The sequence below is a fragment of the Pleurodeles waltl genome, chromosome 4_2 (genome assembly GCF_031143425.1).
Source record: "Pleurodeles waltl isolate 20211129_DDA chromosome 4_2, aPleWal1.hap1.20221129, whole genome shotgun sequence".
Taxonomy (NCBI): domain Eukaryota; kingdom Metazoa; phylum Chordata; class Amphibia; order Caudata; family Salamandridae; genus Pleurodeles; species Pleurodeles waltl.
In genome coordinates, this window is record NC_090443.1 from 857,189,013 (window position 1) to 857,333,191 (window position 144,179).

A 144,179-nucleotide genomic window follows, 5' to 3' on the forward strand; every position below is an offset into this window, starting at 1 on the left:
TGACATGTGGTATATGTGCAACATTGTAGAACGCCGCCTTGACATTGGGCAATTCGGCATGTTGAGGAAACCGGTTGTAGCTGCACAGATGTTCTAGCAGCGTACATAGTACATCCCTCAGGATGTTGCTGAACATGGGCTGCTGCCAGGCCCACTGTCACCTGGAAGGAGCCTGAGGCAAGGTAGTGGAGGACTGACAACACCTGCACTGTGGGAGGGTTGTCATTGGGATGGTGAATGGCAGGCAACAGATCTGGCTCCAACGGGGCCACCAGTTCCAGGATGGTCACACTGTTCAGGCAATAGGTCTGGATGATGTGACGCTCCTCTAGGGTGGCAAGGTCGACTAGGGGCCTGTACACCGGTGCATTCCTCATCCTCAACTGTCCAGCGTACCTAAGAACAGGAGAGAGTTGGTACCATAGACTGTGTCAACAGTGTTGATGTGGATGCAGGTCAGTATATGTCACCCATAACGCACTAACTTTCACACACATTACACATTGGACATGTAAAATGGCAGCCGCCTGTCTGCATGCATGGAACAGGTGGAAGTGAGATCATCCCACCGGCGTAACACGTCATGGCGGTAGGCTGTCATGACTGCTGTGCAACTCACTATTTGTTAACACTGTTGCCTATGGGAGGCAGGAGCCAATGGTGATTGCCGCCGGCAGTGACGGAGATGTCCGTGGTGACCGTGACCACCATTTCATGTGCTCATGCTCACTAGACTCCTGCACCTCATGCACTGAAGACATCCACTGCGTGTGCTGCTGTGTTCTGACTTTGGTAGCCAAGATGCCATGTCCTGCAGGCCCCAGCCTTCCCCAGGAAGAGTTGGAGCGGCTTGTGGACAGGGTCCTGCCCCTGTATGGACAGTAGTATGGGGCACCAGAGCAGCAGGTGAGCCCAATTTCATTGTCCTGTATATGATTTTACCCATGGGGGCCTTGGTAGGTGGCAGTGTGTATGGTGCATGGACATGGGTGAGGGGCCTAAGGCTATGTTGAGTGACGCCGTGTGGATGTGAAAGTGTGATGTGTGCTGTCCACTACTGTCCTAGGGATGCCACTCTACATTACTGTGTCCTTCTGTCTATGTCACCCATGCAGGTCAGCGCCCATCAAAAGAAGGGGATTTGGCATGCCATTGCCAAGCAAGTGTGGATCCTGGGGGTCCATGCCTGTTGGAGCACGCACTGCAGAATGCGGTGGGAGGACCTGAGATGCTGGGCCCAGAAGACTGTGGAGGACCAGCTGAGGACATACTCCCAACAAGGGAGGTGTGCCCGTCGGACCGTGACCCCCTAATGGGCTGCATATTGGCGGTGGCCTACCCTGAGATGGATGGGCACTTGAGGGCAGCACAGCAGCCACATGGTGGTAAGCACTCACTCTCACTTTGCCATGGTGGCTCTGGGTGGGCACCATTGGTAGCTGTGGCACGGGTGCTAGGTACAATGATGTCCACTATGGGTTGTGTCCATCTGGGCAGGATTGGCATCACAGGTGTAGGTAATGCCATACAGTCAGTGGTAGCGGGGAAGACTCCTCCAGTGTTGAAACTGTGTGGTCACCTTCTAGCTAGATGTGCTTGCCAGCTCATGGCAACAGGATGATGAGACCTGGTGTGTCAGGGCATTTTGATTGGTCCTTGCCAACCACTGTGCCAGGGGTTGATCCAGGACCTCAGTCAGCTGGCAGGCACTGCATGTGTAGTGGGGTGGGTGCACCAAGTTATCACAGTGCTACTTGACAATATACAGGTAGGCCTGCCATTTAGCCATGCAGGATCATGTTGGGAGTGCAGTCCTTTACATTCCAGTCTCAACAGCCATGGGTAGTGGGCAGGTACTGGACAGGTGTGGCGGGCGTGTACATGTTTGCATCAGTCAGACCATCAGCGGCTGACATGTGCATTGTTGCAGTTTCCCCCATGGTGTTCCCAAGTTGTAGGATGTTGAGGGGAGGGCATATTGTATCATGGCATGGCATCAAACGCTGAAGTTGTACCGTGTGTCACTGTGATTTCACCCTGTCTCTCTCTCTCTCTCCCCCTCCTTCCCAGTCTTTGTTTGCATCAGCATCATCTGGCAAAGGAGAAGGGGCACTGGCGAATGGGAAAGCTGTAGCCCACGGGACTCAGAAGGCTGAAACCAGCGGAGCCGAGGGGACCAGTGGGATGGAGGGCAAGGGGATTGTCACTGGGGAGATCAGACCAATGACTACATCTTCTGATTGCCCCTCCGATGGATGCTCCCTGACGGTGGCAGGCCCATCTGGGACCATCCCAGCACCATCCTTGTCTGCCACCCCCCTTACCAGCACCGTCCTCCCTGTAGTTCCCCACCCAGTTGCCTGTGCCCGCTCACCGACGAGGGTGGGCATCTGCTTTACCCCGGGTACATCTAACCCTGCCCCAGTCAGCCCTGCTGCACTCAATGAGGAGGCTATTGACCTCTTGAGATCCATCTCTGTGGGGCAGACAATTATCATGCATACTATCCAGGGACTGGCATCCCAGATGCAACAGTGCAATGCATTCCTGGAAGGCATTCACAGTGCCTTGTCTGGCCTACAGAGATCGTATCAGGCTCTGGCTTCCTCCTCGATTGCAGCCAGTGTCCCTTCTGCTTCAATCCCCCCTCCAGCTAACTGTTCCCACACTCACATCCCCTCCCCTCACCCATCTAAGGCACTCATACATACCCACATGCATCCACATCAGCAGACACGGTACACAAGGACAGACATATGCACTACAGACGCCACCACCGCCATGCACAAACTCAACAGACACATGTAAACATGACAACATCCACACCCTGCACCGACTCCTCTCCCCTCTCAGTCAATACACCACTCACACCTGCAGGCAGCACAACATCAGTCACTGATCCTGCCACATGTGCCCTCACTGCCACCGTCACAACATTTTCTGAACCTCATTCATGCACCCCATACACCACTGGCTCAGACACCACAACTGTCAACACACTCACATCAGCACATCCTCCCAAACTGCAGACACCACCCCAACATACACTCATACATCCCTGCATCCATCTCCCTTCATCCATCCCCACCTCCTCCCAGTACATCTAAATGCCTGCACTCACCAACCCAACAGTCCCCCAGCACACACGTATCATCCACCCATGCACCTGCTCCCAAGGCACCTCCACGTACACACCTCACAACCATACCCACTCTCTCCACTCCCAAATGTCCTTCCCTTGACCTCCCAAGTGTCCCCAAAACATATTTCCTTCAAGACTTTTCCCTGTTCCCCACCACTGACCCAGTCCCTGTTCCCCCAAGCACCCTGCTACCCTTCCAATGCCCCTACCTTCTGCCTCCCAGACTGCCACTGCTCTAGCCATGCCCCTCCACCACCTGCCACTTCGGCCCCTGTCACACCTACTGCTCCTCCTGCAAAACCCAAGCCCACTCCCTCTACTTCAATAGGCCAAGCCCACTCCCTTCATTTCCAAGGCCAAGCCCACTCCCTCCACTTCCCAGGCCAAGCCCACTCCCTCCACTTCCAAGACTTCCCCAAAACCCACCCTCCAAGGACAAGCCCAAGGACCCCCATCAAAATCCGCCCCTAATGACTCCTCTCCAAGCCCAGACCAAAGGACCTTCCCTCCAAGCCCAGACCAAAGGACCCCCCCCTCCAAGCCCAAGGCCCACCACCCCACCCCCCTCACCCCTGAGGTGCCTGCATTCCCCAATGATGCCCCTGCCCTGTGGAAGCCTGCACTTCGCAGTCAGGAGTCAAGTTGGGGTGTCAGCTTGTGCCCAGTGTGCTCGGGCCACTGTGGTGTCAATGGTACCTACCTTGTCCTGGTTTTAGGTATTCACATGCATGCATGTGTGTATGTGTGTGTGTGTTGGTATGCGTGTTTGTGTGTGTGTGTGGGCATGACTTCCCGTGTTGTGTGTGTGTTGTGTGTGTGTACTAACATCATTCCCTCCAATGTGTGCTAGGCTGGTGTACTCATGGTTGGTGCAGTGGTCACCGTCGCTGGTCCGCGAGTTGCATGGCCAGATAGAGGATTGGAAGGAGTTGCAATTTGCGTGCCATGGCGCCAACGGACGTGCCTGTGTTCCTGAAGGTAGGTGTTCCTTTTTATATTGCTCGTCTCCACCAGGCTTTTGGTGATGGTGGTTCCACCTTGGAAATCCTGGCGGTGTGCTACTCCGTAATATGGTTGTGGGATACTGCCTGACTGCCAGCCTGAAGATGGCTGCCACCTGGTGTGCCAGCCCTTCCGCTGTGGCAGGCCGAACTGTAACTTGGCAGTGTTCTGCAGGTGCCTTCCCAGTACTTGTCATATGGCAGTCTTCACCGCCGGGCTCAGGGCAGTGCGGCCACCAACTCCATTGCAGCGGTACGCTGACCACCATACTCGTAATGAGTGCCAAAGTGTGCTGCGGGAACTGATGCAGTCTGCGGGTCCAAGGCATCATTAATTCCATGTTTTCACTGAGCCTTGGCAAAGGGACAAAAAGGACATTCCTTTTCATAGAGGTAAGTACCACGTGCAAGAGATGTGCTGGGTTATGGAGGCAGGTAGGATGATTATCTTTATGACGTGTCACAAAGATGTCTTGGTTGAGGGAGGGTTGGATAGAAGTTAAAGCTAAAAAGTATTGTAGGATTCTTACCATCGGGGCAAGACTGCTCGGTGTTCGGCAGCAGCACCACCGTGTGTGGGTGACCGAATCAGTCCCACACAGACTGGAAGATGTTGGCCTGATCTTCTTGGCTAGCTAGCAGCATCTCACCCAAACCTAAAAAGTAAAGGTTATTTCTAGCAGCCTGATGCATGACACTCTGGCCCTCATTCTGACCCTGGCGGTCGGTGATAAAGCGGCGGCCAAGCCGCCAACAGGCCGGCGGTCTAAAATATGCAATTCTGACCCTGGCGGGAACCGCCAACACAGCCCGCCAACTTAACACTCCGACCGCCACAGCGGTACAAACAAACAGCGCGGCGGTTCCCGCCAACAGCCAGGCGGCAGACAATGTACCGCCCACCCTATTACGACCCACCAATCTGCCACCTTTTCCGGGGCGGGAGCACCGCCGATAAGAACACGGCGGAAACAGACTACGAACGGGAAAACGCTCACCTCTACGCACTCCACGCGAGATTCCGGCAGTATGGAACCAGAGTTGCAGGTCATCCCCGAACTCCTATTCCTGCTCATATACCAGGAGCACACCCGGCGGCGCGGAAGACATCGGTGAGTACTGCACCTACGACACAGGGGAGGGAAAAGATTACCGGCACACACCCACCCACCCACACCCACTACAACACACACATCAATGCATTCCCACAGATCACTGTCACAACCCACAAACCACCCCCCTCCGAAATAATGCAAAGACCAAAAGAAGAGATCATAAACGGGCAGATATATTGAAATATGTACACCAGTAATCCCAATAAATAAATAAACTATGTACAAAATATATACAGCTACTAAATGTAGTCCAACCACTGTCCGTGGATCACAGGGGTCCTGTGCAAAGGGGCAAGGCCCAGTCCCACGACAAGAACTCCACGGAGAGAACACTGCAGGGGCATCAGAAAGAAAATAGGACAGGCACCTCAGGGGGAAGGGAAGGGGGGGCACCTCAGCCACTTGAGTACACGACGCCAGATCCACGAGGGGACTCCATGACCACTGGCCCATCCTGGGGAGAGCAAAGCCACAGTCCATACAGTCCATACAGTGGGTGGCCTGCCCACTGGGCCATCCTGGGGAGAGCAAAGCCACAGTCCAAACAGTCCATACAGTGGGTGGCCTGCCCACTGGGCCATCCTGGGGAGAGCAAAGCCACAGTCCAAACAGTCCATACAGTGGGTGGCCTGCCCACTGGCCCATCCTGGGGAGAGCAAAGCCACAGTCCAAACAGTCCATACAGTGGGTGGCCTGCCCACTGGGCCATCCTGGGGAGAGCAAAGCCACAGTCCAAACAGTCCATACAGTGGGTGGCCTGCCCACTGGGCCATCCTGGGGAGAGCAAAGCCACAGTCCAAACAGTCCATACAGTGGGTGGCCTGCCCACTGGGCCATCCTGGGGAGAGCAAAGCCACAGTCCAAACAGTCCATACAGTGGGTGGCCTGCCCACTGGGCCATCCTGGGGAGAGCAAAGCCACAGTCCAAACAGTCCATACAGTGGGTGGCCTGCCCACTGGGCCATCCTGGGGAGAGCAAAGCCACAGTCCAAACAGTCCATACAGTGGGTGGCCTGCCCACTGGGCCATCCTGGGGAGAGCAAAGCCACAGTCCAAACAGTCAGCAAAGCCACAGTCCATACAGTCCATACAGTGGGTGGCCTGCCCACTGGGCCATCCTGGGGAGAGCAAAGCCACAGTCCATACAGTCCATAACAGACCCCACTGCCACTGGAGGAGGCAAGTTGGCCAGAGGACATCCTGCAGCCCTGCCCGAGATAGATCCTGCCCTGCCACGTCTGCCAAAGGGCCAGCGGTTCTTGCCTTGAAGGGCCCAGTTCAGCGGTTCCTGAGACGGCGGGGCCCAGTTCAGTGGTTCTTGAGACGGCGGGGCCCAGCGGAGCGGTGCGTGAGACGGCGGGGCCCAGTTCAGCGGTTCTTGAGACGGCGGGGCCCAGTTCAGCGCTCCTTGCCTTGAAGGGCCCAGTTCAGTGGTTCTTGAGACGGCGGGGCCCAGCGGAGCGGTGCGTGAGACGGCGGGGCCCAGTTCAGCGGTCCTTGCCCTGAAGGGCCCAGTTAAGCGGTTCTTGAGACGGCGGGGCCCAGCGGAGCGGTGCGTGAGACGGCGGGGCCCAATTCAGCGGTTCTTGAGACGGCGGGGCCCAGCGGAGCGGTGCGTGAGACGGCGGGGCCCAGTTCAGCGTTCCTTGCCCTGAAGGGCCCAGTTAAGCGGTTCTTGAGACGTCGGGGCCCAGTTCAGCGGTTCTTGAGACGGCGGGGCCCAGCGGAGCGGTGCGTGAGACGGCGGGGCCCAGTTCAGCGGTTCTTGAGACGGCGGGGCCCAGTTCAGCGCTCCTTGCCTTGAAGGGCCCAGTTCAGCGGTTCTTGAGACGACGGGGCCCAGCGGAGCGGTGCGTGAGACGGCGGGGCCCAGTTCAGCGGTCCTTGCCCTGAAGGGCCCAGTTAAGCGGTTCTTGAGACGTCGGGGCCCAGTTCAGCGGTTCTTGAGACGGCGGGGCCCAGCGAAGCGGTGCGTGAGACGGCGGGGCCCAGTTCAGCGGTTCTTGAGACGGCGGGGCCCAGTTCAGCGCTCCTTGCCTTGAAGGGCCCAGTTCAGCGGTTCTTGAGACGGCGGGGCCCAGTTCAGTGCTCCTTGCCTTGAAGGGCCCAGTTCAGCGGTTCTTGAGACGGCGGGGCCCAGTTCAGCGGTCCTTGCCCTGAAGGGCCCAGTTCAGCGGTTCTTGAGACGGCGGGGCCCAGTTCAGCGCTCCTTGCCTTGAAGGGCCCAGTTCAGCGGTTCTTGAGACGGCGGGGCCCAGTTCAGCGGTCCTTGCCCTGAAGGGCCCAGTTCAGCGGTTCTTGAGACGGCGGCCGGTCTATGGCCAACTGCTAATTGCCTGGTGGTGCCCTCCTGGGCAGCGGGGATGGTGCTCCTTCACTGCCCACCTGGGCTGTGGGTGGTGGGGCCCTCCTGGCCAGCTGGGCTGGGTCCTCCCTGGGCAGCGGCTATGGGGGTGGTGGGCTCTCCCGGGGCAGCTGTGCCGGTTCCTCCCGGGGCAGCGGCTATGGGGGTTGTGGGCTCCTCCTGGGCAGCAGGCCTGCTGCCTGACCTCTCCGACTTGCTGCCCTTGCCCTCCTTAGTCGTGGGCCTGTGGCCCTTTCCTCCCTTTGGAGCTGTGGCTGGTGACTGTCTCTGGGTGGTGTCCGGGGGGGATGTAGAAGGCGGGCTCCTGCGGCGCCCCTTCCGCCTTCTGCTCCTCTTCCCAGGGGGTGGGCTGGCTGTCCCCTTGCTGCTGGGCGAAGATCCAGACATGCGGGCTGGCGGGCTCCAATACCCCTGCACCCTTGTCAAGGGGGCTGCAGGGCTTGTGGTGGCTGAGGTGCTCTTCTTACCCCGACGAGAAGGAGGGGGGGGCTCAGGGTCAGGAAAGAAGTTAGTAGTGGCGAGGAAGAGCTTCTTGGGACAATGGAGAGTGGGAGGTACAGTGGGAATGGGAGTGGAGGGAGAGGATGTGGTTGTAGGTGAGTCACGTTTGCTGTCTTTGGGTGCAGGTGCAGGAGGGATAGGCTGTCGTGAGGTGGATGGCTGTTGGGTGGGTGGGTGGGTGGCTGCGTTTGTGTGGTGTGGAAGAGGGGGTGACAGACACAGTGGGAGAGGACACAGGGGACGTGTAAATGGCAGTGGGGGTGGTGACTGCACGTGTGCGGACTGGAGTGGAGGGTGTGCTGGTGATGGAAACACTGGCTGATGGTGAGGTGAATGGAGGTGTGAGTGTAGACGTCACAGGGAGGGAGGAGGGAGACGAGGAGGTGGGGGTCACAGAGGTGGTAGTGACTGTTGGCATGTCTGCATCGGAATGTTGCGTGTGTGAATGTCTGCGTGATCTGTGGTGCTTATGTTTGGATGAGCTTCTCTTGGGTGTTGAGGTGTGTGCAGGCTGGTCTGATGGTGTGGGTGGGACAGGCAGAGGAACAGGAGACTGGGAGGAGGGAGTTAGTAGAGGCAGGCAGGAGACAGGGACAATGGCTGCCGTCAGTGCTGAGGCCAGAGCCTGGAACGATCGCTGATGGGCAGCCTGACCCGAATGAATGCCCTCCAGGTACGCATTGCTGCGATGAACCTCCCTCTCCACCCCCTGGATGGCATTCAAAAGGGTAGTCTGCCCAACAATGAGCGTTCGGAGGAGGTCAATGACCTCCTCACTGAGGGCAGCGGGGGTAACAGGGGCAGGGCCTGAGGTGACTGGGGCGAAGGAGATGCCCGGCTTCCTGGCAGAGCGGGCACGGGGCGAACGCTGAGGGGCTGCTGGGAGGGCGGAGATGGTGCGCTGGGAGGCGGCTGTAACTGTAATGGCGGGGGGCACGGATGGTGCCACCCCCGCAAGGGAGCCCCCTTCCGAGGACGTGTCCGTGTCGCTGCAGGGTCCAGTCGTCCCCGTCGTGGAGCTCCCCTCGCCCTCTGTCTCACTGGTCCAGTCTGACTCTGTGGCATGGCCCTCCTGGGCCATGTGAGATGCAGCTCCCTCCTGCCCCGATGCCACTTCTCCTCCGCCTGATGATGCTGATGCACACAAGCACAGAAAGACAAACAAAAAGGGGGGGGGAGAGAGAAATAAAGGGATATTGAGTACATGGATCTCCGGTACAGTTAGCGGACATGACAGACACAGATGCCCCCTGCACTAAGTTGCGCACTTGGGGTCCGCTACGCATTCCGTGGAACATGCCCTACACGCCTAGAGTTGACAACTGCACCCATGGATGACACGGCCCAGGGATGGCTGTACTGACAAACTACTGAGGGTGGTGGCTGGGGACACAGGGGCTTACGGGGGTGCCCAGCCTACAGATATCGCCCTGGCCTAGGGGGACCCCCAGCCCTCCTCCCCCAACCAGACACCTCCACTGCGCGACAACAGAGTAGATAATGCTTGTACTCACCCCCTTGTGTCTGCTGTGCTGCCCTCACGCGCCCATCCAATTCAGGGTAGGCCACCGCCAGGATCCGGAACATCAGGGGGCTCAGTTGACGGCAGGCACCCCGCCTACGTTGGGAGGCCATCCCCAGCAGAGACTCGGCGGTCTTCTTGGTCCCGCGGCGGATGTCCTCCCACCTCTTGCGGCAGTGGGTGCCCCGTCGATGGTGGACCCCCAGGGTCCGGACTTCCTTGGCGATGGCACGCCAAATCCCGATCTTCTCATGGGCGCGGACCTATATGACACGTACAGGGAGGGAGAAATACCACGTTCAAGTTTGTCAGCATTTTCCTTTCCAGTGGCCCAACGCCCCCCATCCCCGCCAGGCCCCCCGCCATGCCCCCCGCCAGGCCCAACATGCCCCCCATGCCCCCCATCCCAGCCAGGCCCCCCGCCATGCCCCCCGCCAGGCCCAACATGCCCCCCATCCCCGCCAGGCCACCCGCCAGGACCCCCGCCAGGCCCAACATGCCCCCCATCCCCGCCAGGCCCCCCGCCATGCCCCCCGCCAAGCCCAACATGCCCCCCATCCCCGCCAGGCCCCCCGCCAGGACCCCCGCCAGGCCCAACATGCCCCCCATCCCCGCCAGGCCCCCCGCCAGGACCCCCGCCAGGCCCAACATGCCCCCCATCCCCGCCAGGCCCCCCGCCAGGCCCAACAAGCCCCCCATCCCCACCAGGCCCCCCGCCAGGACCCCCGCCAGGCCCAACATGCCCCCCATCCCCGCCAGGCCCCCCGCCAGGCCCCCCGCCAGGCCCAACATGCCCCCCATCCCCGCCAGGCCACCCGCCAGGACCCCCGCCAGGCCCAACATGCCCCCCATCCCCACCAGGCCCCCTGCCAGGCCCCCCGCCAGGCCCAACATGCCCCCCATCCCCGCCAGGCCCCCCGCCAGGACCCCCGCCAGGCCCAACATGCCCCCCATCCCCGCCAGGCCCCCCGCCAGGCCCCCAAGCCAGCCAGTGGCCCCAAATCCATATTGAATTAAACTCACTTGTTGGTCTGGAGGACCGTAGAGTAGCGCATACTGGGGGAGGACCCCATCCACAAGTTTCTCCAACTCCTCTCCAGTGAAGGCAGGGGCCCTTTCCCCAGGCGCAGCAGCCATTGTCCCTTCCAGACCGAGGTCACAGCAACACTTGCAGTATAGGTCCTCTCCTGTGAAAGTTCAAGTCGCAAGTGGATAAGTAGATACAAAATGGCGGTGACGTCCGCGGCGGTGCGTACCGCGGCGGTGCGTCCCACGACCGCCGGCGCCCTTCGCCATTGGCTCCTGAAACCCATAGGCTTCAATGTTAACCAATGCGGCTTTGCGCCGCGGTCTTCGCCCGCCGCCCGCCGCGGTGTGCCACGCCAGCGCATTGACCTCACATCCCATTGTCACACTTCACAGGTCAGGCAGCCGCCATTTCCAGGGCCCACATGGCTCAATTTCAACTGCGTCACACAGGCCTAGGCCTTGCATAGCCACTCAGACACGCCATTCACTGCATAGAGAATCGTATACTGTGCTAGCTGTGAGTACGTACCTGTGGGTTGCTTGACTGTGTGCTCCATGTTGTCCTTCCTAGGCACCGTCCGCTGGGTTGGGCGAGGAGACGGATGAATCCTCCCGTGTACCGACCGCTGGTGGACCTGTCGACAATGGAAGAACGCCACATTATCCTGACCTACCGTCTTAACCGTGCCACTATCCATGAACTGTGTGCCCAGCTGGAGCCCGACCTGATGTCCCCCATCCGCCAACCCACAGGGATTCCCCCTCTGGTGCAGGTCATGTCAGTACTCCATTTTTTGGCAAGTGGGTCATTTCAGACAACCGTGGGAATTGCTTCTGGGATGTCTCAGCCCATGTTTTCGAAGGTGTTATCCAGAGTGTTGTCTGCCCTGATGAAATCCGTGAGGAGCTACATCATTTTCCCTGAGGTGGGCGAATTGGCTACAGTGAAGGGTGATTTCTACGCCCTTGGACATATTCCCAACGTAATTGGTGCCATTGATGGGACCCATGTGGCTTTGGTTCCCCCAAGAGACAGGGAGCAGGTGTACAGGAACATAAAAAATTACCATTCAATGAACATCCAGGTGGTGTGTTTGGCTGACCAGTACATCTCGCATGTAAATGCCAAATTCCCAGGGTCAGTGCATGACGCCTACATCCTCAGGAATAGCAGCATCCCTTACGTGATGGAACAGCTACAGAGACACCGTGTATGGCTAGTGGGGGACTCTGGGTACCCCAACCTGTCGTGGCTACTGACCCCAGTAAGGAATCCCCGGACCAGGGCAGAGGAACGGTACAATGAGGCCCATGGGCGTACTAGGAGGGTGATCAAACGCACCTTTGGCCTCCTAAAGGCCAGGTTTCGGTGCCTGCATATGACAGGTGGATCCCTAATGTACTCACCTAAGAAGGTGTGTCACATCATCCTGGCCTGCTGCATGCTTCACAACCTGGCTTTGCGCCGCCAGGTGCCTTTCCTGCAGGAGGATGGTCGAGACGGTGGTGTTGTGGCAGCGGTGGAACCTGAGGAGAGTGACGAGGAGGAAGACGACGGGGCTGAAACAGACAACAGGGACAGAATCATTGAACAGTACTTCCAATAGGACACAGGTAACATTTCAAAGATAATTTAGTAAATGTTAACTACTCTCCAGCATCTCTGCTGCCTGTCTATTTGCCCCAGTGTATGATGACTGAGTTTTGGCTTTTCCCTCCCTATTTCAGATCTGGGGTCCCCACTACGAGTCCTGTGCTTCGTTTCCCCATGGACTACAGCTTTGTGGCAGCTGTTTGTTGACTTCACCATGTACAAGGACATATTTGCACTGTCATGTCAATTACAATCTATTGAAATCACAGCCAGACTCCAGATATTTTGGTGCAAAATAGGTGTTTATTTAAGTGCTCAAAATGGGATGGGTGGTTTCAAGTGGGTGGGGGCTATGGTGAAGGAATGTCCATGGCAGAGTCCAGAGTAACAGTCACACAGGTGCATTGTCCAGAGGCCTGTGGAGAGATGGAGCATGGGCAGTTCAAGGATGGACAGGGTGACAATGTGGGACAGTGGGATGACATCAGGTGGTATCCATTGCTGGCGGGGGTCTTGACATCCTACTCTGTCTTCTTGCGAGATCTCAGGGCCCTCTTGCGGGGTGGTTCTTCTCCTGCAGGAGGTGGGGGTCTGGTGGGCTGCTGCTGTGCGGGGGCCTCCTGTCCACTAGCGCCGGCGGAGGTGGTTGGCTGTTCTTGGTCCAGGCTAGTGGCAGGGGCCCTTGGGTGTTGTTCAGTGTCCGCCCTGTTGTTGACGAGGTCCTGCAGCAGCCCTACCATGGTAACCAGGGTGGTGTTGATGGCTCTGATGTCCTCCCTGTACCCCCGATAGTGTTCCTCCTGCAGTACCTGGATCTCCTGGAACCGGGCCAGTACCGTCGCCATCGTCTCCTGGGAGCGGTTGTATGCTCCCATGATGGTGGTGAGGACCTCGTGGAGAGTGGGTTCCCTGGGCCTCTCCTCCCCCCCCTGTCGCACAGCTGCCCTCCGAGTTCCCCTGTTTCCCTGGGCCTCTGCCCCCTGGCCGGTGTGCCCACTACCACTGCCCCCAGGTCCCTGTTGTTGTTGGGGTGGTGGGTTATCCTGGGTGCCCTGTAGTGGTAGACACACCGCAGATTGACGCGCCCTGGAGACAGAGGCATGGGCCCGCTGGGTGGGAGCTGTGCTGGTGTTCCCAGAGGGTTTGGGGCTGTAGTGGCCTGGGCCTGTGTGAGGGGAACCGACTGTCCAGAGGTCCCCGATGGTCCGGGCTGGTCATCGGTGTCCAGGTCGACAGAGCTGCTGTCATCGCTGACGGCCTCTTGGGTGGGGGGTGTGGAGAATTCTGGCCCCTCCGCCGCGGTGTGTTGACGGTCGGGTCCTGCAGGGGTATAGAGGTATGGTTATAGTTTCAATGTGTGGCATATGGGTGTATCTGTGGGTTCTCGTGTCCCCAAGTGCTGGCATTCGTGTGTGGGGGCTTTGGTGAGGGTGGCTTGTGGGGGGGATGTGTATATGCATTGGGCATGCTTTGGTGATGGGTGTCCATGCTTAGTGGACGCATGCAGGCCTAGGTTTTGGGATGTGTGGGTTGTGATGGTGAGACATTGGCGAGGAATAGGTGTGCTGGGGGTGGGGGTGAGGATGGTGGTGGGGGTGAGGATGGTGGTGGGGGTGAGGGTGGGGGTGAGGATGGGGGTGGGGGTGAGGGTGGGGTTCGAGGATGGGGGTGAGGGTTGGGGTCTGATTTGGCATGCAGGTGGGGGGGAAGCAGTATTGAAGCTTCAACTTACCAGTATCCATTCCTCCGCCGACTCCTGCGAGGCCGTCAGGATGCAGGATGTTCAAGACTTCCTCCTCCCATGATGTGAATTGTGGGGGTTGAGGTGGGGGTCCTCCGCCAGTCTTCTGCACGGCGATGTTGTGCCTGGATACCATGGAACGCACCTTCCCCCGTAGGTCGTTCCATCGCTTCCTGATGTCTTCCCGATTTCTGGGGTGCTGTCCCACTGCGTTCACCCTGTCGACAATCCTCTGCCATAGCTCCATCCTCCGGGCAATGCTGGTGTATTGTATCTGTGTGCCGAACAGCTGGGGCTCTACCCGAACGATTTCCTCCACCATGACCCTGAGTTCTTCGTCTGTGAAGCGGGGTTGTCTTTGGGGTGCCATGGGGTGGTGTGTATGATGTGTGGGGTGGAGTATGTGTATTTAAGTGAGTTGAGTGTGGTGGTGTGTGTTGTTTTGTGTGTGGATAGTGTGTGGGTGATGGTGTTGAGTGGCTGTGGCTGTTATTTTTTGGATGCTGGTGTCTCGCTCTTGGCTTCTATACGAATTTTTTAGCGTAGGGGTTTGTGGGTGATGTGGGTGGGTGTTTTATATTGTATTGTGTGTGTGGGAGTGGTGTGTGTATGTGTATCAGGTGTGTGGGATTCAAATCGTCCAATGTGGCTGAGTTTTGTTCGTTTGTGTGTATTCTGACCGCGGCGGTGTGTCCCGCCAATGGAATACCGCGTTTGAATGACCGCCGCGTGGATTCGTGGGTCGTAATGGCATGGGCGTATTTCTGTTGGCGTGACGGTGGAGGTTTTGTCACCTCCACCTTTCCGCCGACCGCTGGTCTGGCGGTCTGTTGTGGCGGTCGGATTTTCGGAGGTTTGCCTTCTGCGGGTCAGAATGACCGTGGCGGGTTTCCGCGACCGCGGCGGGATTATGGAGGATTTCTGACCGGCGGTAGGCGCCTTTTACCGCCGAGGTCAGAATGACCACCTCTGACTCCTCATGGAAGTCGTGGTAAAACAGATTTTACCTTTTTTTCTCATTTGCACAAGTCTGATATATGTGAAGACAGAGGATAGGTTTCAATGTATTCTATTGAAGCAATAACCATCTATGTAAAAAGGTATGAGCTGCAATTATTAGGAACATGAAACATAATGGGCCTGATTCTAACTTTGGAGGACGGTGTTAAACCGTCCCAAAAGTGGCGGATATACCACCTACCGTATTACGAGTCCATTATATCCTATGGAACTCGTAATACGGTAGGTGGTATATCCGCCACTTTTGGGACGGTTTAACACCGTCCTCCAAAGTTAGAATCAGGCCCAATGTGGTTACGATAGTGATCATTATACTAAAACATATAAACAGCCCCAGCATCCTGACATAACCATAAATCTAAGAATTCCTACCTCCACTTCTAGCATCTAATATGAAAGCATAGCTGTGTTAGCCCGTACTTATTCTATGGAAGGGCCCATCTGGTCCTATACCTGGAGAATTGGAGGGGTCTGCTTGTTGTCTGCTGGCAGTGTTCCCGGTTGGCTGGAGAAACAAGGCCAAGATCAGCAGAGCTGCGATGAAGTGGCACATGGCATAAGATAGCTGGCTGGAGTGTCCCCTCTAACCTCCTTCAGCCTTTGTGGGGTTTTTTAATACCAAAATATGTTGTGTTCTGAGAACAGGCCCAACATTATAATATGCCTAGGTTCAGAAGGTTAGCTCCATACACTTGGGCTGGCAATACTAGGTAAACTATCATGTACAGCCCTGAGCAGAGGCAAAGGATGAAATGTTGTGCAAAGTAACTGACAACAATGCTTTTGCAGAAAGGCAGTTGATTAAAACGTAAAAACCTCCCTGCTAAAAGCAAGCCATGCTAAAATAAAATAGAGTGAATAAACAAAATGAAACAATTATCTGGGTAGAAGGGCACAGGTCGCAAGCCTGATGCTGAAATAACTGTGCCCAACAAGGCGCTAAGATGAACCCACGACAAAAGGTTAGCGGGATGTAGTGGAATCGGAAAAAGAAGGAATAATGATGATAGGGATAGCGAAGTTTAGGAAGAGATGTATCATGATGAAGGGGCACAGGGATGTTGTTTGTTAGAGGAAATTAAGATGAAGATAAAGGAGGGGCACAAGGGTGTTATGGCTTAAAGAAGAAGTGTTGGTAACACATTATTTCATACTTTTCTTCTTTTGTATGAATTTCATGTTAATTCCAAGAGTGAAAAATTGGAAGCTAGCCAGTCAATCAAAATGCACCCTTTGCTGGCAATATTTAATGTTACAGGCTTGTAAATGGAGAATTTACTAAACTGAGGCAAAGTTATTATCAAAACAACAAACCATTGTAGTTGGGCGAAAGCTGCCAATTATGCCCTTTCACGAATCAAGACAAAGGGCCTGATTTAGAGTTTGGTGGATGGTTTACCCCATCACAAACATGACGGATATCCAGTCCACTGTATTACGATGTCCAACTTCATCTAAGATGGAGCTTTGCATCAGCCTGTTGTTGTATTATGAAACCAGAAGCTCACTAGTTCATCTGACTACAATAAGTCATTACAACCACTGTCACTCGAGGCTGCTAGCATTGGCTAGAAGCGGAGAAATACAGTGGCCTCTGTCAAACGAATCACATGCTTCTTTCCAGCTGCTGTAAATCATGACCTTGGACGTTTGAAACTGTGGAAACCAAAAGACGTGGCTCATTAGGACTAGCCCTGTGTGGAGGTGATGGAGTCCAACTCTGTGTAATTCCGTGGAGTTGAAAAATAACTCTGTGGAATTCCGTGGAGGTGGAGTTCCATGAACCACAGAGTCCTGAACTCGCCTGATCTCAGCAGCACTAAGCAGGGTCGGATCCGGACGGCCTGGCCCAACCCTGTTGAACACTTCCAAGACTGGGAGCATTCAGGAGAGGGTCTTGGCACAACACAGAACAGACCGGTGCACAAGAGGCCTTAAACGGCAGCTTTGTTTTGCTGCCTATGGCCCTGGTCTGAATTCAGGCCAGGGTTGTAGCCAGCAAAAGCTGGCAGGCCTGTTGTGCACTGGCCTGCCCCGCGTGCAGTGCACACAGGACAGGCTGGTGCACAAGAGGCCTGAAACAGCAGCTTTCACTGCCAGGGCCCTGGGTCTTCCAGGGGGTCTTCTTCTCCTCGTCTGAAGGCGACAAGCCTCAGTGACTGCCTCCCTCTGTACTGCTCCGGTGTGCACTGCAGCCGAGTTATGGGCTGCACAGCACAAGCGCAGACTGTCTGCACTTGCTTTGTGCAGCCCATACTGGGCTCCTTTGCGCACCGGGTGAGTTTTTGGACTTACTCCACGCTCCAAGCGGAGCATAGAGTTGCAAAAACTCGGTTAGCTCCTCCAACAGAGCAGACCTCCCCGCACACCCCTTATTAAGCAGCAAGTACATAATGTATGCAGAGATGTTAAGGTGTGGTTAACTGAAAGTATGAAGTAATGCACCGTTTGTTAGTGTATGCTGAGGAATAAAGTAATGTTTGATTGCAGCTCCTGGGTGTTGGAATTCATCTGCATGCTCCAGTGCTAGGGATGACAATACAACTGATGACGAGTAGGGGACACATGCCTGAGAAGACAAGACTGCTCTCCCTGAGAGTTTGCAATGATACGGCAAACTGCTAATGCGTGTGCTGTGTGCCCAGAAATGATATAGCTCGGTCTCCTTCTGGCACATGTGAAGTCAAAGCCCTGCTCCTGTCCGTACACAGCCATAGAAGAGATTGACGGCCCTGCATAGGAGCACATTAAAAAATATCCACCAAAACTGTTGAGGAAGTGGTCGACAGAGATGCTGCGCCATGTATCAAATACAGAACTAACATCAGACAAAGCAAGCAAATTACGAGTCTCAGACAAATCAGTCTCATATCTAGACTACACGCTGGTAAACCTTCCATTATATAAGCACGTAAGTGACTTCAGAGTGTTAATCATGAGGAGAGTGCCCATCATTTACAAATAATTAAGGTTCAGACAATTTTGTTTAAGCAGAAACCAGCAGCAGTCCTCAAGGGGGAGAATGGTACTGAAAATGTAAAATGATTGAAGTGGAGCTCTCATTCACATCCACTGGAAACACAAATCTGTCATCCACTTGAGAGACCTTCTCCAAAGAATGAATAAACCAAGGCTCATCCAAGAGAGTGAATAAGGGAGCCCACCTGGGATGCTGCTAAGGCAATTGCAAAAATCCCCAGAGGATGAAATGCCATTAAGAAGCCTCCGTAAAGAAAGCAAGTTACCACAAAGGGAGATATGGGCCTCCCCAAAAAATTCAACAGGAATCTTTATGGGCTAAATTGCTGCACACATCAAACTCTGCCGACCCAAAATGCTTCTGGAAACTTATTAATAATACTGAAAAAGGTCCAAGAGCTACCCATAATGCAAACATAAGTGGGGAGGCCTGGGTTGGTCATCTGAAATCACTCCAGGCCCCAGTGGGTTAACACAAGCACTGGTTAAACATTCAACAGTAAGATTGACAACCTTTCTTGCAGCAATGTTCAATCATATCCTGTCAACTGGAGTCATTCCAGCTAGCTGGAAGGGTTCAATAATTCATTCCATTTATAAGGAAGGTCTCATTTCCTCTACAAGAAACTAACGCTTAATTGCACTTTTGGACGTGTATCTTAAGTATTTCTCTATGTGCCTACTCCAAGATCTAAAGTCATGGGCAATTGATAATGACAGATTTCCTATCAATCAATCAAACTGGCTTTTACAAGAAACTAATCTCCTGGCGCTGGGTCAGATTGTTAACAGAGCAAAGACCACAGAACTCAATTTTATATATGCTTTGTGGACTTTAAAGCAGCCTTTGACTGTGTCCCTTGTGGTAAACTGTGGGCAAAATTACAGCAATGGTAGTTGCCTTCAAATATTTTGAGTGCCAGCAGACCAATCTACTCTGACACGTGGGTCAAGAATAAGCTTGGGGAAAGTACCCACCTCTCTAGGGAAGTCAAAACAACAGCTGGCCTAAAACAAGCCTGTGTTTTAACACCACTTGTTTTTAATCTATATACTGCAGACCTCTGGTCAGCCAGCGCATGCACCTAGTCTTGATGGCTACCAACTTACCGATATGCTGTACGCAGATAATCGGCTGCTGCTTAGCAACTCCAGAATGGGCTGACAAAGGCTGCTGGACTGTTTAGGAATGTATGCAAAGTCCAATGACTTGGAAATAAATCAAAATACAACAAAAGTGATTGCCCTTAATCGCTGAATCTCCAATCAGTGTAAATGGCACCTAAATGGGAAGCTAATTGTGGAAACGGCCATGTATATACCTATTTAGGGGTCAAGATGCACTTGAGAGGCACGTATGCACCCATAGGGACATTATAAAGGAAAAAGCTCAGGCCCTGAATCATGTCTTTGGGACGCAGGCAAGAACTATTCATGGGCATACTCTTAAACCGTTGACATCAGTCATGAGGGATAAACTATTACCCACTCTTTCTTATGGTACAGAAATAATGAGAGGTGGCAGAGAGAACCTTTCTGGGTAAACAAATGATTAGATCATATAAGCAAGCCTTTTGGTTACCTAGGCCGTCATCACCTGCCCAGGTCAGGCTGGAATTCTTGCTAGTAAAGCAGTTGCTTGCCAGACCTGCAGCATTTATAAAATGTTGTCATAAACTGCAGCAGTCTGCCGATGGAATGCTGGCAAACCTAGCATGGCCGGAAATCAATCTTGAAAGCGGAATGGTGACTATAAGAAACATTTTTAAAAAATCATAAAACTGCTGGATTTGGTTGACCTGTGGGATCTTAATATGTCTGGGCCAGCATTTAGGGAAGCAGTAAATAAATCAACTAAGCTGCAAAGTTGGAAAGAAGATAAGGAGGAATTATCCAAGCTGTGGCATGGGTGGCTGGTTCTAAAATCCTGTAAAGCATTTAAAGAGTCACCCATCTTGGTCTCCCCATACTCCTTGAAGATAAAGCAAAGATTTTTAAGGTTAAGACTTGGTGATATTCCAACGCTAGATTTTCAGCCAAAATGGAAGGAGGATGCCCAAAGAGAAAATCAGAAATGTCGCTTATGCCCTCAGGTTGTGGAAACATTGTTGCATGTTATCTGTATATGGCCAGCTCTGGCCAACCAGAGAAGGAAATGGTTGAACAGGAATTTAGCACACTGGGGATTAGATCCTGTAGATTAGCCCTCATTGAGTAGTTTGACTGAGGAACGAAATTATGAATATCAGGCTGGTTCAGTTTCTGGAAAGTTTTAAATCAGTTGTCACTTTATCTAGCTGCCAGACCAGATTGCCGCCAAAATTAAGATCTTAAGATCATGCTTTACACCTGGTGTTTTTAGGCACATTCACAACTTCTTTTGCACAATGTATATAACTTTTTATATTTCAAATTAGTTTGTTTGGCGTCTGGACAATTTGCTTCAGTATCGCCTGCTTTGATACTTGGTATTTATGAAGTCTAAATAATATGCATCTTTTGCACATTATAAATGTCAGTGATTGCACTAACATTGAACACTGAAGCTTGGTCAGTGCCTAGATATTTTCAATAAGGACAAATATGCCTAATCATTAATTGCCTTGATAACTGCGTTCTATGCAGATGGAATGATATGTACTTTTTGCCGAATTTTGCACACTATTTTTATCAGTGAAAGTAAACAGATTGAATAATGAAGTGCCAGGACATTTTAATAGGGGTTAAATTGTCTAAATATTAAGGTGCACATTTTAACATTGACGGTAAGTGCTGCCTACCGCCGCGGAGACTGATGCCAAAAGATCACTAACATCCGTCCAACATAATATGACCACAGCTGGATTTCCACCACAGGAAGGGCGGAAATACAGCTGTGGCCATGCAGGCGGACGGTGTTAAGGTGGCACTGCTTCCACCAGCAGCGCCACGCCAGTATACTGCCGATAGACGTATTATGAAAAATAATACGGCCTGACGGGGTTCTGCTGGTGGGTGCTGCTGGCTGTAGCAGCGCCCCGTCCCGTCCCCTACCGGAAGACCCCCTGTATGCAGATAAGTCAGGTTTCCGACAGGGGTGGGGGGTGTTGTGTGTGTGTGTGTGGGGGAGTGTGCATGAATATGTGAGTGTGTGCGTGAATGCGAATGTGTGTGTAGTGCTGTTTGCGTGTGTGTGTGCATGTCTGAGAATGCTTGTATGAATGGAAATGTGAATGCGTGTCTGCCTGTCAGTGTGAATGTGTGTATGGATGTGTGCATGAAGGAATAGATGCATGCGTGTATGCCTGTGTGAGTGAGTGTGTGAATGCGTGGTGTGTGCCTGTGAGTGTGCATGTATGGGGGGTATTTGAAGTAGGGAGCGTGGATGGATGGGGTGTGAGGGTTATCTGGGGAGTGTTGGGAGGTGGGTGGCCCTCCTACCGATGACAGGGAAGGAATTCCCTGTCACTGGTAGGGCCTACCGCCATGGTTTTCGTGGCATTACGAACGCCACAAAAACCATGGCGGTAGGCAGAGTCATAATGCCGCCGGCGGTACAGTAGCGGCCGCCGGGTTGGAGATTGTTTTCTCCGGCAACGGTGGCTGCTAACGCCATGGCGGTCGGTGTGGTATATTGGCGGGTTGGCTTCAGACAACCCACCAATGTCATAATCTGGTGGTATGTACCGCCAGCCTGTTGGGGGTACTACCGCCACATTTACACCGACCGCCGGGGTCATAATGACCCCCTAAATGTCTTGATATTGACTCTCTGTGAAGATGGAGTGATACGCACTTTTTGCCTAACCTTTCTATATCATACTTGATATGCACTTTTTGCCTATTTTTGCACACTATATCAGTCAGTGAATGTACCAAGATTCAACAATGAGGTTTGAACAGTGCCCAGACATTTTGAATAGGGTTACATTGCTTAGATATTAATTGCATTGATATTTGTTCCATATGAAGATGGAATGCTACCCACTTTTTGCACATTACATTTGTCAGTGAAGGTCCTAGTATTGATAAAATGCAGCAAACTGAGCATGCTGCTTGGATGAGCATGTGAGATGATGATCTCTCGGCATGTTAGATTCATTCTCGCACAACTTTCCACATGGTTGTGCCTAGTGAACATTCTAATACTGACACTCGGGCTGATTTGCATACGATCCATGGCAGATTGAGAAGGAAGTGGGGTGGGCTATTAGGCACTTATAACCTATTTAAATGTATGATTGGTCTGTTTGTACATATGGCAAAATATTGCCCTTTGCCCCTTTTAAGAGAATATATTAAGGTTGAATGCTCTGTACTGTACTGTGTATGAAGTTGTTATGGTTTTATTTAATTAATACAAATAAATTTCACAGCAGCAATTACATCAGCAAGGTATGAAAAACAGAAAACATACTCACAGTCAAGGGTGATTGAAACACACGGCAGTTCACACTTTAAACCAAGACCTCTGTTGGAAGGTGTTGGAATTGCCACCCTGCGCAGCCAAAGCTGTCTGAACAACACGTGCCCTCAATGGCGGCAGAAGGAATCACAAAATACAATGTGACTGTGTTCCCAAAGCCACCACGGCCTTTCAACACTGCTAAGAAGAAAAACATTGGTGCCAGGTGGGCTGCGTGGATCGAAACATTTGATGACTTCATAGATGCACTAGAGGTAGAAAATGACAAGAAGATCATCAAATATTTGAAAAACCTTGCAGGTAATAGAGTGAAAGAAGTGTTAAAGAAAATCTCACTGAATGATGTGAAATCGTACCAAAAGGTAAAAGAAGCATTAGAGACCAAGTTCAATCCAATGCCAAATGTTGACTATGAAAGGTATATCTTCAACGAAGTGCAACAACAGGATGGTGAAACAATGGATGAGTTTGTTGAATGAAGAAGATGAGAAGAGGCCATCAAATATTTGAATTACCTTGCAGATGAGAGTGAAAGAAGTGCTAAAGAAAATCTCACAGACTGATACAAAATCAATCCAAAAGGTAAAAGAAAAATGAGAGACTAAGTTCAATCTAACACAATTATCGACTATGAATGAGGTATATCTTCAACAAAGGGCAACAACAGGTTGGTGAAAAAATTGATTTGTTTGTTGAAAGACTTGATGCACTCATTAAACATAGCAAGTTCTGCAACTTCACTGACAAAGGAGCCTTGTCCCTCACAATCATTGATGGCTGCCTTTCAGATTCTTTTAGAAGGTGCATGCTAAGGGAAATGGATAATCTAGTGAAAATGCTGATGGCTGAAAGAACAGAAGAATGAGGAGATCTGCAAGCTGCTGACATGGAAGCAGGAACGACACACCATGTATCTGCACTGACTGTGAAAAGCAATCAGAAGTATAAACAAAAAAAAACATAGGTCAACATCTTCAAGGAAAACAAAACTATGCTTCTGATGTTAAGTTTTATTTCCCCTTGAAGGTAAATGTCCATCTATAGGACAAGTTTGCAAAGGTTGTGGAAAAGAGAACCATTCCATAACTATGTGCCGAACCAAAGAAAACTCAAGTTTCTCATGACGGCAAGCGAAAATGGCCGCAAGAATGTTCCAGAAGTAATCGCACCATGCCCCTAAAACCAGAAAGCAACATCAGCTACGACAAGTAGAAACCAAGCAAAATAATTCGTCATCAAGCTCATTGTACATAGATTCTTCAATGTCATTAGCAAATTCCAGCAAAGAAGATACATGTGCACTGATGATATCCACTAAAGGACGGTGTGCACATGTGGGGTTGACTACCTGTAAAGAAGGTCATAGTTCAAAGAAAGTTCACCAACCAGAGTGACAAACATCATTTGGACACTGTCCCAAAATCAAGTTGAAAGTGAATAATCATCAAATAACTTTCATCATAGACAGTAGTATGTTGATTAAAATAATGCCAGTAGAAAAGCTTAACAACCTATCACGTTAGCCTTACCTCACTCCATCAGGCATCAAGTATACACTTGGGCTGCTTCTGAGTAATTGGAAAGCCAAGGGTCGTTCTTAGCAACAATGTGACACAAAAATACATTAGTGCGAGACAACAGTAATTGGCACCAGGGACTCAATCGAGTGCCTGTTCACTCAGTTTTGCTGACATGGGACTGATATCCCTCAGCATCAACCTCTGAGTTTGGTTGGAGATGATGAGCTGATTCCTTGTCATTGTGCCATTGCTTGGGAAAAGTCAAGAAAAAGAAAGTACAGATCCAAATCAAAAAAGACTTTCACCCTGTTGCTCAGGGACACTACAGAGTTGCTTTCCATCTGCGAGAAGCCGTAGAGAAAGAGTTGGAAGCTCTCTTAAAACATGACATTATTGAACGCTTTAGAGGCCCCACACCATGGGTTTCACCCAGAGCAGTAGTACCAATAAAAGTCAGTAGCTGAGCACCAGGCAAAGAAAGCCATTGAGAGGGAGGGACATCCTGGTCCACTCATAGCAAACATGATCATGCAAACGAATGGAGCCAAAGTGTTTTCCCGCCTTGACCTGAATAAAAGATACCATCAACTCAATAAGGAGGAGAACTGCAAATCATGTTAGTTTGTTCAGCTATAAGAGAGGGAGTATCTTTGGCTGCTGAAATATTTCAGGATGTTATTCTCTGAGTGATCCAACACGTTACTCATGCTTTTGATTACAGGGATGACAAACTAGTTTTTGGGAGATCAAAAAGAGAAAACGGCAAAGCCCTTACCCAAGTGTACCAGCTACTGGCTGATGCAGGTCTCATTCTGAATGTCGCAAAGTGTGAGTTTCACAAAAACAAACTCAAATTTGTGAGGCACATATTCTCTGAAGGGGGAATGACCCCAGACAAGGTGCAAACACTATCATCCACTCGCCCCTCCCAAGATGGCACCATGCTGCAATCCTTTTAGGCATGGCCAGTTATTCCTCACGATACATCCACAATTTTGCTACAGTGTCTCATTGAGAGACTTGACAAAGTGAAATATACCATTCCAGTGGTCTCGGAATGCAACCAGAGTTTCAAAGGCATTAAACATGCAATTGTGAATGCAATGGAAATGGCAAACTTTGACCCCAAGTTACATACTGAAATAATGGTTGATATGAGTCCGGTAGGGCTAGGGTGCAATCCTTGCTGAACACAATGGCCATATAGATGCTCCAAGACACATAGGTATTCACTATGACATTGGCGGTGAGTGATAAAGTGGTGGTAATACCGCCAACAGGCTAGCAGTAATTACTGCCAAATTATGACCATTGCTGTGATACCACTAATAGACAGCAAATGTACCACACCAACCGCCAGGGTGTTAACACCACTGACCACGGTTGTAGCCATCAACAGCCAGGCGGATGCCAAGGTACCACCTACCATATTATGACATAGCAAACGGCCACGATTTCTGGGGCGGTACCAATGCCATCAAACGCCTGGTGGAAACAGAACACAAAGAAAACAAAAGACTCACCAACAGGTACACAGAGGACTCTGCCGCCGCCATGGAACCGGAATTTCAAGTCTTCCTGATGCTATTCTACACCACGGCCCTCCTGGAACACCAACGCCGAGGAAGATGACGACGGTGAGTACAGCCACCTAGCACACAAGGGAAGGAGGGAGGAAAAGGAGAGTGAGACACATACGCACAACACACACCATTTACACACACACCATACACAGAACCAGCAGCAGAGATAAACCAATGTCACAGGACACACTTCAAAATAAAACAAGGACAACTATGAGAATCAGCAAACATTGTTTTTGTCCATTGGATTTCAAATGCAAGCGACAATGTTCAGAATGGGCCAATGGCTAGTCCAAAGTACAAAATGGCCACATGGCCACAGGGCACAGTCCAAGGCCCAGCTTGACTCCTGACAACTTACGGAATCCACTGTTCAGGGGCATCATATTAGAAATGGGCAGGCACCTCAGGAGGAAGGGGGAGGGATAAGGGGGCACCTCAGCTGAAGTGGGGAACTTGCCAACTGGTTCTGGAGGGGTCTCCATACCTATTTGTCTTTGTGGGGAGTGCAAGACCACAGTCACTGAAGTGGGGAACTTGCCCACTGGTTATGGAGGAGGCTCTATGCTCATTTGTCTTTGCTGGGGAGTGCAAGGCCACAGTCACTGAAGTGGGGAACTTGCCCACTGGTTCTGGAGGGGGCTCCATGCCCATTTGTCTTTGCTGGGGAGTGCAAGGCCACAGTCACTGAAGTGGGGAATTTGCCCACTGGTTCTGGAAGGGGCTCCTTGTACAACAGTCCCTGGAGGGTAGCCTACATGTCCTCTGCTGGAGGTGAGGGCTGCTGTGTCTCTGCTGGAGGTGAGGGCTGCTGTGCCTGTGCTGGAGGTGGAGGGTCCTTGCCCTCTGTTGGAGGTGAGTGCTGCTGTGCTTGTGCTGGAGGTGAGGGCTGCTGTGCCTCAGCTGGAGGTGAGGGCTGCTGTCTCTCTGCTGGAGGTGAGGGCTGTTGTGTCTCTGCTGGAGGTGGGATCTCCTTGCCCTTTGCTGGTGGAGTGGGCCTCTTGCCTTTTAATGGTGGTTGAGTGGGCCTCTTGCATTTCATTGGTGGTTGAGTGGGCCTCTTGCCTATCATTGGTGGTTGAGTGGAAACCTTCCCTTTCATTGGTGGTTGAGTGGGCCTCTCACATTCATTGGTGGTTGAGTGGGAACCTTCCCTTGCATTGGTGGTTGAGTGGGCCTCTTGCCTTTCATTAGTGGTTGAGTGGGAACCTTCCCTTGCATTGGTGTTTGAGTGGGCCTCATGCCTTTCATTGGCAGTGGAGTGGGAACCTTCATTTTCATTGGTGGCTGAGAGGGAACCTTCCATGGATCCACTCTTGTGAAGGGTCCCCTTGGCCTTTGACATGTCACTGGTGTCCTTGCCTCCAGGACTAGGAGGTGCCTCCAGTGTCCCTGTCTGCTGTCCCTTGCTTTTCGCCACCCTAGTCCTCCCTTTCTGAGCCTGAGGTGTGCTCTCAATAGGAGTGGCAGCCTTTACACTCTGGGTCCCCTTTGTGCCAGCAGCTGATGACTTGATGGGAGCAGTGGCAGACTGTTTGGCTGAGGTGCAGGGCTGAGTCATTGGGACCCTGCTCTTACAGGCAGGACAGGGGTGGAGGGGGGAAGAGGTCAAGATGTGCAAGGAAAAGCTTCTTAGGGACGTTGGAGCAGGGTGTGGGAGGATGGATGGGACTGGAGGTTGAGGGAGTGGTTGTCGGAGGTATACGTCTTCTGGACTTGGGTGCAGGTGCATGGACATTGTGTGGTTATGAGGTGGGTGGCTGTAGGCTGTAGGGTGTATTTATGTCTCTTAGGAGGGGGCAGACAGGGTGGGAGAGGATAAAGGGAACACATGAATTTATGTTGTGGAGGTGTCTGCAAGTGAGGTGTGTGCGCTGCATGATGTGTTGGTGGTGGTGGCTGCTGATGCAGTGCATGCAGATGTCAATCAATCAATCAATCAGGGAATTTGTAAAGCACACTACTCACCCCTGAGGGTCTCAAGGCGCTGAGTGGGGCTGCTACTGCTTGAACAGCCAAGTCTTGAGATATCTCCTGAAGGTAAGGAGGTCCTTGGTCTGACGCAGGTGGGTGGGAAGAGTGTTCCACTTCTTGGTGCGAGAATGATCTGCCACCGGTGGTTGTTCTGCGGATTCGAGGGACGGTGGCGAGGACAAGGTCGGCGGAGCGAAGCTGTCGGGTCGGGGTGTAGAAGGAGAGACGTTTGTTGAGGTATTCTGGTCTGGTGTTTTGCAGTGCCTTGTGAGCGTGGGTGAGGAGTTTGAAGGTGATTCTCTTGTAAACCAGGAGCCAATGCAGGTCTCTCAGGTGGGCTGTGATGTAGCAGTTGTGGGGGATGTCCAGGTTGAGGCGTGCAGAGGCATTCTGGATGTGTTGCAGTCTTTTCTGGAGTTTGCCCATGGTTCCAGCATAGAGGGCATTGCCGTAGTCCAGTTTGCTGCTTACGAGGGTTTAGGTGACTGTTCTTCTGATTTCAGTGGGGATCTTCCGAAGCATGCGGAGAGTGGTGAAGCAGGAGGAGGTGTGAGTGCGGATTTGAAAGTGAGGGAGAAGGAGGACGAGGGGGAGACAGTGGAGGCAGTGGATGTGGTTGTGTGTGTCTGTTGTTTGTGTGAGTGCTTGTGGCCTGAAGTGTGCTGCCTGTGTTTGACTGTGCTACTCTTGTGTGATGTGTTGTGTGCATGCGGCCTGTATCTGTGCCTGAGATGGGTTGGGATTGAGGTAGTTGGAGGGGGACAGTAGGAACAGGGACACTGGCTGCCATCAGAGAGGAGGCCAGATCCTGAAATGATCTCTGTAGAGCCGCCAACCCAACATGGATGCTCTCCAGGTATGCATTGCATTGTTGCATCTGGGATGCCCCTTGATGGCATTCTCAATGGTTGACTTCCCTACAGAGATGGATTTCAGGTGGTCAGTAGCCTCCTCATTGAGAGCAGCAGGGCTCACAGGGGCAGGGCCTGAGGTGCCTGAGGCGAAGGAGACACCCACCCTCCTACATGAGGGGGCACAGGCAACTCGGTTGGGGGCTACTGGGAGGGCAGTGCTGGTACAGTGCTGTAGCTGGGGTGGTTCCAGAGGTGTCCTCCACCACCAGGGAGCTTCCATCAGAGGAGGAGTCAGAGTCAGTGTTATCTCCTCCTGTCTCCGCCGTGGTGCTCCCCTCGCCCTCTGTCCCACTGGTCCCCTCGGCATCAGTGGACTCTGCCTCCTGGGTCCTGTGGGATGCAGCTCCCTCAGTCTCCAGTGCCCCTGCTCCTCCGCCAGATGATGCTAATGCACACATGGATAGGATGATGGAAGAAAATAAGGGGGAGAGAGAGAAAGGGAACACTGGGTCAATTACAGCAACAACACCACAGTTGGCATACACATTACCATCAAACACAGGGATCAGGATTGAGCATAATGCATCGCACTGGCATTACATTGACTAAGTGCCACAGCAAGATGAGAGCCTACCACAACCAACTGCACCCCTCCTGGGATCCACTAAGCCCTGCCTGACATGGAATGCTACCTAGCTAGATCATCAGATTTTGCTATACACCCGTTTACCTTGAGCTGGATCATGCAGCAATGGCTGAGTTGCCAGGATCCCATGCCACCCAAAAATAATTGTTGTCACGCTCACTGTACTCACCCACTTGCGGCTGCTCTCTAGTGCCCATCCAGCTCTAGGTAGGCCACCGCCAGTATGCGGGCCATCAGGGGGGTCAGGTTCCGATGGGCACCCCACCCTCGTTGGGAGGCCGTCCCCAGCTGGGCCTCCGTGGTCTTCCGGGCCCAGCATCTCAGATCCTACCACTTTTTCCTACAGTGGGTGTTCCACCTGCTATAGACCCCCAGGGTCCACACGTACTTGGCGATGGCACACCACAATCCCTTCTTCTGATGGGCGCTGACCTGCAGAGGTAATACAGACAGGAGGACACCATAAACCATACAATCCAGCCTGGCACACATATGGCCCACAAATACCATTTCCATCTCCATTGGCACACACATCAGCACTGCATGTACACTACCACCAGACATACCCCCACCCAAATTACACACTGCTAGCACACACATCTCTATGCAACCTTGTCACATGCATCATGCCCATGGTGTACATACCTGTTGATCTGGAGGCCCATGCAGCTGTCCATACAGAGGTGGGACCCCATCCACCAGGTACTCTAACTCCTCCAAAGTGGAGGCAGGGGCCCTTTCCCCTGACTAACGGGCCATGGCAGGATCCAGACACAGGTCACAGCAGCACACACAGTGGAGGTTATGTCCTGTGGAAAGTCAGGAATCAAGTGAGGTTACACACAGAAAATGACAGTCACGCCCGCGGCTGTGTACACCGTCACCGCCGCCAGTGATCCCCATTGGACACTGTACCTCATAGAGCCCCATTTTAGCCAATGAGGAATAGAATAGCTGTGCAAGACTTCCTTCCGCCATGACGCCCAAGGCAAGCGGAGTAACATCACTTCCACCTGTCCATATAGGACAGGCGGTTGCCATTTTATGGTGGTGGACAACATTCAGAAATATGAAACTGCATCATTGCTATAAATTGCACATACGTTGCCATTCCCATTGTACGATTACATACATGCTCTATGTACACTGAGGTGGTGGTTTCATTGTTGACATTGTGACACCCTACTCACTCTTGTGTCCTTTAGATACCTACCACTGCAGAGGAATAGGAGGCGGAGACAAGACCCCATGTACAGACCCCTTGTGGACTTTGCTATACTGGAGTACAGACACATAATACTAACCTATAGACTGGACAGGGCCACAATCACAGAGCTGTGTACTCAAATTGAGCCTGATCTGATATCAGCTATCAGTCAACCCACTGGGATCCTCCCTCTTGTGCAAGTTCTATCAGTGCTTCATTTCCTGGCAACTGGTTCTTTCCAAGTAACAGTGGACTTGGCAGCTGGAATGTCACAGCCAATGGTCTCAATAGTGCTGGCAAGTGGTTTGTTTACCTTGGTCAAACACATGTGCAGCTACATCGCTTTCCCCCAGGTGGAAGATTTGGGCTCTATGAAGGCTGGATTCTATGCAATGGGACATATACCAAATATTATTGGGGCGATTGATGGAACACATATTGCATTCCCCCCACCCCGGCACAATGAACAGGTATTCAGGAATCAAAAGAGTTTTCACTCACTCAATGTGCAAATGGTGTGCCTGGCAGACCGGTACATCTCCCACGTCACTGCCAAGTATCCTGAGTCGGTGCATGACCCCTTCGCCCTGAGGAACAGCAGCATCCCAAATGTGATGGCACAACTATAGAGGCACAGGGTGTGGCTAATAGGTGAGCCACAGTCCCCACCCCAGGTATGTCAGTGTATGCCTTCTAGAGTCATCCCTTACACCACTGTGTAAGGCTAATGTTTGTCCCTCAATACTTGCAGGTGAATCTGGCTACCCAAACCTATTGTGGCTCCTGACCCCTGTGAGGAATGCCAGGACAGGGGCTGAGAATTGTTATAATGATGCACATAGGCGAACCACGCAGACCATAGAACGTACCTTCGGCCTCCTGAAGGCCAGGTTCAGATGGCTCCATCTGACAGGTGGATCCCTGTGCTCCTCCCCTGAGAAGGTTTGCCAGATAGTTGTAGCATGCTGCATTTTGCACAACCTGGCGCTCAGATGACATGTGCCTTATCTGCAGGAGGAGGAGATCGGAAATGCCCCTGTGGCAGCAGTGGGCCCTGAAGACAGTGAGGATGAGGAGGCCGAGGATGAGCATGTGGACAACAGGACATCAGTTATACGGCAGTTCTCCACGCTGTGCATGCATAGGTGGTGGGTGTAAAGGCGGGGCTGGGAGGGCTGGATGCAGTGGGTATGGCATGCAGGGCTTGGCATTGGGGTTAGTCATATGTGTAGGTGCACTGTGTGGGATGGAGTGGAGTGATGGGAGTCAGGGAGTGAGATGGCATGCAGGTATGGAGGGGTGATAGGTCGTAAATGTTGACTCACCAGTGTCCAGTCCTCCGGCTACTCCAGTGAGTCCCTTAGGATGTAATATTGCCAAGACTTTCTCCTCCCATACTGTCAGCTGTGGGAGAGGAGGTGGGTGTCCACCGTCGGTTCTCTATATGGCGAGCTGGTGCCTTGCTTCAATGGAACGTACCTTCCCCGGTAGGTCATTCCACCTCTTCCTGGTGTTGTCCCTTGTTCTTGGATGCCTCATGGTGTTCACCCGGTCCACAATTCTCCACCATAGCTCCATCTTACTTGCAATGGATATATGCTGTACCTGTGCTCCAAACAGCTTTGGCTCGACCCTGACTATTTCCTCCACCATGACCCACAATTCTTCATGCCTTTGTGCCTTTGTAGGGACATGGGTGTTGTGTGGTGTGTGTTGTGCAGTGGGTGTTGAATGATGTGGTGGGGTGTGGGGTGCGTGACAGATGGCTGTGTGTTACTGGTGTGTGTAGTTGTGTCTGTGATTAGCGTGTCTGTCTCATGCCTAGTTTTTGTGTTTGTAAAGGGTTGTGGGAAATGTGGATGTGTGTTTTACAGTGCTGTTGGTGGGAGGATGTGGTGTGTGTATTAGTGTCAGGTGTGTGTTTTTGGTACTGGCCAATGTTGTGTTGTTTTGTATTTGGGTGGCCATTCTGACCGCACCAGTGTGTACCGCCAATGGTTTACTGCCACTGAATGTCCGCCGTGGTGATTCGTGGGTCATAATGTGGAGGGCGTTGTTTTGTTGGCGTGATGTGTTCGTACCGACAGTTTTACACTTACCTTTGGTCTGGCGGATTTGTGTTTGTGGGAGTATTCTGTCGGTTTAGTGTGTGTGTGACATAATATGGCGAACTGATGTTCACTTCCGCGACGGTATGTTGGCAGCCGTCACTGCTGCGGAAAGCGGGATTTACTGACAACCCCATAATGAGGGCCATAGTGGTCTATGCCAGTCGAAGCCTGTCTGATAGAGAATCTGCTTACTCTGAGCCGGAGAAGGAGAATCTGGCTGTGGTGTGGGCCTGCAAACATTTTCATGTATTCCTCTACAGATAGTAATTCACCATCATCATGGAAGGGTACGCATTGCTTAATATTTTTGGAAACCCAAAGCCTTATATGCCCCCTCATATCGAGAGGTGGGGGTTATGACTACAAGCATATGAGTTTAAGATCATGCACAAACCCGGGTAAGGATCAAATCCAGCAGAATACTTTTCACAAGTGCCACTGCAGTGTCACAGTTCAACATCCAAGACAGCAGAAGCATATCTCAACTTTATTGTGAACTCCAGAATACCAGTGGCTCTGCCTGTGAACAAAACATTGCTGCCATCAATGCAGATAAAGACACGGATTACCACAAGACCACGAAGGAGAAATGCCTGTCATCTTGCAGATGATGTTGAATTCCAAAAGTTCAAAATGTTAACAGTCACCCAAGAAGGCGTGATAATACATGGCTCAAGAACAGTCGTACCTGGAAACCTCATACAGTGGGTCATCAAGCTGGTCCAGGAAGGACATTGTGGTGTTGTAGCCACCAAAAGAGCATTAAGAGATTGAGGGCCTCATTACAAGTTTGGCAGGCGGCAGAGGCTGTCTTCCAAACGCGTGCATCCAGACAACCGTTCGGGATTCCGCCCGCTTGCCCTATTATGAGTTTCCCACTGGGCCAGCGGGCAGAAACAGCATTCCCCGCAGGAAACTACCCACAACATTGACACCGGCTCGTAATAGAGCTAGCGGCAACGTTGTGGTGCGTCAGGTGCAACAGCACCCGTCGTGCTGTTCACTGCCTGTAAATCAGGTAGTGAACAGCCCAACAGGGCTGCCCAGTGGGGGTCCTGCACTGTCCATGCCATCTCCGTCAGCCTTTGCATGGCGGCGGAACTGTCATGCAAAAGCTGGCGGACACTGGGGTCATAATCTCCAGGGCAGACAGCTGGAACTGCTACACTTGCGCTGGCCGATGGCCTGAAGGTGCCGGCAGGCTGAATCTGCCAGGGCAGTGCTGCTAGTAGTGCTGCCCTGGGAATTAATACCCCTCTGTCCACCATCTTTTGCACGGCGGTTACACTGTGGTGCTTTTGCCATGGTCGTAATCTGGAGGCTGGACCACCGCATTGACGGAGGTCTGACTACCATCGCAAGTTTGGCAGTACTAGGACCGCCAGACTCATAATGAGGGCCTGAGTGTGGTTCCTTTGGCTAGATGAGAGAGTCGAGGTGAAGGCATGCAACATTTGCAATTGTTTGTAACGAAAAGTGATGTATTACGAGTGACAATGTCTGATCTGTTCTTCCTGCCCATGCCTGGGAGAGAGTTCAGGCCTATAGGAAATAGACACTATCTCATGGTCTTCATAGATGAATATTCACGTTTTACTTTGGTGGAAGACCTATCTTCGACAACCCTTAAGAATGCCATAGAACAGCTTGATGACATCTTTGCAAATCCTCAAATCTGATAATGGGCCGCCCTTTAACAGCAAAGAGTTCAAAGAATTCCTCTTCCGATTCAATGTAAAACACCAAAGGAGTACACCCACTGGGAGGTAGTTGAACAATTCATCGGCACCCTCAAGAGGGTCATTCAACAAGCATCCATGGTGGGAATTGATTTGAACCAAGCCATGTCAATCTACTCCTCACTCCAGAATTGATGAGAATCTAGCTACTGTGCTATTTGAGAGAACCATCGGAACAAAACAACCTCAATGGATCCCAGATTGATCAATGAATACTGACAAGATTCGAGAGACCGACGCAGCTTGGAAAAGAAAAATGAAACATACACAGATCAGCATTGCCATGTCCAAGGGACAGTTTTTGACAAATCATACTGGGCATTGGTCAAGCAAAAATTCAGATGAAAAATGGACACTCCTTTTGCTGCTGATCCTTTACAAGTTGTGGCGTTAAAAGGACATATGGTGACAGCACATTGGCCTGGACAATCCATCACTTGGGACACATCACATTTCAAACACCTACTGCAACACTTGACAAGTCCTTAAACTGCACGGGAAGTGACCAAGCTAGCAGGTACGGCCCACAAGCATCAGCCTATGGTGCTGTTTCCCAATCAGGGTGAACCTCAATCATCTTGAATCACGTGAGCCGGCAGACAAATGACAGTGATTCGCCGACTATTTGAGGAAATTGGATTTTTTAGTTATGTCTGCTACTTTTTTATTTAACAAAGGGAGATATGTAGTTTCTTGATGGTATGTGCACTAGACTGCACTAGGACCCCTGTGGTTCTGGGTGGACTCTGAACAGGAAGTACATAATGTGCGGGCGCTGTTAAAGTGTGGTTAACGGAAAGTATGATGTAATGCACAGAGTGTTAGTATATGCTGAGGAATAAAGTAATGTTTGATTGCAGCTCCTGTGTGGTGTAATTCATCTTCATGCTCGAGGGCTGGGGAAGATGCTACACCTTTCTCTTTTTTTTAGGAATGGGGAGATTAAGTGGTTTGCCCAGAATCACAGTATGTTGAACTCAGCAAAGTTGGAAGTTTTATTAAAAAGTATGCATACTTACTAACCATCAAGTTTCACAAAATAACACAGCATAACAGAACATAACATCCGTATTTGTAAAGTGCACATTCACCCAGAAGGGTATCTTGGCGCTGAATATATATATATATATATATATATATATATATATATATATATATATATATCGTGATATCTGTGCATTCCTTTACACCATCAACAGCCACACTGTAGCATCCATAAGTCACAACATTAAATCCCTTCAACGTTAGCAACTCCTCCATATATACGTTCACTGTCCATCTTTTCTTTTCACAACTCCACCGGTCAAATACATCATGAGCGCAATATTGAAAATATATCAGTATATACTTTCCTTTAGTTCCGCACTGTCCGCCATCTTGTCCCTTTCTGCGCACGCGCAATGAATATATATTTTTCACTGAAAAAAACAAAGGTTACAGGGACGTTATAATTATATTCTGAATTTACACATACAAACCCATAGAAATTTAGCAGTTATAGTTAGAGTTGTTTCAAGTAACTATAACTCACGTCCTAAGGTAACTATAACTTGCGCTCTCACACTCTGTTTTTTTTTTTTCAAAAATAAAACTGCTAATGTTTCATTGATACTTTTAAGGATTTTATAGAAGTTCTCATGACTGCTGTAATATGTAAGGTAATTAGCATTACACTGCAGCTTGTCCCTGCTGTCAACCCCTATAACAACCCAACCCCACACGGCTCCCCTCCCCAGACTGATCACAGCCCCGGGGACCCCAGGGCGCACCCTAAATATTTAATTTTTTGGGTGGAGGAGGGCTGTATAGTTCCCTCTTCCCTGGCTGATCTTGGTCTACTAACATAACAGCAGAACATAGTGAAATGTAGGATGTTCTGCAGAGACCTGTTGTCGCAGCCACAGGACATCCTACAATCAGACAAGGCCCATCCACTTGGGGAAGCCAAGGGACAATGAAGCGTTTTGAACCTAAACTTGGCCAAAAGACACCTATCTCGCTGGTGTCAAACTTGGGCCAATTATGGCTCCATGCCTTTAGTGGTCTTTAGGAGCATGTGTCCCTGCACCAAAGATATCTGAAACTCACACTGTTCTCTTTCTAACTGGGCCTCATCCAAGAACCATCTTTTGACACATTTAAGTTCATGGGAGAATAGCAAATTGGGATTGATAAACATTTCTGATCTCCCCAGGAAGGCAAAAGCAGCCTTTACACCTGGTTGGCAGACAAACAATTAGCAAGGATCCGCCAATTCAGCTTCAAATCCTCCCTGGTCCAAACCTTGATCCAGCACAGGAGGGGGGCTAAGGGCCACTATATCCATCACATGACCAAGACCAAGCTCCGCATGTACTAAAAACGTGGGAATACAATGTGATACCTGTGTTACTCGGCGTAGAAATTGATTTTCCTCAGTTTGGATCTTGGCCAGGTTACCATACCCCCAGACCTCGTTTCCATATCATAACTGGGATACACATTTGGCCTGATAGATTTTTAAAAGGCCCCTAAGGGGCCAAAACCCTAACCTGCGCGCAAAAACTAAAAACCGCCAGTAGTTTTAAGAAACTCAGATATTTTTCCCTCAATTAGCTGCTCAATTATCGGCTTCCAGTTATTCTTAAGATAACACTCATTCAGCAGAGAGGCCCATTATTCTAATGCAAATTGATGCCTGTGCCCTTTTTTGTTTTTCGTATTTATCTTCAGGCTTGTTCTGCTGTGGTGCAAGTTAGTGAATGCAATCCTTCCTCACTACAACCTTAAGACTCTCAATGGATCACCAAACTGTGAAGTGAGGTGCAGCTTGACCAACAATTGGGGGTATACTTATGACACGTTTTCGTATTGGGATTGGTTCCCTTATTAGCAGCCCTTAAATAACTCATCTACATCAAATTTTAGTTGCATGTCACTTATCATTATCGTTAAATGCAGTAAACCAGGTCAATACTACTCAACTTGTCATGGAATCACAAGCTGACAGACTCAGTCCAGAATGTGACAAGGGATGGGCAGAAATTTATTTACCTTCTTTTTTTAAGGCCCAAGGTAATGATACACCTTTCAATTACCCCTATGTTTTAAAAAAATTAAAGTAGTCGAGCAAATGGTTCTCTAAAAAAAAGTCACTGGAAGAAAGAAGCAGCTGTAGACATATATCCATCCATCCACGAATGCAGCTGAAGATCAGGACGTACATTATTTCCAAAAATATATAATTTAACAATACAATTCAGTAGTTCTGTTTAAGGTTTGTGTACATTTTCGTACTTTATTAAGTTCCGTTAAAACCCATAAAAAGTGTTTCAACAAAAAAACTAAACAGAAGACAGCCAATACACCTCTAAAAAATAGTGAAAGCAGCAATAAAAGAATGCTGAGGTTGAAATTGGGAGTCCGGTTCAAGAGGGAAAAAGAAAACAAGCAAAGAAGATACTGATTCAAAAATGCAGAAAAAGGGGGCAAAAAATACCCCTAAGTGCAATGTTTATTAGGTATTGGCCGAAAAATCGACTTCCAAAAATCATGAAGGTAGGCATATATAGGTAAGTGTCAGTTTTGCCTCACTTTATTTCAACTATATACAATTTGATGATATACGTGTCTTCATGGTGCATACATTAATTAAGAATAAAGGGAACAATTGCAGGTGTATAGTTACATGTGTATACTTACCGTCACAATATTCTTGTAGACAGTATTTTGATCACATTACTTTTTCAGGTGGTATTTTTTTCTTATGGTATTCTGACATGCACCCTGGTAAAAAAGTTGCCAGGTGTTTTGTGACAAATCAAGTATAGGATAAAGGGACCAATTTCATTAGAGTGATGTGTCTGGTTGGGAAATCTTCACCATGGTAAAAGATTTCTATTAGAATAATGAGATTTAAATATTGAACTGCCAAAATATTGTGGCTAGAATGTCCACTACCACAATATTGTGAATTTAAGTATACTTGGTTAAGTATAGCTTTACTGTACTTAACTCTGCGTATGCATCTCTTGGTAATATATATATATATATATATATATATATATATATAGCCAGGCCTTGTAGCCAAGCCTTTATAACCACTCAACCCCGTGTCACGCATGGCCTTTGGTCGTGCACAGCTCACGTTGGCCGCAGGGCCCTTCTCTGCCAGTGGATCTGTGAGTGGGTGCCTGAGTGAGTATGTGAGTAGGCGCATGAATCTCTGAGTGCATGTATGAGTGAAGGAATTAGAATATGAATGAGTTTGGGAATGTTTTTTTTTAAATGTTTTGCATATTCTCGAATATTGTTAAATATCCTTGAATATTCGAGAGTATTCTCGGAGATCCACGAATAGCCTTGAATATTCGCAGCTATTTTAGGATATTCGCGAATGTCATGCACAGTGAAGAAAAATAATTTAAAACCCATAGTTTGACCCTAAAACACCACCGTATCACAACCCTGGAGTCAGCCTACCTCCATCCTGACCCCGTATAACATTTTATCATTTTCATTTTCAGTCCCAGGAACCCTCTCCCATAACATAAAATGGCAGCTGCAACTTTCTATTCAGGTTGTGGCTAGCCAATTACAGCGCTTCTATTTGTGTGCGCAGTGTCAAAAATTCGCAAATATTCATATTTATTTACTGACAGAGATGTACAAATTTGGATTTTCCTTAATTTTTCCTAAACTACTGAATGGATTTACACCAAGTAACCAAAAGCGTAATCTGAGTACCGGCAGCTAGCCTTTTGCCAAATTTGGTGTAATTGTGTCCAGCAGTTTGGGCTGTAGTCGTGTCCAAAGGTCCGATGGGACTTCACCCCCCTTTTTCTCTTCCCCCGATTGACAGATCAACCTGAAACTTTCCATGCACATCAAGTATCACCAGGGCACTTTTTGGGGACATTTTTGAGAAGATTCGTCAAAGGATGCCAAAGATATAGGCAAGTCAAAAAATGCTTTTTCTAGGGAAATATGGTCCTAACTATACCTAGTGGCGACTGCCAGTAGCTAATATATATATATATATAAACATATATATATATATATATATATATATATATATATATATATGTATATATGTATATGCACACACACACATATATATTTTGAACAGAGTCGTATCTCATATATGTCACTCTGCTCAATTATAAAATGCCTGACTAGACCTAATTTTGCCACTTACAAAGTCTCGCAGGGAAAGTTGCCTTTGTGTTCAGCTACTTGGGCAGCACAGCCTGTGCCTCGCCACGCAGCCCACCTCCAACCTTCCCTGCTCCCTAAAAGCGTTAGACAGTTCATTATGCCATGACACTCCAAATGTCAAGGACAGAAAAGACAGTATTTCCGGGACAGAGAAGTCCACTGTTCGACCTTGTACTCAGGTAAGTGTGGTGGGTGGGTCAAGCGGTAGATTTGAGTCTAATGCAGGGGGCATTGGTATTCTTTTTACTGACGAAACACAGAAGCTAGGAGCACGTTAGGATATACATGCCATTATACTGTATGTTAATTATTTGTAAAATGACCTGCGGTACATGAACAATTATAAGAATCTACTCAGATATCTCCGTTCCAAAGACTTAGCAATAACTCTAATGTCTTTATAAACTCTGGCAATAGTTTTAGAACATTTTGTCTAATGTATTCTCCTTTACTGACAGTGTGTATACGAGTCCCCTGAGTCACGCCCGCAGGCTATGATCACTTGCTTGAAGTTGGCTGTAGTTCTTATCTTTGCTGCACATTGTGGGAAAGTTGAACAAATTACCAAATAAAATATTTCCATTAAAATGCTTTCACTTTTCACACTTAATACAACTAATCAACTTTTAGTTCTTGCTACTCCAAAAATTCAATAATAATGAATATTGCAAAATGTGAATGTTGGCAATCCTCTTTAATCGGTAGACTGTTTATGTGGAACATTGATGAGGTCATTGCTAGCAACCGAATAAATACCATGCTAGACGACTTGATGTAAATAATCTTGCACGTCTGTTCAACTAGATCCTATTCAATTTGTTCAGCTTGTTGCAATCATCATAAAAGGCATAGGAAACGGTATGGCTGCTTAACCTATTCCTCCTCACTATCTCATCTTAGGTGTATTCACCCAGCTGGCTATATAACCTCACCAGTTCTATCTAGTTATGGTTAAAACACACTTTCCATTTAAACTGTCTTTTTGTTTGACAATAACTTTGTCTCTGATGAATCCGAGTAATTTGCAGTTTCATGCAGATCCATTTGGGGGCTAAATTAAAGATGACGAAAGTTGCATTCTCAGTGTTAATTCCCAATAGAATTTCTGTTCCCTGATACACAAAAACTGTTGTACAGGATAAAACTAGAAGATTTTTGGTGTCAATGGATGCAGTTCTTTTAGATATATTAGTACTACAAAAGTTGTCAGATATGCTTGCCATGGTTAACATGACATGATTTTTGTATATTTTGACAGTTTATTCTAGAATTAATTTCAGGTTTGGATCCTTGAATTCTTTGTGGATAATACATGTACAATATAAACACATCCTGTTGGAAGAGACTGTTTATCCTTGCCCAATGTGGGATTCAAGGAATCTCAGAATTTGATTATCTTGGTAATCTGACTGGCGGACAGTAACTTTTGTTTGTTGAACTCATTATAGGATGCCATGTGCAAAAACATGGGGCAAGAAAAAGCCACTGAGAACACGGGCAATAGTACAAGGCAAACATAATAGTTCCCTCAGAAGAGATATCTATATGTAAAGTAGTAATACAACTTATGTACAGGGACAGTGTATATAGGATAAAGTTCCAACTGTCATACGTTATAATATTAGATGTCATGAGCGGTTCTGTGACCATATAGAGAAAAGAATTCCATTATAAGGGCATGTAACTGAAATGTGACATGCAATATCCTTGAAACATATGGCAGGGGAACTTTGCTCCTTATGTTACATGGTCAAACCATCAGCGTTCCCACAAACCTCTTAAATCTTTGGTGAATTGCTGTAGCGTGTTTGCAAACTTGAAAAGTAGTAGCAGAATCTCTAGAGCAGTTAAAAATGTTTAGAAACATGCAGAGAGATTCTAACCTTTCTATAATTACCTAAAGCATGCACAAAATAAATATGCTGCTATACATATCTCTTTTCTGCTTACCACCGTTCATGTAAAAAAGAGCAGAAGGAAAAGCCACATTTAATGTTATGTTTTTTAAACTGTAGCTTTCTTATGCTCCGTTTCCTGCCTTTCACATTGACCACTGACTCTGGCAGCAGGAACTGTGATGTCAGAACTCAACTGTAATAAGTTATTACAGTTGAGAAGCTGCAACATTCCTTTATTACAGGTGACTGGTGTGTTACAAGTTGTTTGTAATAGGAAAATGGTTTTTACACAGGGATTGCAGGATCCCAGGTATTGTAAAACCTTAAAGAGAGGAGACTGAATCGGAGGCAAACCACTAAAATACGGAAGAGAAAACAATTGGAAAAATAATTTGCATCAATTATAATAATTAATGTAACACGTACACATTAAATATGCAAGCAAGGTAACTGGTGTCATGATCAGTTGGTGGTGTAAAACAGTGCAGCGCTCTAGCGAATTGGGTGCAACAGGTCTGTGGAAAGAAAACACATATGATTGGTTGTAGAGTGGAGATGATCAGTTAAGAAATAGCATAAAGTATTGTAAAAATACCTCATCAACAGATCAAAGAGTTAATTTTTTTGTTCAAAGTAGGGCAGGTGCAAATGTTTGAAAAGGTCGTAATTTCAGTCCCACTTATGAACTTAACAAGGGCCATCATCGGGAAAGCATCTGAGACAATTAGTGTAGGGTCTTAAGCAATCTAGTCATAAAGAAGGCAGGTCTACACAGGACATAAAATAAGTTATGGAAAGAAACAATTTGGTAATGCAAAAAACAGGTGAAAGGAGTTTTGTCAGGAGGGGACTGCACCAGTGGCTGCTGCCTGCAAAAAAGCAGTGGGTGTTATTGTGAAGGTCCAAAATGATTCATCATAGCAGTAGGTAGGACTGAGGAGGCTCACAGCCACCAAATTAAGTCAATGGAATTGTATGTCACACATGCTAAGGGAGGCCAAAGTGGGAGGGGCATTTTACAAATACTTAAACCCATAAAGTGCATTCTAGAATGGGAAAAGGGAGTTATGTAAAGAACTGTATAAAGGCTGCATAGAATAGCCCAAAGGCAAAAAGGTATTAGTGTCCAGCAAAATGCACAAATGGCCAACCTATGCAATGTCTGTGGGTAGAAATGTGAGGGACCAAATGTGCCCGAGGAAAAGAGCAATTACGTGGGCAGCTGGCGCATCTACCTCACTGGTGAGGTAACAATGTAGGCATGCCGTGGGCTACTAGTCAAAAGAGAGGCACAGCAGGGCCAAGTGGTTAATGCCTGGTCCATGAAGAATATACCTGAGGATGGGCATGAATGAAGGAACAGAGAGTGTGTGTGCCTCCAAGGTCATACAACTAACACAGTTGCTTTTGAATGCTCTCCTTAATGATCCAATGTGTTTGCCTTCAATTATAGGATGCCAGTCATTAAGGTAAACATCCTGACAAAAAGAAGACAGGGGAAGTAATAAGTAAGTGTGAGCATCCTCCAACTCTCGGGAGAAATGGGCAGATCTCAGAACGCCACATACTGCTGGTACAATTTTTTTTAATGGGGTTCCTGGATGCAAATCCATATTTGTGAATCCTCTGGTAGGTCTGCAAGAATTGTGAGTCCTACAGAAAACCTATGGTGCACGCACGTTTGTGATTAAAACCTGTTGCAAAGTGTTAGTAATTCTGGGCCTCAGTGAGGGGTTGAAGTGGTAAATTATGCTTACTTTTCTACTACCATTTCTTTACCAAAGCAGACCATCATTTAAAGCAGCATGCAACTAGGCAAGTGCATCTAGTTCCTAAAACACATTTCTCATCTCATCACATTCTCCAATTTAGTAGTAAAAATAATTCAATAGGTGAAAGAGTAAAAGATACCCACCTGACCAGCATTTTACCCTATCTGCAATGGGAAAATAATTTTTGGCGCTTCAACCTGATAGCTGTTACAGTACAACTGCAAACACATCTTAATCGTGCTGACCATCTCCCTATTTGATACATGCGCATACAAATGCTATGCAGGGGACCGTAAGCGAATAGTATGTTTTTCAGCATTGTTCAATCAATCAATAATATTTATAAAGCGCGCTACTCACCAGTGAGGGTCTCAAGGCGCTAGGGGAGGGGGTTACTGCTGCTCGAAGAGCCAGGTTTTGAGCTGCCTCCGGAATGCGAGGTGGTCCTGGGTGGTCCTGAGGTAGGCGGGGAGGGAGTTCCATGTCTTGCCGCCAGGTATGAGAAGGATTTCCCACCTGCCGTTGTGCGGCAGATGCGAGGGACGGCGGCGAGTGCGAGGTTGGCGGAGCGAAGTTGACGGGTGGGCGTGTAGAAACTGAGGCGACGGTTGAGGTATTCGGGTCCCTTGTTGTGGAGGGCTTTGTGTGCGTGGGTGAGGAGCCTGAAGGTGATCCTTTTGTTGACGGGTAGCCAGTGCAGGTGTACCAGGTGGGCGGAGATGTGGCTGTTGCGGGGTATGTCGAGGATGAGGTGAGCGGAGGCGTTTTGTATTCGCTGAAGACGTTTCTGGAGTTTTGTGGTGGTTCCTGCGTATAGGGTGTTTCCGTAGTCCAGGCGGCTTGTGACGAGGGCGTGGGTCACAGTTTTTCCGGTGTCGGCGGGGATCCAGCGGAAGATCTTTCGGAGCATGCGGAGAGTGAGGAAGCAGGAAGACGATACGGCGTTGACTTGTTTGGTCATGGTGAGAAGCGGGTCCAGGATGAATCCTAGGTTGTGTGCGTGGTCTGAGGGGGTTGGTGCGGTGCCTAGGGCCGTGGGCCACCAAGAGTTGTCCCAGGCGGACGGGGTGTTTCCGAGGATGAGGACATCCGTTTTGTCTGAGTTCAGTTTCAGACGGCTGAGTTTCATCCATTCTGCAACGTCTTTCATTCCATCCTGCAGGTTGGTCTTGGCGATGGTAGGGTCCTTGGTGAGGGAAAGTATCACCTGGGTGTCGTCGGCGTAGGAGATGATGTTGATGTTGTGTTTGCGTGCGATGTCGGCGAGGGGGCTCATGTAGACATTGAAGAGAGTCGGGCTGAGCAAGGAGCCCTGTGGGACGCCGCAGATGATCTCGGTGGGGTCCGAGCGGAACGGCGGGAGGTAGACTCTTTGGGAGCGGTTAGAGAGGAAAGAGGTGATCCAGTCCAGGGCCTGTCCTTGGATACCGGTGGCGCGGAGGCGGGATATTAGGGTTCGGTGGCAGACGGTGTCAAAGGCAGCCGAGAGGTCGAGGAGGATGAGGGCGGCTGTTTCTCCATGGTCCATCAGAGTTCTGATGTCATCGGTGACTGCAATGAGGGCGGTTTCTGTGCTGTGGTTGGCTCGGAATCCGGACTGGGAGGGGTCGAGTAGGTTGTTGTCTTCAAGGAATTTGGTCAGTTGCTTGTTGACGGTCTTCTCGATGACTTTGGCAGGGAAGGGGAGGAGCGAGATGGGGAGGAAGTTCTTCAGGTCGCTGGGGTCCGCCGTAGGTTTCTTCAGGAGAGCGTTGACTTCCGCATGTTTCCAGCTCTCGGGGAATGTGGCAGATGCAAACGAGCTGTTGATGATGGTCTGGAGATGGGGGGCGATGATGTCGTCGGCTTTGTTGAAGATGAAGTGGGGGCAGGGGTCCGAGGGGGCACCGGAGTGGATGGTGTTCATGGTAGTTTTGGGCTCTTCCACGCTGATGTGTGTCCAGGCGTTGAGGGTGATGGCTGGGGCTGTGGGTTCTGTGGTGGTTGGCTGGGTCTGAGGACCAAAGCTGTCGTGTAGGTCGGTGATCTTTCGATGGAAGAAGGTAGCGAGGGAGTTGCAGAGATCTTGTGAGGGCGTGATGGAGTTGGAGTTGGCGTTAGGATTGGAGAGCTCTTTGACGATGTTGAAGAGTTCTTTGCTGTTGTGAGTGTTCTTGTCCAGTCTGTCTTTGAAGGATGTTCTCTTGGTGGCGCGGATCAGCTGATGGTGTTCGCGGGTGGCGTTTTTGAGGGCAGACATGTTTTCTACGGTGTGGTCTTTGCGCCAGGCTTTCTCAAGGGTACGGCAGTTTTTTTTGGATCCCTTGAGGGTGTCTGTGAACCATTGAGGTTTCCTGGTGTTGGTCTGTCTTGGGAGGCGTCTGAGGGTGCAAGGTTGTCCGCGCAGTTGGTGATCCAATGTGTGAGGGCTGCGTTGTTGGCGTCGGTGGAGATGGTAGGTTGGTTGTGGCTGAGAGTGGAGAGTAGCTTTTCCCGTGGAGATTTTGTTCCAATGTCTGCGTGGGATGGGGTGTGTGCGGAGGTGGAGAGTCTTGCGTCTGAAGGTGAAGTGGATACATCTGTGGTCGGTCCAGTGTATTATGGAGGAGTGGCTGAAGGATACGTGGTTGCTGGCGGAGAAGATGGGGTTGAGCGTGTGTCCAGCGATGTGGGTGGGGGTGCTCACCAGTTGCTTGAGACCGAGGTTGGCGAGGGTGTCGAGCAGGGTGGTGGTGTTGGGGTCGTTGTTCTGCTCCAGGTCGAAGTTGAGGTCTCCGAGGAGGATGTAGTCCGGCGAGGCTAGGGCGTGCGGGGAGATTAAGTCAGCGATGGATTCGCTGAAGAGGGCGCGTGGTCCAGGGGGTCTGTAGATGAGAGTTCCTCTGAGGGTGGTCCTGGGGTCGGTGTGGATCTGGAAGTGCATGTGTTCAGCGGCGAGGGGGGTGTCTTTGGTGGAAGAGGTGACGTTAATGGAGTCCTTGAATATGATGGTGATTCCTCCTCCGACTTGGTTGGTGCGGTCTCTCCTGGTAATCTTGTAGCCGTCGGGGATGGCTATGGCGATGTCGGGGGCCGAGAAAGCGTTCATCCAGGTCTCAGTGATGAAGGCGACGTCCGGTGCGGTGGAGTCCAGGAGGTCCCATAGTTCAATGGCGTGCTTGTGGACGGAGCGTGCATTGATGAGGATGCATTTGAGGTGGTTATTGGCGCGTGGGCTGACGGGCGGGGTGCAGTCGCGGTGGAAGGTGTGCTTGCATGTAAGGCATGCGAAGGGTCCATGAGTGCGTTTTGGGTTGGCTTGGAAGCAGGTTCTAGAGCGTCCCGGGTTGAGTGCGTGGAGGGAGGTGAGGTCGTAGCGGCGCTGTGGGGTTTGGGAGTGCTGGGGGCCAGAGGTCGTGGCGCTGGGCGCGGACCAGGTGCGGACGGGCGCAGACGGGCTTGCCTTTGGGACGGCTTTGGCGCGCCAGTGGAGCTCCCGCTGCGCGCGGCCGGCAGCGGCCGCCATAAGAGGGAGGAGGGGGGGAGGAGGGGTCAGCTGGGGGCGGGAGGGGGGGCGACGAATGGGAGCAGGGGGGCGGGGCCGAACGGGTGGTGGCGGCGGGAAAGCAGAGGGCAGGGGAAGGGGGGTCAGATAGAAGGGAAGGGAATGAAGAGAGGGAAGGGAAGTGATGGATTACAGAAGAAGAGAAGAGAGGAATACAGAAGAAGAGAAGAGTACAGAAGAAGAGAAGAGAAGATTGTTGATTGGTTTATCCATGACTGGCATATTTGATTTACTAGTACGTCCCTAGTAAAGTGCACCAGAGGTGCCTAGGGCCTGTAAATCAACTGCTACTAGTGGGTCTGCAGCATTGGTTGTGCCACCCACATCAGTAGCCCTGTAAACATGACTCAGACCTGCCACTGCAGTGTCTGTGTGTGCAGTTTTAAACTGCCAATTCGACCTGAGAAGTGCCAGGCTCAAACCTTCCCTTTTTATATATGTGAGGCACCCCTAAGGTAGGCCCTAGGTAGCCCCATGGGTAGGGTGCAGTGTATGTTAAAGGTGGGGCATGCACTGCTGTGTTTTACATGTCCTAACAGTGAAATACTGCCACATTTGGCTTTCACTGTTGCAAGGCCTATCTTTCTCCTAGGTTAACATGGGGGCTGCCTTTAAATAACTTTAAAGTGCAGATTCCCTTTGGGTGCAGATAGAAATATGCAGTTTGGTGTCTCTGAACTCACAATTTAAAAAAAACATCTTTGGCTAAAGTTGTTTTTTAAATTGTCAGTTTGAAGATGCCACTCTAGAAAGTGGGCATTTTCTTACTTAAACCATTCTGTGACTCTGCCTGTTTGTGGATTCCCTGTCTGGGTCAGACTGACAGTTGGGCTGTTTGTGAATCCCCTCTAGACAGTGAGACAAAGGGAGCTAGCCTGCATATCCTGATGGGCCATCTGAGCTGGACTGGAGGGAAGAGTGATCACTTATACCTGAATGGGCTGTGCCTGCCCTCACACAATGCACTCTCCAACCCCCTAGTGTGAGTCTGGAGCCTGGCCTTTGCAAGGCAGGATCTTGTGAACAACAGAGACTTTCCTTTGAAGTTTGCCAACTTCAAAGGCAGAAAGAGGTATAAGTAGTGGACCCAAAACTCCAGATTATAGATTTCCTCACGATTACTTCTGGGATCAAGAGGAACCTCGGCCAAGGAGAAGAGCTGAAGAGCTGAGGAGAAGTGCTGCCCCTGCCTGACTGTGCTTTGTTGGGCTATCCTGCAGTTGCTGCTTCTGCCTTTGAAAGGGGACAAAGTCTGCATTTTGTTGTGCATTCCTGCTTGAGAAGACTCTCCATGGGATTGAACTGAGCTTGCCTCCTGTTTTGAAGCCTCACAGCCACCAAAGACTTCCTCTGCCAGCACCTGGACTCTGCTGAGACTCCTGCCCTGCCAAGTGGCGTCCTATCCATTCCCTGGGCCCTTGAGAGGTGAAGTTGACAGAACAAGGACCAAAATCTGTGCACAGAACACCGTGCGGGGAAAGTTCTGGTGCACCACCTGCCACGCCTCTGACAAATGATGCGCCACCCACTCTGCAGCAAAAATCAACGCTCCTTTTGCATCGCGGCTGGGAGATCAATGCATCACAACTGGAGAAACAACGCAACACCCGCTTGCGGCTGCTGATAATGATGCAAACCCTATGCAGCGTGGTTTTCTAACACAGTGCAACTGGATTTCCCACGCATCATCCCTGGGTGTCAAAGTCATAGTGTACCTGCACGGATCCGAGGTGCCCCATCTGGAAATCGATGCATCGGTCTCTTATGAGGGAGAAAAACTACGTATTGCCGACCCGACCGGAGAAGAAACGATCCAAGGCCTCACTTGTGAGTAAGGAATCTACACATCGCTGACTTTTCCGATGCATGCTCATCCGTGCGGCTTTATTTTTGCCGCAAGCCAGGTACTGTTTCCATTGTTTTTCATGGAGTAAGACTTTTTTTCTTTTGAAAATTCAGATTTTGAGTTGTGTAAGTTGGATTTTTGTCATTTTGATCTTGTTTGATTTATATAAATATTCCCTATTTTTCTAAACTGGTACGATGTCCATTTTGTAGTGTTTTCACTGTATTACTGTGTGTATTGGTACAAATACTTTACACATCACTTCTGAGTTAAGCCTGCCTGCTCATGCCAAGCTGCCAAGGGGGTGAGTGGGGGTTAACCAGGTGTGTTTCTCCTTCGCCCTGACTAGAGTGAGGGTCCTTGATTGGACAGGGGGTAACCTGACTGCCAACCAAAGACCCCATTTCTAACAATATTTGTGACACATCTTTGGGTCAATTTTATTATTCAGGCATAAACATTACAAACAGCGACAGAGACCAATAGAGTCGGTTCACCATTTTACATCTAGGCTACATGATCTGTCAATCAAATGTCAATTTGGTTCTAAGGTTGACAAACTGCTAATGAATCAAATGATTGATGAGTCCAATGTAAAAGTAGTAAATGCAAGAAAGATTGCTTGCTGCTAAGAACATTTCTTTGAAGTAAGTGACTGAAATAGCGAAGCGAGTTGAAGAATCAGAGTACTGTATGCAGGAAATGAACAAGAAGGATGTAAGAGGAGGAAATTATGTGTCATCAGTGGACAAGGTAGGGAGTGATGTGGCAACATATTTCAAGGCTAGTGGTAATAAGTGGAGTGGAGTGTCTAGCATTAAATCATCAGTTAAGGATTGTGGAAGTAGTAATAGTTATAACCATACTTCAGATGTGAAAAATTGTTTTGCCATTGGGAAGGAATGTAGAAAGTGTGGGCGTAAAAGACATTACACTAGAATGTTTTGAGACCCAGCCAGGGCAAAAATAGTGATGTTTTCTGAAGCTTCATCTGATCTACTAGTGTGGGTGCAGCTAGGATTCCATGTGTAGAAGATGATGGCAACAGTTTAAGTAGGAAAAATAGACCGAAAGTGGAATTTATCATTAGGAGAAAGAAGGTGCGGTTAATGGTGGACTCAGTATCCTTGTATACAATTTTACTCAAAAAATGGGGCATATTTACAAGAAAGTGGCACATCGATCCCGATGATCCACTTTTCTTGCATCCTCCTTAGCCCCACTAACACCATGGTTGTGCTGTATTTACAATATGGCGCACCATGGCAGTCATTACCACAACAGCGTCTACATTTTGGACGCTGTTGTGGTGCTTTGCTGCACTAGCACCAAGATTGTTGGCACCAGTGCAGCAAAGTAAGGAAGGCCCATAAGCCAATACATAAGGTCACTTTAACGCCTGCCCTGGGCAGGCATTAACAATGATGGAAAAATGGCACAGTGAAATCTTGTAAATCTCACTGTGCCATTTTTTTGGGCCTCTCTGGGGGAGGCATAATGTGGCGCCAGGGTATGCACAGTGGCACAATGCATGCATTGCACCACTTTGTAAATATGGCACAGGGGAATGGCCTCCTTCATGCCTCCTTAGCATAAAAAATTACACTAAGGCAGCGCTAGGGGCTTGTAAATCTGCCCCAAATATTTTTTCAGAATGGCCATAGGTTAGATTACTATCTAAAGATATCAATCCTGGTGGGTATTGGGGGAACAGATTGATATTATAGGTTACATGTTTACAAACATTGGGTCAGAGACAGACATATAAAAAACAAAGGCCCTCATTACAACCTTGGTGTGCGGCTGAAGCCGCCCGCCAAGGTTGGACCGCCAGGCGGCCGCCAATGCAGGCGCACTCCCGCGGCGGTCATTTTGAGATCTCCGCTGGGCCGGTGGGCGGAAACCTGGTTTCCTCCTGCCGGCCCAGCGGGAATCACGGGTGCAACACAGGAGCCGGCTCCAAATGAAGCCGGCAGTGTTGCGGCTGTGCGACGGGTGCAGTTGCACCCGTCGCGCTTTTCACTGTCTGCATAGCAGACAGTGAAAAGCTGCACGGGCCTTGTCGTGGGCCCCGCGACTCCCCGTACCACTAGCCTTTTCCTGGCAGTTCAAACCACCAGGAAAAGACTGGCGGTAGGGGGGCTCGTAATCTCCTTGCCAGCGCTGCCCTGGTGGATTAAAACCGCTGGGACTGAAGTGGCGTTAAACCGCCGGTCCCGGCGGTGCGACCGCGGTGCCTCCGCCGCGGTCGTAATACCATGGGAAGCACCGCCAGCCTGTTGGCGGTGCTTCCGTAAAAACAGCCCTGGTGGTCTTTGACTGCCAGGGTTGTAATGACCCCCAAAGGGTATGTGGCAGAATCAGGCCATATTAGTCTGGCTCCATCAATGGGATTTGTGCATCATAATAAATTCATGTGCCCCCAAATAAGTCATGGTTGTTAACGACACAATGCTGCCTCATTTAGTCAATGGAGCCAAAAGTGTTTTTAGAGAAGAAATGAGGGAACTGAAGGTTATGATCATAAAATAAGGTTAAAGCAAGGGGTGGTTCTGGTTCGGCAGAAAATCAGAAGAGTGCCCATTCTTGTTAGGAATGAAGTAAAGGAAATGTTGTACAACATGTTGGGGAGTGAAATGATTGAACCAGTGGAAGTGTCAAATTGTATTTCTCCAGTATTCATCAGAGAGAAAGCCGATGGAGAACTGAGACTCAGAGTAGACTTGAGGAGTTTGAATCAAAGTCTTGTGATGGACAATTCCATCTTCCCAACATAAATGAATTGATTTTGTTGCTCAAGGGGGTAATTGTTTTCTAAATTGGATCTAAAAAATTTCTATCTTCAGATCTGGCTGCATGAAGATTCCAGGCCTTTGACAATATTCATAAGTATCGGAGGAGCTTTTTAGTTTACTAGGTTGTTATTTGGTCTGTCATCAGTGGTAAGTGTCTTTCAGAGGGTTACTAGTGAAGTGTTCAGGGTCTTGGATGTTGTCAATTCCTTTCAGGATGACATTTTGGTGTTACAGGAGAGTGTGGAAAGTTACAATCATGCTTTGAAACTGGTTATCGGCAGAATTGCACAAAAAGGTTTAATACTAAGGAAGGAAGCATTTTTATTCTTGGAGAGTGAAATGTAATATTTGATTTACACTTTGACAGCTGAGGGTGTTACATTAAGGAGAGATTTGGAATCTGAAGTTAAATCCACAAACAAAGATGGATTAAGATCTTTTTGGGGTTTAATAGTGTAGGATTCGAAGTCTGTTAAAATCTTTGCCTCTAGAAGGAGTGTTTAAAAATCTAAAATGTGTATGAGGAAAGGAGTAGATTTTTCTAGGGACAATGCACAAAGATTGTGTCTTGAAAAGATCAAAGGGGAAATTGTAAAACTGTAATTCTAGTTCCTTTTGCTACTAAATGTCAGACCATTGTGACTGTTGATGCAAGTGCCACTGGTGTAGGTGTTGTATTGCCACAATTTTATTGTTTTACAGAAAAGACTAACCTTTGCATCTTACTTTTTAACATCAACAGAGTGACATTATTCTGTAATTGAGTGGGAGGCACTTGTAGCAGCTTGGGATGTGGAGTATTTCAGGATGTATGTCTGGGAAAGCCAGGTTTTACTCTGCACTCATCACAAAACATTGGTGAAGATTTTAGCCCAGGGGGAGCAGAAAAGGGTTCGGCCAGGCTTGCTAAGTTAGCAGCTTGGTTACAAGAGCACAATTGCACTGTTAATTACATACTAGGCTGGATACCTGTCACCCTGCCATTAAATTGGGAATGTGTGAATAAATAGAGTGTATTTCAGAGTGAAAATGAAGCGGCTCTAGTAAGTGTGAGTTACACGATTCAAGGGAGTTTGGTTGTGGTGAGTGATAAAGAATGGATTGATGCTATGGAGAGTGATGAGGTCTGAAAGAGGTAATTCAAATGATTGAGAAAGGTGGAAAGAGAGAGTATTTTGTCTAATGCTTTGAGATCTTATAGACAGATGATGGATGATTTGTCATTGTCGGAGACCAAAATGGTGTTGCATGGTGAAAAACTTGTACATAAACCAAAAATCGAAGGTGTCTCCCAAAATACGCAGCTACATTACCCTGCTCCTTATTGCTCCCCAGGCACATTACATGTATTCTTACAGAACCCTCATGTTGGCATGCTTCCTTATCGGTTTCTCACCTGGTGAGTACTCACCACTAAGTGGGCTCAACATTGCATTGTAAGAGAGCACCTTGACATTCTCTATATTCTTACTGGGATCTTATGACACAAAACATTACAAATCTCTCCAAGGAATCCTAGCCCAATTCTTTAATAAAAGGGGCCCTGTGATATGGTAAAAACATAACTTCACCCAAAGAGGCATTAACTGAGGCTGTGTGCCTATTTTATGTCGATATGTTTCCTCAGCTTCGCAAGATGTGCAGATTTCATTAGGACCTCTAGAACCTTGTACTCATAACTTATACTGAGCAAGAGTTATGCATCTGTATGTATTCCAGGCAAGATTGAGAGATTACCCAGCACTTCTATTCAGGATATATATATACATATACATATATATTACTTAGTGGAGGTTGCCACTAGGTAGTTATAGTTAGGACCATGTTTCCATAGAAAAGGTGTTTTTTTGACTTGCCTACATCTTTAGCACTGTTTGACAAATCTTAATGACATTTTCCAAAAAAGTGTCTCGGTGATTCTTGTTGCACACGGACAGTTTCCGGGTGGGCTGAGGAAAAGGGGGCATGTCAAAAACGTTGTGTTTCCTATGTTAATTCCCATAGTACCTTTAGACACGTCTACAGCCAGAATCACTGGACGGAATTACACCAAATTTTGGCAGAAATCTAGCTTTCGGTACGTGGATTGTGCTTTCACTTATTTGGTGTAAATCTGTTCACTCATTTTTTTAGAAATTTTGGGACATCCATATTTGTACATCTCTGGCCACCAAGTATTCGCAAAAAAAGACAAGCTTGTGCAGGGAATTAAATATGTAATACCAGGGCACACCAAAAGAAGTCCTGTGTCCAAATTCCAAGTGGTCAATGATAAGCAAGGTCTGCAACAATGAAGCGGGTGCAAAAAGAGTTTATTGGTTCAAGCAGGCATAGAATCAGTATCAAAAGCACCAATCCAGTAACCAACGAGTCATCATGAGTGCAGAAAAATTCCAAATCATCTTATATACAGCAAAACAGCTGACACATGTTTTGTCTCCTAGACTTTGTCAAGACTGTGGGTGTGAATGAAAAGAATATATGTATTGGTACATTGAAAAACATGGCAGATGAAAAACCAAACAGATGTGTGAGAGTATAACCTACTCGTAGAGTGTGTGCACCCGGAAAGAGCCCAAGGTTGAAATAGCGAAAGGGATGCTACCAACTACCGGTGTAGGTGGAAAATAAAGGTAAAGGGGCATATTTATACTCCGTTTGCGCCGAATTTGCGTCGTTTTTTTCGACGCAAATTCGACGCAAAACTAACTCCATATTTATACTTTGGCGTTAGACGCGTCTAGCGCCAAAGTTCATGGAGTTAGCGTCATTTTTTGGCGTGAACACCTTCCTTGCGTTAATGAGATGCAAGGTAGGCGATCCCGTCTTAAAAAATGGGAGTGGGCGGGGCAAAAAACCCCGCATTTGCACCTCTTTTTAACGCCTGGGTCAGGGCAGGCGTTAAGGGACCTGTGGGCTCAGAATGACACCCCCTGCCACCCTTGCTCACCCCAGGAGGACACCCAAGGATGGAGGGACCCATCCCAGGGAAGAAAAGGTAAGTTGTGGTAAGTATTTTTTTACATTTTTTTTTGTGGCATAGGGGGGCCTGATTTGTGCCCCCCTACATGCCACTATGCCCAATGACCATGCCCAGGGGACATAAGTCCCCTGGGCATGGCCATTGGGCAAGGGGGCATGACTCCTGTCTTTGCTAAGACAGGAGTCATGTTAATGGCGTCTGGGCGCCCAAAAAAAATGGCGCAAATCGGGTTAAGACGATTTTTTTGCCTCAACCAGACTTGCCCCATTTTGGGACGCCCAAACGCCATTTTTACCTACGCCGGCGCTGCCTGGTGTACGTGGTTTTTTTTCACGCACACCAGGCAGCGCCGGTCGGCTAACGCCGGCTAACGCCATTCAATAAATACGGCGCCCGCATGGCGCTTCAGAATGGCGTTAGCCGGCGCTAATTTTTTGGGCGCAAAACTGCGTTGGCGCAGTTTTGCGTCAAAAAGTATAAATATGGCCCAAAGTGTTTAATTTGACATTGTGTATAATCAAGTGCTTAATCCCGCAAGGCCACTCAGAGGTGGTAGAACCAGTGAAACGTACAGGTAAAATGAACGTGCTTTCGTGCTTAACAAGTAAAGTGTGGTCCTTACGAGCACATGGACCCATCAATGAGATGAACAGAGTGAAGATACCAGACAAGGAAAGGTCTAGAGTAGGAAAAATCAAAGATAAAAAGACAAAAAGAAAGAAGAAAAAAATACCTGATGGGGTATTGAGAAATGAAGTAACGCAGTCGTATGAAAATAATTTCGCCGCCCAAGGCAGATATGAATCCGGCCCCGTTAGGCCAGAGTAACCAGAGATGTTGAAGGCCGCAGATGGCCCTGATAAGCCTAAAGGAAAAAGATGGAAAGAAAGTACTTGATCTGGAGGAGAAAAAGTGAAGGGACAAGGCTATTGAAAGGTGTTGTTGACCCAGAAGAAAACGTGAGGTGAGAGTAACAAACAAGTGAGCTACAGGGACTGGTCATAGGGCATCCGTGGTCAGGAGTGACAAGGTCAGGAGTGGCAAGTTAAATGAGTTACTGGGCAAGTTGGGAACAGGTAAAAAATGGCGCGGGGAAAGTATGCATCAAGAAAACATGCAACTTGCAGGTACGAGGGCCGGGCGCGCAGAGGAGTTAACCAGAACAGCGTGGTCAAGAAACGTATGGAGGACCACTCAAGGAGACATACTGCGTCTGTAATACGAATCGGGAGTGAGGGGAAAGTAAAAGTGTGGGGGAGCACTAGTGAAACCAAACAGTGTCTGTGGTACGGATATGTGAGCATGGGGACAGTATGCAATCGATAGACATGTAAGTAGCAAAAAAAAAAAATTGGGGCCCGGCGTGTAGAGGAGCTGAAAAGGGAAATCGGTCCTATCCAAGTATTGAGGACTGCTAGTAAAGTCGTAAAGTGCCCAAAGTGAAAAAATAATCATTAGGCTGAATGACCAGTATTGGTTTGGCCGCAAGAATTCAAAGAGCAGAGTAGCGAATAGCCAGTTAGAAAGTCCACAAAGTTAAGAAGTGAAACCAAGAAGCCCGCCTTACCTGTATGTAAAGTATAACCATGCCTGCTCGCGTTGGTAAATTGAGTGATTGTGTGATGTCGTGCAGGGAATTGTACAGCTCTGATTGGCTGCCAGCACTTCAAACCAGGAAGTGTTGGCAGCCATCTTCAGACACAGCTTCAGTAGAGTCCCAGAAAAATACTAAAAAAAAAAAAAAAAGGGGCATGGGTATAGACACCCTGAGCTCTGCTGGAGGGGTTCCAGAGGGACCTCCCAGAGGAAAAAATATTTTTGTTATTGTTTTTGCCACAGACCAGTGCTATTAGCATATTTGAGGCATTTTTTTTATAACAAGCACAGACTCCCATGCCTGTTTTTTAAGAAGCCCCTTGGTGGACCAAGCCCTCAGGGTTCTCAAAATTTTGAATGTGAAGAGCCCCCCCCAACAGCCCTGAAGACCCCTTGCGCCCCCTGGGACCTCCATCTCCCCTGGGACAAAATGCTTTACTTATGTGGGAGGTCCGGTGACCCCCCCACAGCCCCAGGGACCACCACCTCCCCTGGGTGATTTATTTTGTGGTATATGCAAGGGTCCTGGCCCCCATGCCCTAGGGACCACCTTCTCCCTGGGGCAAAATGCTTTATTTGGGTGGGGGAGGATTGTGGCATCCCCACACCCCCAGGGACTCCCACCTTCCGGCGGCATTTATCTGATTTTGTGCAAGCAGCTGCATGGCTGCCCCGGAGAACACCATCTCACCGGGCCAACCTGAAAAAAATAGAAAGGGGGTCAGTTTCAGATAGCCCACAAAGGGCACATGATAAAATACATTTTAAAAATAGTCAGGGACCGCAGGGAAGGTCTTGCGGCTCCGCCGCGGTCCCAGATAGCCCATAAAGGGCTAAAAAACATATTAAAAGAAAAAAAAATAGCTTAGATGTGAAGGTGAGAGACCGGGTCCAGGTGTATCCCTGGTCATTTCCCTCCTTTCTTTTAAATGGATATGTTTAAGGCTCATACTGAAAGGTGATTTTACTGGTTTTAATTGACAAATACGTTTTTCTTTTCAATTTGTGCAGAAATATCTCAGTCTAAGTATATCATCCATCAAATCCTAAAAAAACTCTCTTTCTCCCTCTCACTCTCTTTCTCTCTCTCTCTTTTAATCTCTTTCTCCCACTCACACATCCACTCAGACCCTTACGAACCCACTCACAGACCCATTCAGACACTCACCCATCCACTCACAGATCCACTCAGACCCTCGTGCACCCACTCACAGCCCCACTCAGACCCTCACGAACCCACTCATAGACCCACTCAGCCATTTACGCACCCACTCACAGACCCACTCAGGCTCTCAGACACCAACTTACAGACCCACTGACACCCTCATGTACCAACTCACAGACCTGTGTGGACACTGATGCACCCAATAAGACACTGCAAAGGCTGTGCATGGTGCAAGGTTGGGTGATTATAGGGTGTTGGCCACATGGCCTGGCCTAAAGACATCCACATCCACGGCGCGGCAGTGGTTGGATAGTGAGGGTGCTAGTTGCAGTTACCTTAGGGAACAAGTTATAGTTACTTGAGGTAAATCTAACAATAACTGGTGAATTTCTATGGTTTTGTACATTTAAAATGTGAGCCCAACTATAACGTCCCTCTAACCTTTTTTTTAAAAGTGAATTTCTATGTTTAAAAAAAATTGTATCTCCTAACCACAATGTCCCTGTAGCCTTTGTTTTTTTTCAGTGTATTTCTATGTTTTTTTAATGTATAGTAATTTTAATTACTATACGTTAATCCAAGCATCTCCACGCACGGCCGCTTCAGCCAAGTCCTAAGATGGCTGACAAAACTTTAATGGCTTCTGTTGTTGAAGTGTTATCAGCCAATCAGATCTCAGCACGAGATCTCAGATCTCGCAAATCCTCTGTGCCCCTATATATGCTGTTAGAAATGGGGTCTTTGGTTGACAGTCAGGTTACCCCCTGTTCAAGCCAGGACCCTCACTCTAGTCAGGGTAAAAGAGACTCACCCTCAGCTAACCCCTGCTTACCCCTTTGGTAGCTTGGCAGAGTAGTAGGCTTAACTTCAGAGTGCTAGGTGTAAAGTATTTGTACCAGCACACACAGTAACTTAATGAAAACACCACAAAATGACACAACACAGGTTTACAATAAATAGGAAATATTTATCTAAACAAAACAAGACCAAAACGACAAAACTCCACCATGCACAAGTCAAGTTATCAATTAAAAATCAAAAAGAGTCTTTAAGTAGTTTTAAAAACACACTAGCATTGCTAGAGTGAAAATGTACCTGGTGTGCATCAAAAATAACCCCGCACGGGCAGGTGTGAGTCAAAAATAACTCCGCACGGCGGTACTTGAGTCAAAAATCCAGCCGCACGATGATCCGAAAATCCCGCAGCGCAGGTTGTGATCTCCCAGCCTCCGTCAGCGATGCTGCGCGTCGTTTCTCCTGCTCCGTGTATCGATTTTTCGGTCGCGTTTCCTGCGAGCGTCGTTTCTCAGCTGCGGAGCCGGCCGTGCGTCATTTTTTCAGCCGCAGATCGGATTCGCGTCAATCTTTTCCCCGCACGGCGCTCTGTGCGTCGATTTTCTTGTCTTTAGGCTGCCAGCTTCTCCTTTCAGGTTCCCAGGAACTGGATGGGCACCACAGGGCAGAGTAGGAGTCTCTCCAGAGACTCCAGGTGCTGGCAGAGAGAAGTCTTTGCTGTCCCTGAGACTTCAAACAACAGGAGGCAAGCTCTAGATCAAGCCCTTGGAGATTTCTTCTCAAGATGTAAGGCACACAAAGTCCAGTTTTTGCCCTCTTACTCTGGCAGAAGCAGCAACTGCAGGATAGCTCCACAAAGTACAGTCACAGGCAGGGCAGCTCTTCTTCCTCAGCTATTCAGCTCTTCTCCAGGCAGAGGTTCCTCTTGGTTCCAGAAGTGTTTCTAAAGTCTGTAGATTTGGGTGCCCTTCTTATACCCATTTTAGTCTTTGAAGTCACCTTTCTTCAAAGGGATCTCACACCTACTTGTGAAATCCTGCCTTGCCCAGGCAAGGCCTCAGACACACACCAGGGGGTTGGAGTCTGCATTGTCAGAGGCAGGCACAGTCCTTTCAGATAAGAGTGACCACTCCAACCCTCCCTCCTAGCAGAGATGGCTAATTTGGAAATGCAGGCTACAGCCCAGCTCCCTTTGTGTCACTGTCTAGTGTGAGGTGAAAAACAACCCAACTGTCAAACTGACCCAGTCAGGGAATCCACAAACATGGCAGAGTCACAGAATGGTTTAAGCAAGAAAATGCTCACTTTCTAAAACTGTCATTTTCAAACACACAATCTCAAAACCAACTTTACTAAAAGATGTATTTTTAAATTGTGAGTTCAGGGACCCCAAACTCCACACGTCCATCTACTCTCTAGGGGAATCTACACTTTAATCATATTTAGAGGTAGCCCCCAAATTATCCTATGAGAGAGACAGGCCTTGCAACAGCGAAAAACGAAATTGGCAGTATTTCACTGTCAGGACATATAAACCACATTACTATGGTGGTCATTCTGACCCCGGCGGTAAAATGCACTTACCGCCGGTCAGAAGACCGCCATAACACCGCCGCGGCCGCGGAAACCCGCCACGGTCATTCTGACCCGCAGAAGGCAAACCTCCGAAAATCCGACAGCCACAACCGACCGCCAGACCAGCGGTCGGCGGAAAGGTGGAGGTGACAAAACCTCCACCGCCACGCCAACAGAAATACGCCCATGCCATTACGACCCACGAATCCACGCGGCGGTCATTCAAACGCGGTATTCCATTGGCGGGACACACCGCCGCGGTCAGAATACACACAAACGAACAAAACTCAGCCACATTGGACGATTTGAATCCCACACACCTGATACACATACACACACCACTCCCACACACACAATACAATATAAAACACACACCCACATCACCCACAAACCCCTACGCCAAAAAATTCTGAAAGAAGGCCAGAGCGAGACACCAGCATCCACAAACTAGCAGCCACAGCCACTCAACACCATCACCCACACACTATCCACACACAAAACAACACACACCACCACACTCAACACACTTAACTACACATACTCCACCCCACACATCATACACACCACCCCATGGCACCCCAAAGACAACCCCGCTTCACAGACGAAGAACTCAGGGTCATGGTGGAGGAAATCGTTCGGGTAGAGCCCCAGCTGTTCGGCACACAGATACAATACACCAGCATTGCCCGGAGGACGGAGCTATGGCAGAGGATTGTCGACAGGGTCAACGGTGTGGGACAGCACCCCAGAAATCGGGAAGACATCAGGAAGCGATGGAACGACCTACGGGGGAAGGTGCGTTCCATGGTATCCAGGCACAACATCGCCGTGCAGAAGACTGGCGGAGGACCCCCACCTCAACCCCCACAATTCACATCATGGGAGGAGGAAGTCTTGAACATCCTGCATCCTGACGGCCTCGCAGGAGTTGGCGGAGGAATGGATACTGGTAAGTTGAAGCTTCACTACTGCTTCCCCCCCACCTGCATGCCAAATCATACCCCAACCCTCACCCCCATCCTCGAACCCCACCCTCACCCCCACCCCCACCACCATCCTCACCCCCACCACCATCCTCACCCCCACCCCCAGCACACCTATTCCCCGCCAATGTCTCACCATCACAACCCACACATCCCAAAACCTAGGCCTGTATGCGTCCACTAAGCATGGACACCCATCACCAAAGCATGCCCAATGCATATACACATCCCCCCCACAAGCCACCCTCACCAAAGCCCCCACACACGAATGCCAGCACTTGGGGACACGAGAACCCATAGATACACCCATATGCCACACATTGAAACTATAACCATACCTCTATACCCCTGCAGGACCCGACCGTCAACACACCGCGGCGGAGGGGCCAGAATTCTCCACACCCCCCACCCAAGAGGCCGTCAGCGATGACAGCAGCTCTGTCGACCTGGACACCGATGACCAGCCCGGACCATCGGGGACCTCTGGACAGTCGGTTCCCCTCACGCAGGCCCAGGCCACTACAGACCCAAACCCCTCTGGGAACACCAGCACAGCTCCCACCCAGCGGGCCCATGCCTCTGTCTCCAGGGCGCGTCAATCTGCGGTGTGTCTACCACTACAGGGCACCCAGGATAACCCACCACCCCAACAACAACAGGGACCTGGGGGCAGTGGTAGTGGGCACACCGGCCAGGGGGCAGAGGCCCAGGGAAACAGGGCAACTCGGAGGGCAGCTGTGCGACAGGGGGGGGACGGGCCCAGGGAACCCACTCTCCACGAGGTCCTCACCACCATCATGGGAGCATACAACCGCTCCCAGGAGACGATGGCGACGGTACTGGCCTGGTTCCAGGAGATCCAGGTACTGCAGGAGGAACACTATCGGGGGTACAGGGAGGACATCAGAGCCCTCAACACCACCCTGGTTACCATGGTAGGGCTGCTGCAGGACCTCGTCAACACCAGGGCGGACACTCAACAACACCCAAGGGCCCCTGCCACTAGCCTGGACCAAGAACAGCCAACCACCTCCGCCGGAGCTAGTGGACAGGAGGCCCCCGCACAGCAGCAGCCCACCAGACCCCCACCTCCTGCAGGAGAAGAACCACCCCGCAAGAGGGCCCTGAGATCTCGCAAGAAGACAGAGTAGGATGTCAAGACCCCCGCCAGCAATGGATACCACCTGATGTCATCCCACTATCCCACATTGTCACCCTGTCCATCCTTGAACTGCCCATGCTCCATCTCTCCACAGGCCTCTGGACAATGCACCTGTGTGACTGTTACTCTGGACTCTGCCATGGACATTCCTTCACCATAGCCCCCACCCACTTGAAACCACCCATCCCATTTTGAGCACTTAAATAAACACCTATTTTGCACAAAACTATCTGGAGTCTGGCTGTGATTTCAATATATTGTAATTGACATGACAGTGCAAATATGTCCTTGTACATGGTGAAGTCAACAAACAGCTGCCACAAAGCTGTAGTCCATGGGGAAACGAAGCACAGGACTCGTAGTGGGGACCCCAGATCTGAAATAGGGAGGGAAAAGCCACAACTCAGTCATCATACACTGGGGCAAATAGACAGGCAGCAGAGATGCAGGAGAGTAGTTCACATTTACTAAATTATCTTTGAAATGTTACCTGTGTCCTATTGGAAGTACTGTTCAATGATTCTGTCCCTGTTGTCTGTTTCAGCCCCGTCGTCTTCCTCCTCGTCACTCTCCTCAGGTTCCACCGCTGCCACAACACCACCGTCTCGACCATCCTCCTGCAGGAAAGGCACCTGGCGGCGCAAAGCCAGGTTGTGAAGAATGCAGCAGGCCACGATGATGTGACACACCTTCTTAGGTGAGTACATTAGGGATCCACCTGTCATATGCAGGCACCGAAACCTGGCCTGTAGGAGGCAAAGGTGCGTTCGATCACCCTCCTAGTACGCCCATGGGCCTCACTGTACCGTTCCTCTGCCCTGGTCCGGGGATTCCTTACTGGGGTCAGTAGCCACGACAGGTTGGGGTACCCAGAGTCCCCCACTAGCCATACACGGTGTCTCTGTAGCTGTTCCATCACTTAAGGGATGCTGCTATTCCTTAGGATGTAGGCGTCATGCACTGACCCTGGGAATTTGGCATTTACATGCGAGATGTACTGGTCAGCCAAACACACCACCTGGATGTTCATTGAATGGTAACTTTTTCTGTTCCTGTACACCTGCTCCCTGTCTCTTGGGGGAACCAAAGCCACATGGGTCCCATCAATGGCACCAATGACGTTGGGAATATGTCCAAGGGCGTAGAAATCACCCTTCACTGTAGCCAATTCGCCCACCTCAGGGAAAATGATGTAGCTCCTCACGGATTTCATCAGGGCAGACAACACTCTGGATAACACCTTCGAAAACATGGGCTGAGACATCCCAGAAGCAATTCCCACTGTTGTCTGAAATGACCCACTTGCCAAGAAATGGAGTACTGACATGACCTGCACCAGAGGGGGAATCCCTGTGGGTTGGCGGATGGGGGACATCAGGTCGGGCTCCAGCTGGGCACACAGTTCATGGATAGTGGCACGGTTAAGACGGTAGGTCAGGATAATGTGGCGTTCTTCCATTGTCGACAGGTCCACCAGCGGTCGGTACACGGGAGGATTCATCCGTCTCCTCGCCCAACCCAGCGGACGGTGCCTAGGAAGGACAACATGGAGCACACAGTCAAGCAACCCACAGGTACGTACTCACAGCTAGCACAGTAAACGATTCTCTATGCAGTGAATGGCGTGTCTGAGTGGCTATGCAAGGCCTAGGCCTGTGTGACGCAGTTGAAATTGAGCCATGTGGGCCCTGGAAATGGCGGCTGCCTGACCTGTGAAGTGTGACAATGGGATGTGAGGTCAATGCGCTGGCGTGGCACACCGCGGCGGGCGGCGGGCGAAGACCGCGGCGCGAAGCCGCATTGGTTAACATAGAAGCCTATGGGTTTCAGGAGCCAATGGCGAAGGGCGCCGGCGGTGGCGGGACGCACCGCCGCGGTACGCACCGGCGCGGACGTGACCGCCATTTTCTATCTACTTATCCACTTGCGACTTGAACTTTCACAGGAGAGGACCTATACTGCAAGTGTTGCTGTGACCTCGGTCTGGAAGGGACAATGGCTGCTGCGCCTGGGGAAAGGGCCCCTGCCTTCACTGGAGAGGAGTTGGAGAAACTTGTGGATGGGGTCCTCCCCCAGTATGCGCTACTCTACGGTCCTCCAGACCAACAAGTGAGTTTAATTCAATCTGGATTTGGGGCCACTGGCTGGCTTGGGGGCCTGGCGGGGATGGGGGGCATGTTGGGCCTGGCTGGGGGCATGGCGGGGGGCCTGGCGGGGATGGGGGGCATGTTGGGCCTGGCGGGGGGCATGGCGGGGGGCCTGGCGGGGATGGGGGCATGTTGGGCCTGGCGGGGGGCATGGCAGGGGGCCTGGTGGGGATGGGGGGCATGTTGGGCCTGGCGGGGGGCCTGGCGGGGGCATGGCGGGGATGGGGGGCATGTTGGGCCTGGCGGGGGGCATGGCGGGGGGCCTGGCGGGGATGGGGGGCATGTTGGGCCTGGCGGGGGGCATGGCGGGGGGCCTGGCGGAGATGGGGGGCATGTTGGGCCTGGCGGGGGGCATGGCGGGAGGCATGGCGGGGATGGGGGGCATGTTGGGCCTGGCGGGGGGCATGGCGGGGGGCCTGGCGGGGATGGGGGGCATGTTGGGCCTGGCGGGGGGCATGGCGGGGGGCCTGGCGGGGATGGGGGGCATGTTGGGCCTGGCGGGGGGCCTGGCGGGGATGGGGGGCATGTTGGGCCTGGCGGGGGCCTGGCGGGGGGCCTGGCGGGGATGGGGGGCGTTGGGCCACTGGCAACGAAAATGCAGACAAACTTGAACGTGGTATTTCTCCCTCCCTGTACGTGTCACATAGGTCCGCGCCCATGAGAAGATCGGGATTTGGCGTGCCATCGCCAAGGAAGTCCGGACCCTGGGGGTCCACCATCGACGGGGCACCCACTGCCGCAAGAGGTGGGAGGACATCCGCCGCGGGACCAAGAAGACCGCCGAGTCTCTGCTGGGGATGGCCTCCCAACGTAGGCGGGGTGCCTGCCGTCAACTGAGCCCCCTGATGTTCCGGATCCTGGCGGTGGCCTACTCTGATTTGGATGGGCGCGTGAGGGCAGCACAGCAGACACAAGGGGGTGAGTACAAGCATTATCTACTCTGTTGTCGCGCAGTGGAGGTGTCTGGGTGGGGGAGGAGGGCTGGGGGTCCCTCTAGGCCAGGGCGATATCTGTAGGCTGGGCACCCCCGTAAGCCCCTGTGTCCCCAGCCACCACCCTCAGTAGTTTGTCAGTACAGCCATCCCTGGGCCGTGTCATCCATGGGTGCAGTTGTCAACTCTAGGCGTGTAGGGCATGTTCCACGGAATGCGTAGCGGACCACAAGTGCGCAACTTAGTGCAGGGGGCATCTGTGTCTGTCATGTCCGCTAACTGTACCGGAGATCCATGTACTCAATATCCCTTTATTTCTCTCTCCCCCCCCTTTTTGTTTGTCTTTCTGTGCTTGTGTGCATCAGCATCATCAGGCGGAGGAGAAGTGGCATCGGGGCAGGAGGGAGCTGCATCTCACATGGCCCAGGAGGGCCATGCCACAGAGTCAGACTGGACCAGTGAGACGGAGGGCGAGGGGAGCTCCACGACGGGGACGACTGGACCCTGCAGCGACACGGACACGTCCTCGGAAGGGGGCTCCCTTGCGGGGGTGGCACCATCCGTGCCCCCCGCCATTACAGGTACAGCCGCCACCCAGCGCACCATCTCCGCCCTCCCAGCAGCCCCTCAGCGTTCGCCCCGTGCCCGCTCTGCCAGGAAGCCGGGCATCTCCTTCGCCCCAGGCACCTCAGGCCCTGCCCCTGTTACCCCCGCTGCCCTCAGTGAGGAGGTCATTGACCTCCTCCGAACGCTCATTGTTGGGCAGACTACCCTTTTGAATGCCATCCAGGGGGTGGAGAGGGAGGTTCATCGCAGCAATGCGTACCTGGAGGGCATTCATTCGGGTCAGGCTGCCCATCAGCGATCGTTCCAGGCTCTGGCCTCAGCACTGACGGCAGCCATTGTCCCTGTCTCCTGCCTCCCTCTACTAACTCCCTCCTCCCAGTCTCCTGTTCCTCTGCCTGTCCCACCCACACCATCAGACCAGCCTGCACACACCTCAACACCCAAGAGAAGCTCATCCAAACATACGCACCACAGATCAAGCAGACATTCACACACGCAACATTCCGATGCAGACATGCCAACAGTCACTACCACCTCTGTGACCCCCACCTCCTCGTCTCCCTCCTCCCTCCCTGTGACGTCTACACTCACACCTCCATTCACCTCACCATCAGCCAGTGTTTCCATCACCAGCACACCCTCCACTCCAGTCCGCACACGTGCAGTCACCACCCCCACTGCCATTTACACGTCCCCTGTGTCCTCTCCCACTGTGTCTGTCACCCCCTCTTCCACACCACACAAACGCAGCCACCCACCCACCCAACAGCCATCCACCTCACGACAGCCTATCCCTCCTGCACCTCCACCCAAAGACAGCAAACGTGACTCACCTACAACCACATCCTCTCCCTCCACTCCCATTCCCACTGTACCTACCACTCTCCATTGTCCCAAGAAACTCTTCCTCGCCACTACTAACTTCTTTCCTGACCCTGAGCCCCCCCCTCCTTCTCGTCGGGGTAAGAAGAGCACCTCAGCCACCACCAGCCCTGCAGCCCCCTTGACAAGGGTGCAGGGGTATTGGAGCCCGCCAGCCTGCATGTCTGGATCTTCGCCCAGCAGCAAGGGGACAGCCAGCCCACCCCCTGGGAAGAGGAGCAGAAGGCGGAAGGGGCGCCGCAGGAGCCCGCCTTCTACATCCCCCCCGGACACCACCCAGAGACAGTCACCAGCCACAGCTCCAAAGGGAGGAAAGGGCCACAGGCCCACGACTAAGGAGGGCAAGGGCAGCAAGTCGGAGAGGTCAGGCAGCAGGCCTGCTGCCCAGGAGGAGCCCACAACCCCCATAGCCGCTGCCCCGGGAGGAACCGGCACAGCTGCCCCAGGAGAGCCCACCACCCCCATAGCCGCTGCCCAGGGAGGACCCAGCCCAGCTGGCCAGGAGGGCCCCACCACCCACAGCCCAGGTGGGCATTGAAGGAGCACCATCCCCGCTGCCCAGGAGGGCACCACCAGGCAATGAGCAGTTGGCCATAGACCGGCCGCTGTCTCCAGAACCGCTGAACTGTACCCCGCCGTCTCAAGAACCGCTGAACTGGGCCCCGCCGTCTCAAGCACCGCTCCGCTGGGCCCCGCAGTCTCAAGAACCGCTGAACTGGGCCCTTCAAGGCAAGAACCGCTGGCCCTTTGGCAGACGTGGCAGGGCAGGATCTATCTCGGGCAGGGCTGCAGGATGTCCTCTGGCCAACTTGCCTCCTCCAGTGGCAGTGGGGTCTGTTATGGACTGTATGGACCGTGGCTTTGCACTCCCCAGGATGGCCCAGTGGGCAGGCCACCCACTGTATGGACTGTGCCACCCACTGTATGGACTGTATGGACAGTGGCTTTGCACTCCCCAGGATGGCCCAGTGGGCAGGCCACCCACTGTATGGACTGTATGGACAGTGGCTTTGCACTCCCCAGGATGGCCCAGTGGGCAGGCCACCCACTGTATGGACTGTATGGACTGTGGCTTTGCACTCCCCAGAATGGCCCAGTGGGCAGGCCACCCACTGTATGGACTGTATGGACTGTGGCTTTGCACTCCCCAGGATGGCCCAGTGGGCAGGCCACCCACTGTATGGACTGTATGGACAGTGGCTTTGCACTCCCCAGGATGGCCCAGTGGGCAGGCCACCCACTGTATGGACTGTATGGACTGTGGCTTTGCACTCCCCAGAATGGCCCAGTGGGCAGGCCACCCACTGTATGGACTGTATGGACTGTGGCTTTGCACTCCCCAGGATGGCCCAGTGGGCAGGCCACCCACTGTATGGACTGTTTGGACTGTGGCTTAGCACTCCCCAGGATGGCCCAGTGGTCATGGAGTCCCCTCGTGGATCTGGCGTCGTGTACTCAAGTGGCTGAGGTGCCCCCCCTTCCCTTCCCCCTGAGGTGCCTGTCCTATTTTCTTTCTGATGCCCCTGCAGTGTTCTCTCCGTGGAGTTCTTGTCGTGGGACTGGGCCTTGCCCCTTTGCACAGGACCCCTGTGATCCACGGACAGTGGTTGGACTACATTTAGTAGCTGTGTATATTTTGTACATAGTTTATTTATTTATTGGGATTACTGGTGTACATATTTCAATATATCTGCCCGTTTATGATCTCTTCTTTTGGTCTTTGCATTATTTTGGAGGGGGGGGGTTTGTGGGTTGTGACAGTGATCTGTGGGAATGCATTGATGTGTGTGTTGTAGTGGGTGTGGGTGGGTGGGTGTGTGCCGGTAATCTTTTCCCTCCCCTGTGTCGTAGGTGCAGTACTCACCGATGTCTTCCGCGCCGCCGGGCGTGCTCCTGGTACAGGAGCAGGTATAGGAGTGCGGGGATGACCTGCAACTCTGGTTCCATACTGCCGGAATCTCGCGTGGAGTGCGTAGAGGTGAGCGTTTTCCCGTTCGTAGTCTGTTTCCGCCGTGTTCTTATCGGCGGTGCTCCCGCCCCGGAAAAGGTGGCGGATTGGTGGGTCGTGATAGGGTGGGCGGTACATTGTCTGCCGCGTGGCTGTTGGCGGGGACCGCTGCGCTGTTTGTTTGTACCGCCGTGGCGGGCGGAGTGTTAATACGGCGGGCTGTGTTGGCGGTTCCCGCCAGGGTCAGAATTGCATATTTTAGACCGCCGGCCTGTTGGCGGCTTGGCCGCCGCTTTATCACCGACCGCCAGGGTCAGAATGAGGGCCTATATGTCCTACCTTATCCATACACTGCACCCTGCCCTTGGGGCTACCTAGAGCCTACCTTAGGGGTGCCTTACATGTAAGAAAAGGGAAGGTTTAGGCCTAGCAAGTGGGCACACTTGCCAAGTCAAACTTACAGTGTAAAAATACACACACAGACACTGCAGTGGCAGGTCTGAGACATGATTACAGGGTTACTTGTGTGGGAGGTACAACCAGTGCTGCAGGCCCACTAGTAACATTTGATTTACAGGCCCTGGGCACCTCTAGTGCACTTTAATAGGGACTTAACAGTAAAATAAATATGCCAATCATGGAGAACCAATTACATACACATTTTAAACAGGAGCACTTGCACTTTAGCACTGGTTCGCAGTGGTAAAGTGCCCAGAGTAATAAAAACAGCTAAATCAGAGTCCAGCACACATCAATAACCTGGGGAACAGAGGCAAAAAGTTAAGGGAGACAACGCCAAGGATGAAAAGTCTAACATATACAAATGTGGATTTTCTTTAATTTCTCTAAAACTAATGAAGGGAATTACACCCCCCCAAAAAAAAAAGGTCACTTTCTGCCAAATTTCGTGCAATTCTGTCCAGTAATTTTGGCGCTGTTGCTGTTTAAAATCCCTATGAAAAAATTAATGGGGAAAACATGTTTTAGGACCCCCCCCTTTTCTCGCACCCCCCCCCCACCTCCCAGACAGATCACCCCGAAACTTTCTGGACAGCAGCTGACGTTACGGGCAAATTTATTTGGAAGGTTTTGTGAATATTCATCAAGCGGCGCCAAAGATATAGACAAGTAAAAAATCTAATTTTATATAGAAACTAGGTCCTAATTATAACTACCTAGTGGCGACTGCCACTAGGATATATATATGTATACTCCCTCTCACTGCAAGGTTGAGCCCACCTGGAGGTGAGTACTTCACCAGGTGAAGATAGGTGATGAAGCATGGCACATGATTACCATGTGGGTGAGGGTTCTATAAGAACACATGTAATGTGCTTGATGAACGCTAAGGAGCAGGGCATAGTCACTGCTTGTTTTGGGAGACAGCCTCCACTTTTGGTTTCTGTACATTAGTTCAGTGAAACTGAGTTCCTTTCCTACATAATTGTTCCCCTCCCCTCTCACTGGTTTTGGAAAGGGTTGCACCACCTGTAGATGCATGGAAGAAACGTTTTCATATAGCACATGAGGGGCATTTGGGTAAAACTGTCACTAAAAGGAGACTAAGCTCAGAACCTTTAGTGGCCTAGAATGGGTTATTATGTGGTAACTTGGACGGAGCAGTGTGCAGAGGGTGTGGTGAGTTAAATGAGTCTCTAGATGGGTAGTCAAGCAGATCTGAGTACAGTGCATGACCATGGGCAGGTTTGTGTGGACTTTAAAGGTCTCATGTTTGGGGTTAAATGTGAAGGTAGATTTGCTCTTGTGAAGATTGAAGTGTGTTCTAGGAGGCTCGTTATGAAACTTTTGTCAGAGGTTTCTACTGAATCCAGGATAACTATCTTACATGAAGACATAAGGGATGAGGTTTTTCCTGTTTCCCTCATTACTGATAACGGTACCCAATTGACATTTCTAGAGATTAGAGAATTTTTGTCTTTGTGTGGAGTCGAACACTCACACACTTCTCTGTACAATCCTCAGACCAACAGAATAGTTAGAAGACCAAATCCTATGATCAAAGGTGCCATTCATTTGATACTGGCTAATGGGTTGAATATTGAGAAAGTTGTTACCGAATTAATCTGGGCTTATCGCACTATGGAGAATTCTTCTACATCTTCCTCACCTTTTTATTTGATTGAGGGTAGGAAGCCTCGTACAAAAGTTAAATTATCTTAGATGAAGGATTTTATAGTGAGTGGGAAGACGTCTACGGATGAGGTCAGCAGACGTTTTGAGAGGGATTCATGTGGTTTTGTTTTTCAATCACGTGAATGAGTATGAAAGGAGGATTTTAGCTGTTAAAATAAGGTTGGATCGAGTGGTGAAGGGTTTATGTAAATTCTGTCTAGAGTTTGAAGTGGGAGAAGTTTATAGTTGGTGTGTGGTTTTGACCAGTGGTGAAGAATGGAACGTTAGAAGAGCTGCTAGGTATGGTATGGATAACAAGGATGCATGATCAAGAGTTATGGGGGGATGCAGTGGATTTGTGTTGATGGGAGATGAGGAAAGTAGAAGGAAATTCACGCCTTGCTTTCTCTTGAGCACTCAATTCCCTTGTAATAGTGGTTTTGGTGACAGCAATGTTAATGAAAATTTTAATGAGAGTTTGGTTGATAAAAAAAAATATATGGTCAGAAAGAATTCAAAGAGTAAGAAGAACACTTAGGTATTAGCAAGACTCTGTGAAATGAAATGCAACTTTTTAAAGGTCAAAATTTGCTTTTCAGGTATGTGTTTTTTATATGTTTAATTAGTTACTTTTAGGTTAATGAAGTGAAGGAGATATAGGGGGTCATTACGACCCTGGCGGAAGGCGGAGAACCGGCGGTAAGACCGCCAACAGGCTGGCGGTCTCCCTTCATGGAATTATGACCATGGCGGTTACTGCCATGGTCATCCGCCGGTTCTCCGTTCTGCCAGCCAGGGTGGAGATGACCACCGGGCTGGAGACCTGGGTCTCCAGCCCGGCGGCCGTCACTATACCACCGGTGGTATTTTGACCCGGCTTACCGACGTGGATTTCCTGCTGTTTGAACCGCCATGAAATCCATGGCGGTAAGCACTATCAGTGCCAGGGAATTCCTTCCCTGGCACTGATAGGGGTCTCCCCCACCCCCCACCCCTACCCTGACTCCCTCCCCTACCCCCCCACCACACCTGCCACCCCCCAGAGGTGGCAGGGCCCCACTCCCCACCCCGACCCCCAACATCACATCACCCATTCCCACACGACACGCACGCAGGCACCACCTCACACTCACACGCACACACGCCAACATACATGCCTACATACACACACACAGGCAGACACGCACACCCACATTCAAACATTCACGCACACATCCATACTGACATACCCACAGACATACACACACTCATTCCCATACACACAACACCCCCACAAGCATACACGCACTCACACCCCCCTTCACATACACAACCCCATGCACCCACACAACACCCACCACCCCCCCACCCCCCTCACGGACGATCGACTTACCTGGTCCGACGATCCTCCGGGAGGGGACGGGAGCCATGGGGGCAGATCCGCCGACACCACACCGCCAACAGAACACCGCCACGGCGAATCACAGGACGTGATTCGCTGGGCGGTGTTCTGTTGGCGTGGCGGTGGAGGTGGAGCAACCTCCACTTCCCCGCCTCCCGCCAGTATGGCTATTGGTGGCTCTCCGTACGAAAAAGGACGGAGAGCTGCCAATGGTCATAATAGGCCGAGCGGAAAACCGCCACCACTGGAGGTCTTCCGCATGGCGGTCCCTCGGCGGTCTTTCAAAAAGACTGCCGAGGTCAAAATGACCCCCATAGTGTAATTTTCCCCTTTCTACCTAGAGTTGGAATGTTAAGAATAGTATGTTTATTGTGCATTTACTTGAGTAGAGACAATCCATCTTCTGGAATTTACTCGTGGACTGACAGAGGTAGGCCACACTCAGCTTCTCTGTCTTATATAAACCATTTTACTTAACTAAAATGGGTCCTCGATTTGGTCATGGCAACATAATGTGTGGGATTCTTTGGACCAAAAAAACATTTTTACCTTTAGCAAATAATTTTTTTCAGATTGATGAGGGCTCGGCCTATGTCCAATCAATAAGGTTTTGCAAAATCATCACAAATCAAAACTAGAATTGTCAGGAGGCTGGCAGCCAACACCAGACCAATTGGCTTTACCAATCCTTGTTTTGATATGTGATTTTGTTTTTTGTGTTTTATTTTAACTATGAGAATCAATAGTGTCGAACACATTTTGGACATTTTCTGATTGAGTTGATCAGCTGAAAAGCTCTGTTTTTATTCTGGAAATTAATAGAGATGAACTGTCAGTATTTGTCTCTAAGGAATTATTGAACACTTAGGCCCTCATTACAACCCTGGCGGTCGGTGATAAAGCAGCAGTAATACTGCCAACAGGCCGGCGGTAATAAATATGAAATTATGACCACGGCGGAAACCGCTCAGACAGACAGCCATCTTAACACACCGAACGCCAGGGTGAAACCAACAGGCACCACAGCGATAACCGCCAACAGCCAGACGGAAGACTATGTACCACCCACAGTAATATGACACACCTATCCGCCACCTTTTCCGGGGCGGTACCAATGACATCAAAAGCTTCGCGGAAACACTGTACAGAAGGGAAACGACTCACCTCTGGAGACTCTGCTCCATTACGAACATCAACGCCAGCAAAGACGACCACGGTGAGTACTGCCGCCTAGCACACGGGGAGGGGGGAGGAAAAAGAGAGTGACACACATACGCAACACCCCCACCCCCAACACCAACCAGATGCACTAACAATACATATACACCCTGTACACCTCAGGAATAATGCAAGGACAACTACTATAGTGTAAAAAGTCTATAATAAGATAAATATAGGTGAAATATGTGCATCCAAATAAAAAAGTATATACATATGTACAATGCAAGGGACACTGCCCACTCCTCAATGTCCTTGGGCCACAGGGCCACATTACAAAGTCCAAGGCCCAACCTAACTCCTGCAACAGCATGGAGAGAACACTGCAGGGGCATCAGGTCGAAAATAGACAGGCACCTCAGAAGGATGGGGAATGGGGGGGTCACCTCAGCCGGAAGATGGTACAACGCCACTGGTCCTGGAGGGGGCAACATGCCCTGTGCTTGGTCCTGGGGAGTGCAAGGCCACAGTCTCTCAAGTGGGTGATTTGCCCACTGCTTGATCCTGGGCAGTGCATGCATGGCCACAGTCTCTCAACTGGGTGACTCCTTCCATTGGTTCTGGAGGGGACATTGTGCCTAGTGAGCTTCATCCGGGGATGGCTTCTTCCACTGGTTCTGGAGGGAGCATTGTGCCCAGTGAGCTTCATCCTGGGAAGAATGGGGTGAGTGGATGGCTTCTCCACTGGTTCTGGATGGGCCATTGTGCCCAATGAGCGTCATCCTGTGGAGGATGGGGTGAGTGGATGGCTTCTTACACTGGTTCTGGAGGGGGTATTGTGCCCAGTGAGCTTCATCCTGTGGAGGATGGGGTGAGTGGATGGCTTCTCCACTGGTTCTGGAGGGGGCAACATGCCCTGTGATGTAGATCTTGGGGAGTGCAAGGTCACAGTCTCTCACCTGGGTGTCAGACCCACAGGATTTGCTGGGGCCAGGCCGCACTACAGCCCATGGACGCAGGACTACACACTGTCTGCCGGCAGTCATGGCTGGTCAGTGGTGGCAGTGGTGGTGCTGGTCGCAGGGCTGGCAGTGGTGGGGGAGGCTCCAGCCCTTCCCCTGCAGCCTCGGACTGCTGCCCACTGGGGCTGCTGCTGCTGGAAGTGGTGCTGGTGGCAGTGATGGCAGTGGTGGGGGGAAGCTCCAGCCGTTCCCCTGCAGCCTCAGACGGCTGCCCACTGGGGCTGCTGCTGCTGGCAGTGGTGCTGGTGGTGGTGCTGGAGACGGTGTTGTTGGCGGTGCTGGCATGGTGAGGGGAGACTCCAGCCCTTCCCCTGCAGCCTCGGATGGCTGAACCACAATGGTTGGTGGTGGGGGCTCCGACTGAGTCCCAGCACCAGGCCTCTTGTCCTTTTTGCCTGCTGGTGCAGGCCCCTTGCCCTTCCTACTAGCAGCTGGGGACTGCTCCTTGCGCTTTCTCTCAACTGTCCGGTATTGCTCCCTGCCCTTCCTTTTACCAGCTGGGGGTGACCCCTTGCCCTTCCCTGCAGCAGCTGGGGGTGCCTCCTTGCCCTTCCTTACAGCACTTGGTGCAGGCACCCTATCAGTGTGGCTGCCTGGTGCCCGGGATCCTTTCCCACCTGGTGTAGCTGTGGACACTACTGTGCCCCTGGACTGGGTGGCTGAGGTTCTTGCCTGGATTTTGACCACCCTGACCTGACGTGAGGGACGGGGTGGAGGAGGGCTAGGGAAGAGGTCAATGTTGGCAAGGAAAAGCTTCTTAGGGACATTGGGGAGGGAAGAGGGAGATAGTTTTAGTTTAGGAATGGAGGAAGAGAGAGTTTTTGTAGGAGGTGTCGGTCTGCTGTGTTTGGGTGCAGGTGCATGGGCTCGATGCTGTTGTGAGGTGGATGGCTGTTGGGTGTCTGAGTGCTTGCGTTTGTGTACTTTGGGAGGAGGGGGCACAGACACAGTGGGAGAGGACACAGGGGATATGTGCATGGGGGTGGTGATTGCCAGTGAAGGACGTGTGCTGTTAGGTGTGCTGGTGATGGCGGTAATGGATGAGGATGTAGGGCATGCAGGTGTGAGTGTAGATGCAACTGGGAGGGAGGTGGAGGATGAGGAGGAGGGGGCTACAGTGGAGGCAGTGCATCTTAATATGTCTGATTCTGGATGGTGTTTGTGTGATGAAGTGGTGCTTGTGTTTGCCATGTCCACTCTTGTGTGTTGTCCTGGGTGCATGCTAATCTGACTGTGTGCTTGGGATAGTATGGGGTTGAGGGGAATGGGATTGGGTAGAGAAAGTTGGAGGGGGAGGCTAGAAACAGGAACAATAGCTGCCATCAGAGAGGAGGCCAGAGCCTGGATTGATTTATGTTGGCCGCCTTGCCAGTGTGAATGCCCTCCAGGAATGCATTTGTCTGTTGCATTTGGGCAGCCAGCCCCTGGATGGCATTCACAATGGTTGACTGCCCAACAGAGATGGATCGCAGGAGGTCAATAGCCTCCTCACTCAGGGCAGCAGGGAGACACGAGAAACTCACTGAGGGGCTGCTGGGAGGGCGATGCTGGTACGGGGGTGGCGGCTGTACCTGTAGTTGGGATTGGCACAGAGGTGTCCGCCACCACCAGGGAGCTTCCATCAGTGTCTGCACTATCCCCTCCTGTCTCCACCGTGGTGCTCCCCTTGCCCTCCGTCCGACTGGTGCCCTCACCGTCGATGGATTCGGCCTCCTGGTTCTTGTGGGATGCAGCTCCCTCCATCACCGGTGCCACTGCTCCTCCACCAGATGATGCTAATGCACATAAGGGCAGGGTGACAAAACAAAAAGGGGGGGAAGAGACAAAGGATACACTTGGTCAGTGGCGGCAACAACACCACTGTTGGCGTACACAACACACACACACAGGAAACAGCTCTACGCACTAGGCAATGCACTACCAGTCACAATGCTAGTTACCAGGCCATGGATAGGGACACCTAACGCCAACTGCAGCATACCTGAGACCCACAGACCCCTGCCCAGTAGTGGATGCCTATTAGCTTGGTTGAAGGTATTTTACATCAGAACCGTGCCCAACATGGGACCTACTCTGCAATGTCAGGCCTGGCCTAGGGGCATCCACAGGCCCACATCCCCCACCCGGATACCATCCCACCAGGTGCAAGTTGTATATTGGGACACTGTACTCATCCCATTATGGCTGCTGTGATGCCCCAAAGCGCCCATCCATCTCCGGATAGGCCACCATTAGTATGCGGGCCATCAGGGGGGTCAGGGTTCGATGGGCACCCCTTCCTCATTGGGAGGCCATCACCAGCTGGGCCGCTGTTGTCTTCCATGCCCAGCATCTCAGGTCCTCCCACTGTTTGCAACACTGGGTGCTCCGCCTGCCGTAAACCCCCAGGGTCCGCACGTCCTTGGCGATGGCACACCATAAACCCTTTTTCTGATGGGCGCTGACTTGCAGGGAAATGGACACAGGGAAAGGTATTAGTCCGACCGTCCTGCCTGTTAGAACACATGGCCCACCATGCCCCTTCCCATCCCCATTAGCACAGACATGGCCCACCATACATGCTGCACGCTGCCCAGGACCCATCTACCCCCCCAAACATGAGGCCTTTACACACACCACACCACTCCATGCATTCACGCCCCATGCATCATACTCATGGTGTACTCACCTGTTGGTCTGGAGGCCCAAACAGCATTCGGTACTGGGGTAGGACCCCATCCACCAGTCTCTCCAACTCTGCTGAGGTGAAGGCAGGGGTCCTGTCCCCAGTGACACGAGCCATGGTCAGTTCCAGACACAGGTCACAGCAGCACATGCAGTGTAGGTCCTCTCCTGTTGAAGGTCAGGTAGCAAGTGAGAGAACAGATAGAAAATGGCGGTGACGTCCACGACGGTGAACACCGTCACCGCCGGCATACATCACCATTGGCCATTGTACCCCATAGGGCCCAATGTTAACCAATGAGGAGTTGCACGGCGCTTTTCGACCGCCTCCTGCAACAGCGCACAATGTCAGCAGAATTACCTAACTTCCACCTGTCCCTCCAAACAGGGCAGGCGGACGCCATATCGGGGGGTGCAGGAAAATGGCTCCTAACTGCGTCACAGTACACATATGCACCATTTGGACATCTCCAACAAAATACTGTTACAATCACAACATACATTGAAGTGTAGTGGTTGGAATTAAGAGATACTGACCAACTGCTCACCATTTTGCCCCATAGATTGAAACCGCTGCAGATGAAAAGGAGATGGAGACAACCCCCGTGTACAGACCCCTGGTGGACTTGGCAACAATGGAGGACAGGCACATTATCCTCGCCTATAGACTGGACAGGGCCACAATCACAGAGCTGTGTGCCCAATTGGAGCCTGACCTAATCTCTGCTATCCGTCACCCCACTGGGATCCCCCCTCTTGTGCAAGTGCTATCTATGCACCATGTCCAGCCAACTGGCTCCTTCCAAATGACAGTGGGCTTGGCAGCTGGAATGTCTTGGCCAATGTTCTCAATAGTGCTGGCCAGAGTGTTGTCTGCCCTGGATAAACACATGCGCAGCTACATCGTTTTCCCCCAGGTGGAGGATTTGGCCACAGTGAAAGCTGACTTCTATGCAATGGGACATATCCCTGACATTTTTGGGGCAATTGTTGGTACACATATTGTTTTGTCTCCCCTCTGGCGGAATGAACAGCTGTTCAAAAATCAAAAGAGCTTTCACTCCATGAATGTTCAGATGGTGTGCCTGGCTGACCAGTACATCTCTCATGTCAGTGCAAAATATCCTGGGTCTGTGCATGATGCCTTTATCCTGAGGAATAGCAGCATCCCATATGTGATGGCTCAACTCCAGAGGCACAGGGTGCAGCTAATATGTGAGCCCTGGTTCCCACTAGTATATGTTGGTGTATGGGTATGGTGTGGGCCCTAAGGGTTGGTGTGTGGCTAACAGTTGTCCCTCGATATTTGCAGGTGACTCTGGTTACCCCAACCTCTCATGGCTACTGACCCCTATGAGGAATCCCAGGACAAGGGCAGAGGAACTTTACAATGAGGCACATGGGTGTACAAGAAGAATTATAGAGAGGACCTGTGGCCTCCTGAAGGCCAGGTTTTGTTGCCTCCATCTAACAGGTGGATCCCTGTACTACTCACCCAAGAAGGTCCACCAGATCATCGTAGCATGCTCTATGTTGCACAACCTTGCCTTACGACGCCAGGTGCCTTTTCTGCAAGAGGATGGGGCTGGAGATGGCCGTGTGGCAGCAGTGGACCCTGTGGACAGTGAAGATGAGGAGGCAGAGGATGAGGATGAGGACAACAGAAGTGCAATACTTTGACAATACTTCCAATGACACACAGGTAAAACAGTGTAACTTCACATTTAAATGACTGTTTTGTGTTTGACATTGTCACTGGCAGGCTGATTTTCCCACTTCTATGGCCACTCACTATACCCTTTGGCATCTCTATTTGCAGATATTTGTGCCCCACTATCGCTCCTGGTGTGTTGACTGCAGCCAACTACAGGTCATTCCTATGTGGACATTATTGTACAGTTGATTTTCAATGTTTAAACCTTGTTAAATGAATACATACTTAAATCATTTGACATACTCCATACTTTTTTCAAAGGGTGTTTATTTAAGTGCTAAGAAGTGGAGGGGGATGTGAAATGGGCTGCGGTGATGGTGGAGGAAAGTCCAGGTTAGAGTCCAGTCTATTTGTATCACAGATGCATTGTCCAAGGGGGCATAGGAAGGGGAGCAATGGCAGTTCAAGGTGGACAGGGTGACAGAGTGGGACACAAGGGTGACAATCAGGGGAGTCCTATTTCCTGGCAGGGGTCTTGGCAATGGTCTCTGGCTTCTGCCTGGACTGCAGGGAACATTTGCAGGGTGGTTCTCCTTCTGCAGGGGGGAGGGTGCTGGTGGCCTGTTGGTCCTGTGGCGGGGCCTCCTGTCCACCAGCAGAGGTGGAGGGCTGTTCATCTGTTTGGCTAGTAGCAGGGCCTGCTGTTGTGCCACTGCCTCACTCATAGTGTTGGCCATGTCTGCCAGCACCCCTGCAATGGAGACCAGGGTGGTGTTGATGTCCTTCAAGTCCTCCCCGATCCCCAGGTACTGTCCCTCCTGTAGCAGCTGGTTCTCCTGCAACTTGTCCAGTATCTGACCCAGCATATAGTGGGAATGTTGGTATGCTCCCAGGATCGCAGTGAGTGCCTCCTGGAGAGTCGGTTCCTTCGGCCTGTCCTCCCCCTGTCGCACAGCAGTCCTTCCAGCTTCCCTGTTGTCCTGTACCTCTGTCCCCTGAACCGTGTGCCCACTGCCACTGACCCCAGGTCCCTGATCGTCCTGTGTTTGTGGGATGGCCTGGGGTCCCTGTAGTGGTGGACACACTGCTGATTGATGTGTCCTGGGGACAGAGGTATGGGTCCGCTGGGTGGGTGCTGTGGTGCTGTTTCCTGAGGGGGAGGCTCTGTAGTGGTGTGAGAGTGTGCCTGGGTAACCGACTGTCCGGAGATCCCCGATGGGCCAGGTTGGTCATCCAGATCCAGGCGAGCAGAGCTACTGTCATCACTGTGGGCCTCTTCTGTGGGGGGACTGGATGTTGCTGGCACCTCTTCTCCGGTAATATTGTCTGGGGGGACCTGTGAGGATGTAAATGCAGTGTTATTGTTTCTGCGTGTGACATCATGTGCATGGGTGTGTTGGCCTCTATGGTTGTTGTTGCCCTGGCAGCTTTTCCTTTATGTGAGCTAATATTTGGTGGGCTAGTTGATTCTCTCCGGTGTGCATGCAGTAGTGATAGGTGTCCATGCAGGTCTGTGAGGGGTGCCCATGTATTGGTATTACATGCAGGGCTCGGTATTGGGATGAGTGGGTTGTGATGGTGGGGTATGTGGGAGGTGGTGAAGTGATGGGGGTGAGGGTAAGGGTGGGGGTTTCTGATGACATGCACATAGGCAGGGTGATAGTAATAGAGACTGCCAGGCCCTCAGGATGCATGACTGCCAATACTTTCTCCTCCCATATTGTTAGTTGTGGGGGAGAAGGTGGGGGTCCACCACCAGTCCTCTGTACAGCTAGTTGGTGTCTTGCTGCTGTGGAACACACCTTTCCCCGTAGGTCGTTCTACCTCTTCCTGATGTTGTCCCTTGTTCTTGGATGCTGGCCCACGGCATTGACCCTGTCCACGATTCTCCACCATAGCTCCATCTTCCTAGCAATGTATGTCTGCTGCACCTGTGATCCAAATAGCTGTGGCTCTACCCGGATGATTTCCTCCACCAAGACCCTTAGCTCCTCCTCAGAGAAGCTGGGGTGTCATTGTGGTGCCATGGGTGTAGTGTGAATGGTGTGAGTGAGGGTGTGTGGGGTGATGTGTTGGGGTGTGTGATGTAAGATGCGTGGATGGTGTATAGGTGATGATGCTATGTGGCTATGGTTGTGTGGGTGCTCTTGCTGTCTCTCTCTCTGTTGGCAATGGTTTGTCTTCATAAAGGGTTGTGGGTTTTGTCAGTGTGTGTTTTGTAGTGGTGTGGGTGTGTGGGTGTGGTGTGTGTATGTGTGTCAGGTGTGTGTAGTTTGAATAGTCCAATGTGGTGTGGTTTTGTTAAGTTGTGTGTATTTTCAGCGCGGCGATATGTACCGCTAATGGTTTACTGCCATTGAATGTTCGCAGCTGTGATTCGTGGGTCATAATGCTGTGGGCGTTGTTCTGTTGTCGTAACGGTGTGGATTTTGCTACCACCAGTTTATCACTGACCTTTGGGCTGGCAGACTTGTGTGTGTGGCTTTATAGTGATGGATTGGTATGTGTGTGTCATAATATGCCGCGGCCTTATGTTGGTGGCAGTCGGCATGGCGGTAAGTGGGATTTACCACCAATGTCATAATGAGAGCCTTAATTTCCTTTAAAAAGTATTGACATATGGCTTTGTTGAAGACCTCAGACCAAGTCTGTTAGAGTCAAACATGCAGTTTTAATGTAAAGTAATCAATAAAGGCATTGAGTGCAAAATCATTGTATGTTCAATGGAATATCTTTATTTTGCTCTGGCTACAGGGGCACTTCTTGAATTGCATGTCGTATAAAGACATTGGCCCTCATTTCGACCTCAGCGGTCTTTTTCAAAGACCGCTGAGGAACCGCCGTGCTGAAGACCGCCAGTGCAAGCGGTTTTCTGTGCGGCGCATTATGACTGCTGGTAGCCCTCCGTCCTTTTTCGGACTGAGAGCCACCAGCAGCCATACTGGCGGTCAACGGGGAAGTGGAGGTTGCTCCACCTCCACCACCCCGTCATCAGAACACCGCCCACCGAATCACATCCCATGATTAGGTGTGGCGGTGTTCTGGTGACGGGGAGCTGGCGGTGGAGCAGCCCCCATGGATCCCGTCCCCTCCCGGAGTATCAACGGACAAGGTAAGATGTTTGTCCGTTAGGGGAGGGGGGTGTTGTGTGTTGTGTGCGTGCATGGGGGTGTGCGTATGAGTATGTAGAGGGGGTGTGTGAGTGCGTGTATGCATGCAGGGGGTGTGTTGTGTGTATGGGAAATGTGTGCTGTGCATGTCTGTGTGTATGTGTGTGGGTATGTGTTGTTGCAGTGTATGTGTGCGTGTAGGGGTGTGTGTCTGTGCATGTTGGGGGTGGGGAGGGGGTGTGTGTCTGTGCATGTTGGGGGTAGGGGTGGGGAAGGGGGTCCTGCCACCTTTGGGGGTGGCAGGGGGTTGGGGGTGTGGGGGGAGGACTCGGGTGGGGGAGGGGGGGAGGGAGACCACTATTAGTGCCAGGGAAGGAATTCCCTGGCACTGATAGTGCCTACTGCCATGGATTTCGTGGTGGTTCTAAACCACCCGAAATCCATGGCTGTATGCAGGGTCGTGATATCGCCGGTGGTCTGGTGACGGCCACTGGGCTGGAGACCAAAGTCTCCAGCCCAGTGGTCATCCCCGCCCTGGCGGTCGGAGTGGAGAAGTGGCGGATGACCATGGAGGTAACTGCCATGGTCATAATTCCATTTTGTTTCTGCCAACCTGGCTTGTAATGAGGGCCATTGTCTGCATGCATTCTTCATTTTGTGTGCTTTGTGATTTAATAATTTCTTGAAAAGCAAAAGTATAGGAAGAGTGGAATAAGAGACGGATGAAAATGTTCATGGAGAACACAGACAGATAGAGTTAATGAGAATGGGAAGGAGTAGAGACAGAGGAGAAGGGTTTAAAGAGGCTTGAGGAATTAGTGAAGAAGTGTAGGAAAATACCAGAAGAGGTGATGACAAGGTGAAGGGTAGCTGGAAATTGACCTTTCCTGGAAGTGAGATTATATGTAAGAACAATGGCATGAGAAAAGATATTTCTGGCAAGATAGTGACATTGATTTAAGTCTTCTGATAGGAAGTTCATAGAGAGCAGTGTAACCCATTGGAAGAGATAACATCACAAAAATTATGTAATATACAATGATTATATAGGCTCCACCCAGACTTAGAGGAAGTGCAACTAGCTGGAGGTGGATCAGTAGGCCTGATGTCCCATTAATAGCTTTGTAGGATGCATTACTCCAAACCTGCTTATGCTGAGTTTGTTATGAGCACAGAGGGAATGGTGGTGTTCAAGGAGTCTTAATGAAGTCTGGTGACTGGCTTTGCACTGTGAACTCATTACACAATGGTGCCTAACAAAGAAGCTGCAGTTTTGAAGAATCCTTGAACTCTCACTGTATTTGGAGATAGTGGTAACCGTCTTGGATTGTGTGGTATAACTTTCCTCATGTTTCACAGCATCCTCTTTGGCAGTTGAGGTGTAATGTTGCTATACCCAGGTCCCTGCTTATGGATTTCTGACTTGCTTTTAGAAAACAGATACTTAATTAAAAGCCTGTAGAAGGGCAGTTTGAATTCAGAGAACTATTCTGAAGATCAAGGTTGTGTTAGAAAAAAAACTTTGAATTGTGTGTTAGACATGTTGATGTTAGGAGTTAATGACATTCATGAGTACTTATCATTTTTGAACTGTAGGTTTATAATTACTAACGCTACTTCTATTATTTTTTTGCTAATAACTTTGGTGCCGTTTGACAAATCTGCATGAAATTAAGTTAAATCACCTCAGCTCCTCCTTGGATATTTTTGTGATGCTCCATCAAGTGGGGGCACAGAAAAGGGTGTGGATATCAAAATACTTTATCCATGTTAATTGCAATAGGAAACTTCTATCGTAGGTACAAAAGAAAAGATTGTTAAAAATATTTGGCAGAAAAAGTGAACTCTCCTGAGACAGCATACCTTTCCATTATTTGGCGTAAACCTATTTAGCTGTTTTCAAGAAATGTCCATTTAAAGAGGTGTTTTGTGGTCATAAAGTGATAACAAAATAGTCATATCTGGGCAGCTGGTCTGTGAGAGTTCCACAGGAGTCCTGTGGTACCAAGTAATTTGATTGGCTGGCTGTAACTCAGAGTTAAATGTTGCAGATGCCATTACAGGACTCAGGGGATCTGTCCCTTCACCCTCAATTTGATACAAGGAAGTAGTACAGGGGGCAGGTAGGGGCAACCAGACCCCCTGACACCTCTGTGGAGGACTCAGAGGGACAACATTCTAGGAACAAAACAATTAGCAATTTTTGACAAATGGTGCCTTTAGAAGAAATTGCCTGGCTCCCCCACCCTCTTTTGCCATTATCCTCACCTTGGTAGCAGCAGCAGCAGTTGATCTCTGACTACGTACACACGAGCATGCCCCACCTCACTTAGCAGGCTATTTCTGTGACATGACAGCACATCCACACAGCAGGTGTGTGCAGTGGGTGCGCCGTTGACACACTTAAGGCAAGCCCTTCTGCACCTGTCTGTGGCCGGACTGCATCGTGCCTCAGAAACCTTGGATTTTCCCAGATGTATTTCACAAAGTTTCTTCTTTCCCTGAATAAGGGTGGTAAGTCACCTTTGTGCAATTTGTTTACTTTTAATCAATCTCAACATTCCTTTATTAGTTCTAATTGTAAACTCATATGTCGGGTTTTGCCCACTCAAGACCTTACTTCTAAATGATTTCCTGCCCTTAAGGCTTGCTCTAAGAACCAGTTACAGAAGGTAAATTGCCTCTAGCTGGATGCCCGATCCTTAATGAGGTATAAATATGAATTCCATTAGTACTTGGAATTACACAGAGCCAACCTCCCGTTCCTAACTGAAACCTGGGCTGACAATTCCTCAGCTCCCAACTTGATAGGTGCACTACCTGTTGGCTATCAAATCAAATCAGTAGATTGGACAGAGAAGATAAACTTTGTGGCAGAATGGAAATTATCTGTAAAGACCATCTTAAGGTCACCTCAAAATGTGTCTCTATTGCAGATTGTGAAGCTCTTCTCTGTCGTAAAGTTGATGATCACAACTCTCTGTATTGGCTACTAGTCTACAGACCCTGAGGACCTAGAAACAAATTTACTCAATACCTCAGCAATATTTTAGAAAGTAGTATGCTACATTGAAATTTCACGGTTCTGTGTGATTTTAATTTTTATTTAGATTCCTCAGACAACAAAGATACAACATAAAATGATAATCTAAGGGTGTTTGGTCTGAACGAACTGGTAAACACCCCGACCCATCTAGCTAGCCATACACTCAATGGGACTTTCTCAAACCATGTAGGATTTAAGCTACAAGATATGCACCAGGCTTGCTGGTCCGACCATAACGCAGTACGTTTTTGCTTTGTCACCAAACTGACCCATTTGCTCAAGGTCAGTAGAAACATGGGTCAGATTGTGGAATAAAATTAATTTCACTGACCTGTCTGAAACTATGGTGGTCTCTCAGCTAAATGTGTCTGGCGACATAAATCAAGTGGTTACGATTATTTCAAACTGGTTAATGGAAGCAGTTAACAAGCTGGTCCCAATAAAAAGATTGAGCAAAATAGAAACCTCCTCCTTGCTATACTCCAGAGCAAAAAGACATGATAAGGAAATGTCGTCATCAGGAAAGAAATTGGATAATTAATTATGCCCCAGAGGGAAAAAGACAAATATAAACTCCTTATTCAGGAATATAAAAAAGCTGATAACAACGGAAAAAATAAGATATTTCTGAGTAAATCTATTCCGCGATAAATTCACCTATGGAACTGTTTCAAACTATCTGGGCACTTACTACCCTCCCAGTTGGCCAGTCTTCTCCTATCACTAAACAGAACTGTGACAGCCTTGCAGAGTTCTCTAAAAAAAAGGTGGAGGTAGTTTACTTCGATTTCAACACTATTGAGTGCAAAGATGCACCTCAGGTAATACACGTCCATTCGGACCCCCTTACCTTCTCACAGATTTTCCATCACTGACAACGGAGCAAACAATTGAACTCCTTAGCTTAACTTAAGCAGGGTCACCCAGTTACCCTTGGCCTACAAGGGTGCTACACAAGCTAGCCCATTCCATCACCCTCTCATTTACTGTTCAGTTTAATAACATCCTGAGAAATGTTTTTTACGTTCTGAATGGAAAAGAGCCTCCATCCTTCCTTTACTCAAGGAAACTACTTCAGATCCTCAGGAAGACAAGAACTACCAACCTATGCCTTGTCTCCCGTTGCTAGCCAAAGTCCTGAAGAGGCATCTAAACATCTCTTTCTCAAAATATCTGGACCAGAATCATATCTTGGATGCCGTACAATTCTGCTTTCAGAAAGCCCACAGTATGGAGATGGCCCTGCTAGTAGTTTAGGAACATTCTAGAGGGTGGGAAGGTTGTGGTCATCCTATTTGACCTATCTGCAGCCTTTAATAGGGTGAAACATTCAATTCTAAAATGCTGTTTAGCAGAGATCAACATCCGAGGCATTGCCTTGGACTTACTATGCTCTTTTCTTGACGATAAGGAACAATCAGTCTCCAAGGGGGATTTCACCTCCAAGCCTTTTTTCCTTCCCTGCGGGGGTTCCACAAGGATTCTTGCTGAGCCCCACATAGTTTATTAAGTATGCCACATCTCTGATGAACTTGATAAGATCTTTTCGATTTAAAACAGTTTCCTACGCTGATGACACCCAAATTGTGGTTCCTATATTAAATGGTGTAGAAGAGGTGGCCTCCCGTTTTAAGAGATGTATGTCTGCAATAGTTTCCTGGATGAGCTTGTGTTGCCTGAAGCTTAACTCTGAGAAAACTGAGATACTCCTATGTGGACGGGATATGTCGTTTTGGAACACCACTTGGTGGCCAGCGTCCCTTAGTTCTCTCTCAATCCCTGTGCCAAGGGTGAGGAATCTGGGCATCATATTTGATCCCTATCTCTTGTTCTCTGAACAGATGAATCAATTGATGTCATCTTGCTACTTTATTATTAAAACAAAAAAAAGATCCTTCCCATCATACCCTGAGATTTGCAGAAAACAGTGGCCACCTATCTGGTGCTTTCTAAGTTGGACTAATGTAATGCCTTATATGCCGGAGCTCAGGAAGGTATTGTAAACGAACTTCAAAGACTCCAAAATGCGGCCGTCTGCAATTTAAAGAATCTTAAAAAATTTGACTCAGTCACTAAAGCATGAATAGAACTTCACTTGCTTCCCATCATCTAAAGAGTAGCTTTCAAAACTCTCTGTATTGAACACAAAACACTCTTTCTCTCTGGCCCAGTTCCACATAAAAATAGAATCTTCTGGTACACCCCTCACAAAAGCCTACAGTCTGCTACAGCTAAAAAACTCACCGTCCCTAGAATCCACCATGCCTCCTGGGGCGTCAGAAGTTTTTCCTACACAACATCTCGTATCTGGAACCAGACACCATGTCATCTGAGAAACCAGCCCAATCTCTTCACCTTCAGGAAACTGCAAAAAACATGGCTAGTCACTCATCCTCTGTAACCTTTTCAGGTCACATTTTTTATCCATGATGGCGGCCCCAGGGCATTTGTGCACTTTACAAATAATAAAATCAAATCAAACAGGTACCATGTTACATCATTGAGACCCAGTGTGGCCCTTCAATGAGCTACCACAATTCTCCTGTGGGAACACAAGCTTCACCCCCATGGTATCATGGTACTGTGCAGACTTCACCAGGGGAAAAGGTTTTCATGGTACAGTGGTACAATTGAGTTGACGCTTGAAGACTGGCACCTTTCAAATACCGCGGTACCAGTCAAAAAACTGTTATAAGGAATGTGGTTTGGGGATCTGCAGAGTTATGGTCTCTTGTGGGGGCCTTGGCGCAGGGTCTGGCCAGAGATTGGCTGAAGGTCAGCTCTCAATGCCCAATGGCTGTGCTCAATAGGGGATTGGGTGTAGAGCCTGCTATGATTCCAGGCTTGCAGCGGGGGGTTGTTGTCCACATTGAAGGGCCTGGCTGGCAGTCAGGCCATGCAGCTAACAGCATGGTGCACAGCGGGTATTGGCCACTCGTATCAAAGTTGTCCACAGGACCAGGCTGGAGAACAAGTTCTGCGACCCACTCCTTCTCTGCATGGACGAATGCCATGCACAGCAGGGTGTTGGCCACCCGTGGGTGTTATGTGCAAGGTCTGGTAGACTGCGCACAGCAGGGGTTGGCCTACCAGCGAAGGTTTGAGCACAGGGTCTGGCCAGAGGCCAGGTCGTGTGGCCAACCCCATATAGTGCATGGTTGTAGAGTGGGCTCAGCTGTGGGGTTGACTGAATGTGATCAGAAAATGTCAGAAATTCACTGAAAAAACAAAGGTCAAAGTGACATCATGGTTGTTGAAATAACACAAAAACGGTTTAAAACTGAAAAGAACACTGAAATGCACCAGTTACAGTTTACTGAGCTAACTATAACTTGAGCCTCAGCCATGCACTACTTATAATCTTACATACTACATCACTCATGACATGTTGAATGATATCATCGATGGCATTGCAAACCAGCAGAGTGTCACCACAGCATGGACATGTCTGGCACGGGATGATGTCTGGGAGCCAGGGTATGCTGGCAGGTTACTTAAAGGTTGCTTTGTGAGGGTCAAGAAAGGGGGCATGCAGTTGGGCATTTGGCTTCATCTAATGGCTGCAGCAGAGAGCAGACGGGTCAGGAAACATATGTTCCTTTGGGGGTAGGTGGAGGGATGGACATTTTGTGGCAGGCTCTCATGCTACAGGCAGGGGCAAGTTTGTTGAAAAGATAAGGGCTCTTTAGGGTTGAAGAAATGGTATGTTAGGGCATCTCAATAGTTTCCCTTTTGATAGACCTTTTCTTTTTTTCCATCAATGCTGTATTGATGGAATAGGGGATATTTTGTTTATTTCTCTGCAATGCAGAAGAAAGTTTTTTTATTTTCTGTACATGACAATGGATAGTTAATTTTTGCTTAGCCACTTGCAGAGGAGTCCTTGACAAAGGGTAATCCCAATGTGCTGCACACAGTATTGTCAACAGTATTATTGTGGCAAAATTAGAAATTAGAAGGTAAATTGACGCAACTACAACATGAGGAAGGCTCTCCGCATGCCCTATGAAATTAAATCCATGAAGGGGAAACTTTAATATTGTGCCAAGTAAGAGGGCTAAAATAAACCTTTCTATGACAAAGCGAATAAAACTGACAACCATCTGACACATCAATGTAAAGGTACACTAAACAATTGCATATACCTCAATTAGTCTCACCACTCAGACACACAGTCATTGTAGAGAGACACTTATAATATTCAGATTAAGCTTCACTTTCTGAACAGCAAAACAATCCCTTTGAAAGTCCTTAAAAATCCAAAATGTTTAGCAAGCCATCATGGCACTCAAACTGAATACAAATGCAGGACCTCATGGGGAAAGTGGCATGTTCAACAAAGGCTTTGCTTCATCAGTAGCTGCACTCATAGGCAGTAAAGTAGCTTACATTGGTGCTTCAGGTGCAGGAGCACCACGGCACAGAAGGCTGAGGGACACACTGAACACTTAGTACTGCTGTATTTCACATTTCCTTATTTATACTAGGACCCACAAAACATAGGCTTCACTACTGCTCAATATGGCCCTGTTTGGTTATTTTATTCAAACCACTGGCTTCACTAATGTCCCATAGATCCCCATTTGGTTAATTTATTCAAAAAGGAACAGTGGCAGTTTCTGTAACTAAGACTGACATCTTGCTTATCCTCAAAGCTAGAGAGTATGGGCAGCTATTCTCAGAGTGTTTGCCTCTGTTCTGCTACACTTTAAGAAATGGTACCTTTATTTAAATCCTAATTTGTATATATCTCAGAAAAACATCTTTCTTGTTAGACTTTGTGTATGAAATTGGGTTACTTGTTGAGGGGGTTGCAACTCTACGTAAGCAGAAACCGCAAGCAAACCCGAAATCTGTGCTTAATCTCCAGGTACCTTGTCACTGAGCAGTCAGAATTAACTTAGAGGAAATGTGTATGTGTACAACACTTCAAACAGTAACACAGCAGTGAAAACATTTACAAAAGGATACCACACTAGTTTAGAAAAATAGTGCAATATGTAATAAATAAAACAAAATGACAAAAATCCAATCAGGTTTTCAGGTTTCATTGAAAAATAGTGCCAAAAAGCACAAAGCACCAACTGTAAATATCTGGGCACGCCTGACTTGGACAAAGTCACAAATTGAGCTGCACTGTGATGGAGCATGGGCTGGCCACAGGGACCCAGTTAGGCTTGCTAAACAAGGATACCTTAGGTCCTGGTTGAGGAGCATAGTGAGGTCCCTCACTGAGGGTGTGTCGCTTTGCCGAGGTGATACATCGGTTCAGAGGTTCTGTGGGGCTGTAATGTGAAGTCCTACATCGTCGTCAAGGATCCAGTCAATGAGGGCTTGTGATGTGAAGCCCCGCATCGAGGATGCATCACACAGTCAAGGAGATGCATTGGTTCTGACGAGCTGTGAGGCCGAGATGCGAGAACCTTTGTCATGAACAAGGTTGCCATCAACAAGGGATTTGTGATACAAGGGCCTGCATCGGGAAAGCTTCGCAGAGGCTCTGATGCAAGCTGCAAGGTTAATGCAGAGTCTGTGCATCAGGATAACCCTCGCAGCAGGGGTGTTTGGTCGGTTCTGCTTGGGAATGTTATGCTGCAGAGCAGATAAAAAGTTCGGTTCTGCTGGATCCACAGATGGGCTAGCAGAGAATCTTTAGGTCCACTTACAAGGGTCCAGGACCCTAGTGGCACCATTTGTCAGGGTAGGACTCACAGATGGTAGTGTCCTGGTACTGGATGCAAGGTTTTTGGAGCCCTCTGTCCCTGAGGCTCCAGTCATGAGGCAATCCAACTAGCCTGGGGAGTCACTTTGGGGTCCTGGGTTCAACAGATGCAGGCCCAGTCCTTCTCACTGGGGCAAGAGGGCAGCAGGCAGTAGATCAGCACAGCAGGGCAGCAGTCCTTGAGGGTGGCAGTCTAGAAGAGTGGCAGTCCTTTAAAAAGCACAGCAGCCCTTCTTCCAGGCAGAGTATCCATAGGTCCAGAGCTGTACTGAAGAGGTGGTCTCTGAGGTCCAACATTTATACCTGGTACCCTTCCTATGGAAGATGGGGAAGTTTCTAGAAAGTCTCTTTGAAGTGCCCAGGCATCCTGCCTTCCCTGTCCTGGCTCCAGACTAACCAAGGGGTATGCAGTCCTTTATGTGGAGGCAGGACACAGCCTATTCAAGTGTAAGTAGGGCTCTGCCCAGCTCAATCCTCCAATCTTGCCAGTGATGGTACATCAAGGCACGCCTAAGCCCTCTATTGTGTGTGGTTGTCTAGAAGGAATACACAAAGCCCAACTGGAAGCTTCACCCAGTCATGTGGCCTGGAGAGAGGCTACAGGCACTAAATGTCAGAGGCAGAAAAATGGCAACTTTCTTTAAAAATGTTTTCAAAATTGCAGTGCAAAATCCATCTTCACCAGGAGAGAGCATTTTTCATTACAATTCGAAATACACCAAACCTGCTCCCATTTGGACATTTTCACTTATTATTAAATATAATAAAGTAACTCTATTGTTAGCCTATCGGAGAGGACACCTTGAAGCAGTGAAAAAGAAATATACAAGTTTTTCAGTACCAGGACATGTAAAACTTAGCGGTAAATGTACAACTTTTTAAATACACTGCACCCTGTCCCCTGAGCTGTCCAGGGTCTATCCCAGGTGGACTTATATGCATTAAAAAGGAAGGCCTGGCAAATGGTGTATTCTGCCAGGTCAAAATGGCAGTTTAAAACTGCACACGTTGGCTGCAATGGCAGGCCTGAGGCATGTTTAAAGGGCTACTTAAGTGTATGGCCTAATCAGTGATGCAGGCCCAGTAGCAGCATTTAATTGACTGGCCCTGGGTACATATAATACCTCTTTACTAGGGACTTACACATACATTTAATATGTCAATTGGAGAATAAGCCAATGTTATCATATTTTAAGGAGTGAGCACATGCACATCCTTTTGGTAAAGTGTGCAGAGTCCTAAGACAAGTACAAATTAGGTCAGAATAAATAAGGGGAGGGATGCAAAAGGTTTCGGGGAAGACTATCCTAGGGCTACTAGATTTAATACTCTGCCTTTTCTTGTAAAGAGTGAGGTCCAGTCACCCTCTATCAAACGATTCTATAAAAATTTCACCAGTGTGCAATTGATGGCTTGTTTGATAAATGCTGCAAAAATAGGCGCATTGTGATCTCTGGACACGTTAGAAACTTGTAAATGTACTGTGGACAGTTCCCCATGTATGTATGGATCACTGTAAGTACTTCACTTCACTGCACTCTTTGAGCACTGCACTATTTGCACTTTAACTGATTTTGTTGACATGAATATGTATATTTCAAAATAAATAGAGCAAAATGATTTGAATACTAAGAAAGAGAGTTAGATTGTGTGTACATTTACGAAAGAGTCCCTCAGAACCATTGTTGTTTTTTGATAGAAATCAGAAGAGTCATACTTGTGTGAGCTGTAATTTTCATTTTAATGTTTAAAAGATGCACAAAACAAGCTGACTTCTACATGTACAATGCCATCAAGTATACCCCCTTCAAATGTTTTCACCAATGCATCCTCAGAAAAAACATGAACAGTTGTCCAAGGTCCAAGCCATACGTGCATGTGTGAAGTCCCAGGACCTAAAATTACTGCATTGCTTCAGTACTGAATCTATTCTACAATAGCAAAGCATGCTGGTCGTTATAGTGTCCATGTCACGTCATTAGAAAAATGTTAGTGCATGAAATATAAAGCCTCAATAGCCAGAAAGGAAGAACATGAACCAAAAGTCTAACTAAGGGACATATTTATACTCTGTTTGCGCTGAAGTAGCATAATTCTTTTTACGCTATTTCGACGCAAACTTAACTCCATATTTATATTTTGACACTAGACCTGTCTAGCGTCAAACTATTGGAGTTAACGCCATTTTTTGCCTGCGGAAAACTACCTTGCGTCAATGACATGCAACATAGGCATTCCCGGGCAAAAAAAGACTCTAAGGCTCTTGCGCCCTATTTATCCTCCCATGCAAAAATCACACACGGGAGGAGGAGGGCCTTAACTAATGGCGCCAAGCCTGCTTAGCACCATTATTTAACGCCTGGGTCAGGGCAGGCGTTAGGGGACCCGCGTGCTCATTTCTATGGTCAGAAATCATTGAAACAGCCCATAGGTGCCCTTCCCTGCCCCAGGGACACCCTCACCCACCCGCAACCACACATGGAGGACACCTAAGGATGGGGGGACCCATCCCAGGTAAGTCCAGGTAGGTATTTTTAATTTTTATTCAACGTGCCATAGGAGGGCCTAACTTGGGCCCCCCTACATGACAGTGGGCCCAATGGCCATGCCCAGGGGACATAAGTCCCCTGGGCATGGCAATTGAGCTGGGGGGCATGACTCCTGTCTTTACTTAGACAGGAGTCATGTCCATGGAGATTGTGCGTCAAAGAATGACGCTAGTCCGGTTAGAGTCATTTTTTTACTCTAACCTGACTAGCGCCATTCTTTGACGCACAACCTTCTGTTTCCCCTACGCCTCCCCCACCCGGTTAGCATCATTTATTTTGATGCTACTTGGGCCTTACCGCCGGCTAGCATAATTCCTTAAATATGGCGCTCGGCTGGCGTGCTGGAATGGTAGTAGCGGGCGGTAAACATTTTCACGCAAAACCGCATTAGAGCAGTTTTGCTTGAAAAAGTATAAATCGGGCCTAAATCTTTGAAAATATAGCATGACTGTGGGAAACACCTCAGCCCAATTAAGCTCAAAACACTATCATATATGCAATACAATTCAAACACCTTTTTAACACGAGAATACAGAAAAGAGCAATGTTGGGTACTTAATTCGTGGCTGAGTAGCAAGAAAGATGTTGTTACTTACGGTTGACTGCTATTTGTGGACTAAGTTTATGACTGATTGGTGGTTTCACTTCCCCTCTAGTTTTAGTTTGTGACCCAAAGGTTTACTGGGAAATGTTGTGTTTTGTGAATCATGGTTGCTAAAATAAAAGGAGCAAGTTAAGATCAAATAATGTGAGCCTCTGTGCCTTTAATTAAGTCAGAACTTTCCTTCCTTCCTTCTTATCTAGGACAACCTTGTGTTTAGAGTCTCAAACATAAAACATACATGTGGAAGTTACAACGTTTACCAGATGTAATTCAAACTTAAGCCAAGAAAAACCTTTGTTGTTTATTCCTCGATTAATAGTTTTATTGCAGTCCCAATTTTGCCATAAACATGAATTTATGGGGGTCTGGATCACAACTTTTCCTTAGTTTTTCCCACACACACTTGCCATGAAAAGCTGGCGAACTGTCTTCTGGTAAAGGGCGTGAATTGGGATAAAAACCTGTGGGAATTGGTCCAAAAAACAGATACCTCCATTAATTTCCTACGACCAGTGAACAACTTGGAATACTGTTATTCTGCAACTAGGGGTTTGAACGTTCCAGGTCCTGCCAGGTCTCAGACCCGACATTAAGGTAAACTGCTCCTCGGAATTACTGTACCACACGATGTCAGTAATTCCAATTTAGGAATTACTGATGAGGGCATAAATGTTGTGCATGGTGACTTTGCTCTGTGAGTATTTGAAGGACATCTGTGTCTACGCTTTATGGTGGTTCCGTCGGCAGCAGTGAGGATGTCCTAGTAATACCCTCCTGTATGCATTATTTCAAAAAGCTCTGTTGGGTCATCCTGACATGCCATTTGTTTACAGAATTTTTAGTTTACGCCAGCTCATGATAAAACCTGCTATTTTCGCTTTCTTTAGCCAAAATCCCTTATTGTGTTTTGAAGTGCAGAGGAGCTTTCCTTTAACGAACAAAGAAAGCTGGTTTTAAACAACTGACTTTGTTTTAATTCTAAACAAAAGGGCAGTATCTGTTTTTACTTTCTGTACTCCGAGCACGAGCCTACAAAAGGGAAAAGCTGTTTAAATTTGAGCTTGTGCCTGGCGCGGCCTGTCAGGCACCCCGTGCTACAAGGGCAGGCTTCTCGATTCTCGTCTGCTTTTAAGAGCAGTCGGTCACACACTGCAGCCAAATCCAGTCTGCAGGCCCGGGCTCCGAGGGAGCCAAGAGCAACAATAAATAACCTGCTCTCAAGCAAGCTCCAAGGCTCGGGAATGGTTCCAGGCTCAGCTGGGGCTTTTTCCTTTTTGTCTGAGAAAGTCGAACTGCCTTCTGATCTACGTGAAATAAGGGCTGTGCAGCGAGAGTATCCAAATGGGATATTTAAGGTCGTGTAAAGATGAATTAATCACAACATCGTAACAATCGCGTTGAGTTGATGTCCAATTACTAAGATTAGCAGATACTCAAGTGTTCTAGGTAGGCATTGTGGAATAACAATATTATCATTCCCAACCAGGCAATTCATGGGAAATATAATAGTGTGCTTTATAATGAACATGGTTTAGTTTAATTTATCCCCAAAAATGCCACACAATTTATGGTATGTTCCTGGGGGATAGGCAAATGAGCTATATATTTTTTCACGAATTTCTAACTGAACTGAAATTTCGACAAATATTTTGGGGCATATTTATACTCCGTTTGCGCCGGAATTGCGTCCTTTTTTTTTACTCAATTCCGACGCAAAACTAACTCCATATTTATACTTTGGCGTTAGACGCGTCTAGCGCCAAAGTCCATGGAGTTTGCGTAATTTTTTAGCGTGGACACCTACTTTGCGTTAATGATATGCAAGGTAGGCGTTCACGTCTAAAAAATTGACTCTGAGGCATGTGCGCCGTATTTACACTCCCGGGCAAAATTCACGCCCGGGAGTGGGCGGGTCAAAAAAAATGACGTACGCCCGCTTTTGTGCCGTTTTTTAGCGCCTGGAAAAGGCAGGCGTTAAGGGACCTGTGGGCTCTGAAGGAGCCCAGAGGTGCCCTCCCATGCCCCCAGGGACACCCCCTGTCACCCTTGCCCACCCCAGGAGGACACCCAAGGCTGGAGGGACCCATCCCAGGGACATTAAGGTAAGTTCAGGTAAGTCATTTTTTTTTTTTTTTTGTGGCATAGGGGGGCCTGATTTGTGCCCCCCTACATGCCACTATGCCCAATGACCATGTCCAGGGGACAGGAGTCCCCTGGGCATGGCCATTGGGCAAGGGGGCATGACTCCTGTCTTTGCTAAGACAGGAGTCATTTCTATGGGGGTTGGGAGTCGAAAAAAATGTCGCAAATCGGGTTGAGGCGAAAAATTTGCCTCAACCTGACTTGCCCCATTTTTTGACGCCCAAGCCCCATATCCCCCTACGCCGGCGCTGCCTGGTGTACGTCGTTTTTTTCCACGCACACCAGGCTGCGCCGGCGGCTAACGCCGGCTAACGTCATTGATTAAATACGGCGCCCGCATGGCGCTTCAGAATGGCGTTAGCCGACGCTAATTTTTTTTACGCAAAACTGCGTTAGCGCAGTTTTGCGTCAAAAAGTATAAATATGGCCCTCTGTGTCTTTGGTTAGCTATACCGTTTTCACTAACTACAAATTGAACTGAAATTCGCAAAATAGTTTTTGTCCTTAGTTAATTGATTCACTTTTGTAATATTTGGTTGTTTATCTCAAAAAGTATTTTCTTGGTGTAGTGAATGGATCCGAAGAGCAGAAGGGGACCAAAAGGACCAAGGCATTGAATCGTTTTACCCCTTCTTCACAACACAGTAGCTAACGTTTATTATATCCCAGCACCTAACAATTCAGTTTCAGTTGTCTTCCACATACCTCCATAAGTGTTGTCAGTACTGATAAGTTGCTCCTGTACCAAGCAAGAAGCAAGTAACCTCCCAACCGTTGGATACAGACCCTTGCATTCTACTCAGGATTGCTCTCCTGTCCCACAAAACTGTAATCAAGAGGAGATAGCTGCAAGGACCATCCGAATTAGAGCAAGTATCAAACAGTGCACATGTTCATATTGGCGTGTGGATGCACTCTAGAGAATAAATCTTCCACTTTCTCACCAAGCCATGAGGGAGCATCAGGAACTCAAGCTAATTCCCAGATAGATTTGGGGAATTTGGAGTTTTAGCAATAGTAAGACACTCCCTCATTAGATCCCATCCCACAGCTCCCACCCTGATACCGCTCAATGATCCTCTGGATGCCTTCAATCAACCAATCAATCAGTATTTGTAGAGCAGCACTATCACCACTGGGGGTGTCTGGGTGCTGGGGTGCAAGGTCTCCATTGAAGAACCAGGTCTTGAGTTTCTTTCGGAAGTGTGCAAGGAACAGTGCTGTTCAGGGATGGGGGGCAGGTTGTTCTAAACCTTGGCTGCTATGTAGGAGAAGGTGCGGCCACCTGTGGGGCTGTGACAGATTGGGGGGGGGTGTGCGAGGGCCAGTGAGGAGGAGCGTAGGTGTCTGGCAGGTTGTTGGAAACTCAGTTGGTGGTTGATGTTAGTCGGTCCTTGATCCTGTAAGGCTTTATAGAAATTAATGAGGATCTTAAACTGGCATCTCTTCTGGACGGGGAGCCAGTGGAGGTTTCTGAGGGGGGAGGGGAGGTGATGTGGGCCCATTTGGGGAGGTCCAGGATGAGTCTGGATGCCACGTTCTGTATGGTACACCTCCAGCTGCTCACCTCCTTTTGCCCAAAAGCTTGTACTGATGTTTAAGAAGCAGTTAAAGAATACTTTTGGTCTTATTGCTCTTTTAATTCAGCCAATGTTGGCCTCTCTTTCCTTCAGATTTGGACCCTTTCCTCTCTTTTTCATTGCTAATTGTGGGGAGATAGACTGTGTGAGTGATTCCCTGTGGGGTGGTCGAGGAGTGGTTAAGGATTTGGGTTGATAGAGGGTGGAATGAGTAGTGGTGGATAGGTGAGTGAAGCACAAACAAGTTACAAAAAGTGCATCAAGTAAGTGAGTTAAGCAGAAAAATGTTACCAAAAGTCCATTGATCAGGAATAGAGGTTGGTCTATTATCGTACCAAAATGGCAGATCTCTTGAGACTAGTTACATTGGAATGTGAATGGTCATTGTTAGAAATGGGGTTCCTGGTTTGCTAGGTTAGGCACCTAAGTCAGGCAGTAATAACCACTGTACTCAGAGCAAGGGAGCTACACACTAAGGTAACCCCTGCTCACCCACTTGGTAGCTTTGGCCCGAGCAGTCAGGCTTATTCCAGATGCAATGTGTGAAGTGATTGCACAACAGATACAACCCAATGACGCAATAAATACACCACAAAAAAGACTTCACAACAATCTATATACAAATAAACTGTATTGCATAAAAACATAGACCAAAACAACAGAAATCAGTAATTTTTACCAAACAGGCAATTGTCAGACAGTTCTTCTTATGAATGCAAATACGAGAAATATTCCCATATTGCACATGTCATTAAACACATCCTCCCACTGCATGTAAAGCAGATCCTTAAAATATGCATGTCACTTCAACATTGCAAGCACGGCATATAGCATAAGTCAGATCATGAAAAATTCAGTATAAACAATGAGGGCAGAAATCCAAGGGTGAAATGTGACATCTACAGGAATCACCACAAAGCACTTTGTACACGAAGGTCACCACCAATCTGCACTTCTCCTACATGGGGGCAATAAATACCTACAAGCCCGGTCCAGTACAGGTGCTCCAGGGCTCTTTCTACACAGAGTGTGGTATTTTCCCTGCTAACTAGAACCGAGCCTCCGTTAAGGTCTCTGTCCCATCCCTCATAAGGCTGACAAAACAAGAATGTCCTAGGAGATATGCACAACATGGAGGAGGGCTCCCATACCTCGGATGTCGGCGGGGAGACCTCCCTCAGTCCTTCCAGCAATCAGGAACCCCCACTCACCAGAGTTGATGGCCTGCAAGCATGTGGCACTGCTTCCGACCACTGGGGGATGGCCCAGAGGCTCGTTTCATCTCAGGCTCCCACATCAGTCTCCTGGGGCCCACAAGGGAAAGCACAGCACTTCCCTGCCCCTCACAGGCAAGGACAGCCTCTCCAGCCCTGGGCTGATCTCCTGAGCCCTCGGCAGCGAAAAGCTCTACATAGAGGCATAGAACGTGGCCTCATGCCGGGCTCCCATGACATGGGTGAATGCCTGCTTGTGCCCGGGGGGCACTTGTTGGTGCATGTCTCATCCGTGTGCATCAGATGACTCCAGTGACTACCGTGGGATTCCTCCTGCCCTTCAGTGGCGGGCAGTGACATGGGGGCACAGCGCTTGCCCTACACGGAGACACCAGAGGGCAGCCCTCAGTACGCTCTTCCTGGCTTACTGGCCATGCTCTGGTCGGGACTAGGAAAAGCACACGCTGTCAGGGGAGAGCGTTCAGCTTACACCCGCTCAGGTGATCTCTAGTGCTTCTTTAGAGCTAACAAAGCACTAAACATATGCAAGAGCATTCCTACTAAAAACCTATGAGAGGGGCAACATACACAGCAGTGAGAAACTATATAGGCTGTTTGTCACTACCAGGACATGCCACACAATGAACACACATGTCCTACCTCTTACGTACACAGCACCCTGCCCATAGGGCTACCTAGGGACTACTAGGGGTGACATATGTCTAGTAAAAAGGGGAGTTCCAGGCCAGGCAAGTAATTTAGATGCCAAGCCAATATGGCAGAAGACTGTATACACAAGCCCTGTGGTGGCAGAACTGAGGCAGGTTTGAAAGACTACTTCTGTTGGTGGCACAAGGCCTACTAGTGGCATGTAATTTATAGGCCTTGGATATAAGGAATGCTACTGTACGAGGGACTTACAGGTAAATTAAATGTGGCAATCAGGTGTAAGCAAATCATAACAAGGTTAGAGGGGAGAGCACATGCACTTTAGCACTGATTAGCAGTGATAAAAGGCTCAGGGTCCTACAAAAAGAGGGTCAGAAATTCAGGAGGAGAGGCATAAAGTATGCGGATGACTGTGCACTAATGGCCAGGTCCAACAGATGTAATCAGAAGCACAAACCAAAAAAGGTTCAGGAGGTGCTGGAAAGCATCTGAAAGGCCAATGCTGGTCTCCTTCAGAAACATACCTTTTACAAGAATAGGAATGTTGCCAGCCATTTGCCCTCAGAACTTGGATTTCTTATGCCCCACACTTTTTCAATACAGGAGGCAGCTATAATTGGTTTTAACTGCCAATTCAAAATTATCAAAGTTAAATCTGATGCTCAAGGAAGATGTTGTATCAAGGTTTTTTGTTTTTTCCCAGAGGCATTGAAAAAACATGTACCCTTTGGTGAAATTAACATTCATAAGTCCAAGATTTGGTAATGGAATTAGCTTAAAGGAAAGAGCTACTTCTTTTCTTTGGGAATTTTTATTGCATGACGGACTCCTCAACTGAATAGACCAGTAGGCACAACTGGATCTGGGTGACGTTTGTAAAGATTAATGAATGATGTAGGATTAAGACACAAAAATTAATCTGTACTTAACCCTGTGGTAGCTTGGCACAAAATCAGTCAAGCTTAAATTACAGGCACTATATTAAGTACTTATGGAGCACAAAAATAACATTAATAATTCAAATAATAAAGGGAAAACACAACACAAGGTCACACACAATTTTGGAAAAATGAAGAAAATATATAATAAATTATTTGACACCAAAATGACAAAAATCCAATCTGTAGAACCAGAGTTACACATTTTTAAAGTGTTAAAGATATTAGTAAAAACCAGCAACTAAAAGATCAAAGAGGCAACCATGGATAAGTATAGTCGTATGACACTGGGACAATATCTAAAGTTATGTCCAACTGTAATGGAGTGTGATTCGGATACACCAGGTGGATTGGGCTTTCCTTCAGAGTTAGAAGAAATCTTGAAAAAATGAGAAGTTACATTTCAGCAGGGCTCCATGAGGCTGAATACCCCTTCTGAGAGGAGCCATGGAAAAGGATTTGCTGTTATGGATAAGAACATAGGGGGAGCAATTAAGTGAAAACACGACACAAGAGATATTGCAAACAATTTAGAAATTAGAGTAAAATGTAATCAAATAAAATGAGACTAAAATGGCAAAAATCCAAACGCTAGATTAGGCAATTTCAGATGGTTAAGTAAAAATAGCGCCAAGAAGCAGAAATTACATACTGTGGCCATCTGGGCATGCTAGACAGGGACAAGTTCAAGCTGACTGTGATGGAGTGAAGGCCAGATACAGGGGTCAGTTTACACCCACTGAAAAAGTTACCTTTTCAAGGTCTGGCGCACAGAGTTCAAAATTTCAAGATTACAGAAGAGGAACTTAAACGATGCCAGCCAAGTGTCCAAGACCTGCAGAGGCACCTTTATGTGGATCAAGAACTCACTTTGGCAAAGGTCAGCAGGACTCAGGCAGGTCGAGTTGCAAGTCCAGACAGGTTGAGTTGCAGGTCCAGGCAGGGCCAGTTACAGCAGGTCAGCTGGGCAGTTGCAGGGAGGCCTCTGGAGCTTGTTGTGTCCCTGTGGCTGGGAACAGGAGGTCAGACAACTAACCCTTGGAGTAACTTAGGTAGCCTGCTATGAGAAGAGCAGGCCCAGTCTTTCTACTCAGAAAGCAGGGCAGGTCTCAAGCAGCAGGAGAGACCTTTAAAGAATAAGGCAAGCTTCAAGCATCAGCACAGTCCTCTGGGGAGCAAGGCAGGCTTCAAGCAGCAGGGCAGCCCTCTAAGGAACAAGGCAGTCCTTCTTCAGTAATGTCCACAGGTCAGAACTGTACTGAGGAGTGGCTCAGGAGGTCCAATTACTTATACCATGTGTCACCCTTTGAGGTGGGTGGAAACCTCTATTTCACTTCCACATCTGGTTCTGGAAAATTCCTTCCTCCCCTTTTCTTCTGATGCCCAGGCTTGAAGTGTTTTAGGGTGACAAAAACTGTTGTCAAGTTCCTGAGTGTTGGAGACAATCCCTTTGAAATGTATGTAGGTATTGGCAGGTGGCCCATCCTGCGCACACCTAGACCCCTATTGTTCATTGTCTGGACCCATTACACATTATTGGCAGGGCAGCAATTATTAGATCCAGGTAGCTGAAAACCCCTAGAAGGTTGCTGGAAGTTTAGGGGAGGAAAATGTCAAATTTCTAAAAGCAGATTTTTCATAACTGTAATCTATAATCTTTACCATAACAATTGTAATTCATGTAGGTACAAACATGACATTTCAATCTGTTTCCAATAAAAAGCTAGCACTTACAAAATGTAATAAGGTCACACAATGAGGGTAGTGGGACTCACAGTAGTGAAAAACAAATGTGAGAGTTTTTTTTTTTTTCACTGTCAGGACGTGCATAACTTAAAACTGCATGTCCTGTCCTTTAAAAAACAAAATGCACACTGCCCTGGGCTTTCTAGAACCTACTATTGAAGTGAGTTATATGTATTAAAAAGGGAGGTTCAGGGCCTGGGAAAAGGTTTAGTTTGCAAGGTCGATTTGGCAGTTGAACCTGCACTACAGGCTTCAATAGTAGGTCTGAGATGTGTTTTAAAGGGCTACTTAAGTGGGTGGAAAAATAGGGGATGCAAGCCCACTATTAACATTTAGGCCGGTATTTATACTTTTTTTGCGCCGCATTTGCGTCGTTTTTTGACGCAAAAACAGCGCAAACTTGCAAAATGCCATTGTATTTTGTAGGTTTGCGCCGTTTTGCGTCAAAAAGCGGCGCAAATGCGGCGCTAAAAAAAGTATAAATACGGCCTTAATTTACAGCCCTATCTACATGTAGTACCACTTCACTAGGGACTTGTAAGCAAATTAAATGTGCCCACTGGGTGTAAGCCAATTTTACCATGTTTAAAGAAAAAAGCACAACACATTAGCTTTGGTTAGTGGTGGAAATGTTTAAGTCCTGATGTCAGGAATGTCAGACAGGAGGGGAGAGGGCACATTTTTTTGGAGAAGACCACACAAATATTGTGAGGTCTAATAGTTACTCAGTTATTAGACCCAAAAGGATTCCAGAATATAAATTAACTAATTTATCCTCTTTAATCAATATTTACATAAATATTTATCTTTGTATCCTAATTTGTGTGTCAATTCATTCCAATTGGACACTCCTACAACCTCTGATTAATGTACCAGGGAAAATGTAGCATCCATTATATCACACTTAACCAGCTGGAACCCAACCATGTAGCTTTATGGGATATAATATGAATGAAACATAGAAAAAGATAGTGATCTTAAAAATCTGGAAAGGCTCATATGTGCTTTAGAGCGGTTTTAAAAGGTGAAGTATAAAGAAATATTATCAGTGGCTAACCGTTGTGTTCCTGGGATGTTTTTACTAAAGTTAGCTTAAGCTTGGACAAGGGAAATACATTAGGATAAGTGTTATAAATGGGGTCTTTGTTTGGAACTCAGATTACCTCCTGTCCAAGCAAGGACCCTCACACTAGTCAGGGCAAAGGATAAACACACATAGTTAAGCCCCACTCATCCCCTTTGTAGCTTGGCACGAGCAGGCAAGATTAACTCAGAAGAATGTGTAAATTATTTGTGCCAACACTCAGAGTAATACAGTTCAAGCACTACACAATGGACACCACACCAGTTTAGAAAAATAGGCAATATTTATCTAAATCAAACAAGACAAAAATGACAAAAATCCAACATACACAAGTTAAAATATGAATTTTCAAAAGAATAAGAGTCCACTCCATAGAAAACAATGGAAACGATGACTTTGCACAAAGTACCTGGTTAGTGTAAAAAATAAAGCCGTACGGGCGGGCAAGCGTTCATGGAAAAAGGCAGCGATGGATTGATTCCTTTCTCGCAAGGGAGGCCGGGGGTCGTTTCTTCTGCGGTCAGGTCGGTGATGTGTCATTTTTCTCCCTCGCAAGACAGCAAGGCTAGGGGCACCTCCGATCCGAGCTGAGTTGAGATGATTTTGACACCCAGGGACGATGCGTGGAAAATCCGGATGCACGGTGTTCGAAAACCGCGCTACATGGGGTTTCCATCATTATCACCAGCCGCAAGCTGGGGTTGCGCGTTGTTTCTCCAGCCACGAGGCCACGATGCCTCGATCTCACAGCTGCGATGCAGGTGGAGCGTCGATCTCAGCTGCAAAGCCATTGGTGCATCATTTATCAGCCGCGTTGCAGATGGTGCATTGAAAATTTCCCTGCACTGCATTCTGTGTGTGGATTTTCAACTCTTGTTCTGACAACTTCACCTTTCAAGGGCCCAGGGACTGGATAGGGCACCACTTGGCAGGGCAAGAGTCTCATCAGAGAGTCCAGTTGCTGGCAGAGGAAGCAAGCTCAGTTGAAACCCTTGGAGATTCTTCACAAGCAGAAAGATACCACAACGTCCAGTCTTTGTCCCCTTTCACATGCAGAAGTAGCAACTGCAGGATAGCCCAAAAAGCACAGGCAGGGGCAGCACTTCTCCTTTGCTCTTCAGCTCTTCTCCTCTTGGTTCCAGAAGTGATCTAATTTTCAGGGGTTTTAGGGCCAATACTTATACCCCTTTCTTCAAAGGAAAGTCTCTGTTGTTCACAAGATCCTGCCCAGGGCAGGCCCTAAACACACACCAGGGGGCTGGAGACTGCATTGTGAGAGGGTAGGTACAGCCCATTCGGTGTAAGTGACCACTCCTCCCTCCACTCTATCACAGATGGCTCATCAGGATATGCAGGCTACACCCCAGCTCCCTTTGTCTCACTGTCTAGAGGGGATTCACAAACAGCCCAACTGTAAAACTGACCCAGACAGGCAATCCACCGACAGGCAGATTCACAGAATGGTTTAAGCAAGAAAATGCTTATTTTCTAAAAGTGACATTTTCAACCTAAAAATCTTAAAACAAACTTTACTAAAAGATGTCATTTTAAATTGTGGGTTCTGAGACCCCCAACCTCCATATGTCTATCTGCTCTCAAAGGGAATCTACACTAAAGATATTTAAAAGCAGATCTCATGTTGACCTGTGAGAGAGAGAGGCCTTGCACAGTGAAAACTGAATTTGGCAGTATTTCACTATGAGGACATGTAAACACATCAGTACATGTTCCACCTTTAACGTACACTGCACCTTGCCCATGGGGCTACCTAGGGCTTACCCTAGGGGTGCCTTACATGTATAAAAAGGGAAGGTTTAGGCCTGGCAAGTGGGTACATTTGCCAAATCGAATTGGTAGTTTAAAACTGCACGTACAGACACTGCAGTGGCAGGTCTGAGCCATGTTTGCAGGGCTACTTGTGTGGGTGGCACAACAGTGCTGCAGGCCCACTAGTAGCATTTGATTTAAAGTCCCTGGTCTCCTCTAGTGCACTTTACTAGGGACTTACTAGTAAATCAAATATGCCAATCTTGGATAAACCAATCAACAATACAATTTACACAGAGAGCATATGCACTTTAGCACTGGTTAGCAGTGGTAAAGTGCCCAGAGTCCTAAAGCCAACAAAAACTGGTCAGAAAAAATAGGAGGAAGGAGGCAGAAAGATTGGGGACAACCCTGCAAAAAGGGCCATGTCCAACAATATGTGAAAAAAATATCTCAAGTGGGGCAGCCTATTTACAACATCAAGGCCCAGATTTACAAGTGGCCTGCGCTGCAATACATCCCTTTTTTATGTATTGGCTACAAAGGCTGCTAACCCATATCTACAAGGGGATGCAAAGCCACTTTGCATGGCTTTACATGGCCTTGTAGATATGGAGTAAGGCAATGCAGCGCAGGTCGCTGTGTTGCCTTACTTTGCATCAGGGAGGTGTTTCCATGGGTGTTGCATGGGTGTTCCCATGCAACACCTGTGGATTTTGAATCATTGCCAGATTTACATGGTTTTGTAAACCTATGAATGAGTCAAAACCCTACGACCTCCCAGGGGTGGCGCAGAAGTGACACAATGAGGAGAAATATCTTTATTTCTCCTGTTTCTTTTGCCCTCTTTCTATGTGGGCTGCATTTTTTGCATTTTGCAGCACACATAAAAGAGGAAAAATCCTCTTGGGAATGTTTTTGTCTAGTGAGGTGCCCCTTCCTGCACCAAAACAATCATCCCAGCAATGCGCACCCTTGCACCATGGTGCAAGGGTGCCTGCATTGGTGCATGTGCAAGGGAAAAGTACAGGAATATGCTTAATCTTGTAGCTATACAGCATTCCTGCCTTTTTGTTTTGACGCAGGGCAGCAGAGCAAGAAGGCTTGTACGCTTTCAGGACTGCAGGTTCTTGAAATCCCAAAAGGATCCAAGGAGATATGGCTTATATCATCGCAGCACACTGCTCAACACATATTATAACATGTATAAGAAAATATTAGCCAATAGGCTTGCTGTCGAGGTTGGGGGTGTGGCAGGAGCCAATCAAATGGGGTTTAATCCCAGGAAGCCTCTCTTTACATATACTCATTGCCTTATTGAACCTAAGGTTTTTGAAGGCAAAAGGTGGAACTCGGCTGAGCCACTTCTTGGTTAGTTTGGCATTTCTGTATACCATTATGGTAAGACAGGTGTCCCAGTGGAAATAATGTAAATTCTAGTAGTTAATCATCTGGTTAACTGAGGAAATTGCAAATTTGCGAGCTGTGAATTATTTATCTCTTTTGAATAAGGCTGACAACAAATTATGGTGGACATTACAACCCTGGCGGACGGTGTTAAAGCTGCGGAAACACCGCAAACAGGCCGGTGGACCAAAAAAGGGAATTATGACCCTGGCGGAAACCGCCAACAAAGACAGCCACTTTAACACACCGCCCGCCACGGCGGTGCAAACAAGCAGCGCGGCGGTCCCCGCCAACAGACAGGCGGGAGACAATGTACCGCCCACAGTATTACAACCCGCCAATCCGCCACCTTTTCCGGGGCGGATTCTCCGTGGATAAAAACACGGCGGAAATAGCTTTTGCTATGGGAAAACGCTCACCTGAACACATCCCACGAGGAACGAGGACTCCATGGAGCCAGAACACCAAATACTACCTGCCCTTGTGTTTCTGCTCCTCTACGACCAACAGCTACGTAGGCGCCGAAGACAACGGTGAGTAATGCACCTACAACATAGGGGAGGGGGGAGACAAAAGTTAGGGGGACACCCACCAAACACCCCCACCCTCGCATATTACAACATACACACCAATGCATTCACAAAAATCACAGTGACAACCCACAATCCCCCCGGAAGAATGAAAAGACAATGCAAAATTCGGTCAAACATTGTTATGTGGCAATATACATGTCATACAAAAATATACAGATATATATTTGAAAATCAGTCAGAATTATATACAATACGAGAAGTAGTGCAGATATGTACACAACAATGTCCGTGCACCAACAGTCCAAAAATGCATGGGCGAGGCCCACAAAGGATACCTGACCACAATCGGAGAGAACACTGCTGGGGCATCAGATAGAAATACTACAGGCACCTCAGGGGGGAGGGAAGGGGGGGGACCTCAGCCGGATGACTGCAAAGCCAGATCCACGACGGGGCTCCATGCCCATTGATGTATCCTGGGGAGTGCAAAGCCACAGTCTTTTAAGTCTCTACAGTGGGTGGGGTGCCCACTGTGCCATCCTGGGGAGTGCAAAGCCACAGTCTCTCAAGTCTCTACAGTGGGTGGGGTGCCCACTGTTCCATCCTGGGGAGTGCAAAGCCACAGTCTCTCAAGTCTCTACAGTGGGTGGGGTGCCCACTGTTCCATCCTGGGGAGTGCAAAGCCACAGTCTCTCAAGTCTCTACAGTGGGTGGGGTGCCCACTGTTCCATCCTGGGGAGTGCAAAGCCACAGTCACTCAAGTAGATGCAGGTCTCTAGTGGTACTGGGGGGGACTGGTGCCCAGACTGGATGAGTCTCCCCGTGAAAGTTCCTGTCCTGTCACTGTCCCAGCTGCACATGGGATAAGGATGTCTGATGTGGCGGCCCATTCATTCCTACCCGGTGCTTGCCCTGTTCAGCGGTGCTTTGCCATGGCGGTCTTTGCCCTGTTCAGTGGTGCTTTGCCATGGCGGTCTTTGCCCTGTTCAGCGGTGATTCGACATGGCGGTTCAGGACTGTTCAGCGGTGCTTTGCCATGGCGGTCTTTGCCCTGTTCAGCGGTGCTTTGCCATGGCAGTCTTTGCCCTGTTCAGCGGTGCTTTGCCATGGTGGTCTTTGCCCTGTTCAGCGGTGCTTCGACTTGGTGGTTCAGGACTGTTCAGCGGTGCTTTGCCATGGCGGTCTTTGCCCTGTTCAGCGGTGCTTCGACATGGCGGTCTTTGCCCTGTTCAGCGGTGCTTTGCCATGGCGGTTCAGGACTGTTCAGCGGTGCTTTGCCATGGCGGTTCTGGTACGGACATTGGTGTGTGGCATGACGTTCCATCATAGCCCACCTGGGCTGTGGCAGCCGGGGCCCTCCTGTGCTGTGACTCCGGCGGTGGCAGTGGTCTCCTGACCAGTGACGATACTTGGGCCCTCCTGGGCAATGACTCTGGCGGTGGTCTCCTGACCAGTGACGATACTTGGGCCCTCCTGGGCTGTGACTCTGGCGGTGGTCTCCTGACCAGTGACGATACTTGGGCCCTCCTGGGTAATGACTCTGGCGGTGGTCTCCTGACCAGTGACAATACTTGGGCCCTCCTGGGCTGTGACTCTGGCGGTGGTCTCTGGACCAGTGACAATACTTTTGCCCTCCTGGGCAATGACTCTGGCGGTGGTCTCCTGACCAGTGACGATACTTGGGCCCTCCTGGGCTGTGACTCTGGCGGTGGTCTTCGGACCAGTGACGATACTTGGGCCCTCCTGGGTAATGACTCTGGCGGTGGTCTCCTGACCAGTGACGATACTTGGGCCCTCCTGGGGTGTGACTCTGGCGGTGGTCTCTGGAACAGTGACGATACTTGGGCCCTCCTGGGTAATGACTCTGGCGGTGGTCTCCTGACCAGTGACAATACTTGGGCCCTCCTGGGTAATGACTCTGGTGTTGGTCTCCTGACCAGTGACGATACTTGGGCCCTCCTGGGCTGTGACTCTGGCGGTGGTCTCCTAACCAGTGACAATACTTGGGCCCTCCTGGGCTGTGACTCTGGCGGTGTTCTCTGGACCAGTGACGATACTTGGGCCCTCCTGGACAATGACTCTGGTGGTGGTCTCCTGACCAGTGACGACGGTGCTGGCGGTTGTGTCTTGACCGCCGGAAATGATGGTGCACTTCTCCGCCGTGACACTCACAACAGGCTGGGCAGACTTCCTCTGGCCCTTCCACAACTTTGGTGGAGTCACAGCTGACTCTCCAATCCCCTTGGAACCCATGTCAGTTGTTTTCCCAACAGGAGTCTTAACACTGTCCCGTCGTCCACTCTCCAATTTTAGAGCCTTTACAGGGGGTGGGCTGCCAGTGCCTTGGCTCCGGGTCCTAATGCCTGCCCTGGTGGGCGGTGCACTCCACAAACCTTGAACAGGCACCACTGGTATTGGAGGCTTTTTGGCTGAGGTGCTACGACGGGACTGATGAATTGGAGGGGGTGGGGTGGGGGCAAAAAGGTCAACTTTACAGAGGGACAGTTTCTGACGAACACTGGGATGGGTAGTTGGAGGGGGTCTGGGAGTGGAGGAAGAGGAGGTGGTTGTCAGAGGTGTCACTTTAGGTGCTTTGGGTGCAGGTGCAGGTACTGGAGGCTGTCGTGAGGTGGAGGGATGTTGGGTGAGTGATTGCCAGCGTTTGGGTACTTTGGGAGGGGGCGTCACAGGCACACTGGGAGAGGACACAGGGGACGTGTAAATGGCAGTGGAGGTGGTGAGTGCAGGTGAGCGGCTTGTGGTGCTGGGTGTCCTTGTGCGATTCATGGTGCCTGTAGATGTGGTGCATACAGGTGTGTGTGTAGACGAGACTGGGAGGGAGGAGGGAGAAGAGGAGGAGGGCGACACAGTGGAGGCAGTGGATGTTGCTGTGTCTGAACATGGGTGAGGCTTGCGTGAGTGCCTGTGGTATGTGTGGTGCCTATGTTTGCTTGAGCTACTTGGGTGTGTTGACTTGTGTGCATGCTGGTCTGTAGGTGTGCTTGGGATGGGCTGGGGTACAGGAGATTGGGTCTGGGTGGAGGAAGTTGGAGGGGGGAGGCTAGAGACAGGGACAATGGCTGCCATCAGTGCTGAGGCCAGAATGAATGCCCTCCAGGAATGCATTACCGTGTTGCAACTCTCGTTCTACACCCTGGATGGCACTCACAATGGTAGACTGCCCAACAGTGAGTGACCTGAGGAGGTCAATGGCCTCCTCACTGAGGGCAGCAGGGGTGACAGGGGCAGGGCCTGAGGTGCCTGGGGCGAAGGTGATGCCCACCCTCCTGGGTGAGCGGGCACGGGGCGAACGCTGAGGGGCTGCTGGGAAGGCGGGGCTGGTAGGGGAGGTGGCGGCTGTACCTGTAGAGGTGGGGGGCACAGATGGTGCCGCCACCACAAGGGAGCCCCCATCGGCGGACGAGTCCGTGTCGCTGCTTGGTGATCCGGTGGCCGACGTGAAGCTCCCCTCGCCCTCCGTCCCACTGGTGCATTCAGAGTCTGTGGTGTGGCCCTCCATGGCCAAGTGGGATGCAGCTCCCTCGTGCTCCGGTGCCACTGTACCTCCGCCTGTTGATGCTGATGTACAAAAGGACAGGGAGAGCAGAAAAAGGGGGGGAGACAGAAGAAAGAGAGTTTTAGCGCATGGATTACCGCTTCCGTTGGCGGACAAGACAGACGCAGCAGCCCCCTGCATTACGCCATGCTCCTGCCCTCTGCACATGCAATTCCTGGGATATGGCCTACATGGCAATGGTGAACATCTGCGCACATGGATGCCACAGGGACAACTGTACCTCGACTTGGCACTCTGATGAGGTGGGGTAGAGTGCCACATGGCCTACATTACGGAGGGGCCTTGCCTACCTAACTCGCCCTGGCCTACGGACACCCACAGCCCACCTCCCCCACCCAGAGCCCTCCACTACGCGCAAAGTCAGCAGAATGAGGTTGTATTCACCCCCTTGTGTCTGCTGTAATGCCCTCAAGCGCCCATCCAACTCCGGGTAGGCCACCGCCAGGATCCGGAACATCAGGGGGGTTATGGTGCGACGGGCACCCCTCCCATGTTGGGAGGCCATCCCCAGCTGAGCCTCCATCGTCTTCTTGCTGCAGCGGCGAATGTCCTCCCATCTCTTACGGCAGTGGGTGCCCCGTCTCTGGTGGGCCCCCAGGGTCCGGACCTCTTTGGCGATGGCACGCCAAATGTCCCTCTTCTGGTGGGCGCTGACCTACATGACATGCACAAGGGAGGAAGAGAAGCCATTACCAACTGCACCGTAGATGTAAGTGTCCCCCCTCCCTCCCCTTGCCATTTGGCACATGCATTAATGTTCCCTGAACTCTGCCCCCTTCCCTCTTCCAACCAGCCCTCTCCACCCAGGCCTAGCCCATACAACGTGCTCCCTGTGTACTAACCTGTTGGTCTGGAGGACCGCAGAGTAGCGTGTACTGGGGGAGGACCCCGTCTACCAGTTTATCCAACTCCTGTGCAGTGAAGCCAGGGGCCCTTTCCCCAGACGCAGCAGCCATCGTCGCTTCCAGACCGAGGTCACAGTAGCACTTGCAGTGTAGGTACTCTCCTGTCGAAGGTCAGGTATCTAGTGATTGAACAGATAGAAAATGGCGGTGACGTCTGCGGCGGTGACGTTCGCGGTGTGGCGCATCATCACCACCGGCGCACCTGTTCATTGGCTCCTGGGACCCATAGGGTCCAATGTTAACCAATGCAGCATTGCGCCGCGGTCTACGACCGCCTACCGCGACGGTGTGCAACACCAGCGCTGTTACCCCACAATCCAATTGTCCCAGTTTAGAGGTCAGGCAGCCGACATTTCAGAGGCCCACATGGCTTCTATTACTACTGCGTCACACATAGCTAGGCCTACACTCTACACACATACAGGAAGGGTTTTGTGAGTGGTGTAGTCTTGTGTGTAACTGTGGGTACATACCTGGAGGAATACTGACTGGTTCTTCGCTGTTGTCCTTTGTAGGCACCGTCAGCTGGGACATATGAGAAGATGGCGGAATCCTCCGGTGTACCAACCGCTGGTGGACCTGTTGACAATGGAAGAGAGACATGTCATCGTCACCTACCGATTTGACTGTGCCACAATCCAGGAACTATGTACCCAGTTGGAGCCAGACCTGATGTCACCAATCTGCCATCCGATTGGAATCCCCCCTGACGTGCAGGTGCTGTCAGTGCTCCATTTCATTGCAAGTGGGTCTTTTCAGACAACAGTGGCCATGGCATCAGGGATGTCCCAGCCTATGTTTTCCAACGTGTTGTCCAGAGTGTTGTTTGCCCTGCTGAAACACGTAAGGAGATACATCATCTTCCCTCAGGTGGAGGATTTGCCTACAGTGAAAGGTGACTTCTATGCCCTTGGACATATCCCCAACGTCATCGGTGCCATTGATGGGACCCATGTAGCTCTGGTCCCCCCCCACAGGAGTGTACAGGTGTACAGGAACAGGAATTGTTATCATTCAATGAATGTCCAGATCGTATGTTTGGCAGACTAGTACATTTAGCAGGTAAATGCTATGTTCCCTGGCTCAGTGCATGACGCCTACATCCTGCGGAATAGCAGCATCCCTGATATGATGGGTCAACTCCACAGGCACCATGTATGGCTATTGGGGGACTCTGGTTACCCCAACCTGTCCTGGCTATTGACCCCAGTGAGGAATCCCAGGACCAGGGCAGAGGAACGGTACAATGAGGCCCATGGGCAGACTAGGAGGGTGATCAAATGCACCTTTGGCCTCCTGAAGGCCAGGTTCAGGTGCCTCCATATGACAGGTGGATCCCCATTCTACTCACCGAAGAAGATGTGCGACATCATCATCGCCTGCTACATGTTCCATAATTTGGCATTGCGATGCCAGGTGCCTTTTCTACAGGAGGATGATCCAGATGACGGTGTTGTAGCAGCTGTGGAGTCTGTGGAGCCTGTGGACAGTGATGAGGATGATGCTGAGGAAGAAGACAACGACAACAGGGAGTCAGTCATACAGCAATATTTCCAGTGAAACACAGGTGAGAAAATTTTCATTTTTACCATTATATAAACTTTCCCACGTCTACCTCTATCCTGTTTCTCGATTTAAATCACTATTTGGAAACTGAGTTGTACCCTTCCATTACGGTTTCACAGTTGTGGTTACCTGCGTGTCAACTGCTTGCATCCTTCAAGTGCTGGTGATGTGTGACATAGGTATGTTAGCCTTACAATGGTAAACCCATTATGACACTGTCATTGATTATACATATTTAGTAAATCACAGACTGACTCCAGATTGTTTTGTGGTTTAAGGGTGTTTATTGAAGTGCTCTGAAATGTGAGGGGTTTGTAAAATGAGGATGGGTGATGGTTTAGGAATGTCAATGGCAGAGTCCAGTCTATTTGTCTCACAGGTGCACTGCCCATCTGGGCATAGGAAGTGGAGCTGGTGCAGTTTAAGTATGGACAGGGTAACAAAGTGGGACAGTGGGGTGACAATCAGGGTGGTCTCATTTCCTGGCAGGGGTCTTGCCATCTTGCTCTGTCCTGTTCCTGGATCTCAGGGCCCGCTTGCGTGGTGGTTGTCTGTCTGCAGGGTGTGGGGTGCTGGTGTGTTGGTCCTGTGGCGGGGCGTCCTGTCCACTAGCGCCGGCGGAGGTGGTGGGCAGTTCATCGTCCTAGATAGTGTCAGGGGCCCCTTGGAGTGCCACGGTGTCCCTCAAGGTCTGCTGTATGTCCTTCAGCACCCCTACGATGGTGGCCAGGGCGGAGCTGATGGTCCTGAGCTCCTCCTGAACCCCAAATACAGTTTGTCCAGCAGGCACAGGGTCTCCTGCAACTTGTCCAGGACCGTGGCCATTGTCTCCTGGGAGTGGTGGTATGCTCCCATGATGGAGGTGAGGGCCTTGTGGAGAGTGGGTTCACTTGGCCTGTCCACCCCCTGTCGCACAGCAGCCCTCCTAGTTCCCCTGTGTTCCTGGTCCTCCGTCCCCTGGACTGTGTGCCCACTACCACTGCCCCCAGGTCCCTGTTGTTGTTGGGGTGGCGGGTTATCCTGGGTTCCCTGTAGTGGTGGACACACCGCTGATTGACCTGTCCTGGGTAGGGAGGTTTGGGCCCGCTGGGTGGGTCCTGTGCTGGTGTTACCAGAGGGTGGAAGGTCGTGTTGGGCTGTGCCTGTGCAAGGGGAACCGACTGTCCCGAGGCCCACGATGGTCCGGGCTGGTCATCAGGATCCAGTAAGGCAGAGCTGCTCTCGTCACTGTGGGCCTCTTCTGGGGGTGGAGTGGTGTTGTCTGGACCCTCTGGTGTGGTGACGGTCCTTCGTGTTCCTGCAGGGGCATAAGAGCATGATTATTGCATGTGTGTGTGTAATGGTGTGCAATGGGTGGGTGTTTGTGTACCCCAGTGCAAGCATTCCTGTGTGTGGGTTTGTGTGATGATGGTAGAAGGTGTGTTCTGGGTATGTGCAGTGGGCATGCTTTAGTGAGGGGTGTCCATGCTTTGTTGTGTCATGCAGGGCTTGGTGTTGGGATGGGTGGTTTGTGTTATGGGTAGATTAGTGAGGATTTGGAGTGATAGGGGAGGGGGTGAGGGTGGGGGTGTGTGATATCATGCAGGTAGGGTGGGGGATATGATAGTTACGAATTGACTTACCAGTGTCCCATCCTCCACCGACTCCTCCGAGGCCCTCTGGATGCATGATGGTCAAGACTTGCTCCTCCCATGTTGTTAGTTGTGGGGGAGGAGGTGGGGGTCCGCCGCCAGTCCGCTGCACCGCGATGTTGTGCCTGGAGACCGTTGAACGCATCTTCCCCTGTAGGTCGTTCCACCTCTTCCTGATGTCCTCCCTATTTCTTCGGTGCTGTCCCACGGCGTTCACCCTGTCCACTATTCTGCGCCATGACTCCATCTTCCTGGCTATTGATGTGTGCTGTAGCTGTGAGCCAAATAGCTGTGGCTCTACCCGGACGATTTCCTCCACCATGACCCTGAGCTCCTCCTCGGAGAAGCGGGGTGTCTTTGGCGTGACATGGGGTGGTGTGTGTGATGTGTGGGGTGGTGTATGTGGTGATGAGTGTGGTGAGTGTAGTGGTGTGTAGTGTTTTGTGCGTGGATGTTGTGTGGGTGATGGTGTTGTGTGCCTCTGTGTGATGGGGTTGTCTATTCTGTGCTCTCTCTCTGGCCTTCGTTCGTGATTTTTTGGTCGTAGGGGTTTGTGGGTGATGTGGGTGTGTGTTTTATATTGTGTTGGGTGTGTGGGAGTGGTGTGTGTTTGTGTATCAGGTGTGTGTATTTGTAATTGTCCAATGTGGCGGTGTTTTGGAGATGTGTGTGTATTTTGAGCGCGGCGGTGTGTACCGCCAATGGAATACCGCGGTTGAACAACCGCCGCGTGGATTCGTGGGTCGTAATAGCATGGGCGTGTTTCTGTTGGCGTGGAGGTGGAGAATTGGTTTCCGCCAGTTTATCACTGACCTTTGGTGTGGCGGTGTTGTGTGGGTGTCTGAATTTCGGCGGATTCCGAGCTGTGTGTCACAATAGCTGTGGCGGAATTCCGCGACCACGGCGGTGTATTGGCGGTCTTCTGCACGGCGGTAAGCACCTTTTACCGCCAATGTTGTAATGAGGGCCTCTATTATGATCTTGGGATGCTTTACCTTTCATTAGAAGTGGATGAATTTAATATCCCCTTCTGTGCCGAGGACGTAGTTGTTACGTCCTTCGGCACAGTGCTGCTGTGCCGAGGACGTAACCACTACGTCCTCGGCACACAGCCCAGAGGGAGCGCTCTCGCTCCCTCTGTGTGCTTCCCCCCACCCCCCAAAGTCAGGGATGGAAGGGGAAGACCTTCCCCTTCCACCCCCGACCCCTCCACCCCCCCATAATGACTTCAGCGTGCGATCGCGCGCTGACTTCATTATGGGGATATAGCCGCACAGGAAACCATTTCCCGTGGGTGGGGGGTTTGGGCCAAAGAGGCACCAGGGGAAAGGAAAGGCTTTTCCTTTCCCCCGGTGTCTCTTTGAGCATTCCTGCTGCCCGATCACATTGCGATCGGGCAGCAGGAATGCCCACTAGACACCAGGGATTTTTTGTTGTTGTTGTTTGTGCAATCATTTTGACTTGCGGGGAGCGGCCCCTTGGGCAAGGGTCGCTCCCCTTGTGGGGGCCATTATTGAGGGCCATTTCTGCCCCCCTTGGGGCAGATTGGCCTACTTTTTAGGCAGATCTACCCCCAAGGGGTGCAGAAAACACTAGATCACCAGGGACTTTTCTATATTTGTTTATTTATGTGGGGGGGTGCCCCCTTGGGCAAGGGGCGGCCCCCCCAAGGGGGCAGAGAACTGTTGGCCTTTTCTGCCCCCCTTGGGGGCAGATCGGGCTATTTTTTTTAGGTCCATCTGCCCCCAAGGGGGGCAGAAGCCACTTAGGCACCAGGGATTGTGTGTGTAGTGGATGGGGGGGCGGCCCCTTGGGCAAGGGTCGCTCCCCTTTGGGGGGCATGTCTTTTAGGGCCATTTCTGCCCCCCTTGGGGGCAGATCAGCCTATTATTTTTAGGCTGATCTGCCCCCAAGGGGGGCAGAAACCACTAGAACACCAGGGATTTTTTTTATTTGTTTTTTTTTGTGGGGAGGGCTTCCCCTTGGTCACGGGGCGCCCCCCCAAGGGGGGCATTGACCTGTTGGCCATTTCTGCCCCCCCTGGGGGCAGATGGGCCTATTATTTTAGGCCCACCTGCCCCCAAGGGGGGCAGAAGCCACTTAGACACCAGGGATAGTGTGTGTGTGTGTGTTAGTGGATGGGGGGGGCATGGGCAAGGGTCACCACCCACTTTGGGGGCACATGTACCCAGGCCATTTCTGCACCCCCTGGAGACAGATCAGCCTATTATTTTTAGGCTGATGGGGGCAGAAACCACTAGAACGCCAGGGATTTTTTTTATTTGTTTATTTTTGTGGGGGGACGTCCCCTTGGTCACAGGGCACCCCCCAAGGGGGGCATTGACCTGTTGGCCATTTATGCCCCCCTGGGGGCAGATGGGCCTATTTATTTAGGCCCACCTGCCCCCAAGGGGGGCAGAAGCCACTTAGACACCAGGGATAGTGTGTGTGTGTGTGTGTGTTAGTGGATGGGGGGGGCCTTGGGCAAGGGTCGCCCCCCACTTTGGGGGCACATGTACCCAGGCCATTTCTGCACCCCTTGGAGACAGATCAGCCTATTATTTTTATGCTGATCTGCCCCCAAGGGGGGCAGAAACCACTAGAACGTTAGGGATTTTTTTTATTTGTTTATTTTTGTGGGGGGGCGTCCCCTTGGTCACGGGGTGCCCCCCCAAGGGGGGCATTGACCTGTTGGCCATTTCTGCACCCCCTGGGGGCAGATGGGCCTATTTTTTTAGGCCCACCTGCCCCCAAAGGGGGCAGAAGCCACTTAGACACCAGGGATAGTGTGTGTCTGTGTGTTAGTGGATGGGGGGGGCCTTGGGCAAGGGTCGCCCCCCACTTTGGGGGCACATGTACCCAGGCCATTTCTGCACCCCTTGGAGACAGATCAGCCTATTATTTTTAGGCTGATCTGCCCCCAAGGTTTGCAGAAACCACTAGAACGCCAGGGATTTTTTTAATTTGTTAATTTTGTGGGGGGGCGTCCCCTTGGTCAGGGGTGCCCCCCCAAGCGGGGCATTGACCTGTTGACCATTTCTGCCCCCCCCCCGGGGGCAGATGGGCATATTTTTTTAGGCCCACCTTCCAAGCCACTTAGACACCAGGGATAGTGTGTGTGTGTGTGTGTGTGTTAGTGGATGGGGGGGGCCTTGGGCAAGGGTCGCCGCCCACTTTGGGGGCACATGTACCCAGGCCATTTCTGCACCCCTTGGAGACAGATCAGCCTATTATTTTTAGGCTGATCTGCCCCCAAGGTGGGCAGAAACCACTAGAACGTCAGGGATTTTTTTTATTTGTTTATTTTTGTGGGGGGGAGCGTCCCCTTGGTCACGGGGCGCCCCCCCCAAGGGGGGCATTGACCTGTTGGCCATTTCTGCACCCCCTGGGGGCAGATGGGCCTATTTTTTTAGGCCTACCTGCCCCAAGGGGGGCAGAAGCCACTTAGACACCAGGGATAGTGTGTGTGTGTGTGTGTGTGTTAGTGGATGGGGGGGGGCCTTGGGCAAGGGTCGCCACCCACTTTGGGGGCACATGTACCCAGGCCATTTCTGCACCCCTTGGAGACAGATCAGCCTATTATTTTTAGGCTGATCTGCCCCCAAGGGGGGCAGAAACCACTAGAACGCCAGGGATTTTTTTTATTTGTTTATTTTTGTGGGGGGCGTCCCCTTGGTCACAGGGCCCCCCCCCCCAAGGGGGGCATTGACCTGTTGGCCATTTCTGCACCCCCTGGGGGTAGATGGGCCTATTTATTTAGGCCCACCTGCCCCCAAGGGGGGCAGAAGCCACTTAGGCACCAGGGATAGTGTTGTGTGTGTTTTTTTGTTTTTTTTGTTTGAGGGCTGTCCCCTTTGGCAAGGGTCGCTCTCCATGGGGACACACTACTAAAGGTATTTTCTGGCTTCCTTGGGGCAGACAGGCCTATTTTGTTTAGTAGGCCCATCTGCCCCTATGGCAGAATCCACTTAGGCACCAATTTCTAAATGTTTGATGGTGGGGTGTTTGTCAACTGAAGAAGTCTTTGCATTTGTGATAAAAAAATGTTTTCCTCCTTTTTGTTCTAGTTCAAAGCTTTTGCTTTATTTGCTGTGGCTCCTTGCGGTTTTGGCGGTGGTTGACCTGCAGTTTGCACAGTTGCATGTTTTAGGTAAGTAAAAACAATTTACTCCAAAGGAGTATTGTTGCCGTGCATGAATGACATGTTTGTAGGGGATGTACTAAATGCAGGATTGTGTGTGAAATTGTCCTTAGGTTTGTGCACAATGATATTTGTTTTGTCTTATTTCTAATTTGCCTTTCTTTCTTTCTTTTTAGTGGGATATCATTGGTGATTGCTGTGTAGTTGCTGGTGAATCAAGCTTTTTCAGGCAAGTGAGCGGTATAGTTTTTGAGTTTATAACTCTTACTAACAAAGCTACACTTTGTTACTTGTCTTACACAGTGCTGGTTGTTGGTGGTGAATTTGTCCAGTTAATTTTAGCAGGAGAGATCATGGCTAGCCGCAGGATGACCGCTCAGCAGGTGGTTGGTATGCTTTTTGAGTCACAGTCTGATCATGACTATGAGACGGACTCTGCATCTGAGGCAGAGGAGGAAGTCAGAGATTCTGGCAGGGATGTTTCTGTTGGAGGGGAATCTTCTGATGATGAAGCCACACTCAGTGCAGATGAAGGGCCTGTTTTAGAGGAGGACATTGATGTGCCAATAGTGCAGCAACCTGGGGCTGAAAGGTTTCCTATTATAAGACCTGATGTCTGGGTTGCCCCAAACATGGAGCAGCCAGAGTTGCCTGCCTTTACTGGTCTCCCGGGGTGTAACGCCAATACAGAGAACTTTTTGCCTATCAATTTCTTTGAGTTATTCATGGATGATATGTTTTTGGAAGAGATTGTTGAGCAGACTAATTTGTATGCGGAGCAGCATTTGAGGGACAACGCTGCTAGACTTAGGCCACACTCTAGAGCTGCCCAGTGGATTCCCTCAAATTTGGAGGAGATAAAAAAGTTTTTGGGTTTGACTTTTTTGATGGGGTTGATAAGGAAGCCGTCACTGGCTTCTTATTGGTCTACTAGTCCCTTGATGGCAACAGCTATATTTCCTGCGACCATGAGTCGTAATCGGTATTTGCTTCTTCTTAGGATGCTGCATTTTGTTGACAATGCATTAACCTTGCCACGAGATCACCCAGATTCTGACCGTCTTTTTAAGATTAGGCCTGTCCTTGATCATTTTGTAGATCGGTTTTTGGAGGTCTATGTTCCAGGCAAAGAGTTAAGTGTGGACGAGTCTTTGGTCCTCTTCAAGGGTCTTTTGTTTTTAGGCAGTACATTCCTAGCAAAAGGGCACGATATGGAATTAAATTGTATATGCTGTCTGAAAGTAGGACAGGATATGTGTATAGTTTCCGTGTGTACACTGGTAGGGATACCAATATTGACCCCCCTGGTTGTCCTCCCACTTTTGGAGTTACCGAGAAAATTGTGTGGGATCTTGGTAGACGACTGTTCAACAAAGGTCACCATTTGTATGTAGATAACTTCTACACTGGTGTGCAGTTGTTCAAGGAATTGTTTAGAATGGACACAGTTGCTTGTGGCACAATCCGTTCTAACCGGAAAGGCTATCCAAGGGAGCTTGTCTGTAAAAAACTTGAGAGGGGATAGTGCTGTGCCTTGCGGAATGAGGAGCTGCCAGCTTTGAAATTTTCAGACAAGAGGGATGTCTACATGCTAAGTACCATCCATGATGAGATTACTTCCCCCGTGACTGTTTGGGGCCAGGTTGCTGAAGTGCGCAAACCTGTGTTCATTTTAGATTATAATAAGCACATGGGAGGTGTAGATAGAGTTGACCAGAGGTTGGAACCTTATACTGCTATTCGTAAGTCTTACGTTTGGTATAAGAAGTTAGCACTTCACCTCTTCCACTTAGCAACCTTCAATGCTTTTATTGTGTTTAGGGATAGGTCTCCAGAGTCAAAGATGACATTTGTGAAATTTCAGGAGTCAGTGATAGAGAGCCTTATTGTGGTGGAACAGGCCAGAGTTCCTAGAGAAGCAGTGGTGGAGGATGTGGCTAGATTGAAAGATCGCCACTTTGCTGAGCACATTCCTCCCACACCCAAAAAAGACTTTCCAGCTAAGAAATGTAGAGTGTGTTTTCGAAGAGGTATCCGGAGGGAGACTCGAATGTACTGCCCAGATTGTCCTTCAAAGCCTGGGCTGCGTGTCGGTGGTTGTTTTAAGAATTACCACACCCAGAAGAATTTCTGGGAACAACCATGAGTGTAAACTCATGTCTGTTTTGTATTTTCATGTGTTCAGTTTCATGGTTAGCATTTCTGTCATGTTCTTAGTTAGAGCTTTTGCGTTTGTAGTTTTGTAATTCTTTCTACTTAGTTAGGGGTTCCTCTGTTTAAAAAAAAATAAAAAATGGTGCCATTGTGTGTGGAGTGGGTTGTGGCTGAGAGTGTACATATTGACTTGCTGTTGGCTACTGCAACACACTGCCAGCCAAACACTCTCATGCCAAATCCAACCAGTATGTGTGGTAAAAATGTCAAAACCTGCTCCGCTGTAATCAGGCGTCGCAGCACACCTGTGACACGCTAGGTGCCTCAGGTGGGACCCCGATGATGAAACATGCCACCAACTTGGTTGGTGGGTGAGAGGTCTTTTTCACATAACCTAAGTGTGTTTCTTTTCAAAATTTTAGTGTTTGGCACATCACGGACGTATGTGGACACATCAAAACAATATAATACAAAACTACCTGTGTTTGGGGGGGAGAGGGCACCTATGTTTTTGGTCCTGTGTGCGGCCTTCATCTAGTGAAACCTACCAAACCCAGACATTTTTTAAAACTAGACACCCCAAGGAGTCCAGGGAGGTGTGGCTTGCGTGGATCCCCCAACATTTTCTTACCCAGACTCCTCTGTAAACCTCAAAATGTGCTTAAAAACGCATATTTTCCTGACTTTTCTTCGTAGGATCACCACTCCAGCACAAAATTCCTACTCCCAGTGTTCCCCTCAGTCTCCCAAGTAAAATGACACCTCACTTATGTCGGTCCCCAAAGCAAGGTCAGTCTAAAGATGTATAAAAGAATATGTCCTTATAAACTCGCTGTGCTATCCCCTCTATCTCTACAAGTTTTGGGCCTTATTCTGTTGCAGGCACCTGGCCCACCCACACAAGTGAGGTATCATTTTTATCGGGAGACTTGGGGGAAAGCTGGGTGGAAGGAAATTTGTGGCTCCACTCAGATTCCAGAACTTTCTGTCACCGAAATGTGTGGAAAATGCGTTTATTAAGAAAATTTGAGGTTTGCAAAGGATTCTGGGTAACAGAACCTGGTCAGAGCCCCGCAAGTCACCCCATCTTGGATTCCCCTAGGTCTCTAGTTTTAAAAAATGCACAGGTTTGGTAGGTTTCCCTAGGTGCCGGCTGAGCTAGAGGGCAAAATCTACAGGTAGGCACTGTTTTCAATGAAAACATGTGATGTGTCCACGTTGTGTTTTGGGGCGTGTCCTGTCGCGGCCGCTAGGCCTACCCACACAAGTGAGGTATCATTTTTATCGGGAGACTTGGAGGAACGCTGGGTGGAAGGAAATTTGTGGCTCCTCTCAGAGTCCAGAACTTTCTGCCACAGAAATGTGAAGAACATGTGTTTTTTTTAGCCAAATTTTGAGGTTTGCAAAGGATTCTGGGTAACAGAACCTGGTCCGAGCCACACAAGTCACCCCATCTTGGATTCCCCTGGGTCTCTAGTTTTCAGAAATGCACAGGTTTGGTAGGTTTCCCTAGGTGGTAGCTGAGCTACAGGCCAAATTCTACAGGTAGGCACTTTGCAAAAAACACCTCTGTTTTCTTTAAAAAAATTGGATGTGTCCATGTTGCGCTTTGGGGCGTTTCCTGTCGCGGGCGCTAGGCCTACCCACACAAGTGAGGTATCATTTTTATCGGGAGACGTGGGGGAACGCTGCGTAGAAGGAAATTTGTGGCTCCTCTCAGATTCCAGAACGTTCTGCCACAGAAATGTGAGGAACATGTGTTTTTTTTGCCAAATTTTGAGGTTTGCAAAGGATTCTGGGTAACAGAACCTGGTCCGAACCACACAAGTCACCCCATCTTGGATTCCCCTAGGTCTCTAGTTTTCAGAAATGCACAGGTTTGGTAGGTTTCTCTAGGTGGCGGCTGAGCTACAGGCCAAAATCTACAGGTAGGCACTTTGCAAAAAACACCTCTGTTTTCTTTAAAAAATTTGGATGTGTCCACGTTGCACTTTGGGGCGTTTCCTGTCGCGGGCGCTAGGCCTACCAACACAAGTGAGGTATCATTTTTATCGGGAGACGTAGGGGAACGCTGGGTGGAAGGAAATTTGTGGCTTCTCTCAGTTTCCATAACTTTCTGCCACAGAAATGTGAGGAACATGTGTTTTTTTAGCCAAATTTTGAGGTTTGCAAAGGATTCTGGGTAACAGAACCTGGTCCGAACCACACAAGTCACCCCATCTTGGATTCCCCTAGGTCTCTAGTTTTCAGAAATGCACAGGTTTGGTAGGTTTCCCTAGGTGCCGGCTGAGCTAGAGGCCAAAATTGTCAGGTAGGCACTTTGCAAAAAACACCTCTGTTTTCTTTAAAAAATTTGGATGTGTCCACGTTGCGCTTTGGGGCATTTCCTGTCGCGGGTGCTAGGCCTACCCGCACAAGTGAGGTATCATTTTTATCGGGAGACTTGGGGGAACGCTGGGTGGAAGGAAATTTGTGGCTCCGCTCAGATTCCAGAACTTTCTGCCATAGAAATGTGAGGAACATGTGTTTTTTTAGCCAAATTTTAAGGTTTGCAAAGGATTCTGGGTAACAGAACCTGGTCCGAGCCACACAAGTCACCCCATCTTGGATTCCCCTAGGTCTCTAGTTTTCAGAAAAGCACAGGTATGGTAGGTTTCCCTAGGTGCCGGCTGAGCTAGAGGCCAAAATCTACAGGTAGGCACTTTGCTAAAAACAGCTCTGTTTTCTGTGATGTGTCCACGTTGTGTTTTGGGGCATATCCTTTCGCGGGCGCTAGGCCTACCCTCACAAGTGAGGTATAATTTTTATCGGGAAACTTGGGGGAACATAGAATAGCAAAATAAGTGTTATTGCCCCTTGTCTTTCTCTACATTTTTCACTTCCAAATGTAAGACAGTGTGTAAAAAAGGTGTCTATTTGAGAAATGCCCTGTAATTCACATGCTAGTATGGGCACCCCGGAATTCAGAGATGTGCAAATAACCACTGCTTCTCAACACCTTATCTTGTGCCCATTTTGGAAATACAAAGGTTTTCTTGATAGCTATTTTTTACTCTTTATATTTCAGCAAATGAATTGCTGTATACCCGGCATAGAATGAAAACCCACTGCATGGTGCAGGTCATTTATTGGCTCTGGGTACCTAGAGTTCTTGATGAACCTACAAGCCCTATATATCCCCGCAACCAGAAGAGTCCAGCAGACGTAACGGTATATTGCTTTCGAAAATCTGACATTGCAGGAAAACGTTACTGAGTAAAACGTAGAGAAAAATTGATGTTTTTTTCACCTCAATTTCAATATTTTTCTTTTTCAGTTGTTATTTTCTGTAGGAAACCCTTGTAGGATCTACACAAATTACCCCTTGCTGAATTCAGAATTTTGTCTACTTTACAGAAATGTTGCGGTGTCTGGGATCCAGCGTTGGTTTCATGCCCATTTCTGTCACTGACTGGAAGGAGGCTGAAAGCACAAAAAATCGTAAAAATGGGGTATGTCCCAGTAAAATGCCAAAATTGTGTTGAAAAATTGGGTTTTCTGATTCAAGTCTGCCTGTTCCTGAAAGCTGGGAAGCTGGTGATTTTAGCACTGCAAACCGTTTGTTGATGCCCTTTTCAGGGAAAAAAACACAAGCCTTCTTCTGCAGCCCCTTTTTCCCATTTTTTTGAAAAAAACGAAATTTTCACTGTATTTTGGCTAATTTCTTGGCCTTCTTCTGGGGAACCCACAAAGTCTGGGTACCTCTAGAATCCCTAGGATGTAGGAAAAAAAGGACGCAAATTTGGCGTGGGTAGCTTATGTGAACAAAAAGTTATTAGGGCCTAAGCGCGAACTGCTCCAAATAGCCAAAAAAAGGCTCGGCACAGGAGGGGGAAAAGGCCTGGCAGCGAAGGGGTTAATCAAAATAGTGGTACTGCCTGAGCGTTTATATATGTATCATGGTTTGTCATGTTTTGTGCTGTAATGTACCTAATACTGCCATTATTTTATTTGTTTGGGCAGGTAAAGGAAACCGAGCAAGTCGTAATAATTTGTGTTAGGCTCTGTAATGAGGTGAGTGGTCTTTACACAGTTTCATGGGTAGTATATCTCTTCATGAGGTGGGTTTTTGAACATGTTGAATGGCTTTTTACTGCAAGGTGGACTAGTTTATTGGTGTGCTAACTGAATATAATTGGTAGAATACTGTTTGACATGAAGATTGGGTCCTAAATATCATTAAAAAAACGCCCTTTTTATAGCAATGGAGCATATGTTTTGTAATGTATATTGAGGTCCACGGCTATCTTCACGAAAACAGACTCATTAATGTTTAAGTCTTCTAACTTGCTTTGCATAGGAATTCTATGTTATTGTTACCCTGATGCTACTGTTTATTCCTCGGTAACAATCAGACTCTAACAAATCTCAGGAACTTGTGTTTCCTCATTGTTTGACAGAGGTTGGCAATGGGATGTTTAGGAATTATCTCAAGCCAAACAGAAGCAAAACTGAAATATTTATTTTTGGAGCCTCATCTTCTTTGTGGTCACATACATTTAGGCCTACCTCAATGTAAGAATGTTCTACCCCTACCACTCAAACTCGTAATCTGGGCATCCTTGTAGATACCCAGCTGTCATTCATGCTTCCAGTAAACAAGATCATGTCCCCCACTTTCTTGCTCTTTACCTCTGAGGATAGTTTTGCTCTACTTGCAAAGTATTGTAATAAAAAACATCATTAAACCTATTTGAATTTCTACAATTGACAATGCAAATAAGGTTTAATTGGACTTTCCTAAATATATTCCCCACCATTTATAGATCGTACAAGATCTAGTGGCATGTCCAGTACCTAGACTGCCTTGCAGAGAACATGTATACCATCCACTGGTTGCCTAAACACAAAAACCTTAGCTTTAAACTTATGTGTAGATACCATAAAGTCAGACATGGTCTCAGTCCATCTTTTTGGAGATCCCATCTCATTCTTTGTAGTTCAGACATAAGGCTGATGGTCTGCTGTTCCTTGCAAGCCACTATCCGTTTGCAGTCAGTAACAGGGGGTGGCTAACAGGGTCCAGTCCATCTCATTAGGCAAGTTATTGTGCAACCATCAAGGAGTGGAGAGCTTGTGATGAGGCCTATTACTGCTTTGGTTGTATGACAAAATTAGATACTGGCCACAAATGTCATTTCTAAGTTTGCAACCACATCTTGCCACCTTTGTTTCCTTACATTGTGCCTTTACTCCTTATAAGTGTGAAATAAGTTGCACTGAATTCATAAAAACTTAAATGCAGCACGTATGGCAAAATGTGGTTAAGGATTTCTTAACATATTACAATTTAAAAATTATACCATACTGAACAATGATAAATATTCTTAGTAAATACCAAGTTCCTCTTTTTTACTTAAATGAAACCTGGGACTGAAGGAGGCCCGTCTTTGAGGTTGGATGATAAACTGAGTCACTCAAGTATTTAATGTTTTGAACTTAAGCTGTGCTATAAAGGAAAACTCTGTTCAACAGGCCAAATGCATTTTGTAGCCAGTTATGTGGTTGAGAAGTCAAATCAACATGTTTTAAGCCTTTAGTACAACCTCCAGTTGAGATAAGGTGACTTTGAGTTGCTGATACTTAATTTGCATTTGCTTGTTGTGTGTAGCTTATAGGTTTCCACTATTCACTTCTTCTCTTTAAAGCTCCTGAAACATTTTGTAGCTGGCAGTTGCTGCCAATAAGCCATTGCGAGCTTCAGGAGACTGGAATGCTCTTTGGAAGGTCACAACGTGAGGAACTTGCCAAGGTTAAAATTCTTTGAGTGGGAAAGGACATATTATACCAAACAAAGTTCTAACTTTTAATGGTTATGTGGTGCAGTATCCACCCAGTGATACAGAAGATCACAAAAAGTAAATCTGTCTGCAAGTAGGTCAAACAACACCCAGAGGTAACAGGGTACTAAAGTAGCAGTACTAACATATATGTTTCTTATGGTACTTTAGCACTGTGTACAAGAACTCAGTCCACTTAGTCTCAGATTTAGGTATGTCTCCACAAACTCTTTTTCTAATGTCATAGTTATCTGGTCTTCAAAACAGAAAGCAAAGAAAGCCTTCCTGTACAAAGCTCTTCATTCAAGATTACTTCAGATTCTCGATATTTTTAGGGACAGAATGGTGGCTCCACAACAGATGCAAACCAAGAATGTCACACAACCTTTACCTGTTCAAAAAACTGTAGTCAGGATTTACTTTAGGAAGAGATCCAGGCAAAGGGCATGAGGGTTCTTACTAAGTTTCCTTATTCAAGAGAGTCAATATTGCTCTGTTTTCTCTCTTGAGCAAGCTGAAACTAAGGATCAGTGGTTTCAGCATGGGTTTTTGAACAGAAACAGTTAGAATATCATTTATAGATTGTCTTTTTTTATTTTACCTTCTCCTGTTGAGAGATGTATGTATATTATTTTTTCATCTTTATCAGGATACTTTTGACCATTGTTTCAATAGATTTTTCTGACACAGTTTGGAAAATCTTTCATCTTTTTCACTCTTCTAATTACAACAATGTTTTGGTTGTAAAAGCACCTTCCTCTATTGCCCAGGCTACTATTTAATTTTGCCACACTTTAGACAGGAACTATCTCAGTGCAATAATCGAGTGAGGCGTCATCTTTATAACAGTGTTTTCTTTTGTCCTCCTGAATTGCAACTCTCTCACTCTCTTAGCTGAGAATTTTTGTCTCCATCTTCCAATATAGTTTTGGCAAACCTTATATCATATCTCTTCCACACCTAGCACGATATACTGTGTATACCTAACTTTATGCCAAATGTACATTTTCCTGCTTCTATTGTATTTTTTCCTAAAGGATTAGTAAATGGTGCTATTGCCAGCTTTTTGCATTATCTCATGTGAAATGTTGACTTTAAGGGCATTTAGATTTTTGTTTGTCTGTATTTCTTTAGCTAAGCATCACCACTTCCTTTGCTGGGTCATCTTATGACTGATAACTAGTGGGGATTCTATCCATTTTATTCATTATCTTACTCAAGCTATCTTTCCTATGAAATTCAATAGGGTAGCTTCATCTATACATGGTATGCCACACACCCATATGCTATTTGTAAGCCTTCCATTTTTCAATCAGTTAAATGGCATAGTTTAATTTACCATATGAAATCCACAAGGAAATCCTGTTTTGTGTTTTATTTAACACTGCTCTTTTGTTACATGTTTTTGTTTGGATGCATAATTATGCTCTTTATATTGTTTCTGCTTCACTTATTCTACTTAAAACTCAAATGCCACTCTAGCCAATCAAATTCCTGCAATGGGCCATTGTTTGCCTTTCAGATTTCTGAGTGATTATCCTTTAAAAAATATATATATATTTTTGTTACCATATTCAATTTGTTACCGTATGAAGTAGGGAAAAGCTGTGTGCAAGTGGCAAGTGGGAGGTGTGTTACTAATTGTTTTGGGAATTTGAAACAGTGTGACATCAGTGTAGATTATGGTAATAACAATAAAATGGAGAGACATGGAGAGATTGGTGTTTTTACCATGCCTTATGGTGGGATCCTGCAAAAAGCTACATGTGTAGCCTATCACGTTATGCTGTGGACAGGATGTGGTAATTGGGGGGGATGGACACAGGCCAGGTCTAACTATAGCAATAGTCTTTGTCAGCTCTATCCTGAGGTGCTTTTCCTTTAACAGCCTCCTCTCACTCTGCCATTTTTTTAGATCTCTACATTGTGATCCCCCACCACCAATAACAGAGTCTATCAACACCCTCCCAATGACCGGCTCCTCTTTTCCACTGAGGGTGCATAGAGGCAGACCAGGTTGTTGCCTGTAATGATCAATAGCAAATGTTACTAGAAGGTATGTTTTCCCCTCAGTTCAGTTCCTCTTCCTCTTCAGTGAGGATGGCTGCATCTTGGAGTCTAAAGGCGATTCATTGAGACTTGTTGGTGAAGCAGTCCAAGTAAAAGAGGAGAAAGCCTGCAACATAGGCTCTATTTATGTGTTTGCAAGGTTAATGTGTGTCAACTGTGTGAGATCTGAGTCATGTGTATGGTTGTTACCTATTCACTTTGATTCAGAGCCCCATTCCCCAGTGGCAGAGAACTTGCCCAACAGTCATGTAGTAGAATTTCAACAATTAAGTTAGTAGGAGTAACTTTACAGTCGTGACTTCAGTCAGAGGATGCTCCAGTCCCACATGTGAGGAAGTGGAGATTCATAACTGAACAAATAGGCAGACAGTTGTGCTCAGAATTGGTGAACACTATCCATGCAGAGATATCTCCCGGGGAATAGGCAGAAATCAACATGTGTGAGGATGTCAGCATGTAGATTTCTCTTTATTAATCAACTTCATTGTGGCTGCCAAGATATTGTATGACATAATATTAAAGTTGAGTATATCTTTTTTCTGTGTTTGTTAATAATAGTATTGCATAAAATATAATGTACTAAAGTATTATTGTATTTAGTATAGTGAGCATTTATATTGTAATTCTATTGTTTATCAGTATATTCTTCTATAGGTAGTGGTATTTGGTTACATTAACTGGCATGTATTTTTTCTTACATTTTTATTTTAATATGGCTTTGGTTATTTTGGGGGTAAAGGGAAGGTTACAATTCTTAACCTTTTCTCAAAAAATGATATTTTTGCAATGATTAATATATTTTATTTTAAGAAATGTTTTATGAACTTTTGTTAAACATTTGGTATCCATGTATTTTTAGGGTGTATAAACTGAAATGATTTATGGCCAAACCTATAGATGGAATTATAGCTCCTAAAATATCTAATATTATCTGTGCAAAACCATGTTTAACTCTTTTCAAACCAACAGTAGCATCCATTCCGCTCATGTAATAAACCCTAGAAACACTAAAGTAAGGTAACATGAACCCACCCAATTATGTGGAAATTTAAAATAAGTAGTCTTACCACACATCATAAATTCCTGTCAGGATTGGTTCTTCATCAGCCAGGAAATCATCATTAACAACATAACACCTCTCACACTAACTTTCACCCACATGTTCAATTAACCCAACACCCGTAAATTCACAACACAATTCGCCTGTTCTCTCAAGCTTCATTTTCACTCTAGAATGCAAGTTTGACAATCTGAATTCTCCTTCAACCTCAATCTGCTCTCTCATCTTCCTCTCATCTTTCCAATCTCTCACAATTTCCACTTTTCTTTCATTATATTCCCTATGAAACTCATGTACTTCTTCATCGGCACAAAAACTCCTGTTTAGTAGGTTAGTATTATGGTTAACTTGAACAATTGTATTCTGAAATTTACCATATTTGCCCCATTCATAACATCTTTGAACACAGCCAGATCAACCAGCCATATGCTGAAATCAGACAGAAAAGGCAACAGAAATTCATGTTTATTATTAAGAATACTATTACATGCAAGACCATAAGACATAGGCAGCTAAAGATACATAGCTCCTTCACCTGGAGAAATGTACACACAAAAAGTCCTTTACCCTCATAATACCTACATACCGATTCAACATTCTAGTATATATGTTATCATGAAACTCACAAACCAAATGTTCCTATTGTGCCAATGAATTGGATTGAGCATTATGCTATACTGTATTTAATTCAACTTCTGTGCAGTTATATCACACCGGAGAAAGGAGGCATAGCAATAAACCAACTAAGATTATTAGTGATATTATCAAGGAGATTAAACTAATAATTTAGCAACATTTTATATCAGTAATTTTCTTTTGAGATCAAAAACAATAAGGGACGTACGTTGGACTCCAAAAGTAAACAGTACATTTCTTTAAAATAATAATAGTCTTTCTCCTTCTTTTCTTCTTTCCTTCAAAAGTAATAATCAAAAATCAAAATCATAATTGACTTCAAAAGATGTTTTTTATCAGTACTTCTGGTTCAATTCATACAGTTCATGTTCCCATACCTTTTTTTACCTGGATTCAAGCTTATCTCTGTTAATCTTTTCTTGAATATTCAAGGTGGTTCTTCCACTTCTGGTTTGAGTTCAAAGATGTATTGGCAACAGTTTAGTACACCTTAGAGTTCTATACCTGACTCTTGTTCTATAGATACTGATACTTTAGACACCCATTCATGTGAAGCACACTTTCTGTTAGGAATTCCTTTTTTGCTGATCTTTTAGCAACTGGAAATTCACTTTCACTGTTCTCTGAATCAATTTCAGTTACTACAGGTTCTTCATTAATTAGCTTTAGTCTTTCATTCTGCCAGTGCGTTCTTTTACAGGTTCTTCTTAGTGTTTTGTTGCTTCAGCTTTTGCATCTTTACTCGTGAATCTTCACACTCACTGGTGGACTTGAACTTTGATCAGCATCAGCAACTGAATACACTATGAACTGTTTTCTTCCTCAGGAGGTCCTTGTAACTTGAATTTTCAACTAGAGATTTTCACTGGTCAGATCAGACACTACTTCTTCCTGCTGCTCATGATTTTATAACAGCTCTTCACTCTCACCCTGGACTAGAAATTGGCCACTGCTGTTGGTACCTTCATCAGAATGTTCACTCATCAGCACCAACTTCTATAACTTCATCATCGTCACCAGTTTCATTTTCCGATGTTTCACCCCATCTGGATACATGCTGCATACTTGAGCTTCACTCTGGGAATCAGTGGTTGTTGTCACCTCTTCTTCATTCCCCACCTTCACTCTCCTCGAGTGAGCACCCTGGGTTCACTGTGGGATTCAGGCACACTTCACAGCAGTATTAGTCACAAGTATGACTTCATACTGGGCTCACAAGTGTTTTCCCAAGCAGTTCTTGCAGACCTATTTCTTGGTGACCACCCAATCCCATGCATTCAGTGGGTGGCAATTAATTTATTTGGTCAATGCTGTTAACAAATTCACCTAATGAGAAATAGATTTCACCATATCAGCCAGGCACATACAGCTATCTAGAATTACTGTATTATTATTAGAATTGTAAGCTGTTCATTTAATCTTACCAAAGCCATCAGTTATTAAAACAAGTATAGCAGAATGAGTAGAGGACAGTCCCATTGCTCTGCCCATTAAAACCTCACGGGTGAGAGCCAAGTTTTTTTGCATGGGGTACTTTTGATCATCAGATCAGAGCTTCAGACCCTCTTAGTGTAGTTAATGTACATACATTGGCCATCTTGTTTTTGTTGGTCCTGTTCATCCTTTCAACTATTTCAGAAGATTGAGGACGAAAACTATAATAGAACTTTTGATCAATTTGGAGAGCCATACAAATCAATTAAAAAATCATTTTTAAAATGGGAGCCAGGGTATGACTCAGTAAAGGTCAGTCGGCCAAAACGTGGTGATAATTCCATCAATAAGAGCTTGGTAAACTGTCATACTACATGATCTCTGGGTGGGAAAGGCCTTAACCCATTTAGAGAATATGCAGACAATCATGAGAATATACCTAAGGCCACTGTAAACTGGCATTACATTGAAACCTGATTGAAGTCTTGTAAATGGGCCGTCCAATTTGGCAATATGATTCATGAGGACAATAGTTCTCTTACCTTGATTATTTCTTTAAGAAATTAGGCATTGTTAGTACAAATCTTCTGCAACACTTCTGAATATGGAGTTTCACCAGTATGTATTGAATATGCATGTCACAGAGCCTCTCCCTGCATGTCACTGATAATGCAAATACCTTTCAATTCAACATAACTATTTATATCCAGGCATGATGTAACTATCTTGATATGGTTACACTCAGGAGTGGTGTAAATATCCTGATAGTTCTATTTGTAAACCAACATTTCCCATTTCCTTTTTTCATCCTCTGGGGATTTCACAGAGAGGCCCCTCAGTTTACTCAAGGAAGTCTAAATTGGATTTAATAGGAAACAATTTATGTTTTTTGCACTTCCCACAGAATATTCATGTGATTCACTTTGTTCTGTCCTTTGAATTGCAATCTGTTTATTTGATCTTACCATTTCATTCTCAATTGCACAATATCTGGCCACCTGGTATGCATATTTATTTCCAAGTTTGATCATATATTTTCCAGCGTTATGAGCAGCATACTTTACCATTGCTAGTTATTTTGGTTGCTGCATTGCTTCCAACAAATCAAGTATGTACGAACTGTTCCTGATGTGAGTTCCCAAGAATGACATAAAACTCCTTTGTGACCATAATTGTCAAAAGTCATGGACCACACCAAAACCCTATTGGTTGTTTCTATAGATTTTTACATTCAAATGTTCTGACAAAAAACAAGTTATTGAAATGGGGGTGCCACTGACTCCACTGTCAATATATCAGCCACTATACTCTACCGCTGGGACTGCTCCAAGTCAGCAATCCTCCTCCACCCACGGGTACCGACATTGGGAAATAATCTCTGGAGAGCTCTGTACAAAATCGCTGCTTAGCATCAGTGGATTCTGATGCTACCCTCGATTGCATGGCATATTGTTTCTCATATTTTGCTGCTACACAGGGGCTAAAGGTATATTCATGCAAAACCTCCCTTGATTTTGTATATTCTACACAAGAGCTGGCTGGGCTGGAGTTAATGACTGTGTTCATACCTGATTCGCATTCTGCTGAATTTGCGAAGCAACGTTATTCTAGATTCAATCTGGATTCTGTCTAGATTTCCACTTTCAGTGGCTGATTGCACCGCAGAAATGACAAGCAGTGCCCTTTTTTAGTATATCAATATTTGTGTTAATTCCAGAATTATTCCCAGCCCATCTTCCATGACCTTGCATCTGCACCATCTAATTTCCCATTTTCACACCTTGCATTGCAGACATCACATTCCTTCCAGCGTCGACAGACGACACAAAATGCAAATCATAACCTATCAAATGATTCCTGCCATTTCTCTGAAATGGCTTTGTCTGGGCAACCATCAACTTCTCCTACATCTTTTTCTACTTTCCATCAAAACAATCACTTCTGTACTTGGCCTTGGCATGCACAGACTTGTATGGCTCTTGTGTACAATCTTTGACCAGTAAAAGTCTTTTTCTGGCACCTTCTTTTTCAAATGTTCTACCATTGTTCTGTACTTGTCAGCAACCACTTCAGAAAGACCATTATTAGGCCCAACCATAAATGGTTCCTCCACAACAACCTTTCAGTTGGATCACAAATCACAAGGAACACCAATCATTAATAATGCATTCAAATCAATTAACAGATTTTTCAAAATCATCCCGTCTATGAACCTCTTTCTACCATTTTTCCAGTTCCTCTTGCAATTTTGGAAAATTTGTCATAAAAGCATAAAAATCACCTGTTGTCCAAGGCACATGGACATAGTTCCCTCAATGAACGTCTCTCAGTGGAAATTCTGAAACTGCCTCTAAATTGGAATCCCTGCCTCTGAAGCTTTCTTTGTATATTTTATTTCCTTCATTTTAATATTAACATTTTTTCTCCTTTCTCTGTATTTCTTGAAATCTTGCCAGTCTTTGGCCTTTTCAAGCAGATCCTTAATGTGGACATGTGAGGTTATTAAACCTAATTCATTAATTTCATCATTACTCAGATCAATTTTGTAATTTCTCTGTACAGTTCCTGTTCTTCTAATGTCAATGTCACACCATGAGCCAATTCCTCAAGCTTACTGTGTGCTTTTTTCCACAATTTACTGATTTTTTTGATTAATTATCTTCTTTCATGCACATTGTATGACAATAACCTGTTTGTGTCAATCGTTCTTTGCAAAATTTCCCCAAATTAAATTTTAAAAGCCGAAAAACAACATCCCTCTCTTTAGAAGATTCAAGGATAACAGCAGCAGCAGGCATGTTACTTGAAACTGAATAGACAACAGTAGTATCTTAGCAAATTTGTCAATGTATTCTCCAGTGGGGCACTCACTGATGTACTCACAACTGTAACTGCTGTCTGTCCTACTAGCTTGCCACCCAAATTATCTCCTGCTACACCGTGTCAGGTACTAAGGAACTGTACCCCTGTGTCTGGACTTCGTCAGCTTATGGAGGAGGTCTGGAATGCAAAAGATCATTTTAAAAGTTATCCTCCTCATCCAAGTCTTTAATTTATAGCCCCAGGGAGGTGGTGGGATCGATTCGGTTTATTTCTTTTCTTTCTGTCTCTATCATCAGGTTTCTTTTTGTCTGTTGTCTCTTCGATTATTGCAGGAAAAACTCTCACTTCCCCATCATATCCTCTCTCCAACAGTTCTCTTGATGATCCCACTTGCCTTCAAGCTATTGTCTAAATGATGCATTTATCTGCTTCTTCATGTTCTTTCTCTCCTTCTCTATAACCATCCAATGCCATTTGTTAATTGCTTCAAATTGTGTAACAGCTTTCTATCATTCATAGTTTGTCTCAAGAGATCTAGCTTTCTAATCTTAAAGGTACTCTTCAGGGAAAAATGCAAGTCCCTGACAGAAGAGATGTTCATGCTATTCAGAAATACAAGTACATGTATAAATCCCAATATCTACCACCATTTTATACACAGTCGTATGCTCTGCAGGCAATCCCTCTGTAGCAGGTGCACTAGGGTTTTTAGCTTTTTCAGCTCAGCACCCATTATTTTCATTCAAAATAATCAGGCAACTGCACAAAACAAGCTAGCAAACAACAATCAATCCCCTCACAGCTATGCCAAAAGTTCACCAATCACAGCACAGCTTTGACAGAGACTCTGTGGTGAAGTCTCACCAATCTGCTCATTGCCGCTTGAGCTCCTTGTGAATTACAAAATAATTGCACAGCCCTTTCCAATGAACACACACTGCATAAATAAAATTAAGTCTTGTCTGCCGAAACTAAATAGGAGAAAATCATCAGGTTACAATAAAACAAACCTCACAAATGACAGAAACACAAAAAGTGGCACTTGCCAATCTCAAGTCACACAGACTCCGGTCAAGCAGTAGTCCACTCTTGGCTAACGTATTTACTCTAGTGCACCGAGAAGCAAAACATTTGGGGACCAAAATTAGTTGGGAAACTCATTAGTTCAGAAAATTCCCCATTTTGCATATGCAGTACATACAAGTTAAACGACAATATTTTGAGATCTTGGATTTTGCCAAATCCATAATCAAACCAAACAATAGTAAAACTCAAAACTTCTTCAAGGCAAATAAGAACAGTATATTAAAATCGTAGTGATCCAACCCAAATAAACCCAAAATTAGCATTGCATAAAGTAAAGCCTTACACACAGCATAACAATCCATCATGCCACACAAGATTCAACAATTCAATTACGCATTAGTACACTCTCAAACATAGGAATCATTCCACCCTATTCATACATACAGTCCACATTGTTTAGAAACATCACTACATGTGAGGAATTCAGGACAATTTCTAAAACAAAAAGGAGGTGCTCTTAACTTACAACCATGCTTATGCTCCAATAAATTTTTGGGTGTGAGCAACCCTGCCATTTTGGCACCCCAAAATGTATTTCAAGGGGATGTCCACAATTTCAATGATTTGGATACAGTATTAACCCTGTTTCATGAGGCAACGTCTCCCCGAGGTAAGGCACCTCTCAACACACTAAAAATGTTAGAAATAGAGTCAATTAAGTAAAAGGACCTACTAAATAACAGAATTGTGGATCAGCAGAACAGCAAAATCACCGTGGCGTATGCAAATATTTAATTTAATTAGCAGATCAGAACACAGAAACATTAAAGGTCATATAACCTTAACACCTAAGCACTAGCACACTACATGAATAATTATTCTGCCCCCTCTGTGCTAATGCCATCCAGAGCTGATGAAACCTACTAGATATATGAACAACAGCAAGCTATTATGAATGTGTTATGAATGAATAAGGTACCGTGAGCTAACAGAAGGGCCTTGAAATGTAGTTACAGTTTGTGACTGAGCCAGGGACAGGTAATCCAAAACATGAAAACTAGCAATGCAAATAAACTGACATGGACTCCGAGTGAACATGTGCTACAGGAATAACAAACAGTGAGATGTACAGGGGGAGGAGAAAAGTGACAAAAGTGACAACCATTTTGGAGAACATGGCTGCTAAGCCCAAACTGAGGCCTAGTTGACAAGGGGAAGAAAATCACTATTCTACACATCATAGGAAATTAGTTTTAAAGACAATAGTACTTCATCAGTGTATACATGTAATCCAGTGTGAAATTACATTCTGCATATTGTTAATAATGCACATAAATCTGTAACAAATGTCACTTATGTATAAATTGTATTAGACTGGTGCGAGGATGCAGCATTGTTTTAGACCTCAATTCCACCACACAGGTCTCAACATATAACGAGTTAAGCCAATCCTACAATGAATTATAATTGTTATATACAACTTAAGTAATGTTGACCTCATGACTGGATTCATTCCCAGTTTCTTTAGTTGTCCATTAATAGGCCAGATGCAGGTGCATCATTTTTTTACCTAAGTTTCCCTTGACATGGAGAGGTACTAGAAATTGACTGAATATTGACAGGCAAGTTCTAAAACTGCCTTGAACTGGGATCACTGGGTTTCCATTTTCAAATCAAGTTTTGGAGATGGAGTAGAATGCATGGGTACCATGCTAAAGAAAGCCTATGAAACTATATAGTTTAGATAAAAAGTCTGCCCTTGAAAGGCTATGTGTGGAATACTCTTTTCCAATAATCTTTGAACACTACTTAGAAAAAAAGGGGAAAATGTAATTGAGTAATGTCAGATAGGGGCTTATCAAAACATTATCTGACTATATGTCTTGGACTTATCTCTTTAAGAAATTTCCCTCAGATGCAGATGTAGGGGTGTTAAAAACAAATGTAAACTGGAGAAACGAGAGCATAGTTTACCTTTCGTCCCACTCAGAAGTATCAGTTGTTTAATATTATCTGCTAAATGTACATTTAACCATTTCTGCTACACCCACCTCATCTATATAACCTATAAACAAATACCTAAATGATGCAAAACGTATATCAACTGGCCTCGAGCAACGCGGGATAAACTATAAAAAACAAGCAAAAAAGCCTGTTTTACTATAAATTGTTATCTTAGAGGTTACAAAGAGTTCTATCATGTGTTAGTCACAGTGCTATCCACGTTCACTACAGATATGGGGAACAGTTTGGAGAAAAACAAGTGGACATCCCGGATTTAAATTAGCAGAGCTAGGAAGACAGCCAAAGGGCAGACACATCATCCACGACAAAAACAGACTTATTCCTTACACTGGAATTGCCAAAGATGCAGGAAGGTTATTCACAAAGTCAAAGCTACATATATCAGAGAGCATTTGATGAGCCAGCCCCTGTCCACAAATATTAGAAGTCATGGGGCGCTGTTGAAGAAAACTAATTGCTGTGGCTTTAACTTCAGCAGCTGGCTGGCCTCAATGCTTATACTCAAATGGAAATGCAACCTGAGATTTTATTCTGGACCATCCTTAACTTGTTTAACTCATTCGATCTTCTGTTGAGATTATTTCTCAGTGCATTTAAAATATACTTGAATTCACGTGACACATGGGGCCTGATTACAACTTTGGAGGAAGGTGTTAATCCGTCCCAAATGTGACGGATATACCACCAGCCGTATTACGAGTTCCATAGGATATAATGGACTTGTAATACGGCTGGTGGTATATCCGTCACTTTTGGGACGGATTAACACCTTCCTCCAAAGTTGTAATCAGGCCCATGGTGCCTAAAGTACAGTAGAAAGGTCAACTATGGCTTAAAAATGTAGCAGAAATTGAACAACGAGCAATATAGGACGCCATAGCTAATAACATCTTTTGAAGAACTCCATCCTTTCTAGCTCACACATCCGGATGACCTTCCTAATCTTAGCGTTTAATGGAACGAAACGCGGGTCACGCTTCCTTCCACTACAGTAGCAAAGCTAGGCATCAAAATAGTCAATACTGGACTTTAGAAAGCAAATATAGAATTAGATCTTGTAACATAAATGCGCTTTGCATGCTCTTCTGCGGTGTACTATATAGGTGAGAAACTGGATTAGCAGGGAATGCCCAGCAGTCCAGTCCACACATATGAAAAGATTTCACAAAGGAGTCCTTTGCACATCTTACATAGTGAGATCAGGGCCAAAAGTTGGTGTTAATAGCAAGTTTGTGTTGGCATAAACAAAAAATAATGCATTTAAGTAATATATAGAAATGCTGATGGGTAGATATCAATAATAGAGCATTTTTCTACTGGGGTGTTCCACTTAACATCAAATAAACAAGAGTGAAGCTTGAGTGATCCGTAATTTCATTTGGATCACTGAAACAGAAAACTTCAGGATTTTGACTCATCTACAATTTTAGGTTTTGTTTCAGCCCTCTGCCCCCAAATGCTCTTCCCATGCCTAGGTCATTAGTGTAGGGTACATGAAGTGATGGGGGACTAAGGGCCAGATGTAGGAACCGTTTTGCATGTCGCAAACTGCGAAAAACTGTACCGACTCGCAAAATGTGAATCCGACTCGCAAATAGGAAGGGGTGTTCCCTTCCTATTTGCGACTCGCACCGCGATGTAGAATTGCTTTGGGACCGCTAAAGCGGTCCCAAAGCAATTCGCAGTTAACACCCACTTGAAGTGGGTGGTAACTCATTCGCAAACGGGAAGGGGTCCCCATTTGTGAATGTCGCTGAAAAGATTTTTTCAGAGCAGGCAGTGGTCCAATGGACCCCTGCCTACTCTGAAAAAAAGAAACCAAATGGTTTCATTATTTTTTTGAATTGCAACTCGTTTTCCTTTCAGGAAAACGGGCTGCAATTCAAAAAAAAAAACCTGCTTTATTAAAAAAGCAGTCACAGACATGGAGGTCTGCTGTCTCCAGCAGGCCACAATCCCTGTGGGTGCAGGGACTCGCTATGGGGTCGCAATTTGCGACCCACCTCATTAATATTCATGAGGTGGGTCTTTGCGACCCCATAGCGAGTCGCAGAAGGTGTCTGAGACACCTTTCTGCATACAATTTTGCGAGTTGCAAATTGCGAGTCGGTATGATTCGCAATTTGCAACTCGCAAAATTGTCTGTTCCTACATCTAGCCCTTAATCACAACATGACTCCACCTCCTTGGTGTATATGTGAAATTAAATGTGCCACAGCCTGAATTATGCTTTGGGCGCACTGTCTCTGTGTATGCGGCGGGCCCTTAATTTATTCTGCCTGGCCCAGACTGAAATGGTGCAGGCATGGCTCCTCCATTAGGGCGGAGGAGCATCACCTCTGCCAGCAGTAGCAGCTGCAAAACCTTTTCCCAAAAAAACATCATAAACTATGTTTATTATTGTTTTTTGGTAAAAGAGGCACGGCCACAGGCTTGACGAGCACTGAGGGGGAGTGCACAGTACTCGGGCCCTCTTACGCCAGCCAAACACACAAGTGCAGTGTTGCCGGGCTAGAGAGCAGGCACAGGCTCACAGTCTGTCTAGGAGCACCCTCCCAGCCAATCCTAACGCTGCTCTAAGCAGCATCAGGGTTAGCTGCACGGCAGGCTGGGAGCCTGTGCCTGCAGCCTGCATTAGAGGACTGGCATGTTGGTGACTGCGGCAGCACTGACGGCGATGACGATAAAGGTACATTTATTTATTTTTAAAATTAATTTCAACCTCCCCATCCCTCACACCGCACGCCACCCTGCCCTTCGTTAGCACTGCGAACTGCTTCTGAAAAGGGGCACCTGAGTGTAAAGAAAAAATACCCAGTCCTCTGCACAGGCACAAACTCCAAACCCTATCAACTCTGAATCCTGAGTCCCCTCCCTTGGAGTGCTCTTGGGAGTGGCCAAGCGGACTGTGCACTATATGTATGTGTTGCACAGTCAGCGCACTTCCAAGAACCCCCACCTCCCTAGCGGTACCCTGGGTGGTGGGCGCTTAACTATTCACTACCTGTATGTGTTTGACAGTCAGTTTACTTCACAGCAGTTTATTTGCCTCTACACCAACATCTGTAATGTAGTGCAGATGCAAAGACAAAGGTGCAGATTTAAGAGGGCCTAGCACCATTCCAAAGCCACATTAGTGTCATTTTTTTTACCCTAATGTGGCTTTGGAAGGCCAAAAACGCTGCGCCACATGTACAAATGGATGCAGTGCTTGCATTGCACCACTTTGTAACCCCTTGCGCCACATTATGCCTGCACCTGCCATAATGTATGCAAAGGGGGCATTCCGGCGCTAGGGGAGGGTGAAAGAATGATGTAAAGAAATCTAAGAGATTTCTTGTGTCAATTTTATCTGCATTTTAATGCCAGCTAAGAGCAGGCGTTAAAGGGAGCTTCCATTGTTTTCAATGGGCCTATGGGTGCTTTCCAGGATTAGAGTCAACATTTTTTATGCTAATCCTGCAAAGTGCCAGACTAGCATAAAAAACTATGACGCAAGTACCCCTGACTACTGCCATGGTGCAGCATATTTTAAATATTGTGCACGCATGGTGGCATTAGGTAGGCGCTAGAGGTGCAAAACAAATGGTGCTGCACTAGGTGCAGTGCCACTTTATATAAATCTGACCCAAAGTGTTCCCACATATGCATGGGGCCACATTCCAATGCAATGAGGGAACTCCTATTTGTAAAGAAGATCGGACAAAATTAGCACTAACATGATCCATTGTAAAGAAGGGATTGCACAAGCCTCTGCTGGCCCATTAATAATAACAAAGTGATGCAGGGGCACAAGAAGCAGGTTATGGGAAAGGCCAGCCAGATCCACTATTCTGATTAAAAAATATATGATTTGTACATTCAAGGTTGTTTCTAAGGCTGGCTGATGAACAGGCAGGCCAAAACGGCACTATTGGAAGGGCAGTGTGATCAAGGGGCACTTCAGTAACTGAAACTGCTAACTTTGTATATGCTTATGGTTGCTCTTGTCTCCCTAGACACTGCCTTGATGAAGGTTTAGTTTCACAGGGCTTAGTAGTTTTCTATGTGTCACACAGACAGAGAAGAGTTGTGAGTTTTGAAGCAGCAATGAAACTGAAAACACCAAAGATTGCTGGTCAGCCATATTCAGAAGTGGCCTAGACCTGCCTTCTGAATAGCCTAACCTTTCCAGGCAGAATATGAGAAGCACAGATCTCACTGAACCCATGAGATCCCCATGCAGATGCCTTCAAGTCAAACTCAACAAACAAGTGCTCATCCATTCAACAAGAATTGGCTCTGCTTGTGTCTTGTGGTCTTTCATGCTTAAAGCACAGGAAATACCTTTGGCACAGTCTAATGGACTCTCCCTCTTTGCTGACTCGGTAATGAATGTGCAAACCTGTAGAAGAGAAGTAAAAGTAGAGAAATTTGAGAGAGCTATTATGCACTTGAAAAAAGGGAAAGAAGAGGGATAATAGAATAGATAAAAGTGATGAAATGCAGTATAGGGGAGGAGTGAACATAGCAAAGAGCAAGAATAGAGGGAAAGCAATAAAGGGAGAGGTGGTGGCTAGAGGGAGAAGAGGTAGGAATGAAGAAGTGAGGGTGGGGTGAGAAGGAGGAGAGAGGAGAGAAAAAACAACAACTAGAAATAACTGAATAAACTAGAAAAGGTGGAGATAAATTAAATGAAGGAGGGTGCTTCAGATGTACTAATGTGGGAGACTAGACCACATCCCTGGAATTCTGTTCACACATGCCATTTCCAGCACAGACAGTACATTACTGGATGAAAAGAAATCTAATCTCTTGTCTCATCTTTGAGTAAATTCAAGGGAACTCAGGAAGCCAATTAATACATACATGTGACAGGGGCAAGACAAATGCAAACATGCAGATCTGTGAGCAAGGGATCTGTGCTCAGTGAACTGACTATTACATGGAGTCATATAGCGATTTGAAATAGTGGCTAGAATCAGAAGTGTGCATGCATGGTGTCAACCACTGAAAAAAGAACAATAACCTCTGCACCCCTCTATTCTTTCTGTAACTGTACATCTGCCACAAGCGCACAACAGATAGGGCTCACTGGACTCCATAGCTGGAATCCGTAGGAGTGATAAATTACCCTTGCCATTCATTATAAGGATATTGCAAGTCACCGAGGAGTTCTGTAACCATATCGAGGTATGAGGCTGAAGGCTGAGTTATAAATAAGGTTATGGTAACTTGCAATATCCTTATCCTGTATGCCGGGAAATACTTTATCGATATAATACATGGCCACATCATCATCTTTCCCACAAACCATTTAAAACTTTTGTTAGAAACGGGGATACTAGTTGGCAGTAGCTTGCATGCTGTCCAAGTAGGGACCATCAATACAGCTAAGATAACCCCAGCTCACCCCTTGGTGTCTTAGCACGAGCAGTCTGGCTCATTTCAGATGCAATGTTTAAAGTATTTGTACACACACAGTAACACAGTGAAGACACCACAAAAGTACTCCACACCAGTTTAAAAAAATAGGCAATATGTAATAGAGTAAAACCAGACCAGAACAACACAAATCCAACATACACATGCAAAGATACACCTTTTTAAAGATTAAATCTCAATAAAGTGCTTAGAACCACAACAGCTCTAACTGCGGCTCTCACAGCATCTTGCCGGAGTCATTCCCAACAGTCCGACACCACTCATGAAGGAGTGCAGGCCGGTGAAGAAGTTGCATGAACCCCAGGTACAGTACCTTAGAAAACGAAGAGGAAACAGAGATGTTGCACAGAGTTGGGGATGTGAGGCATCGCTGGAGCCACTGCGGCGAGGTGAGGCGTTGGTTCCTTACATATAGGCAGGGGAGGCAAGGTTTGGGTTCCTTGTGGTTGCAGGGGAGATAATGGGAAGTCAGTGGTGAGACGTCTGTTCTTTACGAATGGGTTAATGAATCTAGCAGGTCAAGATGCCAGGCGCTGACTTTGCAGAGTTGCAATCACATCAAGGGGCCACAGGTGCTGCGGCAGAGTCAGGTGTCATGGATGTCAGTGACACGGCACTCGTGACTCACGCTGTGGCAGGACTTTGGAGGCACTGCAGCAGCATCAGGCCTGTGTTGCTGGTAGCAGTCATTGCACTCAACAGGGATCACGGCTCCAGTGCAGGACGGGGTGTGGAGTCGGAGAGCAGCACTGGTTCCAAAGTTGCTCTGGAGTCAATGTGCTTAGTTTATTATTAGTTGCATTAGAGCTCACTTCCAAGGACCCAGGAACAGGATTTGGCACCACTTGGCATGTCAGGACTCTCAGCAAGAGAGCTTAGGTGCTGGTAGGTGAATTCTTTGATGGTCCTGAGACTTCTTAACAAGAGGCAAGCTCAGTTCAAGCCCTTGAGAACCTTGGACACAGGATGCAGAAAGCGTAGTCCAGTCCTTTTACTCCCTGGACAGAAGCAGCAGGCCAGCACAACAAAGCAACAGGCAGAGTGGCAGTCCCTCCTACAGCATCCATCTCTTCTTCCTGGCAGAATGTCCTCAGTCCAGAAGAGTTCTAAGTTTGTGGTGTCAGAGGCCCAGTAAGTATACCCATTTCTGTTGTTGAAGTAGGCAAACATCCAATGAAAGTCTTTGTAGTGCACACTACCCTGCCTCTTACTTGCCCTGCCCCAGTCACACTGTAGACACAGTCTGTTTCAGGTGCAGGTGCAGGAGAGAGCTCCTCCTTCACACTCTAGCCCAGTAAGACTCAGAATATGCAGGACACACCTCAGCTCCCTTTGTGTAACTGTCTAGAGTGCAGTCACAAACAGCCCAACTGTCAGCCTGACCCAGGCATGGATCCAGCAGCCAAGCAGAGGCACAGAATGGTTAACCAAGAAAATACCTATTTTCTAAAACTGGCATTTTCAAGCAGACAATCTAAAAACCAACTTCACCAAAATATGTATTTTTAAATTGTGAGTTCATAGCCACCAAACTCTGAAACTAGCTGCTCCCAATGATAAATTACACTTAAAAGACATTCAAAGGCAATTCCCATGTTACCCTATGGGAGAGATAGGCCTTGCAAAATGATTTTAACAGTGTTTCTCTATCAGGACACGTAAAACACACCAGTACATGTCCTATTTTTTAGATACAGTGCACTATACCCATGGGGCTGGCTAGGGGTGACTTACATGTAGCAAAACGGAAGGGTTGAGTCTGGCAAGTGTACCCACTTGCCAGGTCGAATTGGCAGTGCAAAACAGCACACAAAAACAAGGCAGTGGCAGGTCTGAGACCTGTTTACAGGGCTACTCATGTGGGTGGCATAATCAGTGCTGAAGGCCCACTGGTAGCATTTGAGTTACAGGCCGTATACTAGGGACTTACTAGTAAATCAAATCTGTCAATT